Genomic DNA, 125247 nt, shown 5'->3' with positions numbered 1-125247 from the left:
TTTGATCCAATGCCAGTACAAGCACACCTTCCAGAACATTCTATCTTGGTGTCTTTCTGTACTGCCTCTGGCACGCTTGGCTTCTGGTGGACCACCACGACTGGAGACTTGACCTATTCCAGTCACTTGTGGTCCCAAAACCATCCAATACAGGACCTTAAAGTCTGTGGTCTGCCCCGGAAAAGGACCTTAAAGTCTGTAGTCTGCCCCGGAAAAGTCACTTTCTATCTCTTCCGCTAGATGTCCTCTTTCATTAGAGCTTTGAATCGTTCAAATCCCGCGAGAATTGACCCTATGGGAGTGAAATTAGTGCGTGCCACGAGAGAATAGGCTGTGCGTATGGGCGCGAATTGGTCCCAGCCATTCCTTTGTTCCAGCACTCAAGAGAAGGGCAGACGATGGCCGATTGAATTGAAGTTTGTTTTGCGTGTCTAAAACATCATAAAGCTTGCTTCTGCACTTAGTTTGACCTGTTTAGTCGACATATAATGTGTAATTTTGAAGTTTTGATGCGCAACTTTTCCGGACCAGAGGACGTTTTGGGTGCATTTCAGCTGATGTTATTAGCAGTAGCTAATACAAAGACGCAAGACTTGAAACCAAACGATGTATTGGGTAAGTATGAAGCCTTCCAGACCATTCTGAACGAAGACCATCGAAGGTAAGGGAATATTTATGCTTAAATCTGTGTTTCTGTTGACTCCAACATTACGTGGAAATGTAGCTTGGAACTGAGCGCTGTCTCAGCATATGGAATAGTGTGCGATTTCTGTAACGTTAAAAATAAATCTAACACAGCGGTTGCATAAAGAAGCAGTGTATCTTTCTAACTATATGTAGAACATGTATATTTAGTCAAAGTTTATGATGTCTATTTACGTTATCTTGCCGCGCTACATAGATTTCCTGCGGGCATTTTTGAGTAATTTCTGAAGGTGAACTCACTGTAAATGGACATTTATGGATATAAATGGCATATTATTGAAAAAAAAAAAATGTACTGTGTAATATGTCATATTACTGTCATCTGATGAAGATTTTCAAAAGGTTAGTGAGCGATTTATTTTTTAATCCTGCGTTTGTTGATTGCATGTTTTGGCTATTGAAATGAGCTGTGTCTGGTGGTGGTTTTACATATATATGTGCTATGTTTTCGCCGTAAAACATTTTAGAAATCTGACTTGCTGGCTAGATGAACAAGGTGTTTATCTTTCATTTGAGCTATTGGACTTGTTAATGTGTGGAGGTTAAATATTTTTAAGAATATTTTTGCGTTCCATGCGCCACCGTTTCAGCTGAACGTGGGAGGGTTGATCCCCAATTGGGAACCAGTATCGTAGACAGGTTAAAGTCTGTGGTCTGCCACGGAAAAGGACAGGACCTTAAAGTCTGTGGTCTGCCACGGAAAAGGACAGGACCTTAAAGTCTGTGGTCTGCCACGGAAAAGGACAGGACCTTAAAGTCTGTGGTCTGCCACGGAAAAGGACCTTAAAGTCTGTGGTCTGCCACGGAAAAGGACCTTAAAGTCTGTGGTCTGCCACGGAAAAGGACCTTAAAGTCTGTGGTCTGCCACGGAAAAGGACCTTAAAGTCTGTGGTCTGCCCCGGAAAAGGACCTTAAAGTCTGTGGTCTGCCACGGAAAAGGACCTTAAAGTCTGTGGCCTGCCCCGAAAAAGGACCTTAAAGTCTGTGGTCTGCCACGGAAAAGGACCTTAAAGTCTGTGGTCTGCCCCGGAAAAGGACCTTAAAGTGTGTGGCCTGCCCCGGAAAAGGACCTTAAAGTCTGTGGTCTGCCACGGAAAAGGACCTTAAAGTCTGTGGTCTGCCCCGGAAAAGGACCTTAAAGTCTGTGGTCTGCCCCGGAAAAGGACAGGACCTTAAAGTCTGTGGTCTGCCCCGGAAAAGGACGTTAAAGTCTGTGGTCTGCCCCGGAAAAGGACCTTAAAGTCTGTGGTCTGCCCCGGAAAAGGACCTTCAAGTCTGTGGTCTGCCCCGGAAAAGGACCTTAAAGTCTGTGGTCTGCCCCGGAAAAGGACAGGACCTTAAAGTCTGTGGTCTGCCACGGAAAAGGACCTTAAAGTCTGTGGTTTGCCCCGGAAAAGGACCTTAAAGTCTGTAGTCTGCCCCGGAAAAGGACCTTAAAGTCTGTGGTCTGCCCCGGAAAAGGACCTTAAAGTCTGTGGTCTGCCCCGGAAAAGGACCTTAAAGTCTGTGGTCTGCCACGGAAAAGGACCTTAAAGTCTGTGGTCTGCCACGGAAAAGGACAGGACCTTAAAGTCTGTGGTCTGCCACGGAAAAGGACAGGACATTAAAGTCTGTGGTCTGCCACGGAAAAGGACAGGACCTTAAAGTCTGTGGTCTGCCACGGAAAAGGACCTTAAAGTCTGTGGTCTGCCACGGAAAAGGACCTTAAAGTCTGTGGTCTGACCCGGAAAAGGACCTTAAAGTCTGTGGTCTGCCACGGAAAAGGACAGGACCTTAAAGTCTGTGGTCTGCCACGGAAAAGGACCTTAAAGTCCGTGGTCTGCCACGGAAAAGGACCTTAAAGTCTGTGGTCTGCCACGGAAAAGGACCTTAAAGTCTGTGGTCTGCCACGGAAAAGGACCTTAAAGTCTGTGGTCTGCCCCGGAAAAGGACCTTAAAGTCTGTGGTCTGCCACGGAAAAGGACCTTAAAGTCTGTGGCCTGCCCCGGAAAAGGACCTTAAAGTCTGTGGTCTGCCACGGAAAAGGACCTTAAAGTCTATGGTCTGCCCCGGAAAAGGACCTTAAAGTGTGTGGCCTGCTCCGGAAAAGGACCTTAAAGTCTGTGGTCTGCCACGGAAAAGGACCTTAAAGTCTGTGGTCTGCCCCGGAAAAGGACCTTAAAGTCTGTGGTCTGCCACGGAAAAGGACAGGACCTTAAAGTCTGTGGTCTGCCCCGGAAAAGGACAAGACCTTAAAATCTGGGGTCTGCCACGGAAAAGGACCTTAAAGTCTGTGGTCTGCCCCGGAGAAGGACCTTAAAGTCTGTGGTCTGCCCCGGAAAAGGACCTTAAAGTCTGTGGTCCGCCCCGGAAAAGGACAGGACCTTAAAGTCTGTGGTCTGCCCCGGAAAAGGACAGGACCTTAAAGTCTGTGGCCTGCCACAGAAAAGGACAGGACCTTAAAGTCTGTGGTCTGCCCCGGTAAAGGACCTTAAAGTCTGTGGTCTGCCCCGGTAAAGGACCTTAAAGTATGTGGTCTGCCACGGAAAAGGACAGGACCTTAAAGTCTGTGGTCTGCCCCGGAAAAGGACCTTAAAGTCTGTGGTCTGCCCCGGTAAAGGACAGGACCTTAAAGTCTGTGGTCTGCCACGGAAAAGGACAGGACCTTAAAGTCTGTGGTCTGCCCCGGAAAAGGACCTTAAAGTCTGTGGTCTGCCACAGAAAAGGACCTTAAAGTCTGTGGTCTGCCCTGGAAAAGGACCTTAAAGTCTGTTGTCTGCCACGGAAAAGGACAGGACCTTAAAGTCTGTGGTCTGCCCCGGAAAAGGACAGGACCTTAAAGTCTGTGGTCTGCCCCGGAAAAGGACCTTAAAGCCTGTGGTCTGCCCCGGAAAAGGACCTTAAAGTCTGTGGTCTGCCCCGGAAAAGGACCTTAAAGTCTGTGGTCTGCCCCGGAAAAGGACCTTAAAGTCTGTGGTCTGCCCCGGAAAAGGACCTTAAAGTCTGTGGTCTGCCCCGGAAAAGGACCTTAAAGTCTGTGGTCTGCCACGGAAAAGGACAGGACCTTAAAGTCTGTGGTCTGCCCCGGAAAAGGACAGGACCTTAAAGTCTGTGGTCTGCCCCGGTAAAGGACCTTAAAGTCTGTGGTCTGCCCCGGTAAAGGACCTTAAAGTATGTGGTCTGCCACGGAAAAGGACAGGACCTTAAAGTCTGTGGTCTGCCCCGGAAAAGGACCTTAAAGTCTGTGGTCTGCCCCGGTAAAGGACAGGACCTTAAAGTCTGTGGTCTGCCACGGAAAAGGACAGGACCTTAAAGTCTGTGGTCTGCCCCGGAAAAGGACCTTAAAGTCTGTGGTCTGCCACAGAAAAGGACCTTAAAGTCTGTGGTCTGCCCTGGAAAAGGACCTTAAAGTCTGTTGTCTGCCACGGAAAAGGACAGGACCTTAAAGTCTGTGGTCTGCCCCGGAAAAGGACAGGACCTTAAAGTCTGTGGTCTGCCCCGGAAAAGGACCTTAAAGCCTGTGGTCTGCCCCGGAAAAGGACCTTAAAGTCTGTGGTCTGCCCCGGAAAAGGACCTTAAAGTCTGTGGTCTGCCCCGGAAAAGGACCTTAAAGTCTGTGTTCTGCCCCGGAAAAGGACCTTAAAGTCTGTGGTCTGCCCCGGAAAAGGACCTTAAAGTCTGTGGTCTGCCCCGGAAAAGGACATTAAAGTCTGTGGTCTGTCACGGAAAAGGACCTTAAAGTCTGTGGTCTGCCACGGAAAAGGACCTTAAAGTCTGTGGTCTGCCCCGGAAAAGGACCTTAAAGTCTGTGGTCTGCCACGGAAAAGGACAGGACCTTAAAGTCTGTGGTCTGCCCCGGAAAAGGACCTTAAAGTCTGTGGTCTGCCCCGGTAAAGGACAGGACCTTAAAGTCTGTGGTCTGCTACGGAAAAGGACAGGACCTTAAAGTCTGTGGTCTGCCCCGGTGAAGGACCTTAAAGTCTGTGGTCTGCCACGGAAAAGGACAGGACCTTAAAGTCTGTGGTCTGCCACGGAAAAGGACCTTAAAGTCTGTGGCCTGCCCCGGAAAAGGACCTTAAAGTCTGTGGTCTGCCCCGGTTAAGGACCTTAAAGTCTGTGGCCTGCCCCGGAAAAGACCTTAAAGTCTGTGGTCTGCCACGGAAAAGGACCTTAAAGTCTGTGGTCTCCCCCGGAAAAGGACCTTAAAGTCTGTGGTCTGCCCCGGAAAAGGACAGGACCTTAAAGTCTGTGGTCTGCCCCGGAAAAGGACAGGACCTTAAAGTCTGTGGTCTGCCCCGGAAAAGGACCTTAAAGTCTGTGGTCTGCCCCGGAAAAGGACAGGACCTTAAAGTCTGTGGTCTGCCCCGGAAAAGGACAGGACCTTAAAGTCTGTGGTCTGCCCCGGAAAAGGACAGGACCTTAAAGTCTGTGGTCTGCCAAGGAAAAGGACCTTAAAGTCTGTGGTCTGCCCCGGAAAAGGACCTTAAAGTCTTTGGTCTGCCCCGGAAAAGGACAGGACCTTAAAGTCTGTGGTCTGCCCCGGAAAAGGACCTTAAAGTCTGTGGTCTGCCCCGGAAAAGGACCTTAAAGTCTGTGGTCTGCCCCGGAAAAGGACCTTAAAGTCTGTGGTCTGCCCCGGAAAAGGACCTTAAAGTCTGTGGTCTGCCCCGGAAAAGGATCTTAAAGTCTGTGGTCTGCCACGGAAAAGGACAGGACCTTAAAGTCTGTGGTCTGCCCCGGAAAAGGACAGGACCTTAAAGTCTGTGGTCTGCCCCGGAAAAGGACCGGACCTTAAAGTCTGTGGTCTGCCACGGAAAAGGACCTTAAAGTCTGTGGTCTGCCCCGGAAAAGGACCTTAAAGTCTTTGGTCTGCCCCGGAAAAGGACAGGACCTTAAAGTCTGTGGTCTGCCCCGGAAAAGCACCTTAAAGTCTGTGGTCTGCCCCGGAAAAGGACCTTAAAGTCTGTGGTCTGCCCCGGAAAAGGACCTTAAAGTTTGTGGTCTGCCCCGGAAAAGGACCTTAAAGTCTGTGGTCTGCCCCGGAAAAGGCTCTTAAAGTCTGTGGTCTGCCACGGAAAAGGACAGGACCTTAAAGTCTGTGGTCTGCCCCGGAAAAGGACAGGACCTTAAAGTCTGTGGTCTGCCCCGGAAAAGGACCTTAAAGTCTGTGGTCTGCCCCGGAAAAGGACAGGACCTTAAAGTCTGTGATCTGCCCCGGAAAAGGACCTTAAAGTCTGTGGTCTGCCCCGGAAAAGGACCTTAAAGCCTGTGGTCTGCCCCGGTAAAGGACAGGACCTTAAAGTCTGTGGTCTGCCCCGAAAAAGGAACTTAAAGTCTGTGGTCTGCCACGGAAAAGGACCTTAAAGTCTGTGGTCTGCCCCGGAAAAGGACCTTAAAGTCTGTGGTCTGCCCCGGAAAAGGACCTTAAAGTCTGTGGTCTGCCCCGGAAAAGGACCTTAAAGTCTGTGGTCTGCCCCGGAAAAGGACCTTAAAGTCTGTGGTCTGCCCCGGAAAAGGACCTTAAAGTCTGTGGTCTGCCACGGAAAAGGACAGGACCTTAAAGTCTGTGGTCTGCCACGGAAAAGGACCTTAAAGTCTGTGGCCTGCCCCGGAAAAGGACCTTAAAGTCTGTGGTCTGCCCCGGTTAAGGACCTTAAAGTCTGTGGCCTGCCCCGGAAAAGACCTTAAAGTCTGTGGTCTGCCACGGAAAAGGACCTTAAAGTCTGTGGTCTCCCCCGGAAAAGGACCTTAAAGTCTGTGGTCTGCCCCGGAAAAGGACAGGACCTTAAAGTCTGTGGTCTGCCCCGGAAAAGGACCTTAAAGTCTGTGGTCTGCCCCGGAAAAGGACCTTAAAGTCTGTGGTCTGCCACGGAAAAGGACAGGACCTTAAAGTCTGTGGTCTGCCCCGGAAAAGGACAGGACCTTAAAGTCTGTGGTCTGCCCCGGAAAAGGACAGGACCTTAAAGTCTGTGGTCTGCCCCGGAAAAGGACAGGACCTTAAAGTCTGTGGTCTGCCAAGGAAAAGGACCTTAAAGTCTGTGGTCTGCCCCGGAAAAGGACCTTAAAGTCTTTGGTCTGCCCCGGAAAAGCACAGGACCTTAAAGTCTGTGGTCTGCCCCGGAAAAGGACCTTAAAGTCTGTGGTCTGCCCCGGAAAAGGACCTTAAAGTCTGTGGTCTGCCCCGGAAAAGGACCTTAAAGTCTGTGGTCTGCCACGGAAAAGGACAGGACCTTAAAGTCTGTGGTCTGCCACGGAAAAGGACCTTAAAGTCTGTGGCCTGCCCCGGAAAAGGACCTTAAAGTCTGTGGTCTGCCCCGGTTAAGGACCTTAAAGTCTGTGGCCTGCCCCGGAAAAGACCTTAAAGTCTGTGGTCTGCCACGGAAAAGGACCTTAAAGTCTGTGGTCTCCCCCGGAAAAGGACCTTAAAGTCTGTGGTCTGCCCCGGAAAAGGACAGGACCTTAAAGTCTGTGGTCTGCCCCGGAAAAGGACAGGACCTTAAAGTCTGTGGTCTGCCCCGGAAAAGGACCTTAAAGTCTGTGGTCTGCCCCGGAAAAGGACCTTAAAGTCTGTGGTCTGCCACGGAAAAGGACAGGACCTTAAAGTCTGTGGTCTGCCCCGGAAAAGGACAGGACCTTAAAGTCTGTGGTCTGCCCCGGAAAAGGACAGGACCTTAAAGTCTGTGGTCTGCCCCGGAAAAGGACAGGACCTTAAAGTCTGTGGTCTGCCAAGGAAAAGGACCTTAAAGTCTGTGGTCTGCCCCGGAAAAGGACCTTAAAGTCTTTGGTCTGCCCCGGAAAAGGACAGGACCTTAAAGTCTGTGGTCTGCCCCGGAAAAGGACCTTAAAGTCTGTGGTCTGCCCCGGAAAAGGACCTTAAAGTCTGTGGTCTGCCCCGGAAAAGGACCTTAAAGTCTGTGGTCTGCCCCGGAAAAGGACCTTAAAGTCTGTGGTCTGCCCCGGAAAAGGACCTTAAAGTCTGTGGTCTGCCACGGAAAAGGACAGGACCTTAAAGTCTGTGGTCTGCCCCGGAAAAGGACAGGACCTTAAGGTCTGTGGTCTGCCCCGGAAAAGGACAGGACCTTAAAGTCTATGGTCTGCCCCGGAAAAGGACAGGACCTTAAAGTCTGTGGTCTGCCACGGAAAAGGACCTTAAAGTCTGTGGTCTGCCCCGGAAAAGGACCTTAAAGTCTTTGGTCTGCCCCGGAAAAGGACAGGACCTTAAAGTCTGTGGTCTGCCCCGGAAAAGCACCTTAAAGTCTGTGGTCTGCCCCGGAAAAGGACCTTAAAGTCTGTGGTCTGCCCCGGAAAAGGACCTTAAAGTTTGTGGTCTGCCCCGGAAAAGGACCTTAAAGTCTGTGGTCTGCCCCGGAAAAGGCTCTTAAAGTCTGTGGTCTGCCACGGAAAAGGACAGGACCTTAAAGTCTGTGGTCTGCCCCGGAAAAGGACAGGACCTTAAAGTCTGTGGTCTGCCCCGGAAAAGGACCTTAAAGTCTGTGGTCTGCCCCGGAAAAGGACCTTAAAGCCTGTGGTCTGCCCCGGTAAAGGACAGGACCTTAAAGTCTGTGGTCTGCCCCGAAAAAGGAACTTAAAGTCTGTGGTCTGCCACGGAAAAGGACCTTAAAGTCTGTGGTCTGCCCCGGAAAAGGACCTTAAAGTCTGTGGTCTGCCCCGGAAAAGGACCTTAAAGTCTGTGGTCTGCCCCGGAAAAGGACCTTAAAGTCTGTGGTCTGCCCCGGAAAAGGACCTTAAAGTCTGTGGTCTGCCCCGGAAAAGGACCTTAAAGTCTGTGGTCTGCCACGGAAAAGGACAGGACCTTAAAGTCTGTGGTCTGCCCCGGAAAAGGACAGGACCTTAAAGTCTGTGGTCTGCCCCGGAAAAGGACAGGACCTTAAAGTCTGTGGTCTGCCACGGAAAAGGACCTTAAAGTCTGTGGTCTGCCCCGGAAAAGGACCTTAAAGTCTTTGGTCTGCCCCGGAAAAGGACAGGACCTTAAAGTCTGTGGTCTGCCCCGGAAAAGGACCTTAAAGTCTGTGGTCTGCTCCGGAAAAGGACCTTAAAGTCTGTGGTCTGCCCCGGAAAAGGACCTTAAAGTCTGTGGTCTGCCCCGGAAAAGGACCTTAAAGTCTGTGGTCTGCCCCGGAAAAGGACCTTAAAGTCTGTGGTCTGCCACGGAAAAGGACAGGACCTTAAAGTCTGTGGTCTGCCCCGGAAAAGGACAGGACCTTAAAGTCTGTGGTCTGCCCCGGAAAAGGACAGGACCTTAAAGTCTGTGGTCTGCCCCGGAAAAGGACAGGACCTTAAAGTCTGTGGTCTGCCACGGAAAAGGACCTTAAAGTCTGTGGTCTGCCCCGGAAAAGGACCTTAAAGTCTTTGGTCTGCCCCGGAAAAGGACCTTAAAGTCTGTGGTCTGCCCCGGAAAAGGACCTTAAAGTCTGTGGTCTGCCCCGGAAAAGGACCTTAAAGTCTGTGGTCTGCCCCGGAAAAGGACCTTAAAGTCTGTGGTCTGCCCCGGAAAAGGACCTTAAAGTCTGTGGTCTGCCCCGGAAAAGGACCTTAAAGTCTGTGGTCTGCCACGGAAAAGGACAGGACCTTAAAGTCTGTGGTCTGCCCCGGAAAAGGACAGGACCTTAAAGTCTGTGGTCTGCCCCGGAAAAGGACAGGACCTTAAAGTCTGTGGTCTGCCACGGAAAAGGACCTTAAAGTCTGTGGTCTGCCCCGGAAAAGGACCTTAAAGTCTTTGGTCTGCCCCGGAAAAGGACAGGACCTTAAAGTCTGTGGTCTGCCCCGGAAAAGCACCTTAAAGTCTGTGGTCTGCCCCGGAAAAGGACCTTAAAGTCTGTGGTCTGCCCCGGAAAAGGACCTTAAAGTTTGTGGTCTGCCCCGGAAAAGGACCTTAAAGTCTGTGGTCTGCCCCGGAAAAGGCTCTTAAAGTCTGTGGTCTGCCACGGTAAAGGACAGGACCTTAAAGTCTGTGGTCTGCCCCGGAAAAGGACAGGACCTTAAAGTCTGTGGTCTGCCCCGGAAAAGGACCTTAAAGTCTGTGGTCTGCCCCGGAAAAGGACAGGACCTTAAAGTCTGTGATCTGCCCCGGAAAAGGACCTTAAAGTCTGTGGTCTGCCCCGGAAAAGGACCTTAAAGCCTGTGGTCTGCCCCGGTAAAGGACAGGACCTTAAAGTCTGTGGTCTGCCCCGAAAAAGGAACTTAAAGTCTGTGGTCTGCCACGGAAAAGGACCTTAAAGTCTGTGGTCTGCCCCGGAAAAGGACCTTAAAGTCTGTGGTCTGCCCCGGAAAAGGACCTTAAAGTCTGTGGTCTGCCCCGGAAAAGGACCTTAAAGTCTGTGGTCTGCCCCGGAAAAGGACCTTAAAGTCTGTGGTCTGCCCCGGAAAAGGACCTTAAAGTCTGTGGTCTGCCACGGAAAAGGACAGGACCTTAAAGTCTGTGGTCTGCCCCGGAAAAGGACAGGACCTTAAAGTCTGTGGTCTGCCCCGGAAAAGGACAGGACCTTAAAGTCTGTGGTCTGCCACGGAAAAGGACCTTAAAGTCTGTGGTCTGCCCCGGAAAAGGACCTTAAAGTCTTTGGTCTGCCCCGGAAAAGGACAGGACCTTAAAGTCTGTGGTCTGCCCCGGAAAAGGACCTTAAAGTCTGTGGTCTGCTCCGGAAAAGGACCTTAAAGTCTGTGGTCTGCCCCGGAAAAGGACCTTAAAGTCTGTGGTCTGCCCCGGAAAAGGACCTTAAAGTCTGTGGTCTGCCCCGGAAAAGCACCTTAAAGTCTGTGGTCTGCCACGGAAAAGGACAGGACCTTAAAGTCTGTGGTCTGCCCCGGAAAAGGACAGGACCTTAAAGTCTGTGGTCTGCCCCGGAAAAGGACAGGACCTTAAAGTCTGTGGTCTGCCCCGGAAAAGGACAGGACCTTAAAGTCTGTGGTCTGCCACGGAAAAGGACCTTAAAGTCTGTGGTCTGCCCCGGAAAAGGACCTTAAAGTCTTTGGTCTGCCCCGGAAAAGGACAGGACCTTAAAGTCTGTGGTCTGCCCCGGAAAAGCACCTTAAAGTCTGTGGTCTGCCCCGGAAAAGGACAGGACCTTAAAGTCTGTGGTCTGCCACGGAAAAGGACCTTAAAGTCTGTGGTCTGCCCCGGAAAAGGACCTTAAAGTCTTTGGTCTGCCCCGGAAAAGGACAGGACCTTAAAGTCTGTGGTCTGCCCCGGAAAAGCACCTTAAAGTCTGTGGTCTGCCCCGGAAAAGGACCTTAAAGTCTGTGGTCTGCCCCGGAAAAGGACCTTAAAGTTTGTGGTCTGCCCCGGAAAAAGACCTTAAAGTCTGTGGTCTGCCCCGGAAAAGGCTCTTAAAGTCTGTGGTCTGCCACGGAAAAGGACAGGACCTTAAAGTCTGTGGTCTGCCCCGGAAAAGGACAGGACCTTAAAGTCTGTGGTCTGCCCCGGAAAAGGACCTTAAAGTCTGTGGTCTGCCCCGGAAAAGGACAGGACCTTAAAGTCTGTGATCTGCCCCGGAAAAGGACCTTAAAGTCTGTGGTCTGCCCCGGAAAAGGACCTTAAAGTCTGTGGTCTGCCCCGGTAAAGGACAGGACCTTAAAGTCTGTGGTCTGCCCCGGAAAAGGAACTTAAAGTCTGTGGTCTGCCACGGAAAAGGACCTTAAAGTCTGTGGTCTGCCCCGGAAAAGGACCTTAAAGTCTGTGGTCTGCCCCGGAAAAGGACCTTAAAGTCTGTGGTCTGCCCCGGAAAAGGACCTTAAAGTCTGTGGTCTGCCACGGAAAAGGACAGGACCTTAAAGTCTGTGGTCTGCCCCGGAAAAGGACAGGACCTTAAAGTCTGTGGTCTGCCCCGGAAAAGGACAGGACCTTAAAGTCTGTGGTCTGCCCCGGAAAAGGACAGGACCTTAAAGTCTGTGGTCTGCCACGGAAAAGGACCTTAAAGTCTGTGGTCTGCCCCGGAAAAGGACCTTAAAGTCTTTGGTCTGCCCCGGAAAAGGACAGGACCTTAAAGTCTGTGGTCTGCCCCGGAAAAGGACCTTAAAGTCTGTGGTCTGCCCCGGAAAAGGACCTTAAAGTCTGTGGTCTGCCCCGGAAAAGGACCTTAAAGTCTGTGGTCTGCCCCGGAAAAGGCTCTTAAAGTCTGTGGTCTGCCACGGAAAAGGATAGGACCTTAAAGTCTGTGGTCTGCCCCGGAAAAGGACAGGACCTTAAAGTCTGTGGTCTGCCCCAGAAAAGGACCTTAAAGTCTGTGGTCTGCCCCGGAAAAGGACCTTAAAGTCTGTGGTCTGCCCCGGTAAAGGACAGGACCTTAAAGTCTGTGGTCTGCCCCGGAAAAGGAACTTAAAGTCTGTGGTCTGCCACGGAAAAAGACCTTAAAGTCTGTGGTCTGCCCCGGAAAAGGACCCTAAAGTCTGTGGTCTGCCCCGGAAAAGGACAGGACCTTAAAGTCTGTGGTCTGCCACGGAAAGGACAGGACCTTTAAGTCTGTGGCCTGTCCCGGTAAAGGACAGGACCTTTAAGTCTGTGGCCTGCCCCGGTAAAGGACAGGACCTTTAAGTCTGGGGTCTGCCCCTGTAAAGGACAGGACCTTTAAGCCTGTGGTCTGCCCCGGAAAAGGACAGGACAATTTAAGTCTGTGGCCATCCCTGGAAAAGGGCACAAAGCTTCTGGTTTTGGTGGGTGGAGGTGTAGATGGGGGTGAAGGTGGAGGACTCTACTTCTGCAGGGTTCTCACTAGGCGGACTCTGGGGCTCCTCAAGACTCCTGGGCTCCTTTCTCCGACTTTGTGGCGTCTTTTTGGGACCTATCGTCAATCCACAGTGCACTTGTATTGTTGTCCTCCTGTGTGTCTTCCCACTGTGGCACAGTGCTGAGGAGAAGTGGGCATGTGACCTCATGTTGGCATAGCCCAGTCATGCATGTCTTATCAGTAATAGCAGACACTCAAAGCTTTGGTTGTGGCAGATCAGCGGTTATATTCAGTGATGTGAAATATTAAGATAGACATGTAATGAATAGAGCTAACACGATTCCTAATTCCACATGGCAGACAATCATACTGTATCTGTTCTACACAGTACTTTGCAGATTGTTTTGTAACGTTACAACTTACTGAACAGACCCAGACACAGGACAAGGGTCTACGGACACAGTTATGTCTCCTCCTCCAATGTGGCCAATGAGACAGTCTGGTTAAGTTTGAACACTTTGTCTAGAGGGAACCTGAGTAACAGGACCTTGGACAACTCTTTACTCAATTCAAATCCCTTACTCATAGAATGACAGGACACCAAGGGAGAATACAATGTTGTGGTACCTTTAGTAGTGGTCTGCTCTCTCTCTCTCTCTCTCTCCCCCCCCCCCCTCTCTCTCTCTCTCTCTCTCTCTCTCTCTCTCTCTCTCTCTCTCTCATAGAATTACAGGACACCAAGGGAGAATACATTGTTGTGGTACCTTTAGTAGTGGTCTGCTCTCTCTCTCTCTCTCTCTCTCTCTCTCTCTCTCTTTCTCTCTCTCTCTCTCCCCTTCTCTCTCTCTCTCTCTCTCTCTCTCTCCTTCTCTCTCTCTCTCTCTCTCTCTCTCCCCTCTCTCTCTCCCCCCCTCTCTCTCTCTCTCTCTCTCTCTCTCTCTCTCTCTCTCTCTCCCCCCCTCTCTCCCCCCCCCCTCTCTCTCTCTCTCTCTCTCTCCCCCCCCCCCCCCCTCTCTCTCCCCCCTCTCTCTCTCTCTGTCTCTCATAGAATTACAGGACACCAAGGGAGAATACATTGTTGTGGTACCTTTAGTAGTGGTCTGCTCTCTCTCTCTCTCTCTCTCTCTATCTCTCTCTCTCTCTCCCCCCCCCCCTCTCTCTCTCTCTCTCTCTCCCCCCCCCTCTCTCTCTCTCTCTCTCCCCCCCCCCCCTCTCTCTCTCTCTCTGTCTCTCATAGAATTACAGGACACCAAGGGAGAATACATTGTTGTGGTACCTTTAGTAGTGGTCTGCTCTCTCTCTATCACACACACACACTCACACACACACACACACACACACACACACACACACACACACACACACACACACACACACACACACACACACACACACACAATGCTACAGAGTTATACAAAAGAGTATATTTGAACAGCAATGAAACCTGTCCACTTTGTGCCTATCCCCAGTGAAAACACTCATTTGAGAGCGAGTGGGTTTGACCTAGCTCTTCTCTTGTAGAACAACACAAAGCCGAGTGTATTCCAACAGCTGGGGCCCAGGCACCCCGCGGAGAACAGAAGGAGAGCTTTGAAGAACTTGACCTTCTGGAACAATAAAACGCCATCATCAAACGTTCCCCTGAGACGGGCTCTGACCTGCAGATCAGAGTGTCCGCTGGAGATGATTCCTATTAAACTGTAGGGAAGCCAAGTGTGTTTCTCTCTCTCTCTCTGTGTTTGTATGTTAGACTCCTCTGAATGGAAAGGGGAGTGTGGAATCTACTCTGTAGATTAATCTGGATCCAATCAAACCAAGAACACAGATCCACAACACCAACCTACAGAGGCTGAATGTTTTACAATGCTGAACATGTTTGGCCAACACAGACTTTCAATGTGAAGAATTTGACATTGTGGAGTACCAGTTCAGGATGCTGCCACTGGCTGGCATTATTTCAACATTCCTCAACCCTGAATCGAACACACTACTCATCTCTGATTCAACCCATAAATGTTTTCATTCTTCATCACACAAATTCAGAGCTGACAGCAACATTCCAGAACACAGGGTCACACAGACATATCCATACAGTTATCCTGGGTCGCTAGACCAATGGCCTCAAGATGGAACACACACACACACAGGCAAAAACACACAGCCACACACACACACACACACAGGGTCACACAGACATATCCATACAGTTATCCTGGGTCGCTAGACCAATGGCATCAAGATGGAACACACACACACACACACAGGCAAAAACACACAGCCACACACACACACACAGGCAAAAACACACAGCCACACACACACACACAGGCAAAAACACACAGTCACACACACACACACACAGGCAAAAACACACAGCCACACACACACACACAGGCAAAAACACACAGCCACACACAAAATACTGGAGTAAATCTCCTGATTTACAGTATATTACAATAATATATTCTAATATAGTAATCATACAATCATACAAAAAAGAACAATTATTAAAGGGAGAAAGGATTAAGCCTCAGAACTGGGTTTTTTTTTGTGGGGGGGGGGGGGGTATTTGGAGGTTGGGTGTCTGTGGTGGTAACTGTGGTGTTAACTGTGTTGATCTAATGGATCACAGGGGGTGATGTAGATAAGGGAAGTTTTGAGATTTACTTCACCTTTGGTTATAATGGTTCAGTGGGATAGACCATGGTGCTATTGTCAACACCAGGTTTATGGGTTCGATTCCCACATAATAAATACAAGTGTTACTGTCAATGCCGACTGCTGAAGTCCTTATAAAAGTTAGTGGGGTTGGGGCCTCAAGGGCAATTCAGGTGGATGTTAGAGGGCCTTTTTACTGAACATGTGTTTGTTTCATACCATTGTGTTTTGCTTTTCATGTATTGTGTAATTCATGTATATATATCAATCAATCAAAATCAATCAAATTTATTTTATATAGCCCTTCGTACATCAGCTGATATCTCAAAGTGCTGTACAGAAACCCAGCCTAAAACCCCAAACAGCAAGCAATGCAGGTGAAGAAGCACGGTGGCTAGGAAAAACTCCCTAGAAAGGTCAAAACCTAGGAAGAAACCTAGAGAGGAACCAGGCTATGTGGGGTGGCCAGTCCTCTTCTGGCTGTGCCGGGTGGAGATTATAACAAAACATGGTCAAGATGTTCAAATGTTCATAAATGACCAGCATGGTCGAATAATAATAAGGCAGAATAGTTAACTGGAGCAGCAGCACAGTCAGGTGGACTGGGGACAGCAAGGAGTCAACATGTAAGGTATTCCTGGGGCATGGTCCTAGGGCTCAGGTCCTCCGAGAGAGAGAAAGAAAGAGAGAATTAGAGAGAGCATATGTGGGATGGCCAGTCCTCTTCTGGCTGTGCCGGGTGGAGATTATAACAGAACATGGCCAAGATGTTCAAATGTTCATAAATGATCAGCATGGTCGAATAATAATACGGCAGAACAGTTGAAACTGGAGCAGCAGCACAGCCAGGTGGACTGGGGACAGCAAGGAGTCATCATGTCAGGTAGTCCTGGGGCATGGTCCTAGGGCTCAGGTCCTCCGAGAGAGAGAAAGAGAGAAGGAGAGAATTAGAGAACGCACACTTAGATTCACACAGGACACCGAATAGGACAGGAGAAGTACTCCAGATATAACAAACTGACCCTAGCCCCCCGACACATAAACTACTGCAGCATAAATACTGGAGGCTGAGACAGGAGGGGTCAGGAGACACTGTGGCCCACTCCGAGGACACCCCCGGACAGGGCCAAACAGGAAGGATATAACCCCACCCACTTTGCCAAAGCACAGCCCCCACACCACTAGAGGGATATCTTCAACCACCAACTTACCATCCTGAGACAAGGCTGAGTATAGCCCACAAAGACCTCCGCCACGGCACAACTTAAGGGGGGGGGGGGGGGGGGCGCCAACCCAGACAGGATGACCACATCAGTGACTCAACCCACTCAGGTGACGCACCTCCTCCAGGGACGGCATGAGAGAGCCCCAGTAAAGCCAGTGACTCAGCCCCTGTAATAGGGTTAGAGGCAGAGAATCCCAGTGGAAAGAGGGGAACCGGCCAGGCAGAGACAGCAAGGGTGGTTCGTTGCTCCAGAGCCTTTCCGTTCACCCTCCCACTCCTGGGCCAGACTACACTCAATCATATGACCCACTGAAGAGATGAGTCTTCAGTAGAGACTTAAAGGTTGAGACCGAGTTTGCGTCTCTGACATGGGTAGGCAGACCGTTCCATAAAAATGGAGCTCTATAGGAGAAAGCCCTGCCTCCAGCTGTTTGCTTAAAAATTCTAGGGACAATTAGGAGGCCTGCGTCTTGTGACCGTAGCGTACGTGTAGGTATGTACGGCAGGACCAAATCAGAGAGATAGATAGGAGCAAGCCCATGTAATGCTTTGTAGGTTAGCAGTAAAACCTTGAAATCAGCCCTTGCTTTGACAGGAAGCCAGTGTAGAGAGGCTAGCACTGGAGTAATATGATCAAATTTTTTGGTTCTAGTCAGGATTCTAGCAGCCGTATTTAGCACTAACTGAAGTTTATTTAGTGCTTTATCCGGGTAGCCGGAAAGTAGAGCATTGCAGTAGTCTAACCTGGAAGTGACAAAAGCATGGATTAATTTTTCTGCATCATTTTTGGACAGAAAGTTCCTGATTTTTGCAATGTTACGTAGATGGAAAAAAGCTGTCCTTGAAATGGTCTTGATATGTTCTTCAAAAGAGAGATCAGGGTCCAGAGTAACGCCGAGGTCCTTCACAGTTTTATTTGAGACGACTGTACAACCATTAAGATTAATTGTCAGATTCAACAGAAGATCTCTTTGTTTCTTGGGACCTAGAACAAGCATCTCTGTTTTGTCCAAGTTTAAAAGTAGAAAGTTTGCAGCCATCCACTTCCTTATGTCTGAAACACATTCTTCTAGCAAGGGCAATTTTGGGGCTTCACCATGTTTAATTGAAATGTACAGCTGTGTGTCATCTGCATAGCAGTGAAAGTTAACATTATGTTTTCGAATAACATCCCCAAGAGGTAAAATATATAGTGAAAACAATAGTGGTCCTAAAACGGAACCTTGAGGAACACAGACCATTCACAGAGACAAACTGATATCTTTCCGACAGATAAGATATAGATAAGATATATATATGTATAGTGTTATTGATGTGTATATGCAGGGCTCTATATTACCTTACGCATCATCTCCATCTCCCATCAGACAGACCAGAGGGGGACGAAGGGGGCTTGACGGTGCCAGATGGACTGTTTTCCTAAATGGAGGCACATACACACCCATCTGCAATATTGATCTCTCTCTCTCTCTCTCTCTCTCTCTCTCTCTCTCTCTCTCTCTCTCTGTGGCTCCAAGGTCAAGGCCAGACTTCAACCCCTCTCCCTTTGATTGCAGCTTTTCCCCACCTCCAGAAATGCATCAGGTGGAGGTTTTTAGTAAGGAGTAAAACATCACCCAGTGTCCTTCTGTAATGTCCACTTCACTCAGTTAAGTCAACGTCTACTGACCAAATTCTACATGCATTACAAATATACTGTGCAGTCATGACAAAATATCAAAACTGTTATTTTGACAAAGGCTACTTATGTGAGGTACACAGACAGTAGTGGAGGTGATAAGAGATGTTTTCAAAAGCAGCCATGCCAGCAGGGTTTCCTCGCTCATCCTAAGGGGGTCCGGCAGCCCCCTGTCTCCGTCTGTCCACATGTTCATCTTTACAGGGCACTCCAGGAAGTGGCGTTGACAAGGTCGGGGAGGGGGGTGGAGGAAAGGTCAAGCCCTTCCTGCTGACATCAAAAGCACATCCAAGCACACCTTGCTCTTTGTATCTGTCGTCCACCCCTCGTCCGCCCCTCATTCACCCCTCGTCTGCCCCCCCCTCTCTGACCATCTGTACCTGCACAATCTGGGCCTCATCGACTGCGGCCCCAACAGAAGCCAGGTGTTAATTACCTCTGAAGGTATAATGACTTCAGGGCCACAGCCAGACAATCTTCATCTGGGTTTCAAAGCCAGGAGGGCCAGGAACAGGTTACGCTTCAGACATGTTACAGTTGTCGCCTTTCTCTCTCTGTCTCTCTTTGTCTCTCTATCTCTCTGTCTCTGTATCTCTGTCTCTCTGTCTCTGTCTCTGTCTCTGTCTCTGTCTCTGTCTCGCTCTCTCTCTCTCTCTCTGTGTGTCTCTGTCTCTCTGTCTCTGTCTCTGTCACTGTCTCTCTGTCTCTCTGTCTCACTGTCTCTCTCTGTCTCTCTGTCTCTCTCTGTCTCTGTCTCTCTCTCTCTGTCTCTCTGTCTCTGTCTCTCTGTCTCTCTCTTTTCCACCATAATTTGCAAATAAATTCATAAAAAATCCTACAATGTGATTTTCTGGATTTTTTTCTCTCATTTTGTCTGTCATAGTTGAAGTGTACCTATGATGAAAATTACAGGCCTCTCTCATCTTTTTAAGTGGGAGAACTTGCACAATTGGTGGCTGAGTAAATACTTTTTTGCCCCACTGTGATCATGGTGTTAATTTCTATATTTTACAGTAAATATCATCCTCACTTTAACCTTACTGTAAGAGGGACCTGTTTGTCTGGATAAGTTCCAAAGAGAACCCCTATTTCCTTTTCCAGGTGCTCTCACTGATCTCCGATCAGATTAAAGCCAGATATTGAAGATATGATTCCTTCCGCAATCTGTCTATTAGTCACCTCAAAGCAAATGGATGTGGTCTGACGTTGGCTACTCTTATGAGTAAAGCCTGAGTAACACTCTTCTTCCCGCAAATAACCCTCCTCTTCCTGCCACAGGAGAAAAGGGAAGTGGGTGCTGTTGTATATACAAAAATATATATAATCTTGTTTTGAATAAATGTTTCCTTTAGGTAACCACAGGTGGCCATAAGAGCAAAGGTAAGATATTTTCAGGAAGGCACAAAACCCACAAGAATTTAGGAGACTTTACTCATGCAGAAAGCAGTGCAGACTGCAGTCGTTCTGCCTTTTTGTGACAGTGTAAGATGTCTTGTGCCTCCTGTAGCATGACAGAGTTATTCTATTCTGTTCTATTGTATTGTAAACTAGAGTCTGTGTGTTCCAGAGGTGGTTCAGTAACCATTTTCCTGACCAGTATCCTTACCCCTCCTAATCTCATGCTATTTTACACATTTTGCCACGAGGCTGAGAGAAAATGTTGCTGTTTTAATACACATGTCCTACAATTCTACACCTATCATCATGGGGCAGAGAGAACAATTAGTAGTTGTATAGCTAATCTCATGCTCTTCTACACATTTTGTAATGAGTCTGAGAGAATTTTGTATTTTTTTTTACATAATTTCCAGCAATTCTACACATTTTGCCATGGGGCAGAGAAAAACATTGGCAATTTTATAGCTAATCTCATGCTCTTCTACTCATTTTGCCATGAGGCTGAGATAAACATTGGCAGTTTTATAGCTAATCTCATGCTCTTCTACTCATTTTGCCATGAGGCTGAGATAAACATTGGCAGTTTTATAGCTAATCTCATGCTCTTCTACTCATTTTGCCATGAGGCTGAGATAAACATTGGCAGTTTTATAGCTAATCTCATGCTCTTCTACTCATTTTGCCATGAGGCTGAGATAAACATTGGCAGTTTTATAGGTAATCTCATGCTCTTCTACTCATTTTGCAATGAGGCTGAGATAAAATGTTGCAGATTTAGACCAAATTTCCTGTAATTCTTAACATTTTTGCCATGGCTTATGTACGCCAGTATGGTCCACACTACAATACTACTACTTCACATAGGTGAAGACAGACAGGCCAGTCAGGCCTGTGAGGAGGCTGGACACTGGGGGAACATGGCATGCCTGGCCTGACCTGACCTGTCCTGGCCTGGCCTGGCCTGGCCTGGCTTGGCCTGACCTGACCTGACCTGGCCTGACTTGACCTGAGCTGACCTGGCCTGGCCTGACCTGACCTGACCTGGCCTGACTTGACCTGACCTGGCCTGGCCTGACTTGACCTGACCTGGCCTGACTTGATCTGACCTGACCTGGCCTGACTTGACCTGACCTGGCCTGGCCTGGCCTGACCTGACTTGACCTGACCTGGCCTGACTTGATCTGACCTTACCTGACCTGACCTGGCCTGACCAAGAACACCAACTGAGGATATAAATATCCACCTCATGCAGCAATTTCCTCTGAAAGAAAACATTTCAGGTTCTTACCTTGTAATTTATCACAGCCGACTCCGTGGCGCACAAGAGGAAATTTAGCAGAAATTTGACTGATTTAAATCTGATTGAAGTTTTAATGTTCCCTTTGTGCCCGCTCCCATACCCAATAATTCTGTATTTTCTTTGTGACTGTAACTTGTATACAGGTAGACCTGAGAAGCCACATCCCTGAATAGAAGCACCTGCTGCTCATGGTTTGCTGACCTGTGTTCCAAACAAATGCTGTTTTGAAATCCAACGATTTGTAGCTACATACTTAAGGCTGCAAAGCCAAAACGCTATCTCTGATGCAGTGGAAAGAAGAAAAGCCATTGAAAGATGAAGTAAGCTTTATGCAACATCTTTTTGAGTGTCAGACCCATCACACCATTTTATTTATCTGAGAGCTCGATGGTCCCTTTTTGATTTCTAGACACACTGAAAGGGAAAAGGGAGCGATAGCCAGGGATGATCGTTCCAGATTCCTGGGAGAAAACTCCCAGACCTGGATGCATCTGTGGAAAGTAATCAAGTAGCCCAGTGATGTCATCCAGATAAAAGGCTTGCTGTCAGACAGTTGGCTGGGATGGGTTTGCCCTGGCACAGGACGCTGCGGAGTCCTCCGCTGCACCACAGTAACATGCCAGGGTATGGAGAAGAGGCTGTCAGTGCTTATCGTCTCCTTTCATTATTGGATCCTTCTTCATCCTCGGACTGGAGGATGAAAAAATACTTGGTCGGTGTGAAGAGGTTGGAATGGGGGGCTGATTGTGCCAACCAACTGTTCAATGTACTGTAACAGAGTTCTGTTCTGACCCGAGCGGGGCTCGAACTTATAACCTTCTGCACAACACCTGCCACTCAAGAAACACTGTCCATTCCAAAGCATTTCCTGGGTTCGGCGACAGCACTTTGGGTTGACGTCACTCATGTACTATAGCCAACATGCTACAGGCAAGATTCACATCCACTACACTATGCTCGTATTGACTCCATTTTGTACCTGTTGAATGCATACAGATGTGGGATCTTATTTTGACCTATATTTGACCTATATTGTCAAAGCAAAAGAATCATGCTGTTGCTTGATTGGTGGTTAGGATATTAGCTGGCCAAAAGTAGCCTACATGAAAGTGCAATACTGTTAATATAACCATGTGTTAGCGTGGGTTTTCAGTGAATTTATGTCAATCCTGAAGCTTATCTGCATTTCCTATGGTGCAGGAAAATTCTCAGCAACAAAATAGTGATCAAATTAAGATCCTACATCTGTAGGACTAAACTGTAGTCTGATATGAAATCATCTTAACCTTCTGCAATGCTACAACTTTAAATGATTTTGTCTTTCATGGGGGGGGGGGGGGGGGGGGGGGTGAACTGTACGAGTTGAAACACAGGGATATTATTAATAATCTCTTATGTGGCTACTGTCATCCTGACCTGTAATTATAATGTGTAATAGAGGTCTTTTCATGGGGGGGGGGGGGGGGGGGGGGGTGAACTGTACGAGTTGAAACACAGGGATATTATTAATAATCTCTTATGTGGCTACTGTCATCCTGACCTGTAATTATAATGTGTAATAGAGGTCTTTTCATGGGGGGGGGGGGGGGGGGGGGTGAACTGTACGAGTTGAAACACAGGGATATTATTAATAATCTCTTATGTGGCTACTGTCATCCTGACCTGTAATTATAATGTGTAATAGAGGTCTTTTCATGGGGGGGGGGGGGGGGGGGGGGTGAACTGTACGAGTTGAAACACAGGGATATTATTAATAATCTCTTATGTGGCTACTGTCATCCTGACCTGTAATTATAATGTGTAATAGAGGTCTTTTCCATGTCCGCTGAAGCTCTAACATCACGGTACAAACCTGCCTTTCAAAGACAAAGAGACCTGATTATCCCTCCATCTCTATGGAGATGGCTGCATCCCAAGTGGCACCCTGTTCCCTCTATAGTGCCCTAGTCAAAAGTAGTGCACTATGCAGGTAATAGGGTTCCATTTGGGACATGGAGGGGAAGGTAGAGGGGAAGGAGGGCAGCCTCCTGTCAGATAATAACAGCATGTCGTGGATGATAATTGGTTTCCACTCCCTCCCCTATCCCCACCTACTGTAAGAGAGGGCATCCCAGGGGCTTCCGGTGATTCAGGCACCAGGCATGTAGTGTAGTGGAAACTCCTGAAGGAGGAGGAGAAGGGGGGGGTGGGGGAGGGGGGGCTCCACGACTCACGCATTGGTGTCTCTGAGCTATCTTTAACACACACGCACACACACATGGCATGCATACTTGCAGCTTGCAAAGACACACATACATGAAATCTGAAAACAAAATGATTACAGGAAAAAAACTGGAAAAGAAGGTAACCAAATCCACAGAGACACTGATCCATTCAGAATAACCAGAGAATCTAGGAGTGAGACTTCATAAAAAGTACACCTGCTAAAACATGGCCATTACATCATATTGATGCTGAGAAAGGGACAAGAAGAAACATAGGCACAAAGAACCCTCCAACCCCACTTGCAAAACCTGTCAATGTGACTATTGGGTCACCCCTTGGTAACCAAGGAGACCCAGCAGACCTCTGATGGATGCTGTCCTATCTTGAAATACTTTGTTTTTATCTAACAGGCCTGAGATCATCTGAAACCAATATAAGGTCTCCTCTTACGAAATAGGAGCCTGTTGGACAGATGTCTCCAGCCTCTCCTCTTACTCTCCATTGAAGTCCACATCTTAGATGGCACCTCTTGACTCAAGTCAGGATCAAGGTTGTTGACTAATTCTCGGGGTAATATAGAGAACATGTGGTGAAGGGGTACATGAAAGGCCCAGTGTTAACACCCAAAACTCTCTACATGTTTTCTTTCTTTCTTTCTTTTTTATATTTAATTTTTTAACAGTGGTTAAAATGTAAAATTGACTTTAAAGGAACCGGATTCCAGAAATTGAGAGAATGTGTTGGAAGGAGCTACAATGTTTTAAAGGAACCTAAAATGTAGTGGGTACGTAGGTGCATCACACTTAGGGGTGCAAAATTCCGGGAACTTTCAATAAATTCCCTGGTATTCCTGAAATCCCGGTTGGAAGATTCCCGGAATCAGGAGGGAATAAGCAGGAATCCGGAATTCCGCAACCAGGATTTCTGGAAAACCATGGAATTTGCAACCCTAATTGCACATGCTTCTTTCTCACTAACACTACAGCGTGTCAATTTCATTCAGTGTCACAGACATAGAAATTATAAAACATATGGTAATTTCAAAGATAAAGATTTTGCAAACATTAATTCTAAATGTTTCCCTTACACGACCACAATAGCAATAGATTCTAAAGATTTTTTTTTTTAAATGCATTTTGAGCAAACCATCCTAACAAGATCATGAGTTACAGTTTATGACAGTATGACAACAAGAAGGTGTTCCTCTTTCTGAAGTGCAATGGCTTTCAAAAGAAGAGCTCTGAAATGTGAGCCAGCCGGGAAATGAAGTGTCAATTATCATATTACCCATAAAGTCTATGAATGTTTCAACAACTTTACAACTAATTCGTAACACCTGAATTGTATTAATCAGATTTCCGTTTTTCTTTTAGTTCCAAGAGTTTTATCAGATTTCCACACTTTAACACTCTGTGGTGTAATAACACTGAATCACAGGTTAGAAGTGTGACTGTGACCTCCAGAGGGTTTTAGTAGGGAGGCCAAACTCGAAACGTCCAAACCTGATATCAGAGAAACGGCCTTAAGCTTGTACCTACTGTAACAGCTCGTGAACTATGTGGAGAGAAAAAAGCGAGGGGTGCCACATTAAAGGAATTTCAAGCAACTATTGTGTGAAATACAAAGGTTTTATAGATGGTGATCTCTCCTTTGTTCTTGGAAGGAGGAACTCCACCTGTTTCTGATGATGTGAGCCCCAGCCTGTCCCTTTCAAGAGCCTGATCCCTCCTGATCTCTTTGATGTAACCTGACCTAACAGCTCCAACTAGCAGGATTTGATGATCACGGATATGACGCTGGACAACAGCATGTGAAAATCAAGACTAACAGTCGTGGATGGGGAGGAGGGGGAGGGGGGGGGGGGAGGGAGGGGGGAGAGGAGAGGAGGAGGGGAGGAGGGGAGGAGGAGGGGAGGAGGGGGGAGGGGGGGAGAGGAGAGGAGGAGGGGAGGAGGAGAGGAGGAGGGGAGGAGGAGGGGAGGAGGGGGGAGGGGGGGAGAGGAGAGGAGGAGGGGAGGGGGTTGATGTGTAAAGAGGAGGAGGAGGAGGAGGAGGAGGATCAGGTGGAGGAAGAGGAGCAGGAGGAGGAGGAGGGGAGGGGGTTGATGTGTGAGGAGGAGGAGGAGGAGGAGGAGGAGGAGGAGGAGGAGTGTTAGCGCAGACTAAGTGCGCTCATATTGTTGAGATGTGTCTTAACTCTGAACCAAACGGACAGACAGACAGACAGACAGACAGATAGATAGATAGACAGACAGGTACACAGGCAAACAGGCAGGCGTTTAGATCACATGATGGGCCCTGCCAGCCTAGAATTAAACAGTAAAACCTGCGGATCTGTGGAGGGCACGTGCAACTGATCGCAGATAAAAGACAGGGCTTTGACTTTCATAGGAGGGCTGGAGCCGGAAGGGGGGTTGAGGCTGGGGCTAATGGGGCTACGGGGGCACTTCTGAGGGACTGGCTGCCATCGGAACAGCTGGGTTAGTTGAATGTCCTAATTCTGGGATTACAGTTTTTTTTTTTTTACAATCACTAGGACCCATTTCTCAATACGTAGCTCACTTTTTCAAAACTCTTCACACAGTGAGCACAACAGCAGTCTATGTGGACTTACAGTTTTTCTCAATTGCTTAAACACTAAAACCCCATTGGCTGAACAAAGTTCTCAGTTGCCTGGACTCATTTAGCTAATTATGCAGTCTGTTGTCAATACCTTAAACCATTTCACATGGTAAAACAACAATTGCAGATCTCACTTAGACTTTTCAGCAAAACTCTAAACACATTCTCATTCTCAAAACACATTCTGCACTCTAATGCACATGTCACCCATACTGGTAAACACAAGTGGCAACAATCAAATACAAATAGAGAAGACATGTCATTGATTGAACACAACCACTCAAAATTGATTTAACCTGTTTCAAATGATGCGACACAACCAATATAAGCCAGTTCAGAGAGCAAACAGGTTGTTGAAGGTGGGAAGGAGAAAGTCTGAGAATGGATAGAAGAAAGCATGTGAGAGGACGAGTGAGTGTGCGAGGTGGGCGACGAGGAGGAAGAGGATGATGAAGAGGAAGAGTAAGACAAAGAGTGGAAATATCTGATGAAATTCGAGCAACAGTTATAGACCATGTTCTTGTCCATGAACTGACAATGAGGGAAGCAGGACTTAGAGTGCAACCCAATTTGCGCCGATGTTCTGTGTCCACCATAGTAAGGACATTCAGAGAAGAGAACAGGTACAGGATACTACTGTATTTTTGTCATTGCAAATTTACTGTACTACACTATATGCAGCTGTTTCAATAGACATTTGTAAAGTTAATCACTGTATGTATTGTACTGCATGAATATGTTTTGTAACTGCACAACTACTTTTTGTAGAATTGCAAGGCTGCCACATGCAGGTGGAAGGACAGCTATATTCACTAGGGAGCAAGAGGCCGTTATAGTTGGCCTGGTCCTTCAAGATAATGCAATACGACTCAGAGAAATCCAGGAACGAGCGATACAAGACAACACACACTTCCAGGGAATCGACAGTGTGAGCATTTCCACAATTGACCGTGTCCTCCATCGTAACAGGATGCGAATGAAACAAGTATACAGAGTACCTTTTGAGCGCAACTCACCAAGGGTGAAAGAACTGCGAGCTCAGTATGTGCAAGTAAGTGTACATTCAGAAACATTTACTGTAATCCAGATTGTCTACAGTACTAACACATACTATGTGAATGACATTACTCTTCAGTACATACAATGTATGTGAATCAGAAGCCTAATTGTATTCTACGGTATAGCACTGTCTCTGTACGACTTACAAAATCCTACATACAGTATATTGTATTTCTACAGACAATATTTGAATGGGAATCCTTGGACAGACCCCACGAGTTCATCTTTGTCGATGAAGCAGGCTTCAATCTAACAAAGAGGAGAAGGAGAGGCTGAAACATGATTGGACAGCGGGCCATTGTTGAAGTCCCTGGTCAACGAGGTGGCAATGTCACAATCTGTGCTGCTATCATCAACCATGGTGTTCTACATCACCATGTTACACTTGGGCCATATAACCCAGCACTTTCTAAGATTTATTGCCAATCTAAGAGATATTTTATTTGAGCAGCAGGTTCAAGAGCAGCAGGGTCAAGAGCTAAATGAGAATCCCATTCCCACCTACAGTATGTGATAGTGTGGGACAATATCAGTTTCCACCGAGGTGCTCAGGTAAGGGAATGGTTTAACATCAATGGGCAGTTTATGAACTTGTACCTCCCTCCATACTCGCCTTTCCTGAATCCGATTGAGGAGTATTTCTTCTCTTGGAGATGGAAAGTGTATGATAGACAACCCTACCCCAGAGTAAATCTGCTGCAAGCCATGGATTTAGCCTGTGGTGATATAGGTAAGGAATCATGTCAGGGCTGGATACGGCACACAAGAGGCTTCTTCCCCCGTTGCCTCAGGAGGGACAATATTGCTTGTGATGTCGACGAAGTGCTCTGGCCTGACCCAGCCCAAAGACAAGAAGAAGCACATTGATTACATGTTTACTCCTTTGATTTTTGTCCCTTTTAGTGTGGTATACTGTGGTAGCCATGTAGTATACAGCCTACAGTGCCCTGAACATTGTGCTTTCCATTTATTAACAGTACTGACTGCTCAATAGATTTTGACTGGTTGCAGGTTCATATCAACAAAGACCAAGAATTACAGTATCACAGAGACAAAGGACAAGTTTGTGAGATGCAGGGTACAGTACTGTAAAAATAGGGGTACAAGGAGGAGGAAGAACAAAAAAACAAAATTGCAAAGAGCAAAGCAGAGTAGTAATTTCTGATCAATTTTGAGCTACTATGATAGAACATGTTTTCATTCATCAAAAGACAATGTCGGAAAAATATGAATATTATTTTAGATTAAAAATTTACTTCTCCCTGAGAATTGTATGTTTTGAACAATGTGTTTTCTATTTTTCGGTCTATTGTTTACTGACTGCTTGAGAGTGTATATCATTTTGATCACTTTGTTTATGATTTGAGAGCAGTGTTTGATTTTGAACACAGGTAAAACTGTTTTGAGGCGAATGTTTCATTTTGCGAGAGGAGTCAGAGGTCATGTAAATAGTGCTTGAAGATGAGGTTTTGTGTTTAATGTTTTCAGGAAATGGAGCATGGTTTCAGAAATTGTGTTTTAGCAATTGAGAAAAACTGTAACTGTGGATCATTTTTCATTTGCTTTCGCACAAAATGCATTCAAATTTCATTAATTTCCAGCAAAACAACAGGTAAGATGTGCATTCTGCAAGGGCATCTGACTGAACTGCACATTACAGAACTAAATTGAGCAAAGCCTCCAAACCCACTTGTGTGTAATTGTTTTTGTATTTCTGCTCAGGATGAGAGACAGAGGGAAAGGGAGAGAGAGTGCATGTGGAAGACTCAGTTGTCAGTTCTTGGTCCATTAGGGTTTCAGACTGTGTACAGACCTATACTACACAATGTGCAGGTAGGTGATTCTACACATGTGTGATTCCTGAGTTAATGAAGCAATTAACATCCCATCATGCTTAGGGTCATGTATAAAATTGACACGTTTCCCATTATTTTGGCTACAATGGCTGGAAGAAGAGATCTCAGTGACTGTAGTACAAAAGCAATAGCAGAACAGAAGTAGGCTACCGCAAAGAGCACCGTGAGAATGGTAGTTTCCCTAACGCCTTTTCTTGGCACCTCCAAGGCATCAACAGGCACATATGATGCTCGTGGAGCTCAAAGGATGCTATGGATTGACACGGAGGTCCGTGAAGGATCTCCTGTGAATCTGTAGCCTATCTCTGTCTGAAAAAGCTGACGATCCATGAGCATGTTCCACTAGTAGCCCTGTTTGCGTTCCAATATAAGGAGAATCTCTAAAAAATTGTTTTAGAATAATAAGTAAGGGGCATCTCTTGGTGTGTCAATCATTGAATCACTGTCACAAGCGAGCGAGCGAGTTCCCTAGTTACCGCGTTGCTATATAAACGCGGATGGGGCGGTAGTTAAGCACAACAGGGAGGGTTCTGCAGAGTCAAGTGTCCCAGCCCATCGGCTCTCTCTAGTCTCGCCGCGCCTAAAGATGATAAAGCTCTCCAGCCGAGGATCCCACAGAGTCCATAAAACACTAATACCTTTATGTGTTTATTGCGCGTGACGGTTAATTAAGACATCATAGCTACCCCCCCCCCCCCCCCCCCCCCCCCCCCCCCCCCCCCCCCCCCCCCCCCCCCTCCCCTCCCCTCCAAGCATAGCGGGAATAAACCAATTACCATATCAATTATCCTGAGAAAGTGTCGGGTTCCCTAAATAGGACTGTCTTTTTACACAACTTTGAATGCAAATTAGGTGTTTATTGATCGTTTTATTTAGGCTAATGTCGAGCCCTACTGATGTATATAGCTTAATTACGCGAAGTTACATTTCTGATATTATATTACATTGTTTATTCTATCATTTGTTGGGACATCCGTTGACAGAATCAAAGGGACAGATAACCTACAGCAGGCAGACAGGGATACACATCTATTTTACACTTACATTAAAGTAGGCTATTTTAGTGCATAGTCTACAAGCCTACTGCCAAGATTTTGTATAATTACTTTTATACAGTCTAATAGCAATTTTAAAAGGAGTTTGAAAAGTAACAAATGTGACGCATTTCAATTTGGCGATTGGGTTAAAAAGGACAGGGCGTTTTGCCAAATTCTTCCTGTTATGTTATAATGTGATTGCCGTGCCTAACCTTATAGACGAAGTTAAAGACGAGTACATACGTCAAGGCAAATAAATAAGCATCCCCTATTGCCTCGTGTTGACGACATGGCATGGCACGCATTGTATTTATCCAAGGCAAACCGTCTGCGGACTGGATCAGATTAAGGGTTTGTTCCACAGACACAGAGAGGGACCAACCTTTTAAAAAATGATTTCAACCGCAAACGTGCATTCCAGCGTTAAGGTGAGGGCTTCCCTTCAGGATGCTCAACTTGACTTCAAATATACAGTCGAGCAAGGGTTCTGACAGGGCTGCGAAGGGAGGGAAAGAAGGAGGGATAGAGGGGAGAGAAAGAGAGTGATGGCTGCTTTGATCTTTAGGGGGCTTTTGTAGATTAAAAAAAAGGGTCCGCGTCCACTCTCGCAGATAAACACAACATGCTTAGAGTTGCCCTAAAGCCAACATATTGAAAGTGTCGTTCATTAGGAATAAAGGCTCCCGCACACCTAGGTAATGTTGAATTATTTTGAAATCTAATCGAAATGAGCATTTATAAACAACACATGTAAAAGCTGAAGATTTTAAACGATAGATAGCTTGAGCAAGGATATTTAGTCGTTAAAATGAAATCATGCCACATATTCTTAGAATAATATAATAATAGCCTTTTCTAAAATGATATCATGACATGACAGTTATTATAGCTAAATAGGAGCAATTGAAGTAATGAAAACGTCTTCTGCGTTCAATTGATAGCGAAGAAGGCTATGGCATAAGAAGTCGTTTAGGAGTAAACTGCGACTAGCGTGAGATTTTGTGTCACTTCATCATTCACATCAATGGCAACTCATATAGCTTCTGCGCTAGTCTACTTTACGCACTGCCTGCGCTCTAGGGGTGTCCGCGCGCGCCACAATACATCACAGGAAGGCTTTCAACTCGCAACATGAAACACCTGTGGGCACCATTTCAGTATATTAAAAATGAATTAAGAGGAAGTCGGTATATAGAAATCTGTAAAAGATATCCACCACAGTAATAACCTTTGAGGAAATTAAAGAATGCGTGAAGTTAGTATTGCTTTCAGAGAAAAAGTATGTGAGATCAAAGACCGTATCCGTGCATTAATTCATAATAAATGTACAGAGCTATTCAACAATTCAATAAGAGACATGGTAAAAACGATTATTAATAATAATTAATAATAATACTACTAATAATAGACGAATCATTTCGATTTCATTTTAATCAAAGTGTAAAACATGTTACATCTATGTCTAACATGTACAGTTTGCTACTGGGTTGTTCATCTCCGGCCAGAGTTAGATTTTGTGTTGTGTATTTTTCCCCTCTTGAGTTTTAGGCTAGTGTGTAACAAGGGGCTTATTCTTACTCTATAAATGTGTGTGGAATGGGAAACAGGCATTTCAAAGTAAATAAAAAAACACCACATCAAATGAAACATCGCGGATCAAAAGAGCCAAAGCACGGACATGTTTTCCCCCTCAATAAATGAAAAGGGGGGAAGTCTGCTACGCTTGATCATGCCCAGCCCAGAGTCCTGCCCTCCTCTCTGATTGGATGACGGGTGAGAGAAGGGGGGAAAGTTTGAATAAAATTCCAGAGCATGTGATGAGTATTGTCATTTAACTCAAACCCTAAACTTGGTTCAATAGCAGTGACAGTGCGGTAGTGGTTTGAGAACAGAACAGTTTTACGGCTTCGATTAAGATCATCTAGGAAACTATTGCTTCTATTTTAGACATTGTTCACATCGACCCATAGAAGCAACTTAATTGTTTTTAATAAATGCATTTAAAAAGTATTTTCCTTGATCATCTGATACAAAACAGTTAGCCTAGGTCGGAGAATAGCAGTGCAACAGTTCGAACCGTGCGTAATTCTCTGCTTCTTTTTCCAATCCAATCTCCAAACAGCAATAATTCTTCCGAAGGAAAACCTTAAACTCGGAAACCATCAAAGGAAGACCTAAACTGCAGGTGGCTCGCGGAAAAGATGACGGCAATGAGATTGATTTCCTGGCTTTTGCTGCTGGTGTTTATGCAGTCCGGAGTTTTTGCCGCAAGAAGATTCCGAGGTGGTCGCAACCCGCAACCACGACGGACACCGCCTTCTCCCACATACCGGGACCGGGGTGACACCACGGAGAGTTTCCCTTTGGATTTCACCGCCGTCGAAGAGAACATGGACAACTTCATGACGCAGGTGAAGAACCTGGCGCAGTCCCTCTACCCGTGTTCGGCGCAGAAGCTCGACTATGATATGAAGCTGCACTTTTTGGAAAATACTTCAGTCACGTGCAACGATGGAACTCCAGCAGGGTATTGTATTCTCTTCTCATCTGATGCGTGACTTTTTTTCTTTCGTACTGTCGAGGTTTCCAGAAATCTAGCATTTTGAACGCACAGTCCGAACATGATTGCCCATTGGATTTTGCTTATCTTTAAGTTTAAATATAGTTTTTTTTTGTGATTGAGATATCTACTTTAGATTATAGGATCAGAAAAAGGAACATGGAAACGTGTGTTATACAGATGTCCAATACAGCTGCTGTGCGTAATGGCAGCTTTTCAGCGAATATTTGCGGCCTGGCCTGGCACGTGCATAATGCGCATAGTGCTTGATTCCTGCGGGCATCTTAATCTCAAGATGCAGAAGTGATCAAGATTGATATATTTTCCACATTTGGGATCCCTCTACAAGCAATGCAAATCGAATTGGTCCATTATTTGTACGTGTGCGCGACGCACCAAAATGTGTATAGAGATTTTTTTTATGTACATTGTATTTTTTAAATGAAGATAATATTGGAAAACATACATATTCATATAAATTCAATCCCAATTTGAAAGGAAAATATTATATTGATCTTTATATTGTTTTTATGTTCATCCAAACCAATGTCAAAATTACATATACATTTTTCCATGAAGGAATATAGGCTAATATTTATAAACTGTTATTCACCAATAATATGGTTGTGAGATTGACACCTATTTTCTGCATAGATAAACACAGCCATTGTGTTGCTCTCTGTCTCTCTCTCTCTCTCTCTCTCTCTCATGTTTGTTTTCCATCAATGAGGGGTAAGCAGGGGAACTAAAAGCATTTGGATATTTAACTGTGTCTGTTATTACAACAAAGACAACCAGAGGGCATAGACATGGTTAAACCAAATGCTGAACTCAATGGCACAGTGCATGCAGAGACACTGCTCAACAGGTTGCATTGGGTTAGAGCCTCCAAATCGTAGCAAAGGTAACTGCTTTTATGTTGGATTGTGTGGCTTGTGTAGTTTAATATACTATACACGTGTACGAAGGAAAATATATATTTTTGCCAGACAGATCCAGTGTAATTGGTTAATATGGTATAGTATACATCTAGTCATAGATTAATATGGTATAGTATACATCTAGTCATTGGTTAATATGGTATAGTGTAGTATACATCAAGTCATTGAAAGGTAAATACATACAGTATCTATTGAATACTATATTTTTGTTTGTTTTTACTGTCAATGTGCCATACCCTAATTTCTAATCCCCGTATTCTTGATGTTCCATACCCTACATTCTAATCCCTGTACTCTCGATGTTCCATACCCTAAATTCTAATCCCTGTACTCTCGATGTTCCATACCCTACATTCTAATCCCCGTGCTCTCAATGTTCCATACCCTACATTCTAATCCCCGTATGTTTGATGTTCCATACCCTACATTCTATTCCCCATACTCTCGATGTTCCATACCCTACATTCTAATCCCCGTATGTTTGATGTTCCATACCCTACATTCTATTCCCCATACTCTCAATGTTCCATACCCTACATTCTAATCCCTGTACTCTCGATGTTCCATACCCTACATTCTAATCCCTGTACTCTCAATGTTCCATACCCTACATTCTAATCCCCGTACTCTCGATGTTCCATACCCTACATTCTAATCCCTGTACTCTCAATGTTCCATACCCTACATTCTAATCCCCGTACTCTCAATGTGTCATACCCTACATTCTAATCCCTGTACTCTCGATGTTCCATACCCTACATTTTAATCCCTGTACTCTCGATGTTCCATACCCTACATTCTAATCCCCCTACTCTCAATGTTCCATACCCTACATTCTAATCTCTGTACTCTCGATGTTTCATACCCTACATTCTAATCCCCGACTCTCAATGTTCCATACCCTACATTCTAATCCCTGTACTCTCGATGTTCCATACCCTACATTCTAATCCCTGAACTCTCAATGTTCCATACCCTACATTCTAATCCCTGTACTCTCGATGTTCCATACCCTACGTTCTAATCCCTGTACTCTCGATGTTCCATACCCTACATTCTAATCCCCGTACTCTCAATGTTCCATACCCTACATTCTAATCCCTGTACTCTCGATGTTCCATACCCTACATTCTAATCCCCGTACTCTCAATGTTCCATACCCTACATTCTAATCCCTGTACTCTCGATGTTCCATACCCTACATTCTAATCCCTGTGCTCTCGATGTTCCATACCCTACATTCTAATCCCCGTACTCTCGATGTTCCATACCCTACATTCTAATCCCTGTACTCTCAATGTTCCATACCCTTCATTCTAATCCCTGTACTCTCGATGTTCCATACCCTACATTCTAATCCCTGTACTCTCGATGTTTCATACCCTACATTCTAATCCCCGTACTCTCAATGTGCCATACCCTACATTCTAATCCCTGTGCTCTCGATGTGCCATACCCTACATTCTAATCCCTGTACTCTCGATGTTCCATACCCTACATTCTAATCTCTGTACTCTCGATGTTCCATACCCTACATTCTAATCTCTGTACTCTCGATGTTCCATACCCTACATTCTAATCCCCGTACTCTCGATGTTTCATACCCTACATTCTAATCCCCGTGCTCTCGATGTTCCATACCCTACTTTGTAATCCCCGTACTCGCGATGTTCCATACCCTACATTGTAATCCCCGTACTCTCAATGTTCCATACCCTACATTCTAATCCCCGTATGTTTGATGTTCCATACCCTACATTCTATTCCCCATACACTCGATGTTCCATACCCTACTTTCTAATCCCTATCACCTATATTTGTTTTATAGCGAGCATGCCTGTAGATGCTCTATTGGGAGGTGAATGCTATTCTAACCCACTGCAATGATGAGGGATCCATGTAATAAGGTCAGAGTGTAATACACTGCTATGGAGCACTAGCATGATGCAAGTCTGCATGTCTAGTACAGTATGTCTCGTAATATCAGATTGTTGTGCTTATACCCAACAGACAAAACACATGAAATGTGTTATGACTTGGACATATCGCTGGGCAGTAGGCTACAGTACAGTGTTTTACATGGGTCTTTAATGTCAGTGTGTGACTGGATGGAGGATGTAGATGTCTCTCACTGGATTTAGCATCCTGTATAAATCCATCAAAATAATTCAACCTGAGTGTCTCATATCCTCCATCCCAAATGGCATCCTATTCCATATATGTCCCCTATTCCCAATGGCCCCTCGTCAACAGTAGTGCACCACATAGGGAATAGGGTTCCATTTGGGACAGGCACATAGAGAGGGGCCCATCCAGCCCGTAAAGCTCTTAGCTCTTTAGGATCGCAGTGTGAGTGAGGACACAGAGGCTTTTAGATCTGGCCAGCAGGCCAGAGGTTGGCAGATGTCGTCTCTGTAATAGTCACCTTTGTGTCTATAAATAACCGGATTCTAACACTAATTCCTCCCAGCCAGTTCCTGTCCATCCTTGGTTCACCCTGTCCCTCCCTGGTTCCCTCTGTCCCTCCCTGGTTCACCCTGTCCCTCCCTGGTTCCCTCTGTCCCTCCCTGGTTCACCCTGACCCTCCCTGGTTCACTCTGTCCCTCCCTGGTTCACTCTGTCCCTCTCTGGTTCACCCTGTCCCTCCCTGGTTCACCCTGTCCCTCCCTGGTTCACCCTGTCCCTCCCTGGTTCCCTCTGTCCCTCCCTGGTTCACCCTGTCCCTCCCTGGTTCACCCTGTCCCTCCCTGGTTCACTCTGTCCCTCCCTGGTTCACCCTGTCCCTCCCTGGTTCACCCTGTCCCTCCCTGGTTCACTCTGTCCCTCCCTGGTTCACCCTGTCCCTCCCTGGTTCCCTCTGTCCCTCCCTTGTTCACTCTGTCCCTCCCTGGTTCATCCTGTCCCTCCCTGGTTCCCTCTGTCCCTTCCTGGTTCACCCTGTCTCCCCTGGTTCACCCTGCTCCTCCCTGGTTCCCCCTGCTCCTCCCTGGTTCAACTTTCCCATCCCTGGCTCACCCTGTCCCACCCTGGTTCACCTTTCCTATCCATGGCTCACCCTGCCCCTTCCTGGTTCAACCTGTCCCTCCCTGGTTCACCCTGCCCTTCCCTGGTTCACTCTGCCCCTCGTTTGGTCACTCTTCCCCTCACTGGTTCTGCCCTGGTAGATGTTAGTTAGTTAGTGGTGTGACTGTCCTGGTAGATGTTAGTTAGTGGTGTGTCTGCCCTGGTAGATGTTAGTTAGTTAGTGGTGTGACTGTCCTGGTAGATGTTAGTTAGTGGTGTGTCTGTCCTGGTAGATGTTAGTTAGTGTTGTGTCTGTCCTGGTAGATGTTAGTTAGTGGTGTGTCTGTCCTGGTAGATGTTGGTTAGTGGTGTTTCTGTCCTGGTAGATGTTAGTTAGTGGTGTGTCTGCCCTGGTAGATGTTAGTTAGTTGTGTTTCTGTCCTGGTAGATGTTAGTTAGTGGTGTGTCTGCCCTGGTAGATGTTAGTTAGTGGTGTGTCTGTCCTGGTAGATGTTAGTTAGTGGTGTGTCTGTCCTGGTAGATGTTAGTTAGTGGTGTGTCTGCCCTGGTAGATGTTAGTTAGTGGTGTGTCTGTCCTGGTAGATGTTAGTTAGTGGTGTGTCTGTCCTGGTAGATGTTAGTTAGTGGTGTGTCTGTCCTGGTAGATGGTAGTTAGTGGTGTGTCTGTCCTGGTAGATGTTAGTTAGTGGTGTGTCTGCCCTGGTAGATGTTAGTTAGTGGTGTGTCTGTCCTGGTAGATGTTAGTTAGTGGTGTGTCTGTCCTGGTAGATGTTAGTTAGTGGTGTGTCTGTCCTGGTAGATGGTAGTTAGTGGTGTGTCTGTCCTGGTAGATGTTAGTTGGTGGTGTGTCTGTCCTGGTAGATGTTAGTTAGTGGTGTGTCTGTCCTGGTAGATGGTAGTTAGTGGTGTGTCTGTCCTGGTAGATGTTAGTTAGTGGTGTGTCTGTCCTGGTAGATGTTAGTTAGTGGTGTGTCTGTCCTGGTAGATGTTAGTTAGTGGTGTGTCTGTCCTGGTAGATGTTAGTTAGTGGTGTGTCTGTCCTGGTAGATGTTAGTTAGTGGTGTGTCTGTCCTGGTAGATGGTAGTTAGTGGTGTGTCTGTCCTGGTAGATGTTAGTTGGTGGTGTGTCTGCCCTGGTAGATGTTACAGTGCAACGTGCTACTGGTAACCTCCATAGATGTTGCAGTGATAGTGTGGTCTGCCCCGTACTACTGGTAACCTCCATAGATGTTGCAGTGATAGTGTGGTCTGCCCCGTACTACTGGTAACCTCCATAGATGTTGCAGTGATAGTGTGTTCTGCCCCGTACTACTGGTCACCTCCATAGATGTTGCAGTGATAGTGTGTTCTGCCCCGTACTACTGGTACCATCCATAGATGTTGCAGTGATAGTGTGGTCTGCCCCGTACTACTGGTCACCTCCATAGATGTTGCAGTGATAGTGTGGTCTGCCCCGTACTACTGGTAACCTCCATAGATGTTGCAGTGATAGTGTGGTCTGCCCCGTACTACTGGTAACCTCCATAGATGTTGCAGTGATAGTGTGTTCTGCCCCGTACTACTGGTCACCTCCATAGATGTTGCAGTGATAGTGTGGTCTGCTCCATGCTACTGGTCACCTCCATAGATGTTGCAGTGATAGTGTGGTCTGCCCCGTACTACTGGTAACCTCCATAGATGTTGCAGTGATAGTGTGGTCTGCCCCGTACTACTGGTAACCTCCATAGATGTTGCAGTGCTAGTGTGGTCTGCTCCATGCTACTGGTCACCTCCATAGATGTTGCAGTGATAGTGTGGTCTGCCCCGTACTACTGGTAACCTCCATAGATGTTGCAGTGATAGTGTGTTCTGCCCCGTGCTACTGGTCACCTCCATAGATGTTGCAGTGATAGTGTGGTCTGCCCCGTACTACTGGTAACCTCCATAGATGTTGCAGTGATAGTGTGGTCTGCCCCGTACTACTGGTCACCTCCATAGATGTTGCAGTGATAGTGTGGTCTGCCTCGTGCTACTGGTAACCTCCATAGATGTTGCAGTGATAGTGTGGTCTGCTCCATGCTACTGGTAACCTCCATAGATGTTGCAGTGCTAGTGTGGTCTGCCTCGTGCTACTGGTCACCTCCATAGATGTTGCAGTGATAGTGTGGTCTGCCCCGTGCTACTGGTCACCTCCATAGATGTTGCAGTGATAGTGTGGTCTGCCCCGTACTACTGGTAACCTCCATAGATGTTGCAGTGATAGTGTGTTCTGCCCCGTGCTACTGGTAACCTCCATAGATGTTGCAGTGATAGTGTGGTCTGCTCCATGCTACTGGTCACCTCCATAGATGTTGCAGTGATAGTGTGGTCTGCCCCGTGCTACTGGTCACCTCCATAGATGTTGCAGTGATAGTGTGGTCTGCTCCATGCTACTGGTCACCTCCATAGATGTTGCAGTGATAGTGTGTTCTGCCCCATACTACTGGTCACCTCCATAGATGTTGCAGTGATAGTGTGGTCTGCCTCGTGCTACTGGTAACCTCCATAGATGTTGCAGTGATAGTGTGGTCTGCCTCGTGCTACTGGTCACCTCCATAGATGTTGCAGTGATAGTGTGGTCTGCCCCGTACTACTGGTCACCTCCATAGATGTTGCAGTGCTAGTGTGGTCTGCTCCATGCTACTGGTACCATCCATAGATGTTGCAGTGATAGTGTGGTCTGCTCCATGCTACTGGTACCATCCATAGATGTTGCAGTGATAGTGTGGTCTGCCCCGTACTACTGGTAACCTCCATAGATGTTGCAGTGATAGTGTGGTCTGCCCCGTACTACTGGTAACCTCCATAGATGTTGCAGTGATAGTGTGGTCTGCTCCATGCTACTGGTACCATCCATAGATGTTGCAGTGATAGTGTGGTCTGCCTCGTGCTACTGGTCACCTCCATAGATGTTGCAGTGATAGTGTGGTCTGCCCCGTACTACTGGTCACCTCCATAGATGTTGCAGTGCTAGTGTGGTCTGCTCCATGCTACTGGTACCATCCATAGATGTTGCAGTGATAGTGTGGTCTGCTCCATGCTACTGGTACCATCCATAGATGTTGCAGTGATAGTGTGGTCTGCTCCATGCTACTGGTACCATCCATAGATGTTGCAGTGATAGTGTGGTCTGCCCCGTACTACTGGTCACCTCCATAGATGTTGCAGTGCTAGTGTGGTCTGCCCCGTACTACTGGTCACCTCCATAGATGTTGCAGTGATAGTGTGGTCTGCTCCATGCTACTGGTACCATCCATAGATGTTGCAGTGATAGTGTGGTCTGCCCCGTACTACTGGTCACCTCCATAGATGTTGCAGTGATAGTGTGTTCTGCCCCGTACTACTGGTCACCTCCATAGATGTTGCAGTGATAGTGTGGTCTGCCCCGTGCTACTGGTCACCTCCATAGATGTTGCAGTGATAGTGTGGTCTGCCTCGTGCTACTGGTAACCTCCATAGATGTTGCAGTGATAGTGTGGTCTGCCCCGTACTACTGGTAACCTCCATAGATGTTGCAGTGATAGTGTGGTCTGCTCCATGCTACTGGTCACCTCCATAGATGTTGCAGTGATAGTGTGGTCTGCTCCATGCTACTGGTACCATCCATAGATGTTGCAGTGATAGTGTGGTCTGCCCCGTACTACTGGTAACCTCCATAGATGTTGCAGTGATAGTGTGTTCTGCCCCATACTACTGGTCACCTCCATAGATGTTGCAGTGATAGTGTGGTCTGCCCCGTACTACTGGTCACCTCCATAGATGTTGCAGTGATAGTGTGGTCTGCCCCGTACTACTGGTCACCTCCATAGATGTTGCAGTGATAGTGTGGTCTGCCCCGTACTACTGGTCACCTCCATAGATGTTGCAGTGCTAGTGTGGTCTGCTCCATGCTACTGGTACCCTCCAAATGTAGCGTAAAATTGGGTATTCTAAGCTTAATCTTAGTTTATTATGTCATGAGTTGAACATGTCATGAAAGATTATTCCTGAGGACGAGAGTGTGAGTCAGTGTCTTGGCAAACACCACACCACTTAGCCTGCTCAACACCACACCACTCAGCCTGCTCAACACCACACCACTCAGCCTGCTCAACACCACACCACTCAGACTGCTCAACACCACACCACTCAGCCTGCTCAACACCACACCACTCAGCCTGATCAACACCACACCACTCAGCCTGCTCTGGCAGTCCTCCCTGTGATTTTAGTTGTTATTTTTATGTGATTTAACGAGGCAAGTCAGTTAAGAAGAAATTATTATTTACAATGACGGCCTACCCCAGCCAAACCTTAACCCGGACGATGCTGGGCCAATTGTGTGCCGCCCTATGGGACTCCCAATCACGGCCGGTTGTCATACAGCCTGGAATCAAACCAGGGTCTGTAGTGACGCCTCCAGCCCTGAGATGCAGTGCCTTAGACCGCCGTGCCACTCGGGAGCCCCAATGATGAGATATGCTTTGCAGCCGCCAGAGTTTCCGGTCCGAGAAGCCGTCTGTCTCAGCTGCAGCCGCATCGTCGTCGGTAAAGAGGAGCGTTCAGATACCTCTGTTCCCTCTAGCTGCCTGACAAAGCTCCCTTAGAAGCTAGACTTTAGCTCAGCAGGCTAACATGTCTGTTGCTGAAATAACAATCTCTGAACATCGCAGGAGCAAATAGGGAATAGAATAGCATCATGCCTGCTTGTATGGCCGACTGGGTTTGAATCCATGCCTCCTGGGTGCTACACGTCTGTGTTAGCCCTCTGAGCTAAAGCCTCGCCATCACAGAAACATTGTGAGAATCATGCCTCCTTCTAATGGTCTTTTGTAGTGTCTGCTAGTCTGATCTTGTGAAATGGTAGAAATGTTGTTGGGTGACAGAAAGTTAAAGGGATACTTTGGGATTTTGGCAATGAGGCCCTTTATCTACTTCCCCAGAGTCAGATGAATAATTGTTTATGTCTGTTTCCAGTATGAAGGAAGTTAAAGAGGTAGATTTGCACACCAAGGCTAACTAACGTTAGCACTATGACTGGAAGTCCATGGGTATCTGTTAGCATGCTGTTGCATTGTATTAAAATGCCTTGACAGAACTGTAGACTGTAGACAATTGCAGTGAATTGATGATTCTGCACTTCACGGTTGTGAGACTATGGGGATTAATTATAGCATTGCCCTCTTGTGGGCAGAGGATGAACAGATCTCCTGAAGTGAATGACTCATGCATCCAGATTGAAAAACTCTTCAGAGTGAATATTTCCTACACTACTGAGCTAAGTTCAGCCAAACCAAGCAGTAACTAACTGCCCACCGTAGTTGCTGGACCTGTGCTGAAAAGGACAACCTGAAACGAAAACATCGGACCCAGTTTTGATCAGGTTCAGATCCATAGAATTGAATAGGAAAACATTTACATTTTAGTAACATTTATATTTCAGCCGCATTTACATTTCAGCTACATTTACATTTCAGCTACATTTACATTTCAGCCACATTTACATTTCAGCTACATTTACATTTCAGCTACATTTACATTTCAGCTACATTTACATTTCAGCTACATTTACATTTCAGCTACATTCACATTTCAGCCACATTTACATTTCAGCTACATTTACATTTCAGCTACATTTACATTTAAGCTGTCATTTACACTTCAGCTACATTTACACTTCAGCTACATTTACACTTCAGCTGTCATTTACATTTCAGCTACATTTACATTTCAGCTACATTTACATTTCAGCTACATTTACATTTCAGCTACATTTACACTTCAGCTACATTTACATTTCAGCTACATTTACATTTCAGCTACATTTACATTTCAGCTACATTTACACTTCAGCTACATTTACATTTCAGCTACATTTACATTTCAGCCACATTTACATTTCAGCCACATTCACATTTCAGTCATTTAGCAGACGCTCTTATGCAGAGCGACTTACAGTAAGTTCATTCATCTTAAGATGGTGAGACAACCTCCAATCACAGTAATAATAAGGACAACCTCTCCTCAATAAAGCAGCTATCAGCAGAATCAGTGCTGGTGAGAAGAGACAGTGTGAGTGTCAGTACCAAGAAAGACAAGGGTGTTAGTTGTTTTAATTGTTTTGGTTCAGACATCGATCTCTGTGTTTGATCTCTGTTCAGATGGTGGTTCAGGTCGTGCTGTATAATCCACTGTAGAATAGTGTTGTAGGCTCGGACTTCCTGTGACGCATCAAAGGAAGCATTCCTCTGGGTGGATGTAGTGAATGTGGGTCCTGGGCAACAGAGATGTGTCTGTCTGTCTGTGTGTGTGTGTGTTTGCACAGACCTCACCATGGTTTTCATCCCTGGCTGCTGCAGGCTGCAGGCAGCACGTCATCTCCTCTCTGTTTTTCATTTCTGCATGGCCGGCACTGAGGGTAGTGGAGATTTTATCCAGCCTGAGATGGAGGGCCTATGTATGAGACCACTGTTAAAGAACGGTGACTTCAGCAGAGTAGTAACAGGGAATATGATGGTACTGCACTTCCTTATCACTGTTGCCAGCCACGGGCCGCTAGGGCACTGGTAACACCTAGAGTGCTTCCAAAATGTCATCTAATTTCCTATATAGTGGACCACAGGGCTCTGACAGGCCTAAAGTAGTGCATTAATAAGGGAATAGGGTTCCATTTGGGAAGCACACTAGTCTTCTCTTTCTCAATACTGAGGGTGGAGGAACCTGGATGAGCTCCTATCACATGGTAGGATTGTGTGTGTGTGTGTGTGTGTGTGTGTGTGTGTGTGTGTGTGTGTGTGTGTGTGTCCACATCATGGCTCTGTGTAACCAGCACTCAAACATTGTTTAGGTGAGTTCAACTCTGGGGGAAGTAGTTTTAGCTTATTTTTGTTAACAGAGATAAAGGTCTTCAAAATAACAAAATGTTTTGTATTCTTTGTTTACATAATATGTACATGAGGTCAGGTTTTATTCCGTTTGGCACAGTCACTGATGCCAGGAGACGGTGAGGGCAACTTGAGTGTTTCGTGTGAGGATACATGACTCTTGTCCATGGTTTGTTTGTTTGTGTTTATAAAATATTATGTTTTTCTTTCCGTTCTAGGTACTACATGAAAGAGTCCAGAGGGAGCAGACGGTGGTTGATATTCTTGGAGGGCGGCTGGTACTGCTTCAACAAAGAGAACTGTGACAGCCGATATGACACCATGAGGAGACTGATGAGCTCGTCCAAGTGGCCTCAAACCAAAACAGGTCAGAATCTCTGCCTACATTACCCGCCTGTGTCTGTCTGGCTGTTACCGTTCACCAACCCCCCACCACTACTACTCTAAGGCACAAATTAAGCCTTGTCCTGAACTGTCCTGAACTGAACTTTATGTTATTACGTATTGTTAATGTCGTCTATGTTATTACGTATCGTTAGTGTCATCTTTATGTTATTACGTATCGTTAATGTTATCTTTATGTTATTACGTATCGTTAATGTTATCTTTATGTTATTACGTATCGTTAATGTCGTCTTTATGTTATTACGTATCGTTAATGTTATCTTTATGTTATTACGTATCGTTAATGTCGTCTTTATGTTATTACGTATCGTTAATGTTGTCTTTATGTTATTACGTATCGTTAATGTCGTCTTTATGTTATTACGTATCGTTAATGTTATCTTTATGTTATTACGTATCGTTAATGTCGTCTTTATGTTATTACGTATCGTTAATGTTGTCTTTATGTTATTACGTATTGTTAATGTCATCTTTATGTTATTACGTATCGTTAATGTTATCTTTATGTTATTACGTATCGTTAATGTTATCTTTATGTTATTACGTATCGTTAATGTCGTCTTTGTGTTATTACGTATCGTTAATGTCGTCTTTGTGTTATTACGTATCGTTAATGTCGTCTTTATGTTATTACGTATCGTTAATGTTGTCTTTATGTTATTACGTATCGTTAATGTCGTCTTTATGTTATTACGTATCGTTAATGTCGTCTTTATGTTATTACATATCGTTAATGTCATGTTTATGTTATTACGTATCGTTAATGTCGTCTTTATGTTATTACGTATCGTTAATGTCGTCTTTATGTTATTACGTATCGTTAATGTCGTCTTTATGTTATTACGTATCGTTAATGTCATCTTTATGTTATTACGTATCGTTAATGTCGTCTTTATGTTATTACGTATCATTAATGTCATATTTATGTTATTACGTATCGTTAATGTCGTCTTTGTGTTATTACGTATCGTTAATGTCGTCTTTGTGTTATTACGTATCGTTAATGTTGTCTTTATGTTATTACGTATCGTTAATGTCGTCTTTATGTTATTACGTATCGTTAATGTCGTCTTTGTGTTATTACGTATCGTTAATGTCATGTTTATGTTATTGCGTATCGTTAATGTCGTCTTTATGTTATTACGTATCGTTAATGTCGTCTTTATGTTATTACGTATCGTTAATGTCGTCTTTATGTTATTACGTATCGTTAATGTCGTCTTTATGTTATTGCGTATCGTTAATGTCGTCTTTATGTTATTGCGTATCGTTAATGTCGTATTTATGTTATTGCGTATCGTTAATGTCGTCTTTATGTTATTACGTATCGTTAATGTCGTCTTTATGTTATTACGTATCGTTAATGTCATCTTTGTGTTATTACGTATCGTTAATGTCGTCTTTATGTTATTACGATTTAATCAGTCCTCAACTGTTGGCTCAGTCATTTGGCAGGGCGGCAGGGTAGCCTAGTGGTTAGAGCGTTGGACTAGTAACCGAAAGGTTGCAAGATTGAATCCCCGAGCTGACAAGGTAAAAATCTGCCATTCTGTCCCTGAACAAGATAGTTAACCTACTGTTTCTAGGCCGTTGTTGAAAATAACAATTTGTTCTTAACTGATATGTCAGTGGAGTTAAGTTAGCTTTATAAACATTTCAGTCAGTGGAGTTAAGTTAGCTGTGAGTTAGCCTGCCATGGCGCAGGTTATTTCTGAAGGATTGGGTGCCATAAAAATGTACCTGGCTAAAAGGTGAGCCACATTTGTACGACCAGTTAAACCAAGTTTAACTCAGAGTTGACCAAAGGTACCTTCTCTAACTCCTCAAACTTGCTTCGTAGTATATACCCATCTGGACTAAGAGGCATTATCTATAGAGATTCTCCTTTGAAAATGATTTTTAGTCTGTTACAGAAAATATCAGACACTTATCTAAAGCAACCTACTGTATGGTAAGTGCACACACTCTTTTGTTGCTAGTGCCATGCTCCGACCAACTGAGCCCCACCACATGTTATAGACCGAAAATGGCTATGGGCTGTAGTGCTGTCTGTTCTGGCTCTGCACCCACACAATGAACAACGTACAGACCAGGGCCGTAACCACACAATGAACAACGTACAGACCAGGGCCGTAACCACACAATGAACAACGTACAGACCAGGGCCGTAACCACACAATGAACAACGTACAGACCAGGGCCGTAACCACACAATGAACAACGTACAGACCAGGGCCGTAACCACACAATGAACAACGTACAGACCAGGGCCGTAACCACACAATGAACAACGTACAGACCAGGGCCGTAACCACACAATGAACAACGTACAGACCAGGGCCGTAACCACACAATGAACAACGTACAGACCAGGGCCGTAACCACACAATGAACAACGTACAGACCAGGGCCGTAACCACACAATGAACAACGTACAGACCAGGGCCGTAACCACACAATGAACAACGTACAGACCAGGGCCGTAACCACACAATGAACAACGTACAGACCAGGGCCGTAACCACACAATGAACAACGTACAGACCAGGGCCGTAACCACACAATGAACAACGTACAGACCAGGGCCTTATCCACACAATGAACAACGTACAGACCAGGGCCTTATCCACACGATGAACAAACGGACAAACTGTTGGATGTCAGTTATAAAATTCACAGGAATATATTTATCTGTGGTAATAACCAGTGTTATTGAGACAGACATCTATATAGTAATGACCAGTGTTATTCAGACAGACATCTATGTAGTAATGACCAGTGTTATTGAGACAGTCCTCTATGGTAGTAATGACCAGTGTTATTGAGACAGACATCTATGGTAGTAATGACCAGTGTTATTGAGACAGTCCTCTATGGTAGTAATGACCAGTGTTATTGAGACAGACATCTATGGTAGTAATGACCAGTGTTATTGAGACAGACATCTATGTAGTAATGATCAGTGTTATTGAGACAGTCCTCTATGGTAGTAATGACCAGTGTTATTGAGACAGACATCTATGTAGTAATGATCAGTGTTATTGAGACAGTCATCTATGGTAGTAATGACCAGTGTTATTGAGACAGACTTCTATGGTAGTAATGACCAGTGTTATTGAGACAGACATCTATGTAGTAATGACCAGTGTTATTGAGACAGTCATCTATATAGTAATGATCAGTGTTATTGAGACAGTCCTCTATGTAGTAATGACCAGTGTTATTGAGACAGTCCTCTATGGTAGTAATGATCAGTGTTATTGAGACAGTCATCTATGTAGTAATGACCAGTGTTATTGAGACAGTCCTCTATGGTAGTAATGATCAGTGTTATTGAGACAGTCATCTATGTAGTAATGACCAGTGTTATTGAGACAGTCATCTATGTAGTAATGACCAGTGTTATTGAGACAGTCATCTATGGTAGTAATGATCAGTGTTATTGAGGCAGTCATCTATGTAGTAATGACCAGTGTTATTGAGACAGTCCTCTATGTAGTAATGACCAGTGTTGTTGAGACAGACATCTATGGTAGTAATGACCAGTGTTATTGAGACAGACATCTATGGTAGTAATGACCAGTGTTATTGAGACAGTCCTCTATGTAGTAATAACCAGTGTTATTGAGACAGACATCTATGTAGTAATGATCAGTGTTATTGAGACAGACATCTATGTAGTAATGATCAGTGTTATTGAGACAGTCCTCTATGTAGTAATGATCAGTGTTATTGAGACAGTCATCTATGTAGTAATAACCAGTGTTATTGAGACAGACATCTATGTAGTAATGATCAGTGTTATTGAGACAGACATCTATGTAGTAATGATCAGTGTTATTGAGACAGTCCTCTATGTAGTAATGATCAGTGTTATTGAGACAGTCCTCTATGTAGTAATGATCAGTGTTATTGAGACAGTCATCTATGTAGTAATGATCAGTGTTATTGAGACAGTCCTCTATGTAGTAATGATCAGTGTTATTGAGACAGTCCTCTATGTAGTAATGATCAGTGTTATTGAGACAGTCATCTATGTAGTAATGATCAGTGTTATTGAGACAGACATCTATGTAGTAATGATCAGTGTTATTGAGACAGACATCTATATTGTAATGACCAGTGTTATTGAGGCAGTCATCTATGTAGTATTGACCAGTGTTATTGAGACAGTCCTCTATGTAGTAATGACCAGTGTTATTGAGACAGTCCTCTATGTAGTAATGACCAGTGTTATTGAGGCAGTCCTCTATGTAGTAATGACCAGTGTTATTGAGACAGTCCTCTATGTAGTAATGACCAGTGTTATTGAGACAGTCCTCTATGTAGTAATGACCAGTGTTATTGAGGCAGTCCTCTATGTAGTAATGACCAGTGTTATTGAGACAGACATCTATGTAGTAATGACCAGTGTTATTGAGACAGTCCTCTATGTATTAATGACCAGTGTTATTGAGACAGTCCTCTATGTAGTAATGACCAGTGTTATTGAGACAGACATCTATGTAGTAATGACCAGTGTTTTTGAGACAGTCCTCTATGTAGTAATGATCAGTGTTATTGAGACAGTCATCTATATAGTATTGACCAGTGTTATTGAGACAGTCATCTATATAGTAATGACCAGTGTTATTGAGACAGTCCTCTATATTGTAATGACCAGTGTTATTGAGACAGTCCTCTATGTAGTAATGACCAGTGTTATTGAGACAGACATCTATGTAGTAATGACCAGTGTTATTGAGACAGTCATCTATGTAGTAATGATCAGTGTTATTGAGACAGTCCTCTATGTTGTAATGACCAGTGTTATTGAGACAGTCATCTATGGTAGTAATGACCAGTGTTGTTGAGACAGACATCTATGGTAGTAATGACCAGTGTTATTGAGACAGTCCTCTATGTTGTAATGACCAGTGTTATTGAGACAGTCATCTATGTAGTAATGATCAGTGTTATTGAGACAGTCCTCTATATTGTAATGATCAGTGTTATTGAGACAGTTATCTATGTAGTAATGACCAGTGTTATTGAGACAGTCATCTATGTAGTAATGACCAGTGTTATTCAGACAGACATCTATGGTAGTAATGATCAGTGTTATTGAGACGGTCCTCTATGGTAGTAATGACCAGTGTTACTGAGTCAGTCATCTATGTAGTAATGACCAGTGTTATTGAGACAGACATCTATGTTGTAATGACCAGTGTTATTGAGACAGACATCTATGTAGTAATGACCAGTGTTATTGAGTCAGTCATCTATGTAGTAATGACCAGTGTTATTGAGACAGTCCTCTATATTGTAATGACCAGTGTTATTGAGTCAGTCATCTATGTAGTAATGACCAGTGTTATTGAGACAGTCCTCTATATTGTAATGACCAGTGTTATTGAGACAGTCCTCTATGTAGTAATGACCAGTGTTATTGAGACAGACATCTATGGTAGTAATGACCAGTGTTATTGAGACAGTCATCTATGGTAGTAATGATCAGTGTTATTGAGACAGTCCTCTATGGTAGTAATGATCAGTGTTATTGAGACAGTCCTCTATGGTAGTAATGACCAGTGTTATTGAGACAGTCCTCTATGGTAGTAATGATCAGTGTTATTGAGACAGTCCTCTATGGTAGTAATGACCAGTGTTATTGAGACAGTCATCTATGGTAGTAATGACCAGTGTTATTGAGACAGTCCTCTATGGTAGTAATGATCAGTGTTATTGAGACAGTCCTCTATGGTAGTAATGATCAGTGTTATTGAGACAGTCCTCTATGGTAGTAATGACCAGTGTTATTGAGACAGTCCTCTATGGTAGTAATGACCAGTGTTATTGAGACAGTCCTCTATGGTAGTAATGATCAGTGTTATTGAGACAGTCATCTATGGTAGTAATGATCAGTGTTATTGAGACAGTCCTCTATGGTAGTAATGACCAGTGTTATTGAGACAGTCCTCTATGGTAGTAATGATCAGTGTTATTGAGACAGTCCTCTATGGTAGTAATGACCAGTGTTATTGAGACAGTCATCTATGTAGTAATGACCAGTGTTATTGAGACAGTCCTCTATATTGTAATGACCAGTGTTATTGAGTCAGTCATCTATGTAGTAATGACCAGTGTTATTGAGACAGTCATCTATGTAGTAATGACCAGTGTTATTGAGACAGTCATCTATGTAGTAATGACCAGTGTTATTGAGGCAGACATCTATGTAGTAATGATCAGTGTTTTTGAGACGGTCTGCCTGATACAGTGAGAGGGGAAGTGCCTCTCTCTCTCAATGTGCTGTCAGGACCATCATTCATGCAGTGATTATGAGGAAGATGGTGATGTTTCTGATGGTTAATGTAATCTGTTCTCTATTGCCGTGTCGTTCCTCTCTGTAGGCACAGGGATCCTGTCTCCACTCCCAGAGGAAAACCCTCACTGGTGGAATGCCAACATGGTGTAAGTTCCAGGATTTGGTGTGTCTGTGTCCAGTTGATCTTTATAAAGGTGTAAGAAGACCTGACACTGATGTTGTGTTTCCTCTCCAGGTTCATCCCCTACTGCTCTAGTGATGTGTGGAGTGGTGCCTCAGCCAAGACGGACCACAGTAAGACATCACTATTGGCCATACTAATGTGTGTTTGCATTTTCTAATGGAGGTCAATCAACCAAACACCCAATCAATAAATCAACCAATCAGCCAATACATCAATCAAACAATCAACCAACAAATCAATCAACCAAAGCAACCAATAAAACAAGCAACCGATCAGCCAACCAACCAAGAAATGAATAAATCATTCAATCAATCAATTAACTTAAAACATATTTTCCTAGAGGGAAATTGGTTATTTCATTGAGTCATCCATGATAGACATATGACAGGTAGGTATGTTGTGTGCATTGTGTTGGTCACTCTGCACTCAATGTATTGTGTTGGTGACTGACTGTCTGTCTGCGTGCCGTCTGTGTGCAGGTGGCTACGCCTTCATGGGGTCTCTGATCATTCAGGAGGTGGTGAAGGATCTGCTGAACAAGGGGCTTGACAACGCCAAGGTTCTACTACTGGCTGGCAGCAGGTGGGTGGGGCCACATGTTGGTGTGGGTGTGTCTGTGTGTTAACGTAATGTAAATATGTTTAATGAACTGGAACTATGTGTCACTAGAGATTAGAGTAAGTGAGTGTGTCTGTTTGTACCTGTGTGTGTTTGTATCAATTCCTGTGTGTGTGTGTGTGTCTGTGTGTCCATGCCTGTGTGTGTGTGTATCTATGCCTGTGTGGGTGTGTGTATCCATGCCTGTGTGTGTGTTATCTGTGTGTCTCTTCTCTACCCCACAGTGCGGGGGGGACGGGGGTCCTGCTGAACGTGGACCCTGTAGCTGAGCTGCTGGAGGGGCTGGGGCACCCTGGGATCCAGGTGAGAGGTCTGGCTGACTCGGGCTGGTTCCTGGACAACAAGCAGTACCGATCTACTGACTGTCACGACACCATCAGCTGTGCCCCCACGGAGGCCATCAAGAGAGGCATCAAGTAAGAGAGCACTCCACCACTATAGCTGCAGTCTCTGGGACCATATTCACAATCTCAAATCTCAGATTAGGGGTGCTGATATATGATCAGTTTTCCGACTTTTAGATCATATTCAATAAGATCATATGGATAGGGAGGACTGATCCTAGATCAGCTATTCTGAACTGCTTTCTGAGTGGTTAGGACCAGAGTGTTTCTCATGGCCCAGTGGCCTGACCAGGATAAGCTATAGGCCCTAGTTCTACTGTACTGTGTCGCTTCATTGTTAAATGGATTGAACATATTGAACCCCCTCGCCTAAGGCTGCATTTACAGACAGCTCAATAATTGGTAAAAGATCTGATCTGATTGGGATGTTTGTGTAAACACAGCCTTAGAGATCTGATCTGATTGGGATGCTTGTGTAAACGCAGCCTTAGAGATCTGATTGGGATGCTTGTGTAAACGCAGCCTTAGAGATCTGATCTGATCAGGATGTTTGTGTAAACACAGCCTTAGAGATCTGATCTGATTGGGATGCTTGTGTAAACGCAGCCTTAGAGATCTGATCTGATTGGGATGCTTGTGTAAACACAGCCTTAGAGATCTGATCTGATCGGGCTTCTTGTGTAGAAGCAGGCTTAGTAGCCTATTCTTCAGGTCCTATATGAACTGACACTGTACGATGTTGACCTCTGACCTCTTCTCCCCAGGTACTGGGGCAGCGTTGTGCCAGAGAGGTGTAGACAGGTTCACCTGGGGGAGGAGTGGAACTGTTTCTTTGGCTACAGAGTGTTCCCCTCCATAAAGAGTGAGTGCTAGCAAAGGTTAATGAATTCATTTGTGAATTTGCACAGATATCTGTGTATATCTCTGTGTGTCAGTGTGTTCATTATGGACAGCCTGTGCATGCATTTGTGTGTGTGTTCACTTGTGCATACATTACAACCTCCCTCCACACAGGCCCAGTGTTTGTGGTCCAGTGGTTGTTCGACGAGGCCCAGCTGACCGTGGACAACATCCATCTGACCGGTCAGCCCGTCCAGGAGGGGCAGTGGCGGTACATCCAGAACCTAGGCATCGAGCTGAGGAACACGCTCAAAGATGTCCCGTAAGCACCTGCAAACTTACAGTAACTCTTACAGCAAACTTACAGTTACTCGCAAACTTACAGTAACTCTTACAGCAAACTTACTGTAACTCTTACAGCAAACTTACAGTAACTCATACAGCAAACTTACAGTAACTCTTACAACAAACCTACAGTAACTCATACAGCAAACTTACAGTAACTCATACAGCAAACTTACAGTAACTCATACAGCAAACTTACAGTAACTCTTACAACAAACTTACAGTAACTCATACAGCAAACTTACAGTAACTCATACAGCAAACTTACAGCAACTCTTACAACAAACTTACAGTTACTCTTACAACAAACGTACAGTAACTCTTACAGCAAAAGATTGACAGACAGACAGTGTGTCAAGGTTATGCTGCCAACTGTGTTCAACAAGTCTCATGTATTTGCATACATTTTCAGGGCCATGTTTGCTCCAGCTTGCCTCTCACATGAAGTCATCACAAGGAAGTAAGTATCAATCTCTCTGTCTTTCATCTTCCACCTGGGTCATGTTCAGTTGGGCACATCGTATATAAAGGTTTTACAACAGAAAACTGAAAATTGTTATTGGACACATTCATCACTTGGTTTTTAAACTTTCTTCAAACCTGGGTTGCGTTCAGTAGGGCACACCATATACAAAAAACATTTTGGAACAAAAAATGGAAATCTGTGTTGTTATTGGACAAATCTAAATAGTACCTCCACCTTTCACTGCTTTTTCCCTACTGAACACCATTCTAACTGGAGAGAGATAATTCTGTGTCAGCTAGCTGTTTATTGTGACTCGCCGTGATCTAACAGTGCCCTCTTGTGGCTGGTATGTTACAGTTACTGGATCGACGTTCAGGTCAAAGGCACCTCCCTTCCCCGAGCCCTGCACTGCTGGGACCGCAGTCTCCAAGACAACAGCCGGAACAACAAGGCCCCGCCCAAGGGCTGCCCCGTCCATTTGATTGACAGCTGCCCCTGGCCACACTGCAACCCCACCTGCCCCACCATCCGGGACCAGTTCACGGGCCAGGAGATGAACGTGATCCAGTTCCTCATGCACATGGGCTTTGACGTGCAGAAGATGGCCCAGCAGCAGGGCATGGACCCCAGCAAGCTACTGGGGATGCTGAGCAGTGGGAGCTAAAGAGACAGGAGTAAAGTCTTAGTACAGTAGACTAAACCAGGGGGCTATGGGGCCAAATCCTAACTTCGAGATCCCAGATTTTTTTACATTTTTTTTAAATACTTGTTTTAATCTCCCGTTGACATCAATGTTTGATTTAAAGGGATAGTTCACTTTTTTTTGGGGGGGGGGGGGGGGGGGGGGTTTAGCTTATTTTTAACTTGAAGTATCCTTTTAAGCAAAATACTTGAGTTTTGTGTGGATCTCAAGGTAGGATTCGACACCAAGTCTGGTCCCCACATCTGATACCTCCAGCTCTGCTCCTCATGTTCCTTGTCCCCATCCCATTCACCTCAGCCCTAACCTCAGTCACACCTAAGGGCTACAGTCTGACCCCAACCCACCCGACAGAGCCTCTCACAACCCAGTACTGTTAGGAGTACTTGGGCAAACACTCCACATAGACAAGGCACACCTCTCTGCTACTCTCCTTAAATGATCTTTTGGTTGGAAAAGAAAAAGAATAATCACGAATGTAATCCAGTTTTAAGGATGCTCATTGTTTAGTTGCTATTTGCTCTGTTTTTTTTTTGTTTTATTTTACCTTAACTTTTATCCTGTGTCGGTTGTTTTTAATTGTGTCATTGTTAAAAAAAGGCAGCAATGACTTAAGGAAGTTTTTTAAAGGAGTCTATGTAAAGTATATGAAGTAAACACAATGTTTAAGTCTGTCTAACTGTGGGTCTCTTCTAGCATAGTATTTTCTCCTCAAGTCAAGAACAGGCGCATACACACATTAAAGGTGTGGAAAGCACTGGACAAGTAGTCCTTCTCTAAGGAGGCAGTGACTGCTTCCCAAATGCCACCCTATTCCCTATATAGTGCACTACTTTTAACCAGGCACTAGGGTGCCACCAGGCACTAGGGTGCCATTTGGGATGCAACAATAACATGGAAACAACTGTGGATTATTCAGTGAGGTGAAACGTTCAGAATGTTACAGATAGAAATGGAACGAATAGATCAGACACGATTCCCAATAGGAACTTGCCAGATATCACATCTACACAACACATATCTATCTGAACGTTCTGTAACCCTTGCACCCTCCTGAACAGGGTCAGTATTTACCCCCGTCTCATCTCCAAAGCAGTGGAGGGATGGGAAAAGAGTGGAAAGAGAGAGGGAGGATAAGAAAGGAAGAATGCAGCAACCCAGCTCTCACCCCTGATCATCACCACAGCACACTGTAACAACAACAGCATCAGACTGTTCTTAATGTGATGCTAGGCAACACATTAAACAAATCACCAGCTGGCTGACAGTTTGTTACTCTATGGCTTGATGCGGTATCATAAAGGCATAACATTACGGCTGCAACCCGGAATTGACCAGTCAGATTGCGAGACCGGAATGAACCTTTATATAATGAGCAATACACGTTCAGGTTCATTTAAAAACCGCAGGAATTGTATGAGGACCACTGAGAACTTTGACACAACCACCAAAGGTAATCACCTATTGGCAATTGTAGGAACATCATGAAAGTTCAAACAAAGGTTTCTCATGGGGCTTCCAACTAAAGAAATGATGATTCAGATGGTTGTGGTAGAGAAGAGTCCATTATACCGGTAACTACAGTCCTTACCTTGACACAGGTAGATATGGTTCAGATCCTAAAGCTATTGAACACAGAAACAGAATTCTAGAGGAATTCTAGAGGAATTCTGATTCTATGATTGACCATAAAGTAGGATCTAATTTCCACACCGTGCCAGTCTAGAGTTCTACGGTGCTCTCCCTGATTTGTGGTGCTCAGATGGGTCTCAGTGCTGGTGGGCCTTGATTTAGCATGTATGGCACAATGGAAACAATAGAATAGTCCCAAAAGTGCAAGCCACTCACCCTCCCCAGCTAGCACTCCTCCACGCAGGCTCAATCAAACACTCAAAGTATCTGAAAATGAAACAAAAACTGCATGAATCCAGGTTCTGTAGGTCACTCACACAGGCCCACTAATAGTTAATCTATACCACAGTGCCAATTTATGTAGTCCTCTTTACATCTCAACAGAATCATCAGCTATACTCCTTTTTAGTCAGCCATGACAGTTTCCATGCATACAGTATATCATCGCATCAGAAGGTGAACTACACATTAGATGGGCTTTGTTGAACAACAAACTGTAGAATCAATGCAATTTCCATTCAAATGGAGAAGAACATCACATACTGGATTATTTTTGTCTGAGTGTATAGGTTTATTTTTAAATGTTCACTATTGTAACTCCTTTTCTTTATATTTTGTAATAGAAAATCACTTTTTAATATAATGATAATGTTGTATGTACTGTAATGCTCAATGTTAAGTCGTATAAACTATGTTTTAAAAGACCTCTTTCAGCAGACACCAGAGAAGGAAAGGTATTACTCATTGTCATTTTGTTCTGTAACATATTTTTTAACAGAGAAAACTCAAGCTACATTGGTCATTTACATATTTATTTTGTTATGTAAATCATATTTATAAGTGCTATATTCACAGAGAAGTGATTCTTTGTAAATTGTAAATATATTGCTGTTTTTTCTTTCTCTTTGTGTTGATTGCAAGTCTTTGTATCAGACTTTAAAGAAAGGACACATTACAATTATTTCAAAAGAAACGTTTTCTTGTTGTCTCTTTGATGTCTTCACCATTCTGCCTCAATCGACAGTACCAATAGTGGACTCCTTGACTCACACAGTACACGCACATATGTATTAGGTTAGAAACTGATAGTGTAGATGGCGTCTATTTTGAAGGTTTTACCTTCCCTACCTACCTTATTTTAAATGCACTTTACATAGCTCTGGCTAAGTGTCTGCTAAATGGTTCACATGTAGAAACTCAACATCTTATCAGGCTTTTATTTGATTTACAAATGAATTTCAATGAGTTACTATACCTTGACTGTCACATGAAACTCAATCTCAAAACTCAGCTCAAAGCTGGTAGCTACTAGTATCTCATGTATAATCATCCCTAGGACCTGTATATAACTGCTGGCCCAAATGGCCGTCTTGGGCTCTTTCCCCTGTCATTACGTTGGGGATAAATGCCAGGCAGTCTCCCAGTGAGAGACTGAGCATGATAGAGAGAGACAGAAAAAGAGAGCGAGAGAGAGAGAGAGAATGAGAACGAGAGAGTCTGACTCTAAGTAAGTTCCCTCTGTCCCAGAAACACGACTCCCCACGCTGGTGCCTGATGGGGGCGGACCTGGACATGTGGGCTCCCACCCCATTCCTCTGTGGAATATAGTCCCCTATTTATAGACCCGGCCTGGCCCATAACCCTGAGCTGGGCAGAGCAGTCATTTAAATAACTTTCCCTGGCAGCCTATGGGGCACATACTGTCATGTAGGAGAGAGAGGGTGTGTGTGTGTATTTGAGAGAGAGAGAGAACACATCAGGAGAGAGGGTGAGAGGCAGTGGGAGAGAGAGAAAGAGGGAGGGAGGGAGAGAGAGAAATAGCGTGTGAGAGAGAGACAGAGAAGAAGAGAGGGAGAAAGAGGGACACGAGACAGAGATCAGACAGTGAGGCGGACTTTTCCAGGGAGCTTAGGTCCTGGCAGTGGAAGGATTACAAGGACAGAGCTGATCAGTATTGGACATTGACAAGCCTAGTACAGCTGCCCGCATGGGACACAGGACTACAACCAGAACAACAACCTAACCCACCAGTTCTATAATGGGTTATTATCGGAGCACTCCCCCATGTTCATGTAACTGTACTGCGTTTGAATGAGCCTGTTGATGGATTGTTGGGCTCTGGATCTCTGGAGTGACGTGTTGGGAGCGAGGATCTTGTTGCGCTTCCATAACCTGAAGGAGAAGTGAATGACAAGACCCTTTGTGACTGAGTTGGACTTTTCAGTTAAAACACAAGGGTAATGTTATATCTGGCCACCGTCAATCTCGATATGTGATTATTGATACAAGCATCTGTAAGAAACTAGACAGATCACTTGGGTCAACATTAAATTATTACCGTTAGAGAAGCAAAGAAGTTACAAGATTTGATGTTATTTGAGAATCCAAAATGGCTAAACTGTTGACAGGGAAGATGAAATCAGCACTGCTCAGGGCTCTGACTGCGTTGTAAGTTGAACACCATTGTGGCCGACTGTAACCTGATCTCCAACACACTGCAGTAATTACAAGGTGCATGCAGGGAAACATAGAGAGAGATTTGTAATTAGACCGGTCCATAAAAAGAGCCAGGCAAAGGGCGAGGTCCCCACACAGAGAGAGAGAAAGGGGGAGAGTCAGGCCAAGGACACCCAACTTGAAGGGCGGGAGGGGGGCTGCCTGGAGGCATAGGAAGGAGACCAACTGGAGGCATAGGAAGGAGACCAACTGGAGGCATAGGAAGGAGACCAACTGGAGGCATAGGAAGGAGGCCAACTGGAGGCATAGGAAGGAGGCCAACTGGAGGCATAGGAAGGAGACCAACTGGAGGCATAGGAAGGAGATCAACTGGAGGCATAGGAAGGAGACCAACTGGAGGCATAGGAAGGAGACCAACTGGAGGCATAGGAAGGAGACTGCCTGGGGGCAAAGGAAAGAGGCTGCCTGGGGGCATTGTTGAGTGTAAGTGACACCCAGACGCCCAAGGGGGGCAACGACACCTAACCTGAAGGGAAGGAGGCTGCCTGGAGTCACCATTGGGAAGAAGATACACCCAGACAGCTTTTGGCAATTAGGGGACAGGAGGTGTGACCATGGACCCCCAAGGCGGACACTACCTGAACAAGGCGGCGGTGCTGTCTCCTCTAGGAGGGGCCCGTATGCTCCAGCTCCTCCTGGGCTGCACCATCATAGCCCTGGTGGCCCACAGCGCCGGATACAACCACGCCTATGGTATCTACTGCATGTTTGTGTGGTGCTTCTGCTTTGCCATGACCCTGCTGGTGTTCACCATGGATGTGACACGCCTCCCCTGCTGCATGCCCATTTCCTGGGACAACCTCACTGTGGCGTTCGCCATGCTCGCCACACTCATGTATGTCGCCGCCTCCGTCGTCTACCCCGTCTACTTTCTGCGCTCTCAGTGCTCCAAGTCCGACGGGGGCTGCGAGGTGCGCAACTACCGCATCGCTGTCACCGTGTGCTCCAGTTTCTGCTGCTTCGCCTACGCGGCTGAGGTGTTCCTGACCCGGGCCAAACCCGGCCATGTGGTGGGCTACATGGCCACCATGTCAGGCCTGCTCAAGGTGGTCCAGGCCTTCGTGGCCTGCATTATATTCGGGGCCCTGGCCAACGGCAGCGAGTACAACCGCCACATCCCCACTCATTACTGCGTGGTGGTCTACAGCCTGTGCTTCTCCATCACCGTGGTCGTGATCGCTGTGACCGTGTCAGGAAAAGCCTCGGCTCTGCCCCTGCGTTTCCCCTTCGACCGCTTCGTGATCATCTACACGTTCCTGGCGACGCTGCTGTACCTGAGCGCCGCCCTGGTGTGGCCCATCTTTAGCTTCGACAGGAAGTATGGCACGCCGGGTCGCCCCGACGGCTGTCCCTGGGAGAACTGTCCCTGGGACAGCAAGCTGGTGGTGGCGGTGTTCACGCATGTCAACATGGTGCTGTACTTCAGCGACCTAATCTACTCCCAGAGGATCCGCTTTGTCTCCCACTCTGCTGCTTGAGGACCCCTCCACCCTCCTCCCTCCACGATGATGCCTGAGGACCCCTCCTCACTCCTCCCTCCACGCTGATGACTGAGGACCCCTCCTCACTCCTCCCTCCACGCTGATGCCTGAGGACCCCTCCTCACTCCTCCCTCCACGCTGATGCCTGAGGACCCTTCCCACCTTCCTCGCTCCACTCCGCTGCTTGAGGACCCCTCCACCCTCCTCTCTCCACTCTGCTGCCTGAGGACCCCTCCACCCTCCTCCCTCCACGCTGATGCCTGAGGACCCCTCCTCACTCCTGGGGACCCCTCTATCCTCCTCAGTCCTGGGGACCCCTCTACCCTCCTCAGTCCTGGGGACCCCTCTACCCTCCTCACTCCTGGGGTGAATCTAAAAAAAAATTCCCCTCGGTTCCTCATTGGACGAGGTAAGGGAGGATAGCATTGGAGAAGACAAGAGGAGATACGATATTTGAATGGACTTCTGCCTCGCTCTGACGTTGTGAGGAGGCGTGGAGAGGGGATACGAGGAATAGAGGGTATAGACTTTTGAGTTGCACCCCTGGCCCTCAGAGACATACAGAGACCACACTGGAAATGACACACAGCATCTCCACTCAAGTGCCTCTGAATGCCCCATGCCTACTATAGATTACATATCGCCTCAATGATGTTATGGCTTTGTGCCTTGATGTGCCTTTCTTAACATTAGTGTTATGTCTTTCTTAACATCAGTGTTGTCATTCTTAACATCAGTGTTATGTCTTTCTTAACATCAGTGTTGTCTTTCTTAACATCAGTGTTATGTCTTTCTTAACATCAGTGTTGTCTTTCTTAACATCAGTGTTATGTCTTTCTTAACATCAGTGTTATGTCATTCTTAACATCAGTGTTATGTCTTTCTGAACATCAGTGTTATGTCTTTCTTAACATCAGTGTTATGTCTTTCTTAACATCAGTGTTGTGTCTTTCTTAACATCAGTGTTATGTCTTTCTTAACATCAGTGTTATGTCTTTCTTAACATCAGTGTTATGTCTTTCTTAACATCAGTGCTGTCTTTCTAAACATCAGTGATATGTATTTCTTAACATCAGTGTTGTGTCTTTCTTAACATCAGTGTTGTGTCTTTCTTAACATCAGTGTTATGTCTTTCTTAACATCAGTGTTATGTCTTTCTTAACATCAGTGTTATGTCTTTCTTAACATCAGTGTTATGTCTTTTTTAACATCAGTGTTATGTCTTTCTTAACATCAGTGCTGTCTTTCTAAACATCAGTGCTATGTATTTCTTAACATCAGTGTTGTGTCTTTCTTAACATCAGTGTTATGTCTTTCTTAACATCAGTGTTATGTCTTTCTTAACATCAGTGTTATGTCTTTCTTAACATCAGTGTTATGTCTTTTTTAACATCAGTGTTATGTCTTTCTTAACATCAGTGTTGTGTCATTCTTAACATCAGTGTTATGTCTTTCTTAACATCAGTGTTATGTCTTTCTTAACATCAGTGTTGTGTCTTTCTTAACATCAGTGTTATGTCTTAACATCAGTGTTGTCTTTCTTAACATCAGTGTTATGTATTTCTTAACATCAGTGTTGTGTCATTCTTAACATCAGTGTTGTGTCTTTCTTAACAGTGTTATGTCTTTCTTAACATCAGTGTTGTGTGTTTCTTAACATCAGTGTTGTGTCATTCTTAACATCAGTGCTGTCTTTCTTAACATCAGTGTTGTCTCAAATCAAATCAAATCAAATCAAATATTTCTTAAGTCTTTCTTAACATCAGTGTTATGTCTTTCTTAACATCAGTGTTGTCATTCTTAACATCAGTGTTGTGTGTTTCTTAACATCAGTGTTGTCTTTCTTAACATCAGTGCTGTCTTTCTTAACATCAGTGTTGTATTTCTTAACATCAGTGTTATGTCTTTCTTAACATCAGTGTTGTGTGTTTCTTAACATCAGTGTTGTGTCATTCTTAACATCAGTGCTGTCTTTCTTAACATCAGTGTTGTCTTTCTTAACATCAGTGTTATGTCTTTCTTAACATCAGTGTTGTCATTCTTAACATCAGTGTTGTGTGTTTCTTAACATCAGTGTTATGTCTTTCTTAACATCAGTGCTGTCTTTCTTAACATCAGTGTTGTCTTTCTTAACATCAGTGCTGTCTTTCTTAACATCAGTGTTGTATTTCTTAACATCAGTGTTGTCTTTCTTAACATCAGTGTTGTCTTTCTTAACATCAGTGTTGTCTTAACATCAGTGTTATGTCTTTCTTAACATCAGTGTTATGTCTTTCTTAACATCAGTGTTGTCTTTCTTAACATCAGTGTTATGTCTTTCTTAACATCAGTGTTGTGTCTCTTAACATCAGTGTTGTTGCATTCTTAACATCAGTGTTGTCTTTCTTAACATCAGTGTTATGTCTTTCTTAACATCAGTGTTGTCTTTCTTAACATCAGTGCTGTGCCTTTCTTAACATCAGTGTTACATCTTTCTTAACATCAGTGTGTCACGCCCTGACCTTAGAGAGACGTTTTATTTGGTTAGGTCAGGGTGTGATGTGGGGTGGGCATTCTATTTTTAGTTTTCTATGTTTCTTTATTTCTATGTTTTGGCCGGGTATGGTTCTCAATCAGGGACAGCTGTCTATCGTTGTCTCTGATTGGGAATCATACTTAGGTAGCCCTTCTTCCCTCCTTTCAGTGTGGGTAGTTAACTTTGTTTGTGGCACTTAGCCCTGTAAGCCTCACGGTTGTGTCTTTAGTTTGTTGTTTTGTTTAGCGACATTTTAAAATAAAAGGAAAATATACCCTCACCACGCGGCACTTTGGTCCACTTCGTTTGACAGCCGTGATACAATGTTAAGTCTTACTGAACATCAGTATTATGTCTTTCATAACATCAGTGTTATGTCTTTCTTAACATCAGTGTTATGTCTTTCTTAACATCAGTGTTATGTCTTTCTTAACATCAGTGTTATGTCTTTCTTAACATCAGTGTTATGTCTTTCTTAACATCAGTATTGTGTCTTAACATCAGTGTTATGTCTTTCTTAACATCAGTATTGTGTCTTAACATCAGTGTGGTCTTTCTGAACATCAGTATTGTGTCTTAACATCAGTGTTGCCTTTCTGAACATCAGTGCTGTGTCTTTCTGAACATCAGTGTTGTCTTAACATCAGTGCTGTGTCTTTCTGAACATCAGTGTTGCCTTTCTGAACATCAGTGTTGTCTTTCTGAACATCAGTGCTGTGTCTTAACATCAGTGTTGCCTTTCTGAACATCAGTGTTGTCTTTCTGAACATCAGTATTGTGTCTTAACATCAGTGTTGCCTTTCTGAACATCAGTGCTGTGTCTTTCTTAACATCAGTGTTATCTTTCTTAACATCAGTGTTACATCTTAACATTAGTGTTGTGTCTTAACATCAGAGTATTTCTTAACAATATTATCAGTAGTATCAGTATTATAATCTCTAAGAGAAACCTGAGACAAGGGCCAGCACTGTTGTAGGCACTCTGTCTAATGGTGCAGTACATTGGTTTAATTCAGAGCTTTGAACGTGTTGGGCGACATTTTCGTAGTGCAAAAGCGATGTGCTAAATGCGAAAGAACTCTGTAAACCTCATAATCTGGCAGTGTGATTTAAACTCAAACTGTTCCTCTACAATCTGTGTTATAAAGAAGCTATTATTTATAAGGTTTAGTAAACCGAGCAATCAATAAAATGTAGTCGCCTTCTAATAATGCACATTGTTGAAAAACATTTTCAAGATTATAACGAGGTTCATGGTCATTTCTGTACTTTGCTTTTGTTCTATGAACATGTCGGCCATTATGTGTTGGAGGACGTCGTAAATCATCACTGGGTTGTTTTCATGTCTTGAAATAGTTTGTTTCATTTGTTTTATTGTTTCATTTATTGTGTTTCAAGAAACTTTTATCTTAACTAAGATATTTTTTTAAATAATGACAATAATATATTAAAAAAATGTAATGTGTAGCGTGTTGAATTGGTTTTCCATCATTGAGTACTTTTGGTGTTTATACTAACACCCAACTGCATGTTTCAACTTCAGCTCCTCTTGTTTTAGTCCAAGTTCAGTCAGTGTGTAGATTCATTATGAGCTGAATGTTCAGTGTATCAACTGTCAATACGAAATTGGTAATATATAGTATGAGTGAGTGTGTGTGTGTGTGAGTGTGTAAGGGGAGGTTATGGAATTGACTGCATAGGTACAGCTACCACTATTTGATATGTGATGTCTGCACTGCAAAACATCCCTGAACACTGTATTGTAATGACAACCATGCGATGTTCTCAATGATTTAAACCGATAGAAAAGTTCTGAAACGTGTGAACATTCAAAATGTCATTAAAATGAACAGATTGTTTAGTCTGTGCACCTGTTCATCTCTCTCCCCTTGTCTCCACCTTCGTGAACAGTAGGCTGCAGACTAGCTAGTAATAGGCATAAACATTACTGATGCATCTAGTCAATCAGATGTATTAGGTTTTGTTTCTGACACAAAATGCTGCTCTGTCAGAGGATCTGTGATCTTACATTTGTATAGCATTATAGCCTGTGATGTATGGACTGGTTTACTGGACTAAAATGCCCTTTATTAAATGAAGAATGGATTAGGATTAATGGGGGCCAAGAAACCATGATGGCTCTGTTCAAACTGTTCTGTCCTCACCTGTCCTCAACTGACACCCAAAACAATGCTGGTACTAGTCTACCGTTTAAATGGTGAAAACACCATCTCAACATTATATTTCCCTAATGTATGAGTGAATTATAATAGGCCTCTCTGCCTTTTAGGATTAGTGTCCTGAAATAGAGAAGCAAATACCTTGATAGTATATCTTATCACTAACACGTCGATGTGTTACGGCAGTAAATAAAAGGACGGCGCTTTTATACTTAGGTAATGAATGCTCTTCCGGATTCAGCCACTAGAAGGGCATGATCTGGAACGTAACGTAGAGGTTTCTTCTCCACGCCCACTGTACTTGCAAGGCTGATGCAACTGGCTGTACACAGCTTACAGAACCCACCCATAACTGTACAATAAATGAATGCTGCCACCGTCATTGGTTAGACGTTTAGCGACTCTCTCAGTCTATTGGTCACTTTGCATGTTATTATCATAGTCGGTTCTTGGTGTGGAAATCATGTTAACGCTGTTACAACTGTAACTCTGTTGAACTATATGTTTGGCGGCAACATTGGAAACGGAAACAATTTATACATTCGTCGCAACACCCGTAAGTTTGATTCGTCTGTCAAATATTTAGGCTACTTCGATGCAGGAAGCTGTCGCCATTGCTTCAATTGTGTCATAACGGCATGTATTGTGATTCCATTTGTTATCAGGAAGTAACTACTGTTTACTGTAAATGCTACATATTCTTTGTTGTTTACACAGGGCGGGTGTAATTGCGTATACCTTTATGTCTCTTGATATTACCAGTGTCCTTTTTTCTTCACAGCAACAACAGAAACTTCAGAATGAGCGTGGGGTTCATCGGAGCGGGTCAGTTGGCCCATGCCTTGGTGAAGGGATTCAGCGCTGCAGGTAACCATCTAAGCATTGCTTTTAATAGCTGGCAGATCCGACCCGCTTGGATACAGCTGCACTAGGGTCGGACAGCATTCATGTGTATATTATTAAGACACTGCAGAGCTGGAGCGAGATATGGCTCGGAAAACATACCTCAATCCAGAAACACGTTTTTACTCTGAGTGTTCCAATTATCCCAACTTTTACGCAGAGAAGATTGAATGACTGCTCGTTGTTAGCAGTCATTCAATCTTCTCTTTAGAACAGGACAATTTGGAGTACAGCACATTTCTCATCCCTGGATTGAGGTACTATCTCAAGCTGGTTCCACCGTGTCTTAATATACACAGGAATGCTGTCCGACCCTATTGCGGCTGTAAGCAAGCAGGTCACCATTTCATATTGTCAAATATGAAGTTTGAACCTCCAAATGTTTAGCTGGTCTGATGCTGGTTAAGCTAGTCTAGCTGGTTATGCTGGTTTACCAGCATGGTCTGAAGATGGTTTTGCTGGTGACCAGCCTTCGCTCTGTTTTGGACACTGGTGACCAGCCTTCGCTGTATTTCAGACACATACCAGCTTATGCTGGTGACCAAGCTGGTCCAGCATGGTCTTGGTCAAGCTGGTCTGACCACGCCGATCCAAGCTTATTATTGTTTTTTTTTAATATAAATGTTTATTTCTATTAGGTACATTTTAATTTGAAGTTTAGTTTGTTTGTTTTCAGGCCTGATTTGCTAGTTTTTATTTTTGTTTTATTTGTATACAAATATTTAGTTTTTAGATTATACCAGTGTCTGAAACGCAGCCAAGGCTGGCCACCAGTGTCCGAAACGCAGCCAAGGCTGGCCACCAGTGTCCGAAACGCAGCCAAGGCTGGCCACCAGTGTCCGAAACGCAGCCAAGGCTGGCCACCAGTGTCCGAAACGCAGCCAAGGCTGGCCACCAGTGTCCGAAACGCAGCCAAGGCTGGCCACCAGTGTCCGAAACGCAGCCAAGGCTGGCCACCAGTGTCCGAAACGCAGCCACCAGGGTTTTCCAGTTGATATTTTTTTCCCCCCCTCTCCCATCCCTGCAGGTGTCATTGCCACACAGAGGATCACTGCCAGCTCCCCAGACACAGATCTTCCCACAGTGTCTGGACTGCGGGTGAGTAGAATGGATCAGTCATTGGGCTGCGGGTGAGTAGAATGGATCAGTCATTGGGCTGCGGGTGAGTAGAATGGATCAGTCATTGGGCTGCGGGTGAGTAGAATGGATCAGTCATTGGGCTGCGGGTGAGTAGAATGGATCAGTCATTGGGCTGCGGGTGAGTAGAATGGATCAGTCATTGGGCTGCGGGTGAGTAGAATGGATCAGTCATTGGGCTGCGGGTGAGTAGAATGGATCAGTCATTGGGCTGCGCTGGATGTTTGTGGGAATAAGTTTCCTCAGTTACAGCATATCTATTACCATCTCGCATCGGCTACACCTAAATGAAATCCCACACACACAAGCCAGATACAGAGAGAAAGAAAGACAGAGCGAGAAAAAGGCACATAATACATTTGTTCATTTCAATTATATTTTAGAAATGCTATCATACTGAGGGGTAACGATCAACACTGTCTGTGCTCTTCTACACAGAAAATGGGTGTCAATCTCACAACCAGCAACAAGGAGGTGGTGAACAAGAGTGACGTTCTGTTTCTGGCTGTCAAACCACACATCATCCCCTTCGTGTTGGATGAGATCGGACCGGACATTGAGGACCGCCACCTCATTGTGTCCTGTGCGGCTGGTGTCACCATCAGCTCCATTGAGAAGGTCAGTTTGGAGTCCAGTGGAAGTCTACTTTAGCTAGAGCTTTCTCTCTCTACTGATTTACAGATCTTTAGAAATGTTTTGCAACAGAAAACGGAAGAGTAACAAAAATACAAAATCAAGATAGATTCAAACTGTGAAATCCAATTAAAGTTGACTTTAGCTAGTGCTTTGTCTCTCGCTTTCTCTCTCAGTACTGAACTACGGATCTGGGTCGTGTTCATTAGCGCACAGAACAGAACGTTTTGCAACGGAACTGAAATGTATATTTGTTATTGAACAAGTATCTCACTGGTTTTCTTACGATTGGTGCCTATTGAACAAGCCCCTGATATGATTGGATAGGTGAAAGCATTCTGATGGAATCCTGCTTTGAAATAACTTGTTCCATCCTGTCAGATCAATGAAGCTACAGCCCTCTGTTATAGCCTAACTTGAGGCTTCCAGTAAATTGCATTTCCTTGATTCCTCGTGTTCTCTCTCATCGTCCTCAAAACCCATTGGATGAGGTCAGAAGTCCCTCTCCTCTCCCTGGGAGAATCTTAATTGAAGGAGGAGAGAGGAAGAAATCAATGAAATGCCATTGAGATTCTCTCCCTGCCCCCTCCGTTACTACAGTGCTCTGGTCTCACATAGCCCTAGGACATAGCAACTTCCGGCTGCTACAACATGAATCGCCCTTCCATTCTGTTCCCACTGAAAATACCTCAGCCCTCTGTCCTGATACTGGGAAAGCTGCCACACACTGCAATCTGATGAACAGTCATGCGCTCTCACAAGACACTGACAAATAGAGAATCAGGATAGATTCATACTGTGATATTTGAGGGAACCAGACCACAAAACAGCAAAATCAAGCTTTTTGTAATGCCGGAAAGGTCTTGGTTCAAAACGTTGCACAATAAAACTGGGGAAGCGTTCATCTGTTTGTGGGTATCTTATCTTTCTATATTGTCTTTTACTTTTGTACGCTGCACCTGCAAGTTACTGGATGTGCCTAATACACTACTTCTAAACTAAAATCTACCTTCGATACTGTAGTTCCGTAGCTCAGTGGTATTTGTCGTTAACTTAACCCTGTCTCAGTGACATTTTACATTACATTTTAGTCCGTTAGCAGACACTCTTATCCAGAGCAGTTTCCAGTCAGTGTGCGAGTGGTACGTTAAAAACAACCGCAAGCTGTAATTCTGCAGTAGTAAGTTGACATTGAAAAGGTAAAAGAGGAGACTAGACTTCTAGGATCTGGTGGAAGTAAATGTTTTAATACAGAGCTTTGGGTTACAAGTGGTCATGTGAAAAAGGCCAATAGCAAGGTGTCTGAAAAGGCATGGCTCAAAGGCAAATGATTCTTCTGAGTGTCAGCATTATATAGTCATTCTGAATGCTGTATACATGTGCATGCATCATTACAGACTTTGGTTGATATGAACCTGATACAACTTTCATTTGAACATGGTAACAGTGAGACATCTGCTACTTTCGGTACGTAGAGAGAGATTCAGCAGTTTGAGACTGTTCAAGGTTGGATTGTCACGAGATGAGGCCTCTGAGAATTCTGTGTCCTGTGTAATCTGGGGCACAGAGAATGATGGAAAACACTTGCCTACTTTTAGAGCATGTTGAAGTTGTGAGTCATTAGGCAGGTTATTTCTGATATGATTGTAAGCAAAGATGAGTAAGGATATACACTACATGTCCAAATGTATGTGGGCACCTGCTCGTCGAACATCTCATTCCAAAATCACCAGTATTAATATGGAGTTGATTGTCCCCCACAGATTTGTCCATCGGACTGCCAGATGGTGAAGCGTGATGTATCACTCCAGAGAACGCGTCTCCACTGCTCCAGAGTCCAATGGCGGCGAGCTTTAAACCACACCAGTCGACCCTTGGCATTGCGCATGGTGATCTTCGGCTTGTGTGCGTGCGGCTGCTCGGCCATGGAAACCCATTTCATGACGCTCCCGTCGAACAGTTCTTGTGCTGACGTTTCTTCCAGAGGCAGTTTGGAACTCGTTAGTGAGTGTTGCAAACGAGGACAGAGGATTTATACACGCTACTCGCTTCAGCATTCGGTGGTCCCGTTCTATGAGCTTGCGTGGCCTACCACTTTGTGGCTGAGCCGTTGTTGCTCCTAGACATTTCCACTTCACAATAACAGCACTTGCACTTGACCGGGGCAACACTAGCAGGGCAGAAATGTGACGAACTGACTTGTTGGAAAGGACTGAGCTATTCGGTACGCGCCATTCTACTGCCAATGTTTCTCTGTGATGCTTGTATGGCTGTGTGCTCGACTTTATACACCTGTCAGCAACGGGTGTGGCTGAAATGGCTGAATCCACTCATTTGAAGGGGTGTCCACATACTTGTATCTGGGTTGGCCCCCACACAACTACATATCCAAGTCATTGCAAGTAAAAAAAAAAAAAAACGTATTGAAAAAGGAAGTTTCTGGACTCCCGTGTGGCGCAGTGGTCTAAGGCACTGCATCGTAGTGCTAGCTGTGCCACCAGAGACTCTGTTCGAGCCCAGGCTCTGTCACAGCCAGCCGCGACCGGGTGGTCCATGGGGCAACGCACAATTGGCCTAGCATTGTCCGGGTTAGGGAGGGTTTGGCTGCACTAGAGACTCCTGTGGCTGACCAGGTTGCTAGGTGTACGGTGTTTCCTCCGACACATTGGTGCAGCTGGCTTCCGGGTTGGATGCGCGCTGTGTTAAGAAGCAGTGCGGCTTGGTTGGGTTGTGTTTTGGAGGACGCATGGCTCTCGACCTTCGCCTCTCCCGAGCCCGTACGGGAGTTGTAGCGATGAGACGACAGTAACTACTAACAAGTGGATACCACAAAATTGGGGAGAAAAAGGGGGTAAAAAAAAGGATGTTTCACTGCAGAGACCGTTTTCATGAAGCGTTCCCTCATGTTTCTATCAACTAATCTTAACTTCAGTGTTATTCTCCCCCTGCCCTTTGCAGAAGCTGCTCCAGTACCGCCCGTTCCCCAAGGTGATGCGATGCATGACCAACACCCCGGTGGTGGTTCGGGAGGGAGCCACGGTCTACGCCACGGGTACCCACGCCGAGCTAGAGGACGGGAGGCTGCTGGAGCAGCTGATGGCCAGTGTGGGCTACTGCACGGAGGTGGAGGAGGACCTGATCGATGCCGTCACCGGACTCAGTGGCAGTGGACCTGCCTATGTGAGTGGTTATGTTATTGTAGTTTCTATTTTACATTTACTATCAAAAAAGCTCTGAAGGCCAAGAGGCCGACATGCTTTAATAAACTGTGATTAAAAGGGATACAGTACGAGCAGGAGTAGTGTGCAGGTTTCTCCTTTCTTTTAAGATACCACATTATACCCACGCACCTGCAACAAGATAACTCTGATGGGCTTTTTTTGAATTGTGCTTTGCATGTCTGCCACTGTAACAGGTGGTTCAGTAAACCCCGCTTGTGGGATGACTGACCTCTCCTGACACCAGAAGACTAGCTCCCCCAAGCTAATGCCTAGGTTAGCCCAGTGGGCTACAACCATACCTTTGGGTTGTAAAGCTATTTTAGCTCATTATTTTCATGATCGACCATGCAAGTAATTGGTTATAAGAACTGGACCTTGCCTAGCTCCTAGGAGAATGCCTGCTTAAACTACTGGCTGGCTAGTCATTTCTGTTAACTCTTTTCTCTATTGTATAATCTCTAGAGCCCATTTTGAACTGTGTTTTTATACATGTGATGAGTGTGCATATGATAAGTGTGTGTTCGTCTTTGTCTCCCTATAGGCATTTACAGCCGTGGAAGCGCTTGCTGATGGGGGGGTGAAAATGGGTCTGCCCAGGAGACTGGCTATACGGCTTGGAGCACAGGCCCTGCTGGTGAGAACATAATCTACATGCATTCTCTATGAACGTCTAGCCCTGAATTAGTCTTGGTACCAGTCTCTGTAACATTACACTCCTTGTACACAGTGTCATTTGCCAAAGCGACTGGTCTTTCTTCAAATATGAACATTCTGTCATTAATGAGCTTGAGGAGATCAGAGGATTTGATCCTGATTTGATAACTCCCACAGCTATCTTTGGCAAATGACACAGTACAATGAGGGGAATGTAAATGCTGAACAGAGACTAACAATCAGGCAAGCCCTGAATATAATCTGTCAGAAATCTCTTTTGAGGACTGCTTGTGAATGTTTTCTTTTTTTATTATACATCCGATTTTGATCTGGAAACATCTTGAAAGAAATCTATTGCATCTGAGCAAAAATGTGGAGAGTTCTTCTCTTGAGTTTGGCATCTTATAACCATGAGCCTTGCAAATGTTTGCTTGACTGTAGAGTGTACCATATTGAAGCAACCTTGGTATACCTAGCAACCTCGTCAATGGGTTTGGATCTCTTGGTGTAACAGTTAAGATGTGTTACTGTCGCTCACAGGGACCCGGGTTCCAGTTCCCCGGTCGAGGCTACGCCCAAATTCACCACAGTATGTTCATGTCTCTATTTTGTCTTTCCCATAGGGAGCAGCCAAAATGCTGTTGGACTCGGAGCAGCACCCTGGCCAGCTGAAGGACAACGTTTGCTCCCCAGGGGGCGCCACCATTCACGCCCTGCACGTCATGGAGAGTGGGGGCTTCCGCGCCCTGCTCATCAACGCTGTGGAGGCCTCCTGCATTAGGACCAGGTAGGCTGGGCACCACTTTACAGAGGGACAGTGTCCTGGACTAAAAAGCACTTCCAATGGAAAATCTCCATAGAAAATGCTTTTTAGTCAAGGACTAGGCTAAGTCTGTGTCCTGGAAATCAAACCGGAATGTGCCGATAGAAATCTGCGTGGTAGAGTAGACATGATCCCCTGTCGTGAAGAATAAAGAACTATGTCAAGTCTGTGTTCCATTTCTATCTGCAACATTCAATATGTTGGATCTTTGTGGATAAGCCCTGGCTGGTGGTATGGTGAGGCCAGTAGGTCTCTGGACATAGCATTTAACTAAATGTGGCTTTTTGATATAACCACATAAGACTGATGTAGCACTATGTCAGCTAGGCGATGGGTCGGGTTTCCCCAACCCAGATTCAACCAACCTACAAGCACTTTTATTGGAGATTTTCCATTGAGTGTGCTTTTAGTCCAGGACTGGTCTAAATCTGGGTTCAGGGAACCAGACATGTTTTGTGTAAAAATAATAATCATTTGAATGTTTGTGTTTAATGTCTGTATCATAGTGCTCTGTTGTATGGCTGGATGCTATTGTTTAGACAGCAGAGGGTGCTAGATGCATATGTCTGAACTTTTTGTAACTAACAGATAGTAGACACACTCCATGAGCAAAGTCCCATCTCTTTTAAATTATGTGACTCAAACGGGAGTGTCAGTGTGTGAAAATTTGACTTGAGGTTCACTCGGGATAACAGCCTCTGTTAAGAGTAAAAGGTAGTGTACATGTTATATTCTTTCTTTGTTTCTTTCCATCAGGGAGCTCCAGTTCTTGGCTGACCAGGAGAAGATCTCTCCTGCGGCCATCAAGAAGACTACGCTGGACAAGGTTCTGCAGCAGCCAGGGGTGGGAACAGGGGTGGGCGTCCGGACGGGATCTGGGATCAGCCTGTTCAACAGCAGCAACCCCAGGCATAAGAAGTAATTGAACTGAGTGGCTCTGATCACAGAACAGTGGTGAATTCATTAGTGCATTGCAGACCATATCAAAACATTTTGCAACAAAAACAAGTTTCTTAGCGGACAAGTTCAGGTAGTTCCTCCCTGTTTGGGTCTTTTTGCTTCCTAGTGATACGCCCCAGGAAGAGACCCTCAAAAGAATGAAATGCCGCTGAACATATTATTTAAACCCTAAAAAAGGTGTTATGGTTATAGCATGCCAGCTGAGAGGAGGGGCATAAATGGCAGCTTCATAAATGTGATGATAAACTTAAAGCAGCAATAGAGGATGTAGGGTGAAGGGACACTTCTCCTGCTCTCCTTCCATGTTCACTGACTAGAAACATCTGGACAGGTAAAAGCAAGTTCCTAATAGGCATTATGGCTTTCACCTGTCCAGTGTTGTCATATCAGTGCAGATGAAGGAGAAAAGCAGTAGGAGGTGACCGGGGGAAGAAGACGAACATAGACAGTTAAGATGGACCAACATGGTGATGAACAACAGGTCACAATTCCTTTACGTTTTAGCCATTTAGCAGATGCTCTAATCCAGAGCGATTTACAGGAGCAATAATGGTCAAGTGCCTTGCTCAAGGGCAAGTGAACAGATTTTTCACCTAGTCGGCTCGGGACTCGAACCAGGTATCTATCGGTTACTGTTGGAACGTTCTTAACCTCTAGGTTACCTGCCGCCCACTCCCTTTCAGTAGAAACACAGAGACAGATGTAGAGTTGGATGTCTTATGTGCTCAGCTATCTATAGCTTCTGTTTCATAGAATGTGTGCCTATATGTTCCGTTAGATAGATTGTTAGGTCATACATTATGTACAGTCTTACTGGAACTATTTTGGTCTGTTGCTAAACGGCAAAGGTCCCTGTTTTCTATTGTTGTTTATCTCTTCATTTTCTTTGCTTGATTGAGAGATACTGAACAAAAATATAAACGGAACATGCAACAATTTCAAAGATATTAGAGTTACAGTTTATATGAGGAAATCATTGGATTATGGATTTTAAACGACTGGGAATACAGATATGCATCTGTTTGACAAAGATGCCTTAATAAAAATGGGCCTCACAATGGGCCTCAGGATCTCCATGGTATTTTTGTTTGTTCACATTGCCATCGATAAAATGCAATTGTGTTTGTTGTTTGTAGTTTATGCCTACCCATACCATAACCAGGGTCGCCACCATGGGGCACTGTTCACAATGATGACATCAGCAAGCCACTCGCCCACATGACGCCATACACATGGTCTGCAGTTGTGAGGCAGGTTGGATGTACTGCCAAATTCTCTAAAACGACAGTAGAGAAATTAACATTAAATTCTCTGGCAACAGCTCTGGTGCAGATTCCTGCAGTCAGCATACCAATTTGCAGCTCTCTCAAACTTAAAACCTCTGTGGCATTGTGTTATGTGACAACTACATGGCCTTTTGTCCCCAGCACAAGGTACACCTGTATAACGATCATGCTGTTTAATCAGCTTCTCTACATGTCACACCTGTCAGGTGGAGGGATTACCTTGGCAAAGGAGAAATGCTCACTAACAGTGATGTAAACAAATATTTGCACAACATTTGAGAGAAATAAGCATTTTTGTGCATATGGAGCATTTCTGTGATTTTATTTTTCAGTTCATGGAACACTTTACATGCTGCTTTTATATTTCTGTTCAGTGTAGATGAATCTCCTTTGCAAGATAGACTTGCTACACACAAACACATCTCTTTTGTGTGAGAGACTTGTTCAAGATGGTAGCAATCATTGTTACACATACACAGTAGGTAGACTACAGTATTTTACATAAGACATTTTACGTTCAGTCCTTTTACATATTTGACTGGCATATTACTGTTTACAAGGTGGAAGTGGTACTATTAGGCCTATACAAAGTGAAATGCATGAATATGCTGAACCTGTAAGAGTTTATATATTTTGTGAACAAAATATGTAAAGTCTAGCTAGATCTGTTTTATTAAACGTTATTTCCAAAACTTTCATGATTAATTAAATTATTTAAACTATTTTTCTGTAGCCTGTATGCATATATGGGTGATTTTGCAAATACTGGCCTTTTTGTGTCTCAGGGTTAGATTAAGATAAAATGTTAATTTAGATTTGTTTTCTTCACATCGAGGCTATAACCTAAACTTTTTCTTTCAGCTTTCAATATTCTTTATTTTATAAAGCATTTCATGTCTGGAATTCACTGTCTCACACCCAGGCTTTTGACATTCTACTATGCGTTACACTACAAAAGTCTTGATAATTTGAAAATATCTAATGCACCTGTTTAAAAAAAAGAGTTAAATAAATGGAAACTATATACAGTGTCTTCGGAAAGTATTCTGACCCCCTTTTCCACATTTTGTTACGTTACAGCCTTCTATAATGGATTAAAAATACCCCACAATGACAAAGCGAAAAACAGTTTTTAGACATTTTTGCAAATAAATAAAATACAGAAATACCTTATTTATGTAGGTATTCAGACCCTTCGCTATGAGACTTGAAATTGAGCTCAGGTGCATCCTGTTTCCATTGATTATCCTTGAGACGGTCCTACAACTTGATTGGAGTCCACCTGTGGTCAATTCAATTGATTGGACATGATTTGGAAAGGTACACACGTGTGTGTATATATTCCACAGTTGACAGTGCAAGTCAGAGCAAAAACCAAGCCGTGAGGTTGAAGGAATTGTCTGTCGAGTGCTGAGACAGAGTTGTGTTGAGGCACAGATCTGGGGAAGGGTACCAAAACAATTCTGCATCATTGACAGTCCACAAGAACACAGTAGCCTCCATCATCCTTAAAAGGAAAAGGTTTGGAACCACCAAGACTCTTTCTAGAGCTGGCCACCCGGCCAAACTGAGCAATCTGGGAAAAGGGCCTTGGTCAGGGAGGTGACCAAGAACCCGATTGGTCACTCTGACAGAGCTCTAGAGTTCCTCTGTGGAGATGGTAGAACCTTCCAGAAGGACAACCATCTCTGCAGCCACTCCTCAGTAAAAGGCACATGACAACCCGCTTGGAGTTTGCCAAAAGGCACCTAAAGACTCTCAGACCATGAGAAACAAGATTATCTGGTCTGATGAAACCAAGATTTAACTCTTTGGCCTGAGGGCCAAGTGTCACATCTGGAGGAAACCTGGCACCATCCCTACGGCGAAGCATGGTGGTGACAGCATCATGCTGCGGGGATTTGGGAATTTCAGCAACACCCGTTGCTAAAAGGTGTATAAAATCGAACAAAGCCATGCAATCTCCATAGACAAACATTGGCAGTAGAATGGCCCGTACTGAGGAGCTCAGTGACCTTCAACTTAGCACTGTCATAGGGTACCACATTTTCCAACAAGTCAGTTTGTCAAATTTCTACCCTGCTAGAGCTGCCCCAGTCAACTGTACGTGCTGTTATTATTAAGTGGAAATGTCTAGGAGCAACAATGGCTCAGCCGCGAAGAGGTAGGCCACACACGCTCACAGAATGGGATCTCCGAGTGCTGAAGCATGTAGCAAGCATAAGATCACCATTTGAAATGCCAAGTGTTGGCTGGAGTGGTGTAAAGCTCACTGCCATTGGACTCTGGAGCAGTGAAAATGCGTTATCTGGAGAGATAAATCATGCTTCACTATTTGACAGTCCGATGAAAGAAATCTGCCCCAATGTAGAGCGCCAACTGTGAAGTTTGGTGGAGGAGGAATAATGGTCTGGGGCTGTTTTTCATGATTTGGGCAAGGCCCCTTAGTTTCAGTGAAGAGAAATCTTAACGCTACAGCGTACAATGACATTCTAGACAATTCTGTGCTTCCAACTTTGTGGCAACATTTTTGGTGAAGGCCCTTTCCTGTAGCAGCATGACAATGCCCCCGTTCACAAAGCGAGGTCCACACAGAAATGGTTTGTTGAGATTGGTGTGTAAGAACTTGACTGGTCTGCACAATACCATGACCTCAACCCCATCGAACACCTTTGGGATGATTTGGAACGAATAGTCTGTACTATATCTTCAATAAAATTAAACATGTACAACTGTGACATTCAAATGTTTAATGGTATTTTAAATCAGTTTTATTTGAAATGTAATTTCCACCAAAATCAAAAAATCAAATTTTATTTTTTATATAGCCCTTCGTACATCAGCTGATATCTCAAAGTGCTGTACAGAAACCCAGCCTAAAACCCCAAACAGCAAGCAATGCAGGTGAAGAAGCACGGTGGCTAGGAAAAACTCCCTAGAAAGGCCAAAACCTAGGAAGAAACCTAGAGAGGAACCAGGCTATGTGGGGTGGCCAGTCCTCTTCTGGCTGTGCCGGGTGGAGATTATAACAAAACATGGTCAAGATGTTCAAATGTTCATAAATGACCAGCATGGTCGAATAATAATAAGGCAGAATAGTTGAAACTGGAGCAGCAGCACACCACACTGTCATTTAAAAATATATATATTTAGCCTTTATTTATTACCACAACGCTAAGTCATTACCATCACGGTACATATTTTTGAGGCAAAGGTGTATTAAATTACAATTGATATTGTTGACTTTCCCATATGTGAACCTTATATGATAATTCCTAAAATAATCTTAAGAACAATGTGAAGATTTTGATGTGGTAGGTACATGTTTCTGAATATCATCAAGACATACATGGACATTGACATAAATGATGCATACATATAATTAAGAACTTCCAAATAGTAAAAAAATAATAATAATAATTAATGTGAAAGGTTATATATACAGTTGAAGTCTGAAGTTTACATACACTAAGGTTAATTAAAACTTGTTTTTCAACCACTCCACAAATTTCTTAAAAAACGATAGTTTTGGCAAGTCGGTTAGGACATCTACTTTGTGCATGACACAAGTAATTTTTCCAACAATTGTTTACAGACAGATTATTTCACTTATAATTCACTGTTTCACAATTCCAGTGGGTCAGAGGTTTACGTACACTAAGTTGACTGTGCCTTTAAACAGCTTGGAAAATTCCAGAAAATGATGTCATAGCTTTAGAAGCTTCTGACAGGCTAATTGACATAATTTGAGTCAATTAGAGGTGTACCTGTGGATGTATTTCAAGGCCTACCTTCAAACTCAGTGCCTCTTTACTTGACATCATGGGAAAAAAATTTAAAAAGCCAAGACCTCAGAAAAAAATTGAGACCTCCACAAGTCTGGTTCATCCTTGGGAGCAATTTCCAAACACTTGAAGGTACCACATTAATTTGTACAAACAATAGTGCGCAAGTATAAACACCATGGGACCACGCAGCCGTCATACCGCTCAGGAAGGAGACACGTTCTGTCTCCTAGAGATTAATGTTCTTTGGTGCGAAAAGTGCAAATAAATCCCAGAACAACAGCAAAAGACCTTGTGAAGATGCTGGAGGAAACAGGTAAAAAAGTATCTATATCCATAGTAAAATGAGTCCTATATCAACATAACCTGAAAGGCCGCTCAGCAAGGAAGAAGCCACTGCTCCAAAACCGCCATAAAAAAGCCAGACTACGGTTTGCAACTGCACATGGGGACAAAGATCGTACTTTTTGGAGAAATGTCCTCTGGTCTGATGAAACAAAAATAGAACTGTTTGGCCATAATGGCCATCGTTATGTTTGGAGGATAAAGGGGGAGGCTTGCAAGCCGAAGAACCCCATCCCAACTGAGAAGCACGGGGGTGGCAGCATCATGTTGTGGGGGTGCTTTGCTGCAGAAGGGACTGATGCACTTCACAAAATAGATGGCATCATGATGGAGGAAAATGATGTGGATATATTGAAGCAAGACATCAGACAGGAAGTTAAAGCTTGGTCGCAAATGTACAGTTACCCCAAGCATACTTCCAAAGTTGTGGCAAAATGGCTTAAGGACAACAAAGTCAAGGTATTGGAGTGGCCATCACAAAGCCCTGAACTCAATCCTATAGAATATTTGTGGGCAGAACTGAAAAAGTGTGTGCGAGCAAGGAGGCCTTACAAACCTGACTCAGTTACACCAGCTCTGTCAGGAGGAATGGGCCAAAATTCACCCAACTTATTATGGGAAGCTTGTGGAAGGCTACCCAAAATATTTGACCCAAGTTAAACAATTTAAAGGCAATGCCAACAAATACTAATTGAGTGAATGTAAACTTCTGACCCACTAAGAATGTGATGAAAGAAATAAAAGCGGAGATAAATCATTCTCTCTACTATTATTCTGACATGTCACATTCTTAAAATAAAGTGGTGATCCTAACTGACCTAAAACAGGGAATTTTTACTATGATTAAATGTCAGGAATTGTGAAAAACTGGGTTTAAATGTATTTGGCTAAGGTGTATGTAAACTTCCGACTTCAACTGTATTATGGCACAATTTTGGTAATTTCCTTTACATCTAAAATAGCACATTTGATGACGTTGTAACTCAGGTATTTGGGGAAACCGATACAAATCTTTATATTCTTAAATAGTATGGTCTCAGCCACTATTAGATCTTGTTTGCGGACATAGTAAAGAAAACAATTCAGATAGATTAAAAGCAGTTTCAATAAGTTTTATTTTCAATAACATTTAACATCCAAAAGTGTCCATATTTGCAAAATCAACCATATTGCGTTAGAACAAGCTCTTTTTAATTTTTTTTTTTTTTTTTTTTACAGATGCGTTGCAACATCATGCAAGAGATTGCACACATGAAAATATGATTTTTAGTGTCCTTCTGTTGATACTTCATGAATGAACCCACGTGACCAAACATGACGTCTGGCTCCGCGATACAAGGGAATGTAGAGAAAGGAATCAACAAGGAGAAACGAGCGGGATTTAAAACGCATGCTTGTCTGCCAGTCACAATTGTAGTAGCTACGTTCAAGTTGACCTTTTTATTACACAATAGACGACGTTAAGAACTATACAAAAACATCAAGTTTGGTGAGTTGAAAAGCGAAACGTGTTGTTATGCTGAGTGTGCGTGCATGCCATTACCTCCGATATGCTGAGTTTTGCTTGCTCAATGCGTGTCTTCTATGCTGTAGCTAGCCAGCCAGCCTGTAAAGTAATTTCTCAGGTTTCCAGCAGCAGGCTGAGCTTAGCGCACTATCAAGTAATTTATTATAGTATACGTCTCAACTCTTGTTAGGCTCTGTGTATGAATGAAGACATGGTTTGTAATTAGATGAACATGTTACATTATAATATTTGTTTTTAATAAAAAAAGCGTATCTTGTAATTCCTAACTAGCTGAGTATGGGGATTCCCTTGCTTGTTCAGCAGGCGGGAGTCTGTAGGCTACTACACAGATACTGGTATTTAGTCACGCGCAAGCAGTGGTGTAGTGTAGTAGTGACAGCTTGAGGGTTGTAGAGAGAAAAAAAGTGTAACCAGATATAGGTGGCTTCTGCTAAATGGATATCCTGCAATCCAACTGCTTATTTAGCTTCGTGTAGTTTGCCTAGTCATGCACATACTGTAACTAGGTCTGGAGCTGTTCAAACCTGCTGCTTCATATCTGTGCGAGCGTGCCTTGCAGAGCTGAGGGAAGCGCGAGCCGAAGCGACGGTTGTCGGAGCGCGATCAGGTTGGTGGCTTCATTTGTGACATAAATCAGCACGATAAAACAAGGGCTCGACAGTATTTTGTGATACAATGTATATATGTGCACAGCTTGGTGATTTGATAGATGCAAGTTTGCATTGCTCAACAGTCGATTGCTTGGCATTTCCAATCGTGTTCGATGGCGGTAGAGGTTAGCAAACTGGTTCACCTGCCGAAGTCATTTAGCCAGTGGTTACGTTGTCACCACCCGCGATGTCTTATCAAGCCTCCGCTGTCAATGTTCAGTGTTTACACACCAGGATAGCTAACCTTACACATTGTACGTTTCGTTTGATGTTCGTAGATAAATGCCATCTAGGAATTTTTATCACGTTGCTGAATCATCACAATTATGTATTATTTGGACGTCTGAGAAGGAAACCACCCGAAACATGGCCCCACCAGCGGACAAAGGTCTGGGCGGATAAGGATGGATGATATTTATCAGCGAGCCGTCTGTCGTTATCCTAGAGATTATGTGTAGTGAAATGGTCAAGTGTTGATTTGCAGTACTCTTGTTGCTCGTGGAATGATGGGGATGAGCATAAATCATTCAATTTGCCTTGTTCTCTGGCTGCAATGCATTCTGATGAGGAGAAATGGATCAGCTCTCTGTATTGCAAGGTTCTCTTTAGGATCCATCAGCAAGCAGTCAAGTGTGCTATCATACAATTCTAAAATCGAGTATTTTAAGAATACTATTTTAAAAAGTAATTTAATAGGATTTCTTTGTGTGCTATATCCTGTATCTATTATATTGACCAAAATGTATTTCATACATAAAGAAACCACACTGTTTTCAACCCGTTTTGCTATTCGCCATGTCAAGTAATGTTAAACTGGGTCACATTTCGTTTAAACCCGCCGTTCTGTAGTGAATGGCTTTTGTTTCAGAAAATATAATCCAACACTGTCAATCACTGCTGTATTGGTTTTTATGTTGCTTGAATACTGTTCGCCAATATGCTTTGGACATGGGATGATTTGGTGGCATATAGGCTAATCTAATACTGATGTCTTTATTTTAGGTAATGATGGTTCATTTGTGTTACATGTAGCTGTTTTTTGATTGGTTGCCAGCAACTCTTAATGGTGCACTTTGAATAGCTTTTACTATAAGTGCCATGGTACTATTTTAGTGGTGGGCAGTGACAATATGCGTTTGCCTTTTTTTGTTGCTCAGAGGCTGAGTTACCTACTTACTTCTCAGTAGGGCTGGGCGGTTTGGCCTAAAAATCATCTCTTTTCTTTTTTTTTTCTTTCAAACTTGTGGACAAATCACATCGATATCGATGAAATTCTCTAAGCTTTGTTTTACAATTTAAAGGCCAAATACACAGCATTTTAAAACAGTCAGAAATAATCAAATAAATGTAGGGCTTGTGAAATTATACCTAGGCAAAATATAAGCCTTCCACCACCATAAGACCCACTACTAATTGTATTATTTTATCAAAATAGTTTAACTTGCTTTTTTGCAATAATCACTTGTCTGGATTTCAAGTCCGTCTATGAAAATGCCATTTTTGTTACATATTTTTTTTTACCAGAACTATGCATAATGCATATTCACTAATAATGACTAACTAGTAGCAGGCATTATAGAACATTAACACAGGTCTCATAAACAAGCCCAAGTGCTAGTGGAGTAGCCAGCTAATCTTTATATTTCAAGTTTAGCCAACTTGGATCTATTTTCTAGCTAACAAGGCAGAACAGTTATGAACACACCCTTCTGTCCGTCTCCAACTGTTTGAACAGCATGCTAGCCTGGCCACTTTGTTTAGTTGTTGAAATGATGTGACCTACCTTATTTCTCAGAATGAGAACGAGTTGCCAATTCCTTATATAATTGTGTTTTTAAGATTATTGCACATTTTATAAAACAAGACAAGACAGCTAGTATAACGGTCTGGCTAAGATGCTGCTAGCGGTACGTGGTATTATAAAACAGACTAGACAGCTAGTATAACGGTCTGGCAAAAATTCTGCTAGGGGTACGTTGTATTATAAAACAGACTAGACAGCTAGTATAACGGTCTGGCTAAGATGCTGCTAGGGGTACGTTGTATTATAAAACAGACTAGACCGTTATACTAGCTGTCTGGCTAAGATGCTGCTAGGGGTACGTTGTATTATAAAACAGACTAGACCGTTATACTAGCTGTCTGGCTAAGATGCTGCTAGGGGTACGTTGTATTATAAAACAGACTAGACAGCTAGTATAACGGTCTGGCTAAGATGCTGCTAGGGGTACGTGGTATTATAAAACAGACTAGACAGCTAGTATAACGGTCTGGCTAAGATGCTGCTAGGGGTACGTGGTATTATAAACAGACTAGACAGCTAGTATAACGGTCTGGCTAAGATGCTGCTAGGGGTACGTTGTATTATAAAACAGACTAGACAGCTAGTATAACGGTCTGGCTAAGATGCTTCTAGGGGTACGTGGTATTATAAACAGACTAGACAGCTAGTATAACGGTCTGGCTAAGATGCTGCTAGGGGTACGTGGTATTATAAAACAGACTAGACCGTTATACTAGCTGTCTGGCTAAGATGCTGCTAGCGGTACGTGGTATTATAAAACAGACTAGACAGCTAGTATAACGGTCTGGCTAAGATACTGCTAGGGGTACGTTGTATTATAAAACAGACTAGACCGTTATACTAGCTGTCTGGCTAAGATGCTGTTAGCGGTACGTGGTATTATAAAACAGACTAGACAGCTAGTATAACGGTTTGGCTAAGATGCTGCTAGGGGTACGTGGTATTATAAACAGACTAGACAGCTAGTATAACGGTCTGGCTAAGATGATGCTAGTGGTATTATAAAACAGACTAGACAGCTAGTATAACGGTCTGGCTAAGATGCTGCTAGCGGTACGTGGTATTATAAAACAGACTAGACAGCTAGTATAACGGTCTGGCTAAGATGCTGCTAGCGGTACATGGTATTATAAAACAGACTAGACAGCTAGTATAACGGTCTGGCTAAGATGCTGCTAGGGGTACGTTGTATTATAAAACAGACTAGACAGCGAGGATAACGGTCTGGCTAAGATGCTGCTAGCGGTACGTGGTATTATAAACAGACTAGACAGCGAGGATAACGGTCTGGCTAAGATGCTGCTAGCGGTACGTGGTATTATAAAACAGACTAGACAGCGAGGATAACGGTCTGGCTAAGATGCTGCTAGCGGTTCCACGTGACAAACTGACCATTAGTTTTCCAGAATCAATGTTCATTCATTCCTGTTTTACTGGTGTGTCTGCCTTGTGTGCAATTTCAGCAGTTGAGATGTAAAAAGGGCATCATTAGAAAGGTCAAGTTCTCCTCTATTACAGTAAAATAATGTCTCAATTTGTTTCGGTATCCCTATGACACATTTTGTTGGAACAAATGGCAAGTTGAAACCTCTTGTCAGAGAGGAATAAGTGATCTCTCATCTTTGTTGTTGTGAGTGTAGGGGGAGCGGGTGTGTGTGTGTGTGTATAAACAGAGAGGAAGAGGTGATGCAAGAAGTTTCACTCTCCAAAATCTGTCAAATAAGGCCAATACGTTTGGGCTTATTTTGGACCTGAGCTTGTCACCTGCTTTCGTGTCTTTGGGACAACGACTCCCATTGTTATGGACGGAGACATGAGCATCTCATCATTATATACAGATCTCTGGTGTAAATGGTTAGGTGCACAGCACAGAAGGCGTGAAGGAGACGAGACCAAAAAGACAACATGCTGACATAAACGCTCATACATTTTATTTTTATTTTTTATGATTAGTGCGATGCAGGCATTTGTAATATCTCACAAAAACATTCATTCCATATATCGTCCAGCTCTACTTCCCAGTCACCTTGGAAACTGTTGAGTAGCCTAAATGGGAGAGGAGGGGTACACAGATAGGATCTGCGTAGAGTCTCTGAAGTTTCTCTCTTGCTCCGATTTCCAAGTTATTTCATCATCCTCGTTGGTGCAGGCAAGCAAAGCGTGTTTGGGTCGACATACTGCGCAGATAGCTACAGCCCCATGTCAGAGACCCAGATTTGCAATAAAGCTCAATTCCTGTCTCCCGTCCCGCCACAGCAGGTAACGAGAACAGATGAGGGGGCCTTGAATAGCGCCACAGCAGGTGGCAGGCTGGATGAGATTGGGGTGGTGTGGTGAGATCAGCTCAGAGATTTATGGCCCTTCTAGAGGTGGCCAAGATAAAACAAGGCTGGCCACTGTTAGAGGTGAACGTGGCTGGATGGTGCACACAGCTACTGGACTGTAAAGCCCATTTCACTCTACTGAGCCGAGTGGAGCTGGCCTGGTTATGGCTACATCCATCGTAGTTGCTGGTACTGTGCTGGAAAGGACCACCTTTGATACTCCATCCGAGTCGGTACGGTTTGGGTAGGCACCATCGTCTGAGGGATATTACTGACACCGATTGGCAATGTTTGGGACAGGCTGACCAGCCCAGCCCACGTGATGAACCACTGGGCAAGAATCCACTGCTGCACATCGTCACAGACAATGAACCAACACCTCTGCAAATGCCTATGTATTGTATGGCTGACGCAACACAGTAGTTAGTTAGTTATACCTAATCAGGATAAATTAATTTCCCTTCGGAAATACACAGCATGTGTTTTGGGGTTTCTTGTATGCATAAGTGCTGCTGTATCTACATGGGGAAACAGAAGTGCTGCTGTAGCTACATGGGGAAACGGAAGTGCTGCTGTAGCTACATGGGGAAACGGAAGTGCTGCTGTATCTACATGGGGAAACAGAAGTGCTGCTGTAGCTACATGGGGAAACAGAAGTGCTGCTGTATCTACATGGGGAAACAGAAGTGCTGCTGTAGCTTAATGGGGAAACAGAAGTGCTGCTGTAGCTACATGGGGAAACAGAAGTGCTGCTGTAGCTACATGGGGAAACAGAAGTGCTGCTGTAGCTACATGGGGAAACAGAAGTGCTGCTGTATCTACATGGGGAAACAGAAGTGCTGCTGTAGCTACATGGGGAAACAGAAGTGCTGCTGTAGCTACATGGGGAAACAGAAGTGCTGCTGTAGCTACATGGGGAAACAGAAGTGCTGCTGTAGCTACATGGGGAAACAGAAGTGCTGCTGTAGCTACATGGGGAAACAGAAGTGCTGCTGTAGCTACATGGGGAAACAGAAGTGCTGCTGTATCTACATGGGGAAACAGAAGTGCTGCTGTAGCTACATGGGGAAACAGAAGTGCTGCTGTAGCTACATGGGGAAACGGAAGTGCTGCTGTAGCTACATGGGGAAACAGAAGTGCTGCTGTATCTACATGGGGAAACAGAAGTGCTGCTGTAGCTACATGGGGAAACAGAAAACAGAAGTGCTGCTGTATCTACATGGGGAAACAGAAGTGCTGCTGTATCTACATGGGGAAACGGAAGTGCTGCTGTAGCTACATGGGGAAACAGAAGTGCTGCTGTATCTACATGGGGAAACAGAAGTGCTGCTGTAGCTACATGGGGAAACAGAAGTGCTGCTGTATCTACATGGGGAAACGGAAGTGCTGCTGTAGCTACATGGGGAAACAGAAGTGCTGCTGTATCTACATGGGGAAACAGAAGTGCTGCTGTAGCTACATGGGAAACAGAAAACAGAAGTGCTGCTGTATCTACATGGGGAAACAGAAGTGCTGCTGTAGCTACATGGGGAAACAGAAGTGCTGCTGTAGCTACATGGGGAAACAGAAGTGCTGCTGTATCTACATGGGGAAACAGAAGTGCTGCTGTATCTACATGGGGAAACAGAAGTGCTGCTGTAGCTACATGGGGAAACAGAAGTGCTGCTGTATCTACATGGGGAAACAGAAGTGCTGCTGTATCTACATGGGGAAACAGAAGTGCTGCTGTAGCTACATGGGGAAACAGAAGTGCTGCTGTATCTACATGGGGAAACAGAAGTGCTGCTGTAGCTACATGGGGAAACAGAAGTGCTGCTGTAGCTACATGGGGAAACAGAAGTGCTGCTGTAGCTACATGGGGAAACAGAAGTGCTGCTGTAGCTACATGGGGAAACAGAAGTGCTGCTGTAGCTACATGGGGAAACAGAAGTGCTGCTGTAGCTACATGGGGAAACAGAAGTGCTGCTGTCTCTACATGGTTGAAACAGAAGTGCTGCTGTATCTACATGGGGAAACAGAAGTGCTGCTGTAGCTACATGGGGAAACAGAAGTGCTGCTGTATCTACATGGGGAAACAGAAGTGCTGCTGTTGCTACATGGGGAAACAGAAGTGCTGCTGTAGCTACATGGGGAAACAGAAGTGCTGCTGTAGCTACATGGGGAAACAGAAGTGCTGCTGTAGCTACATGGGGAAACAGAAGTGCTGCTGTAGCTACATGGGGAAACAGAAGTGCTGCTGTATCTACATGGGGAAACAGAAGTGCTGCTGTAGCTACATGGGGAAACAGAAGTGCTGCTGTAGCTACATGGGGAAACAGAAGTGCTGCTGTATCTACATGGGGAAACAGAAGTGCTGCTGTAGCTACATGGGGAAACAGAAGTGCTGCTGTAGCTACATGGGGAAACAGAAGTGCTGCTGTAGCTACATGGGGAAACAGAAGTGCTGCTGTCTCTACATGGTTGAAACAGAAGTGCTGCTGTATCTACATGGGGAAACAGAAGTGCTGCTGTAGCTACATGGGGAAACAGAAGTGCTGCTGTATCTACATGGGGAAACAGAAGTGCTGCTGTTGCTACATGGGGAAACAGAAGTGCTGCTGTAGCTACATGGGGAAACAGAAGTGCTGCTGTAGCTACATGGGGAGAGAATATAGGGTTTTCTGTTTAATGGAAGGAGGGGCTGTTGGTGATGAAACTCTTTGCAAGGCGTCGTCGGAAGGGGATTATGATTGCTGAGTGTTGCGATATAGGCTACCTCTCTGGACTTGTGAAAAAGTAGCACTTTGTTCTTTCATCCTCCAGGCACAGCAGGCAAAGCGTTGTCATTTTTACTTTCATGTGCTTTACTTGGTTGACCTGTTTTAAGTAGGCAACATCTGTGACATCAAATGAGGCTTTGTCAATGTTACTTTCCCAATATTTTACTTGTCAATGTTACTTTTCCAATATTTTACTTGTCAATGTTACTTGTACCATATGAAAAATGTGTGCTTCATTTACATGAACATCAACCATGAACCAGAGTTTGTACACTTATTATGAATGCTGACGTTTGGCCTTGTGTGTGTGTGTACAATGGTGTAAAAATACTTTAAAGTACTACTTTAGTAGTTTTTTGGGGTGTCTGTACTTTTATATTTTTGATATACTTTTACATCACTACATTCCTAAAGAAAATAATGTACTTTTTACTCCGTACATTTTCCCTGGCACCAGAAAGTACTCATTACATTTAGAATGCTCAGACAGGACAGAATTATTGTTCAATTCATGCACCAATCAAAATAATGCATTGTCATTCCCACTGCCTATGATCTGTCGCACTCAATAAACACAAAAACGGTGTTTCTAAATGATGCTGGAGTGTGCCCCAGTCTGTCTGCAGATAAAATATATATGTAAGAATGATGCTGGAGTGTGCCCCAGTCTGTCTGCAGATAAAATATATATGTAAGAATGATGCTGGAGTGTGCCCCAGTCTGTCTGCAGATAACATATATATGTAAGAATGATGCTGGAGTGTGCCCCAGTCTGTCTGCAGATGAAATATATATGTAAGAATGATGCTGGAGTGTGCCCCAGTCTGTCTGCAGATGAAATATATATGTAAGAATGATGCTGGAGTGTGCCCCAGTCTGTCTGCAGATAAAATATATATGTAAGAATGATGCTGGAGTGTGCCCCAGTCTGTCTGCAGATATAAAATATATATGTAAGAATGATGCTGGAGTGTGCCCCAGTCTGTCTGCAGATAAAATATATATGTAAGAATGATGCTGGAGTGTGCCCCAGTCTGTCTGCAGATGAAATATATATGTAAGAATGATGCTGGAGTGTGCCCCAGTCTGTCTGCAGATAAAATATATATGTAAGAATGATGCTGGAGTGTGCCCCAGTCTGTCTGCAGATAAAATATATATGTAAGAATGATGCTGGAGTGTGCCCCAGTCTGTCTGCAGATAAAATATATATGTAAGAATGATGCTGGAGTGTGCCCCAGTCTGTCTGCAGATAAAATATATATGTAAGAATGATGCTGGAGTGTGCCCCAGTCTGTCTGCAGATGAAATATATATGTAAGAATGATGCTGGAGTGTGCCCCAGTCTGTCTGCAGATAAAATATATATGTAAGAATGATGCTGGAGTGTGCCCCAGTCTGTCTGCAGATAAAATATATGTGTAAGAATGATGCTGGAGTGTGCCCCAGTCTGTCTGCAGATACAATATATATGTAAGAATGATGCTGGAGTGTGCCCCAGTCTGTCTGCAGATGAAATATAAATGTAAGAATGATGCTGGAGTGTGCCCCAGTCTGTCTGCAGATAAAATATATATGTAAGAATGATGCTGGAGTGTGCCCCAGTCTGTCTGCAGATAAAATATATATGTAAGAATGATGCTGGAGTGTGCCCCAGTCTGTCTGCAGATAAAATATATATGTAAGAATGATGCTGGAGTGTGCCCCAGTCTGTCTGCAGATGAAATATATATGTAAGAATGATGCTGGAGTGTGCCCCAGTCTGTCTGCAGATGAAATATATATGTAAGAATGATGCTGGAGTGTGCCCCAGTCTGTCTGCAGATAAAATATATATGTAAGAATGATGCTGGAGTGTGCCCCAGTCTGTCTGCAGATAAAATATATATGTAAGAATGATGCTGGAGTGTGCCCCAGTCTGTCTGCAGATGAAATATATATGTAAGAATGATGCTGTCTTGTTTGCAAAATAAAAGGACTTTGATGTAATGCATTTAAAAAAACTACTTTTACTCAAGTATGACAATTGTGTACTTTTCCCACCACTGTACTTAAGTACATTTAAAACCAGATACTTTTTTACTGAAGTAGTATTTTTCTGGGTTACTTTTACTTGAGTCATTTTCTTTGAGTCATTTTCTATGAAGGTATCTTTACTTTTACTCAAGTATGACAATTGTGTACTTTTCCCACCACTGTACTTAAGTACATTTAAAACCAGATACTTTTTTACTGAAGTAGTATTTTTATGGGTTACTTTTACTTGAGTAATTTTCTTTGAGTCATTTTCAATGAAGGTATCTTTACTTTTACTCAAGTATGACAATTGTGTACTTTTCCCACCACTGTACTTAAGTACATTTAAAACCAGATACTTTTTTACTGAAGTAGTATTTTTCTGGGTTACTTTTACTTGAGTCATTTTCTTTGAGTCATTTTCTATGAAGGTATCTTTACTTTTACTCAAGTATGACAATTGTGTACTTTTCCCACCACTGTACTTAAGTACATTTAAAACCAGATACTTTTTTACTGAAGTAGTATTTTTCTGGGTTACTTTTACTTGAGTCATTTTCTTTGAGTCATTTTCTATGAAGGTATCTTTTACTTTTACTCAAGTATAACAATTGAGTACTTTTTCCACCTGTGTATGCGCGTAGTACATAGGTTACTATCTACATGATGAGACAATTGTTTTAAATTCAGTCAGTTGTCTGATGGTCCACTAAATCACTGAAAACCCTACAAATAGCAGAGTTGATTTTTGTAGCATAACATTACAGTGGTAGCCGAACGACATTGTCTTGTTGTTTAACGAGTCTACCAAAGCAGCGGTGAATTGGACAGACAGAGTAGGCCTAGCTTTCTGTTTGCTTACTGTGACGACACTGATGAGCTGTTAACCATACAGAGACAATTAACTACAAATGACTGACCTGTTCCTGTTCCAGAGAAGCCTACTCTCATGTAGAGAAACTGGACACATTTCCGTTGTTCAATATGGACAATACAGTTGTATTCTATTGTAGTCCTAAGGTCAGTAATACATATAGGATCCAGTAATGGTAGTTCATGGATTGGAACATTTCACCAGTGTGTGTGTGTGTGTGGGCTGCCTGCAATTCTCACTGCCTCCCTCTGCCAGCGTTAGGCTATGGCTGCTGATGTATCAAGAGCGATTCCCTTTTAATCAAGTCCTCCGGGCAGATAGAGCGTTGAAGGCCAATGAAGTCCTCGCTCTCCTCCGAGTCCCACTGCAGCTCTCGACACAATATCGATTCAATAGACCACAACGGCACTGTATTCAACTTGGAAACAAGCCTAGCCAAGTTTGGCTTATTTTAGAAAACACCGAATCACAGGTACTAAGAGTGTGCTGAAATTGCTTTCCAGTTTTCTTTCAACATATATGCTGAACAACTGACAGAACTTCCTCACACAAAAATGTTGTCTAGGCCTAATCTGTGGTGTAGCTTGGGTGTAGGCCTAAAGTACAACACTGAATGATGGACAGCAGATTGCAACCAAGAGCCAAGAATATCGGCTGACGTTTTGTTACTTTTCCAACTCTTCTACATGTTGATTCTGCTAAAACAGCAGATCCTATGTTTTAAAAAAGCTTTACAACTTAAGAACATGTTGAGTATTTCTTCATCTATGGCAACAACCAGCACACAGGAAGTATTTTTACTCTAGATAAGGTTTGTTCTGTATGTCAAGACTCAGTCGTTCCTCTTTCAGGTGGAGAAACGTTTCTTATTCCTCAATTTGAAGTGTGATGACGTGTTCTCAGTTTCTAGTAATCATGGGGTTCATCCCTAATGGAACCCTATTCCCTGCATAGGGTTCTGGTCAAAAATAGTGCACTATATAGGGAATAGAGTGCCATTTGGGACACATTAGTCTACACCACAGGCCCCAACTCTGACAGACTTTTGAGAGTTATCCAAATAAATCTTATATTAAATAAACAGTCTTCTTGGGAATCAGATTAGATCTCGGCTATGATTCTGAAATGTCTATCCTCGCCCACTCACGTGAGCCTCATGCCTGATGGACTCCAGAGACTGTATTCATAAAGTCGCTCAGACTGATAGTCTGACTGCGCGTCAAAGAGCGTCTGTGTTCCCAAGGGCTAAAATATAAGTAATTCCTATTTCTGATGCGGATCGCGCCGCAAATCCTGCCTCTCCCATCTCCTCATTGGTTTATAGAAGCAGGTGCCCACGCGCCATCTCCTCATTGATTGAAAGACGAACCGTTGCCGGTTGTTCTGGTAATACTATGAAAGTTTAGATGCCAATCACCATATAAGTTAAACAATGAAAAAGCCTGGAAGGAGGAGAGATGACAAGAAATGATTCGGTTGACCGTTTTTATGTGTGGATTAATTGTCGGAGTAGAGGACCTTGCGCGTTTCAGGTAAAACCTAATGTTTATATCTCAGGACAAATTAGCTAGCAACAGCAAGCTAGCTAAAAAGGGAAAATTAACTAGCAACCGCAAGCTAGCTAAACAGGACAAATTAGCTAGCAACAGCAAGCTAGCTAAATAGGACAAATTAGCTAGCAAGTGCAAGCTAAATTGCCATAAATGTTTAATGCTTTTCGACCTGTCCCCAAATTAATGTAATTGGTTCAGAGTTTGTTTTGGTATTTTAACCTGCGTGTCGTTATCGAGTTTGGTGTAGGGGGACAAAATCAATTTATGCACGATGGCACACGCACACAGCCGTTTTGGGTTCCGTGTAAGAGTGCTGTTCTCGGATCAGTTTTGCCTTGTACATCATGATGAATAAGATTAGCCTACATTGGTCAAGGACTGGGATGGACCTGATCCTAGATCAGCAGAACTTACTCTGAGACGCTTTATAAACCACTACAAGCTCAGGTTCTAGAACTCATTTAGATCTTCAGAGGCAGTAGGAAGAATGTCCCCTTAAATTCTTTGCAATCAACCACTCATTTATTCCATGGGAAAGCAGGGCAGCATAGGTGACATATCATCATTATACAAGGGCCCTCTACTACAGGGACAGTCCTTGTAAAAGGTGCCATCCTCATTTCGGCAAACAATTTCTGGTTATGTTAGGAAATGTCTCTTCATCACTCCAACCTCTTAATGGGAAAAGGTGTTGGCTTAATGTTTTCCCACCATTGATAGCGCCTCACACATTTTCCCTTTGAAAGCCGCTGAACGATTTACCCTCTCTCTTTTGTCACTCTTATTTCACGCTCTGAATAACAGCTCTCTCTCTCTCTCTCTCCCTCCCCCTCTTTCTCTTTCTTTCCTATATGCATAAATTGAGCCAGACTCCTGGTAACTCTTCCTGAGCTACCAGCAGAGTCAGATTTTTCATTTGCAGTTAAATGGCTCTCGACACATGCAGCTTGGTTGATAATTGACTTCACTCAGCTGAAGGGAGGGATGATTAGGTCAGAATATCTTCTAATTTTCTTCAAAGGAGGGAGGGGAACTGGTAGCACTCATATCAGGCATGTAGTGTTGACTATACTTAAAGGAGGGAGGGGAACTGGTGGCACTCCTATCAGGCATGTAGTGTTGACTATACTTAAAGGAAAAGTCAGTGACTCTCTAAACAGTAGTACCGGACAGACTCCTGCAGCAACTAAGAGCGTGAAGCGCGAGGCTAAACTCCTCTGCTGCTGTTGTCTGGCAGCTATCACCTTGTTGTAGCATAGTGTCAACTACCCGTTACATTGTGTGAGTGCATCTTCTTGCATCGCGCTGCAATAGTCTCTGTTCTTCCTGCTGCTTGTGGTAACCTGCAGATGCACTGTGTGAGTGCTTTAGAGGACGTACGGGAGGAACAAAACCAGTAATGTGGTGGAGCAGACCACATGGTCTAGGCCTAGTGTACACATGCTGGAGAAGCAGGGGTTTTAAACGGGTGAGATCATTTCATCTTGTCTTAATGCATGATTTTGTCCAGGTGAGATTTATTTTAAGTTTGATGCGGAGAAGCATGATTTTTAAGCTGCCAGGTGCAATATCATTTTATCTTCAGTGTGGAGCATGAATTTAAGCAGGTGAGATAATTATATCTTAAAGGTAGACTCACCGAAATGACGTTGCCACAAGCAGCACCATAGATATTGTGAGATGCAAGACTTTGCTCTCACACAGTGTGGAAGCATCTGGACCAAAAGAGGTCAAATTTAGCGTTGCGCTTCAACGTTCTTACTTGTTTTTGACATTGACCCACTGTTTACTTTGTGCATCTACGTCATATGAGTCTACCTTTTTAAAGTATCTACAAGCATGAACTTAAGCAGGTGATCTTATTACCTAGGTGTGGAGAATCATTATTGAACCTATCATTTAAGATAGCTGTTCATTTCTCAGACCTTTACTGCCTCTGTAGTTGTGTCGTTCGCTGGCTGTTGGTCTGTTGTGGCGCTGGTTGTTGGTCTTTCATCAGCATGCACCTCCACTGCCTAGTTTATCCACTTCATTAGGGAGCTGCCGATGCCTAGCGCCGCCACGCTTCCTTTCAGGAATCAGCAGTGACAGGCTAAATCATTGGGTGGGTGGGTGTGCATGTAATGTTTGTGTGCAGGCATTGTGTGTTTTTAGTGAGTCATCTGTTTGTTTTAATACAATTTGTCTGTGTGCATGTTTCTGTAGTGAATATTTTTGTGTGTGTGTTGGTGAGTCCATCGGCTGAGTCTCTATAGGCCTATTACGAATAACGTCTTCTCTAGGCATCTGAACAAAGCACGCGCCCCCATTATGATAGTCCCCCTCAGTGTCGCTTAGTATTCAGAGAGGGAGGTGCTGCTGTAATCTGGATTCCAAAGCGGGTTGCCGCAGGTTTTTGTTTGCTCTTACAGCCCTGATAATCTTGTTACACTGCTGTCAAGTGGAAGACGTGGCTTTCCCCCAACCCTCAACCGTATCCCCACCTCCCTCCCTAACCCTCAACCCCACCTCCCTAACCCCCCATCCCAAGCACCACCATTTTGAGCCAGCAGTCCAGATGATGGAGGTATCCTTGAAGAATGACCCTCCTGCATGTCTCTTGGTGTGTCTCTGCTCAATGGACACACAACTAGGGCTGATCACATTTAGTCTAATGTTTGGTCTATATGCTGTTGGTCAAGCAGAAGTCTTTAGTCGAGCAGAAGCAAAAAATAATCATTTCATCATGTACAAGACACCTGTCTGATTCACGCCTGTCAGAGTGGACTACTCCATTGTGGAGGAAGTGGAGATGGCACAGTCCATCACTAAGACATTTGCTACTGAAATTGTAAATGGTTAGATAAGAACAATGGTGCAAGACAAAAATGTAAAAAACATAACGACTGCGCTTTCTCCCTCGTTGGATAGTGGTCACTGTCAGCGGTTCTGAAACATCAGTGCGCTGTTGAATTGGCGCCTTTTCCTAGACCATGTTGCTATGTGTATGATGGCAAAGTTAACCAGCATATCGGTATTGAGGAAAACAGTTAAGGCATGTGCTGTTAAGAAGTGAGTAGCAGGGAAACACAAACAGCGTTATTTTAAAATTGATGACTTTGATTAAAAATGACAAAGAAAAAAACTGTTTTTTAGAAATTTTTGCAAATGTATTAAACATTTTAAACTGAAATATCACATTTTTACATAAGTATTCAGACCCTTTACTCAGTACTTTGTTGAAGCACCTTTGGCAGCGAATACAGCCTTGATTATTCTTGGGTACAAGCTTGGCACACCAGTATTTGGTGAGTTAGTCTCATTCTTCTCTGCAGATCCTCAAGTTCTGTCAGGTTGAATGGGAAGCGTCGCTGCACAGATGTTTTCAGGTCTTTCCAGAGATGTTCGATCGGGTTCAAGTCCAGGCTCTGGCTGGGCCACTCAAGAACATTCAGTGCCTTGTCCCAAAGCCACTCCTGCATTGGAAGGTGGACCTTTGCCCCAGTCTGAGGTCCTGAGCACTCTGGAGCAGGTTTTCATCAAGGATTTCTCTGTACTTTGCTCTGTTCATCTTTCCCTTGATCCTGACTAGTTTCAAGTCTCTGCCACTGAAAAACATTTCCACAGTATGATGCTGCCACCACCATGCTTCACCGTAGGGATGGTATTGGCCAGGTGATGAGCGGTGCCATGTTTCCTCCAGACGTGACGCTTTGTATTCAGGCCAAAGAGTTCAATCTTGGTTTCATGAAACTAGAGAATCTTGTTTCTCATGGTCTGAGAGTCCTTTAGATGCCTTTTGGCAAACTCCAAGCGGGCTTTCATGTGTCTTTTACTGAGGAGTGGCTTCCGTCTGGCTACTCTACCATAATGGCCTGATTGGTGGAGTGCTGCAGAAATGATTGTCCTTCTGGAAGGTTCTCCCATCTCCACAGAGGAGCTCTGTCAGAGTGACCATCAGGTTCTTGGTCACCTCGTTGACCAAAGCCCTTCTACCCCGATTTGCTCAGTTTGGCCGGGTGGCCAGCTCTATGAAGAGTCTTGGTGATTCCAAACTTCCTCCATTTTAAGAATGATGGAGGCCACTGTGTTTTTGGGGACCTTCAATGCTGCAGAAATGTTTTGGTACCCTTCCCCAGATCTGTGCCTCAACACAATCCTTTCTCGGAGCTCTATGGACAATTACTTTGTGGCTTGGTTTTTGCTCTGACATGCACTGTCAACTGTGGTACCTTATCTACACAGATGTGCCTTTTCCGAATCATTTCCAATCACAGGTGTTCTCCAATCAAGTTGTAGAAACATCTCAAGGATGATCAATGGAAACAGGGTGCACCTGACCTCAATTTCGAGTCTCATAGCAAAGGGTCTGAATACTTCTGTAAATAAGGTATTTCTGTTTTTATTTTTTATAAATGTGCAGACATTTCTAAACCTGTTTTTGCTTTGTGATTATGGGATTATTGTGTATAGATTGTATATCTACAGAAATAAGACAGATCCTGCTTCTGTTGGCTGGTTGAGTGTTTAATAGCCTACTGATTCTGTGAGCACCAAGCCTCACACAACCACATGTCGGATAAACTATTTCACAAATTTGGCTGTTTTTAATCTTTGCTATTGTCTAATAAAGACAAACTTTTTGTGTGTGATTTGAACAGCCTCTGGTATTGCTTATTTAAACACTAACACATTTTCAGAAAAACATTTTCCCATAATAACCCTCCTTTTTCTTCATCTCCTTGTTGTTATGATTATCATTATGATTTAAGATGACGCCAACAGAGGGCTGCCTCGCTTCTAGTCCTTAGGAAATTCTAATCAAATTGTTTTGGTCACATACACATAGTTAGCCGATGTTAATGCGAGTGTAGCGAAATGCTTGTGCTTCTGGTTCAGGCAGCGCAGTAATATCTAACAAATTCACAACAACTACCTTATACACACAAATGTAAAGGGATGAATAAGAATATGTACATATACAGTGCCTTGCGAAAGTATTCGGCCCCCTTGAACTTTGCGACCTTTTGCCACATTTCAGGTTTCAAACATAAAGATATAAAACTGTATTTTTTGGGGGGGAAGAATCAACAACAAGTGGGACACAATCATGAAGTGGAACGACATTAATTGGATATTTCAAACTTTTTTAACAAAGCAAAAACTGAAAAATTGGGCGTGCAAAATTATTCAGCCGCCTTAAGTTAATACTTTGTAGCGCCACCTTTTGCTGCGATTACAGCTGTAAGGCGCTTGGGGTATGTCTCTATCAGTTTTGCACATCGAGAGACTGACATTTTTTCCCATTCCTCCTTGCAAAACAGCTCGAGCTCAGTGAGGTTGGATGGAGAGCATTTGTGAACAGCAGTTTTCAGTTCTTTCCACAGATTCTCGATTGGATTCAGGTCTGGACTTTGACTTGGCCATTCTAACACCTGGATATGTTTATTTTTGAACCATTCCATTGTAGATTTTGCTTTATGTTTTGGATCATTGTCTTGTTGGAAGACAAATCTCCGTCCCAGTCTCAGGTCTTTTGCAGACTCCATCAGGTTTTCTTCCAGAATGGTCATGTATTTGGCTCCATCCATCTTCCCATCAATTTTAACCATCTTCCCTGTCCCTGCTGAAGAAAAGCAGGCCCAAACCATGATGCTGCCACTACCATGTTTGACAGTGTGTTCAGGGTGATGAGCTGTGCTGCTTTTACGCCAAACATAACGTTTTGCATTGTTGCCAAAAAGTTCCATTTTGGTTTCATCTGACCAGAGCACCTTCTTCCACATGTTTGGTGTGTCTCCCAGGTGGCTTGTGGCAAACTTTAACCGACACTTTTTATGGATATCTTTAAGAAATGGCTTTCTTCTTGCCACTCTTCCATAAAGGCCAGATTTGTGCAATATACGACTGATTGTTGTCCTATGGACAGAGTCTCTCACCTCAGCTGTAGATCTCTGCAGTTCATCCAGAGTGATCATGGGCCTCTTGGCTGCATCTCTGATCAGTCTTCTCCTTGTATGAGCTGAAAGTTTAGAGGGACGGCCAGGTCTTGGTAGATTTGCACTGGTCTGATACTCCTTCCATTTCAATATTATCGCTTGCACAGTGCTCCTTGGGATGTTTAAAGCTTGGGAAATCTTTTTGTATCCAAATCGGGCTTTAAACTTCTTCACAACAGTATCTCGGACCTGCCTGGTGTGTTCCTTGTTCTTCATGATGCTCTCTGCGCTTTTAACAGACCTCTGAGACTATCACAGTGCAGGTGCATTTATACGGAGACTTGATTACACACAGGTGGATTGTATTTATCATCATTGGTCATTTAGGTCAACATTGGATCATTCAGAGATCCTCACTGAACTTCTGGAGAGAGTTTGCTGCACTGAAAGTAAAGGGGCTGAATAATTTTGCACGCCCAATTTTTCAGTTTTTGATTTGTTAAAAAAGTTTGAAATATCCAATAAATGTCGTTCCACTTCATGATTGTGTCCCACTTGTTGTTGATTCTTCACAAAAAAAATACAATTTTATATCTTTATGTTTGAAGCCTGAAATGTGGCAAAAGGTCGCGAAGTTCAAGGGGGCCGAATACTTTCGCAAGGCACTGTAAATATATGGATGAGCGATGGCCGTGCGACATAGGCCAGATGCTTTAGATGGTGTAGAATACAGTATATACAGATGCGATGAGTAATGTAGGAGATGTAGACATTAAAGTGGTGTTTATTTAAAGTAACTAGTGATAGCTTTATTAAATCCATTTATTAAAGTTGCAAGAGATTTGAGTCTATGTTGGCAGCAGCCACTCTGTTAGTGATGGCTGTTTAACAGTCTGATGGCCTTGAGATAGAAGCTGTTTTTCAGTCTCTCGATCCCCGCTTTGATGCACCTGTACTGACCTCGCCTTCTAGATGATAGCGGGGTGAACAGGCAGTGGCTCGGGTGGTTGTTGTCCATGATGATCTTTTTGGCCTTCCTGTGACATCGAGTGCTGTAGGTGTCCTGGAGAGCAGGTAGTTTGCCCCCGGTGATACGTTGTGCAGACCTCACTACCCTCTGGAGAGCCTTGCGGTTGAGGGTGGTGCAGTTGCCGTACCAGGCAGTGGTACAGCCCGACAGGGTGCTCTCGATTGCATCTGTAAAAGTTTGTGTTTTTAAGTGACAAGCCAAATTTCTTCAGCCTCCTGAGGTTGAAGAGGCGCTGTTACGCCTTCTTCACCACACTATCTGTATAGATGGACCATTTCAGTTTGTCAGTGATGTGTACGCCGAGGAACTGAACCTTTTGTGACTAAGGGGCAGTATTTTCATTTTTTGAAAAATAACGTTCCCGTAGTAAACAGGATATTTTGTCAGGACAAGATGCTAGAATATGCATATAATTGACAGCTTAGGATAGAAAACAGTCTAAAGTTTCCAAAACTGTAAAAATATTGTCTGTGAGTATGACAGAACTGATGTTGCAGGCGAAAGCCTGAGAAAAAGCAAAACAGGAAGGGACTCTTATTTAGAAGGCTCTGCGTTCCTATGCGTCCCTATTGAGCAGTGAATGGGCTATCAACCAGATTATTTTTTCTATGGTTTCCCTAATGTGTCTAGTGTCACAATACATAGTTTCAGGATTTTATTTTGAAAAATGAGCCTGAACGTCAACATTGCGTCAGTGGTCAGCTGAAGTCTCTCAGTGTTTGGTGCGTAAAGGACAAATGTGGCCATTGTTTCTCTCTATCCTACTAAGAAGCCACCAGTCCCGGTTGATATATTATCGAATAGATATTTGAAAAACACCTTGAGGATTGATTATAAACATCGTTTGCCATGTTTCTGTCGATATTATGGAGCTAATTTGGAATATTTTTTTGACGTTTTCGTGACTGCAATTTCCAGGCGATTTCTCAGCCAAACGTGGGAGCTATTTCACCTACAAAAATAATATTTTTTTGAAAAAAGGAACATTTGCTATCTAACTGGGAGTCTCGTGAGTGAAAACATCCGAAGCTCATCAAAGGTAAACGATTTAATTTGATTGCTTTTCTAATTTCCGTGACCAAGTTACCTGCTGCTAGCTGGACAAAATGCTATGCTAGGCTATCGATAAACTTACACAAATGCTTGTCTAGCTTTGGCTGTAAAGCATATTTTGAAAATCTGAGCTGACAGGGTGATTAACAAAAGGCTAAGCTGTGTCTCAATATATTTAATTTGTGATTTTCATGAATAGGAATATTTTCTAGGAATATTTATGTCCGTTGCGTTATGCTAATTAGTGTCAGATGATGACAACGGTCCCGTTCACGGGATGGGGTGTCACTAGAGGTTAAAACTTCCCACCTTCTCCACTGCTATCCCGTCGATGTGGATAGGGGGTTGCTCCCTCTGCTGTTTCCTGAAGTCCACGATCATCACCTTTCTTTTGTTGACGTTGAGTGAGAGGTTATTTTCCTGACACCACACTCCGAGGGCCCTCACCTCCTCCCTGTAGGCCGTCTCGTCGTTGTTGGTAATCAAGCCTACTGCTATTGTGTCGTCTACAAACTTGATGATTGAGTTGGAGGCGTGCATGGCCACGCAGTCACGAGTGAACCGGGAGTACAGGAGAGGGCTGGGAACGCACCCTTGTGGGTTGAGGAGCGGGGTGGAGATGTTGTTTCCTACCTTCACCACCTGGGGGTGGCCCATCAGGAAGTCCAGGACCCAGTTGCAGAAGGTGGGGTTGAGACCCAGGGCCTCGAGCTTAATGATGAGCTTGGAGGGTACTATGGTGTTGAATGCTGAGCTATAGTCAATGAACAGCATTCTTACATAGGTATTCCTCTTGTCCAGATGGGATAGGGCAGTGTGATGGCGATTGTGTCATCTGTGGACCTCTTGGAGTGGGTCTAGGGTATCAGGTAGGGTGGAGGTGATATGGCCCTTAACTAGTCTCTCAAAGCACTTCATGATGACGGAAGTGAGTTCTACAGGGCGATAGTCATTTAACTCAGTTACTTTTGCTTTCTTGTGAACAGGAACAATGGTGGCCATCTTGAAGCATGTGGGCACAGCAGACTGGGATAGGGATTGATTATGTCCGTAAACACACCAGCCAGCTGGTCTGCGCTTGCTCTGAGGACGCGGCTAGGGATGCTGTCTGGGCCGGAAGCCTTGCGAGGGTTAACACGTTTAAATGTTTTACTCACGTTGGCCACGGAGAAGGAGAGCTCACAGACTTTGGTAGCGGGCCATGTCAGTGGCACTGTATTGTCCTCTAAGCGAGCAAAGAAGTTGTTTTAATTTGAGAACGCACCCTTGTGGGGTCCCAGGGCCCCAGAGGCTGAAGAAATTTGGCTTGTAAAAAAAACTTTTACAGATGCACAGTTGAGAGCATCCTGTCGGGCTGTCGCAATAACATCTGCTAACCATGTGTATGTGACCAATAAAATTTGATTTGATAAGTCATGCTATCATTAGTAGGCTTAATATAGCAGCCTTGTATAACCACCATCGAGCTGTAGGCCAAAATACCATAACTTCTAGGCCTTCTATAGGCTACTGTATCAGTCATTTATCTGTTCATGTCATCACACAGCATATGAGTCATTCATGATTTGAAATGCAATTCAAGCATTTTCGTAACAAAAAAAAGTTAAAGCGACCCTTGAATAATTTGCTTAAACAATAAATCAACCGTTCCATTTTGTAAATTGCATTCACGAATGAATGCGACTGTTTTTTAGTCTTTGCCGTCATAAAGGCTTTACAAAAAAAACTCAACGTTACAACAGACTCTCTGGTACGCTTTATTTATTTAGTGTTTACATTGTTCCAAATGGTTAGATAAATGATATTGTAATCTAACTGCACCTGTTTGGCGCTGGCTCCTCACCTTATTGTTCTTGATCTTTGGTGTTTTCCACAACTCGCCACATTTATCCCACAAATCTGACTTCCCCTTTTATCTCCTAAGCAACCAGTAAACATTCCCGTTTCCTGTTTTTGTCACGTCCTCTGCATCCATTTTGCTGTCACGTGTTCGGAGTTTGTTTATAAACACTTTATTGATGTGATTATGATATGCTATAGGTCAGGCCCTATTGGTCACGTGCATGCGATGCATAAAAAGAGCAAGGGTTGAGGGAATAGAGAATGTTTTTCCTTAAACAAATGAGGGATTTTGGTAACAGAACTTTTCAGTCAGATGGCTGTAATTATGTTTCAGCATCAGCAACATGAACATCGTGATAAACACTGAAGCTCTGTAGTGGTGCTGCAGTGTGGAGGAGAGAGACGATGGGTGCTAGTCACACGCTGTCCTTTTTTCTTTGTTTTAAAACACAGCGCAGCAAGTCTGAGCACAATCAAATCAATTGCAGTCGGACTCCCTCTAGTCATTTGTGTCTTAATGATTTTAATCAAACAGTGCGCTTAAAGCGTCAGACAAGCTCTGTGCATATTCTGTTGTTGATCTGATTAAAACACAGAATGTGCCTATATTTGGAACAAAACACGTTTAACAATTTCTACCAATCGATTTGGTTAATAGAACAGACAACTCTCGGTCGACCAATATATATATATATATATTTCCATGGACAGTTATACACACAACATACTGTATGTACATACAGCTGACTCACTATAACACACGTGCGCACACAAACACAGGGAATGACAGTGATACATTTTCATCAAGGGCGCCATGGTGTAGGCTAGATACTGTGTAGGGTAACCAATAGCTCCTTGAACAAAGCCCCTCTCCCAGCTGATGGCGCTCCGCCTCGGCACACCCCTGGAGAGTCCCTGTAACCAGGCCCCACCTACAAAGGGATGACATCGTTAAAGGCATGGGGCTAAATGCCAGATGGACAGGGGACCAATCATGTCTCATCAACATTTATTTATGGCTGTGTCCCGATTCTCCACCCTTCTCCCAAAGTGTACACTTGTTTTAGCCTAACAATGGAAACTCACTCCTGCCAATGCTTACACCAATCATATGCTTTTAAATACATGACGGGGCGTGTGCAAGTGCACACATCTAGAAAAAGGACAGAGAATTGGGACTCTTTCTCATCAGGTTTATCAATATGGCCGACCCCCTCACACCACTCTCTGTCCTCCCTAGGTTTATCAACATGGCCGACCCCCTCACACCACTCTCTGTCCTCCCTAGGTTTATCAACATGGCCGACCCCCTCACACCACTCTCTGTCCTCCCTAGGTTTATCAACATGGCCGACCCCCTCACACCACTCTCTGCCCTCCCTAGGTTTATCAACATGGCCGACCGCCTCACACCACTCTCTGTCCTCCCTAGGTTTATCAACATGGCCGACCCCCTCACACCACTCTCTGTCCTCCCTAGGTTTATCAACATGGCCGACCCCCTCACACCACTCTCTGTCCTCTGTAGGTTTATCAACATGGCCGACCCCTTCACGCCACTCACTGTCCTCTGTAGGTTTATCAACATGGCCGACCCCCTCACGCCACTCTCTGTCCTCTGTAGGTTTATCAACATGGCCGACCCCTTCACGCCACTCACTGTCCTCTGTAGGTTTATCAACATGGCCGACCCCTTCACGCCACTCACTGTCCTCTGTAGGTTTATCAACATGGCCGACCCCCTTACACCACTCGCTGTCCTCTGTATGTTTATCAACATGGCCGACCCCTTCACGCCACTCACTGTCCTCTGTATGTTTATCAACATGGCCGACCCCCTTACACCACTCGCTGTCCTCTGTAGGTTTATCAACATGGCCATAACATATTATCAACATGGCCCTAATACATTATCAATATGGCCCTAATATAATACATTTTAGAAAATATTTGTATTACTTTTTATATAAAATATATATAATATACCCATTAGCAGTAGTGTAAATTAGACGTCGACCGATTATGATTTTTCAACACCGATACCGATTATTGGAGGACCAAAAAAGCTGATACCGATTAATCGGACGATTTTTATTTGATTTATTTGTAATAATGACAATTACAACAATACTGAATGAACACGTATTTTAACTTAATATAATACATCAATAAAATCTATTTAGCCTCAAATAAATAATGAAACATGTTTAATTTGGTTTAAATAATGCAAAAACAAAGTGTTGGAGAAGAAAGTAAAAGTGTAATCTGTGCTATGTAAGAAAGCTAACGTTTCAGTTCCTTGCTCAGAACATGAGAACATATGAAAGCTGGTGGTTCGTTTTAACCTGAGTCTTCAATATTCCCAGGTAAGAAGTTTCAGCTTGTAGTTATTATTATTATAAGAATTACAGTGCCTTGCGAAAGTAGAATACTTTCGCAAGGCACTGTATAGAACTATTTCCCTCTATACCATTGTATTTCATTCACCTTTGACTATTGGATGTTCTTATAGGCACTTTAGTATTGCCAGTGTACCAGTATAGCTTCCGTCCCTCTCCTCGCTCCTCCCTGGGCTCGAACCTTCAAGGCTCAATGTTTGAAACGCTATTAGCGCGTGCTAACTAGCTAGCCATTTCACTTCGGTTACACCAGCCTAATCTCGGGAGTTGATAGACTTGAAGTCATAAACAGCGCAATGCTTGACGCACAATGAAGAGCTGCTGGCAAAACGCCCGAAAGTGCTGTTTGAATTAATGTTTACGCACCTGCTTCTGCCTACCATCGCTCAGTCAGATACTTAGATACTTGTATGCTTGTATGCTCAGTCAGATTATATGCAACGCAGGACACGCTAGATAATATCTAGTAATATCATCAACCGTGTGTAGTTAACTAGTGATTATGATTGATTGTTTTTTATAAGATAAGTTTAACTAGCTAGCAAGTTACCTTGGCTTACTGCATTCGCGTAACAGGCAGTCTCCTTGTGGAGTGCAACGAGAGAGAGGCATGTCGTTATTGCGTTGGACTAGTTAACTGTAAGGTTTGCAAGTTTGAATCCCCCGAGCTGACAATCTGAAAATCTGTCATTCTGCCCCTGAACGAGGCAGTTAACCCACAGTTCCTAGGTCGTCATTGTAAATAAGAATGTGTTCTTAACTGACTTGCTTAGTTAAATAAAGGTTAAATAAAGGTGTAAAAAAAAAAATCTGCAAAATCAGTGTCCAAAAATACCGATTTCCGATTGTTATGAATACTTGAAATCGGCCCTAATTAATCGGCCATTCCGATTAATCGGTCGATCTCTAGTGTAAATGGACTATTATGAACAAATGTTTTTCTACCTTAATCTGTGACTCCATCTCCTTCCTCCTTCAACATGCTCCCTTTGCTGCTGTAAAGTTAGCAGGATCTGTAGCTTAGGAAACACAGTGCTCTGGCTATACAGTTTTTTAAATCTGCTTTACAGTGATGCTAAAACTATACGAAAAGCCTGCTGTTATGAACTACCAAATGTCATTCTTGGTGAGTGTGGACATCTAAAGTGAATCCGAGACCCAGTGATGAGTCGTGACTTTGAGATCCATGCTAGGTTAGCGAATGTCAAGTATGTGAGGATGCACTGCAACTGCAAGACCACTGCTTGATAGTTGTTTACTGCGGTAGCGAGGCAAAGGAACACAACATGCTTTAATTTTTGACAAAATGTCACTTTATGCCATTAGATTCACAGATTTATGTAACAAAATATGTAGCTTACGTGATGACGAACATGCAAGGAATTAATATGTTTGACTTATGGCAATCATCTCATATTAATAATTTGATCAAAAAAGTCAAGCATGGTTTTACATTAGATTCGATTAGACAATATATTGGCAAAAAATTTAAGAAGCTAATTCTAGAGCTTGTTGTGTTTTTACTCCGGGGGCAAATTGCGACACAGCAAACTAGCGACTAATATGCTTGATACCACTGTGAAGTCCCAGACATCAGAGCGCAAAATAGAGAAGTTGCAATCTGAACTTCAAGCTAAAAACAAATAGGTAATTTCTACATGACTAGCATATGGATAGCATGACGGACACACAGTCAGTCCTACCCAAGGGTGTGCAGTGTGTGCCCATGCTGCTCTCTGGTGTGAGAGCGGCCCAAGCTACCAAAATAGCTCCCATTGCAGCTAAAGGGACAGGTACAGGTGCTATTCCCAAACAACCCACAAAGCGCGGTTGTGATTCCTGTAGGCGCTGTTGGAACGTGTGCAGGCAGAGGAAATCCTGTCACAGAAGTGATCATACGATGCAGAGATGATGAGATTTAGGGAGGAGCAGACAGTCTTGATGGGTGTTTTGAAGGTTGGACTGGTGGTGTTCCAAATAGCACCCTATTCCCTACATAGTGCACTCCTTTTGAACTGAGCCCTATGGGACCTAGTCAGAAGTAGTGCACTACATGGGGAATAGGGTGCCATTTGGGATATATGCGATGGCTCTGGTCGTGCTAGTTCAACTTCTTTAACTGTCCTAATTGGCTCCTTGGTCGGTCCTTGCTGAGATCAGGGTTTTTATCTTCTTTTCAGTTCCTCCAAATGTGTTGAGAGTGCATTTTTCACAAGGCTGTTTATTCCTCAGTCTCTCTCTCTCGCTCCTCTGCTCAGTGTCTCTGTCTCTCCTCCCCCAATCTCTTTTTCTCCTCCTTTCACTGGGGTTGAGCGGCCACACTCAGCGCTTTCCATTTCCTGTGGGTGTGATGTCTCTCCTCTACGAGCAACAAGCAATCAGCTCTGGTTTTGTCAGCATTCTTCCAGGGCGATTCATAAAAATGCAGCGTGCGCCTACATAAGACGCTCCGTGTCCCCCATCCGTCCCTCCCCCTCCCCCGCCACCCCCATCCCTACATCCTGAGCCGTGGCTCTGCCTCCGTTCTCTTGGCCTACACACGAGGTGAAATCGTTTATGGGAGGTAATACATTTGTGTGTGAGGAGGACGTCGGTGCCCGCTGCTCCGTCCTCTGCTGTGAATGTTAGAGGGTGAACCTGTCAGATGCAAGGTTGCTGCCTAGTCCCAGTCCAATCACTTGCTGTCTTTTGTGTGCACCTGCTAGTGGAATTGTGTGTGTGTGTGTGTGCATGCACATGCGCGCACACTTTTTTTTGTGCTACCATGTTAGGTCATTTGGACCAATGGAATTAGAATACTAGATTGGACATGAACCTTCTTATGACGGGGTTTAAAGGTCAGCCATTTTGGTCAAGGAGTTGGTCAACCATGGTTTGCCAGTGCTGTGATAAGATATTGTGTCAAATTAATTTGAATAATTTTTCTGCACTGTATGCTAGCCGGCCAGTTTTAGTGGAATTATTCCATACATTTTTCAAATTCACTGCCAACTTGCAGCTGTGTGACTGAATGAGGTGCTGGTCTGTCACCCTGCAGCTGTGTGGCTGAACGAGGTGCTGGCCTGTCACCCTGCAGCTGTGTGGCTGAATGAGGTGCTGGCCTGTCACCCTGCACAGCTGTGCCACGAAATTCTCCTCAACTTGGAAACCAGGCCAACAGAGTTGTCCACTTGTGTTTCCTTCAAGGCAATTCTGCTCTGTTCTCTGCTTTTGAACAATGTTACCTGTGCAAAAGGACACAGATTGTAGATGTGGCAGCCTTTCACTTTTAGTCTCATCACTAACCCTACTAGTACAGCCAAGCTACACCAGCTGTAAAGAGAAGGTACCCTGGGCCAGTGAGACTAGGACTGTAGGCTACTTGACTGTCTCTCATCATCCATTAGTCTATCTGTGCATCATATTTAGGGTTGCACATTTTGGGGAATATTCAGAGGTGGAAACTTTCTGTAGAATTGCCTTATGTGTATCCCACAAAAAAGGTTCACTGTTATAAGCTAACTTTTTTTGTGGTTGATGAATTTAAGCAAAATTCCAGGGCTTATCTTCCCATGGAAAATTTCGGGAAAGTTTCCGACCCTTTGCAACCCTAATCATATTTCTATATCCCATTATCTCTGTAGTATTTTGAAAGGCTTCCTGGTAGGGACTCAGTAGAGGAACTACTGGTGTGTGTCTTTGTTACTGTCTATTATTTATAGATGGAAATACGCCTTATCTATTTCTATGTTAGGGGTTAGCCTACTAGCTAGCGGAGAGAGAACACTGTTAGGAGTTAGCCTACTAGCTAGTGGAGAGAGAACACTATTATGGGTTAGCCTACTAGCTAGCGGAGAGAGAGAACACTGTTAGGGGTTAGCCTACTAGCTAGCGGAGAGAGAACACTGTTAGGGGTTAGCCTACTAGCTAGTGGAGAGAGAGAACACTGTTAGGGGTTAGCCTACTAGCTAGCGGAGAGAGAACACTGTTAGGGGTTAGTCTACTAGCTAGCCGAGAGAGAACACTGTTAGGGGTTAGCCTACTAGCTAGCGGAGAGGGAGAACACTGTTAGGGGTTAGTCTACTAGCTAGCGGAGAGAGAACGCTGTTAGGGGTTAGCCTACTAGCTAGTGGAGAGAGAGAACACTGTTAGGGGTTAGCCTACTAGCTAGCGGAGAGAGAACGCTGTTAGGGGTTAGCCTACTAGCTAGTGGAGAGAGAGAACACTGTTAGGGGTTAGCCTACTAGCTAGCGGAGAGAGAACACTGTTAGGGGTTAGTCTACTAGCTAGCCGAGAGAGAACACTGTTAGGGGTTAGTCTACTAGCTAGCCGAGAGAGAATACTGTTAGGAGTTAGCCTACTAGCTAGCGGAGAGAGAACACTGTTAGGGGTTAGTCTACTAGCTAGCCGAGAGAGAACACTGTTAGGGGTTAGTCTACTAGCTAGCCGAGAGAGAATACTGTTAGGAGTTAGCCTACTAGCTAGCGGAGAGGGAGAACACTGTTAGGGGTTAGTCTACTAGCTAGCCGAGAGAGAACACTGTTAGGGGTTAGCCTACTAGCTAGCGGAGAGAGAGAGAGAGAACACTGTTAGGGGTTAGCCTACTAGCTAGCGGAGAGAGAACACTATTAGGGGTTAGCCTACTAGCTAGCGGAGAGAGAACACTGTTAGGCTATTCCATGCGGGTATTTGAAAGGGAAGCATCAAGAATGCGAGCCACAATGTGACCCTGTGTTCCATTCCTCCACTGCCTGTGTGGTGGTGTCGTATCCAGGTCATTTTTAACAAGTGGCCCGTCTCATCCCGTTTGGCTCAGGTGAGCTGTCGTTTCCACCTGTAGCCCCCCACCCACCCTCCACCCCGTTGTTGCCATGGCAACGTCTTGGCCGCACTTCAGAACGACTACTCATCTCTCTTTCTGGCCTTTTCTGTTTCTCCATCGTCTCTGCTGTGTGTAGTCTACACATCCTCTCACGCTTCGTCTCACATATTTACAGCTATTTGCAAAACTGAGGTGTTAGCCATCACGATTACACGTACACACACACAGCCAAGCGCTACTCTCACTCACCCTGTGTAAATGAGCTTATTGTGTGTGTGTGTGTGTGTGTGTGTGTGTGTGTGTGTGTGTGTGTTCGGCATGCCGTGGTGCTGACACAGCTTTTTCTCTGTGTTGAGTAAAGCAGTTCGTCAAGGGCCACTGCTCTACTCAGTCACAAGCGTGTGTTCTGCTACCCTCTGACACTGTGACAAGGCTCACACTAACTGTGGACCAGCTCAGCTGGAAGGAGTTCCGGAATACTACAGATTAGGGCTGCACATTTTGGGGAATATTCATAGGTGGAAATTTTCCATGGGAATTATCGGGAATATATGGGAATTAACAGAAATATATGCAAATGAATATTAATAGCATTTAAATTATGTTTTTTTTGCATTGGATATATTTACCATATCATATAGAAACATAAACATTTTACCTTATCATAAGTAGACATGATTCAAATCCTTTCAACAGAAAAAAAAAACCAATTCAGTTACGAATTGAACTTTAATTAAATGAGTTGACTCTTCACATGGGATGATTTCACTGAAAAACAAATGAAAGGGAATATTGAATGATCCCCAATGATCCATTGCATCTCCCAGAAACGTTTTCAACATACAGTGGGGCAAAAAAAGTATTTAGTCAGCCACCAATTGTGCAAGTTCTCCCACTTAAAAATATGAGAGAGGCCTGTAATTTTCATCATAGGTACACTTAAACTATGACACACAAAATGAGAAAAACAATTCCAGAAAATCACATTGTAGGATTTTTAATTTATTTATTTGCAAATTATGGTGGAAAATAAGTATTTGGTCACCTACAAACAAGCAAGATTTCTGGCTCTCACAGACCTGTAACCTCATCTTTAAGAGGCTCCTCTGTCCTCCACTCGTTACCTGTATTAATGGCACCTGTTTGAACTTGTTGTCAGTATAAAGACACCTGTCCACAACCTCAAACAGTCACACTCCAAACTCCACTATGGCCAAGAGCAAAGAGCTGTCAAAGGACACCAGAAAGAAAATTGTAGACCTGCACCAGGCTGGGAAGACTGAATCTGCAATAGGTAAGCAGCTTGGTTTGAATAAATCAACTGTGGGAGCAATTATTAGGAAATGGAAGACATACAATACCACTGATAATCTCCCTCAATCTGGGGCTCCACGCAAGATCTCACCCCGTGGGGTCAAAATGATCACAAGAACGGTGAGCAAAAATCCCAGAACCTCACAGGGGGACCTAGTGAATGACCTGCAGAGAGCTGGGACCAAAGTAACAAAGCCTACCATCAGTAACACACTACGCCGCCAGGGACTCAAATCCTGCAGTTCCAGACATCTCCCCCTGCTTAAGCCAGTACATGTCCAGGCCCGTCTGAAGTTTGCTAGAGAGCATTTGGATGATCCAGAAGATTGGGAGAATGTCATATGGTCAGATGAAACCAAAATATAACTTTTTGGTAAAAACTCAACTCGTCATTTTTGGAGGACAAAGAATGCTGAGTTGCATCCAAAGAACACCATACCTACTGTGAAGCATGGGGGTGGAAACATCATGCTTTGGGGTTGTTTTTCTGCAAAGGGACCAGGACGACTGATCCGTGTAAAGGAAAGAATGAATGGGGCCATGTATCGTGAGATTTTGAGTGAAAACCTCCTTCCATCAGCAAGGGCATTGAAGATGAAACGTGGCTGGGTCTTTCTGCATGACAATGATCCCAAACACACCGCCCGGGCAACGAAGGAGTGGCTTCGTAAGAAGTATTTCAAGGTCCTGGAGTGGCCTAGCCAGTCTCCAGATCTCAACCCCATAGAAAATCTTTGGAGGGAGTTGAAAGTCTGTGTTGCCCAGCAACAGCCCCAAAACATCACTGCTCTAGAGGAGATCTGCATGGAGGAATGGGCCAAAATACCAGCAACAGTGTGTGAAAACCGTGTGAAACCTTGTGAACACTTACAGAAAACGTTTGATCTCTGTCATTGCCAACAAAGGGTATATAACAAAGTATTGAGAAACTTTTGTCGTTGACCAAATACTTATTTTCCACCATAATTTGCAAATAAATTTATTAAAAATCCTACAATGTGATTTTCTGGATTTTTTTCTTCTCATTTTGTCTGTCATAGTTGAAGTGTACCTGTGATGAAAATTACAGGCCTCTCTCATCTTTTTATGTGAGAGAACATGCACAATGTGTGGCTGACTAAATACTTTTTTGCCCCACTGTAAATACTATATTACCTACAACCTAAAATCTCTTATCTTGGAATATTGAAGTCTCATTTTAAAAGGAGCCACCAGCTTTCATATGTTCTCATGTTCTGAGCAAGGAACTTAAATGTTAGCTTTTTTACATGGCACATATTGCACTTTTACTTTTTTCTCCAACACTTAGTTTTCTCATTATTTAAACCAAATTGAACATGTTTCATTATTTATTTGAGGCTAAATCGATTTTTATTGATGTATTAAGTTAAAATAAGTGTTCATTCAGTATTGTTGTAATTGTCATTATTACAAATAAAAAATATAAAATAATCGTCCGATTAATCGGTATCGGCAGTTTTTGGGTCCTCCAATAATCGGTATCGGCGTTGAAAAATCATAATCGGTCGACCTCTAGATGACACCATAGGCCTTCTGATCTCTGCACCAGACAGGATGCTCGTGCCAGCATACTTGGGGTCCAACATGTACGCTGCGGCGTGTATGGGCTTCAGGCAGAAGTCTTCACTCTTTTTGATGCATTTCAGATCTGCAGTTTCCTCTGCTTGGAGCGACAGTGAAGTGGGCTGGGCAGTACGGATTTATTCTCTTTCATCTGCAAGCAGAGTCCGAACATCAGACAGGATGGCATTGTCTTCCTCAATCCATGCAATGGCTACTGCTATAGGTTTCGGGCTGCTTACCACTCTCTCCCCAAATGCATCATCCAGGAGGTTCCTCTTGATGGGGCTGTCCATATTGGCAGACTGATATGGCCATTTCTTGGAGAGACTCCTTTCCCTCCAGGATACTGTAAAACACAATGACAACACCACCCCAACAGGTGTTGCTGGGCAGCTTCAATGTGGTGCTCTTATTCTTCTCACTTTGCTTGGTGAGGTAGATTGCTGATATAACTTGATGACCCTTCACATACCTAACCATTTCCTTGGCTCTATTGTAGAGTGTATCCATTGTTTTCAGTGCCATGATGTCCTTGAGGAGTAGATTCAATGCATGAGCAGCACAGCTAATGGGTGTGATGTGAGGGTAGGACTCCTCCACTTTAGACAATGCAGCGAACATGAAGGCTGCTTGGTCTGTCACCAGTGCAAATACCTTCTGTGGTCCAAGGTCATTGATGACGGCCTTCAGCTCATCTGCAATGTAGAGACCGGTGTGTCTGTTGTCCCTTGTGTCTGTGCTCTTGTCGAATACTGGTTGAGGGGTGGAGATGATGTAGTTAATTATTCCTTGCCCACAAACATTCGACCACCCATCAGAGATGATTGCAATACAGTCTGCTTTCTCTACAATTTGCTTGACCTTCACTTGAACTCAGTTGAACTCTGCATCCAGCAAATGAGTAGATCAAGCATGTCTGGTTGGAGGGATGTATGCTGGGCGAAGAACATTCATTCATCTCTTCCAATACACATTGCCTGTGGGCATCAGAGTTGAACCAGTTGCATACACAGCTCAAGCAAGACATCCATCAGCATTTCTCTGACTACATTCCTCCATTGAGTCAAAAAAACATATTTTTCCAGGAGGACCATAAGCTATTGCTATCGATAAGGTGCCTGATTCATAATTTCCACCTTGAATAGAAGTAGAGGGACTTTTGTCAGAGGTTGCTTGTTGTGATTGCTGAGGGAACTTAATGCACTTGGCCAGATCATTCTGCATCTGTCACGACTCCCACCGAAGGTGGCATCTCTTCCTGTTCGGGTGGCGCTCGGCGGTCATCGTCACCGGTCTACTAGCTGCCACCGATCCCTTTTCCCTTTTCTGTTGGTTTTGTCTTATTGGTTACACCTGTTTCTTGTTTAGGTTTTTAGTTGGGCTATTTATGCCGGTAAGGCCCGCCTGCTCTTTGTGCGGGCTTATTCGTCCTCTGTGTATGTTTGTGGTGGTGCGTTTCCCTTTGTTTTTCCTCCGGACGGGTTGGGTCCTGGTTTTGGGCCGGTCTCGTATGTGCGCCCGGTATTGGCGTGACCATTTTTCTCTGTGCCGGAATAAAACATTGTTCTCTACCTTGTGCTTCCTGCGCCTGACTCCGCACCCACTACGCCTAAAGTGCGTTACAGCATATTTGTTGCATTCTTCACATATGATTTGGCACAGTATTTGCAAATGTACTCAGCTTTTCCTTCTACATTAGCTGCAGGGAAATGTCTCCACACATCAGATAGTGCCTGTGGCAGTTTCCTGTAAAGATTAGAAAAAAATGAGGAAAAAAAACAACAACTACAACTCCATGTAGATAAATAGTTAAGCAGTTAGATAAAACATTTATCTTACAAAAGGAGTTGTTTAAAAATAAAATGTGTATGGAAACAGGTGAATTAACACTCTTCAGCAGGCTCAAGCAAGCTAAATCCCACATGGTAGCAAAAACTAGCTAGCAGAAATTGTTCACAAGTTAGAAATTATTTGAACACACATTGCTGTAGGCTACTATTTACTAGTTAACAAATAAATTATATATGTCATAAAATATATTCACCCCATACAGTATTGTAATCAAAACTTACCAGAAAGCATTTAGTCCTTGGCTCAGTCAGTGTATTAGTGTGGACACAATAGCATCTTATTAGTGTGCAAGATATTGAGAATCAGCTGTACATGTGATGGAAGAATGCACTGTGCATGCAGAGGGTTGCAATTCCATTGAATCGGGGATAGTTTAACCAAAATATGCCACAAGATCTGGAATTGCCTTATGTGTATCCCACAAAGGTTCACTGTTATAAGCTGACTTAAAAAGAAAAATGAATTTTTGCAAAATTCCAGGGCTTAACTTCCCATGGAAAATTTCCCGGAAAGTTTCCCACCCTTTGCAACCCTACTACAGGTAATATTATGTTCCTATGGATTCCTGCTTTTCCTCTTTGTCTTCTATCTCTTCACCACCAGTAGGCTAGCACTCTCACCTTTGGCAGCGATTACTGCCTTGAGTCTTCTTGGATATGATTTGGAGAGTTTCTCCCATTTCTTCTCTTTCCCTCGATCCTGACTAGTCTCCCAGTCCCTGCCGCTGAAAAACATCCGCACGGCACGATGCTACCACCGCCATGCTTCAACGTAGGGATTGTGCCAGGTTTCTTCCAGACATGAAGCTTGGCATTCAGGCCAAAGAGTGTAATCTTAGTTTCCTCAGACCAGAGAATCTTGTTTCTCATGGTCTGAGAGTCCTTTAGGTGCCTTTTGGCAAACCAAGCTGGCCCGCCATATGCCTTTTACTGAGTGGTGGCTTCCGTCTGGCCACTCTACCATAAAGGCCTGATTGGTGGAGTGCAGCAGAGATGGTTGTCCTTTTGGAAGGCTCTCCCATCTCCACAGAGGAACTCTGGAGCTCTGTCAGTGACCATTGGGTTCTTGGTCATGTCCCTGACAAAGGCCCATTTAAGAATGGAGGCCACGTTGTTCTTAGGGACCTTCAATGCTGCAGAAATGTTTCGGTACCCTTCTCCAGATCTGTGCCTCAACACAATCCTGTCTCGGAGCTCTACGGACAATTTCTTCGACCTCATTGCTTGGTTTTGGATCTGACATGCACTGTTAACATGGGACCTTATATAGACAGGTGTGTGCCTTTCCAAATCCTGTCCGATCATTTATTCATTTAAATTGACCACAGATGGACTCCAATCAAGTTGTAGAAACATCAATGATGATAAATGGATACAGGATGCACCTGGCCTCAATTTCGAGTATCATAGCAAAGGGTCTGAATACTTACGTAAATAAGGTATTTCTGTTTTTTAATTAAAAAAAAAGTTGCAAACAATTCTAAAAACCTGTTTTCGCTTTGGCATTATGGGGTATTTTGTGTAGATTGAGGATTTTTTAAATATTTTTTATCCAGTTTAGAATAAGGCTTTTAATGTAACAAAATGTTGAAAAAGTCAAGGAGTCTGAATACTTTCTGAATGCACTGTATGTGTGTGTGATGGGATGTATAGACACTGTGGATAGAATATATATTTTATTTAGAAGAATACGTAGGTTAGAATAGTATATGTACAGCAATAGTTGAATAGGATGGACTTGACTAAAATACAGTTTCCCTCCCCAGTCATCTTTTATTCATCAGTCACCAAACGGGGATGGACTACCTGAACTTGTCGAATAATAAACACTTGTCTTTTACATGTGTTTTAAACATTTTCCCCAGACTGAGTTCTTTCTAAAGTGTGTGTGTGTTAGAGCTGTTAGTCTGAGGTGTCAGGACTGGTACATACAGTAGGTTCTGTGTGTGTGTGTGTGTGTTAGAGCTGTTTGTCTGAGGTATTAGTCTGAGGTACATACAGTAAGATGGGGACTTTTTCAGTTGAGGTGTTTCCTGCCTGGTGGCTGCTCGTTGAGGAAGTTCCCCGCTGATGGTTTTGTTTTCTAATAAATCAAAGTGACAGTCGCTACTGCTGTAGTTGTGCCAAACCGTCAAATGCCAACTGTCCTTTAGTTCACAGTTGCACAAATGATTGGCCTGCCTGTTACTGATTGGCCTGCCTGTTACTTTTAGAGGAAGAGCTGAAGTCTCTGCTCCATCTCTGAAAACGAATGGCTCCGTCACAATTTGCCTTTCCTCTATTCTGCACAATCTCCTTGATTCCTTCTCAACCGTATTAGAGAATTTCCAAGGTCCCTCCTCAATGACCTTTTCCTCCATTGGATTCTGAGTTTGAGGAACAGATCTTTTTGAACACCTTTCCTGTTCTTCTCATGTTCTTCTCTATTTGACGTGAAACCTCACTGTTCTTCTCATGTTCTTCTCTATTTGACGTGAAACCTCACTGTTCTTCTCATGTTCTTCTCTATTTGACGTGAAACCTCACTGTTCTTCTCCTCTGGCTATATGGATTCTTATTTAAGTTCTTCTCTTCCACAGACCAACAAGTGGTGTTGTTGGAAGCGGCTCTCGTGGCATGACTACTACAAACAAGGGAAACAAAGCCTTGAAGGTAAACTAACCAAAGAAGTACATAGACCCCTACCTTAACCTTTGTCTCTCTTACACTGTCAGTGTGGGGAGAAAAGGTATGTTCTTCTTACCATCTGTACTCTAGTCATACTTGTTTGTTTGTCATCACCCCTCTTCCTCCTTCTCCCTCTTTGTCCCCCCTTCCTCCTCCTCCTGACCACATCCCCTCCCTTTCCCCTGCTCTTTGTCCCCCCTTCCTCCTCCTCCTGACCACATCCCCTCCCTTTCCCCTGCTCTTTGTCCCCCCTTCCTCCTCCTCCTGACCACATCCCCTCCCTTTCCCCTGCTCTTTGTCCCCCCCTTCCTCCTCCTCCTCCTGACCACATCTCCTCCCTTTCCCCTGCTCTTTGTCCCCCCTTCCTCCTCCTCCTGACCACACCCCCCCCCTTTCCCCTGCTCTTTGTCCCCCCCTTCCTCCTCCTCCTCCTGACCACATCTCCTCCCTTTCCCCTGCTCTTTGGACCACATTGAAAATAACTGCTGTATAATGCTTTCATGAGTTATCCTCTGGGCTTTGTACTTTTTCTGAAAAATGTTTTACCTCCAAAATGAATCAAATCACCCCCCTTCACTTCCCTCTCAGGTGAAGAAGGAGCCAGGGGAGAATGGGACCAGCCTCACGGACGACGAACTGGTGACCATGTCTGTCCGGGAGCTCAACGCTCACCTCCGCGGCCTCACCAAGGACGAAATCCTGCAGCTCAAGCAGCGGCGCCGCACCCTGAAGAACCGTGGCTACGCCGCCAGCTGCCGCGTCAAGCGGGTCACCCAGAAGGAGGAGCTAGAGAAGCAGAAGACAGCGCTGCAGCTGGAGGTGGACAAGCTGGCCACAGAGAACGCCACCATGAAGGTGGAGCTGGACTCGCTACGCTCCAAGTACGAGGCCCTGCAGAGCTTCGCCAGGACTGTGGCGCGCAGCCCGGCCGTAGCCTTAACCCCAGGGGGTCGGGGGGTCATGGGGCCCCTGGTCCCTGGGAAGGTGGCCACGGCCACCAGCGTCATCACCATCATCAAGTCCAAGACGGGAGCCAGGTCGTAGTATCGGGGCTGGGCTGCGTGGAGAGTTATCAGACTAATGAAACAACGTGTACTATAGTCAGTGTATCATCATGGAGCACAGGATTAGTTCCCTTGTCTGTCTTTTGGGCCCCCCCCCAGACCTTTGTACCAGCTAGTAACACTCTTTCAATTGGCCAGCAGCAGAGGCCACACCAACCCTTATCAGACAGCCTTTAGTAGTATAAACCATACTTCCATTCTGCCTTGGCACCAACCCTTATCAGACAGCCTTTAGTAGTATAAACCATACTTCCATTCTGCCTTGGCACCAACCCTTATCAGACAGCCTTTAGTAGTATAAACCATACTTCCATTCTGCCTTGGCACCAACCCTTATCAGACAGCCTTTAGTAGTATAAACCATACTTCCATTCTGCCTTGGCACCAACCCTTATCAGACAGCCTTTAGTAGTATAAACCATACTTCCATTCTGCCTTGGCACTGTACAAGCAGAAATACATACACCAGAGGAGGCTGGTGGGAGGAGCTATAGGAGGACGGGCTCATTGTAATGGCTGGAATGGAATAAATAGAACAGTATCAAACACATGGAAAGCACATGTTTGACTCTGTTCCATGAATTCTATTCCATCCATTACAATGAGCCTCCGCTGGACTATACACATCCTTCCTCTATAGTGTATTTTCACATACTGATTCCAAAAGGTTAAAGGTCACGTGAGTCCAGGAAGGTCGTACGACGTAGCCCAATCCATAATTGATGTCACTCCATCTGGTGTTGGAATTGGAGCTCTCGATGGAGTTGTGTGTTTTTGTACATGGTACTAAGTGTTTGAGTGTTTGTTTGTTTCCTACAGATGGCCCCTCTTTGAGTCTTTTCCGTCCCGACACAGGGTTGTGATGTGGAAATGCACTCTTTCATAACTACTAGCCACCAACAGTCTAGCCACACCCGGTTGGCATTATGCTTCAAGTTCTTAGCCCTCTCTCCGTATCACAAGTGGAGAAAGAGTGATTGCAGTTAGCAACAAGCCTGGGCCTGTTAGAATACACTGACTATGAGAAGAGGGAAATGCACTGTATGGTATTGATGTCTTGTGAGCAACCTTCAGTAAGGACTAGTAACTCACCCATCAGACCAGTTCATGTGATTTTAGTTGGTAAAAAAAAACTAAACAGGAAATTCTGTTAAGTTGAGCATTTATTTAGGTTCAGGTCAGCCTGTCACAGAATTTGACCAACAGGAGATGCAATAATACACACATGCACTGACAAATAGGAAGTTACATAGTGTAATGTAAGGGGAATGAGTCGATCTGATCTGAAAAATAATACGATAGCCTACTTGGTATGGGATGATAATTATAATAATAATAATAGGTGTGATGTTGGAGTTGACAATGCCATTCCAGGATTACAAGATTGTTTCTTTCTCCAGTATCTGAGAAGCTGAATGTTTTTACAAGATCTTGTGATGATTATGTTTTGTGGAGGACATTTTTTTTTTTATCCTCAAAACATTTAAAACTCAATCTGTGCTCCATCGAGTAAATAAGTTGGAACTGTTTTGTAAATAAGTAGTTTTTTTTGTGCGTATGTAATAACATGTGAACTGGCTGGTCACATATTCCAAAATAATATTCACACAACGAGCTTTACTGTTTAGTTGTCAACGTGTGTGTATTCTAGAAGTCGTTGACTTAAGAGTTCTTGATTTGCATTGATGCATAGACGAGCATCTGCCGTTGTTTATAGAAACACTGGAAAAGAAAACTTCAGACAAAAAAACCTGTGATATCCTTTTTTGCAATTGTACCAAAAGTGGCTTACTATTGGAGGCTGGTAGCTTTTTCTAGTGACTAGGCGCGTACTGTGTGGGGTAGCGCGTGACGTGATGTGTATAAGTGACAGTTGGCAGTGTTGTTCACTGTATAGATGTCATGCCGTGGTATTTTCTATAGGAATCTGTAATAGAGATAATATAGCTGGTGTAAACATCATCTATTGTCTTCATCCATATTGGCATCTGTGATATCTCTTCCACTAGCTGTGATTCACAAATGTTTTTGTCATTGCGACGTTATTACTGTCGACGTTATTACTGTCGACCGAGCAGGCATAGGGGTAAGATAAGGCCCTTGGTTCATTTTGAATCCCAGTTAAGTGGCCCTCCTCCCCTCTCATTGGTTTCAATTCCAGGGGAACATCACCTCTGATTTAGATTCAACTGTTATTGTCTTATCCATTTACCAAAGGGGACTACTTGCAATTTGCGAAGGGATAATAGCCTCACAATTGACTTTTTCAAAGACTAAGCAAAATCAAAATCTTTGACACTCTCTTACCGTGTAGCCAAGCATTGTAAAAGCTCTCCTTGAATAAATAACTTCTTCTCATTCTAACTATGAGAAGGGAGGCTCAGCATGCAGCTTTATACAGGTGACTAATAACAGGTCATCTCCTGACTGTCAGGTTGTGTTCATGGTTTTTGTGAGGGTAAACATGCACTAATCTCCAGCTTGTTCTGCTCAGGAGAAAACAAGTTTGCCCTAAAAAAATAAACCATTGCAGCTCTGAGAAGAAGCTGTTAGGGATGGCACTTGTTGTTGATAGTCGCTCATTAACAATTTTTCTAAAAGGACTTTTTGTTCAGACACCAAATGAAGATCTGGAAGATCAACCTGCTGCCAGTAATGCTGCTTACAGGCCAAGTGGTCACCCTGTCTTCTGACCCTGTAAGAGGGATTTATCAGTAATCAGTTTTACCTTTAAAAGGTGATAGTATCTATGTAATGACATGGGATATGTTCCGTATTTTACAACTTCATGTCACATGGTTCCTTGCCCTGAATATATCTATATGAGCCTGGAGAAACTGTATTCCATGGTTTGAATTTCTTTAAACAATAAACCAATATAAACTTCACCTAACTTGATCCTCTGCCAGCTAAAAATCAATGGGAGTGATGGGGGGGCAAATGTTCAAAAAGTGATGCCAGAACACCTTTAAGTAACGTAAAAACCAATCATCACAGTTTCTCCTGGCTCATAGACGTCTATCAGGGTAAGGATACCACCAGCATTAAGTTGTGAATTACTGAACATATCCTTTTAAAACAGAGCAGCTGAGAGGAAAAGTTAGGAAGCAGAGATCTGAATATGTCCAAATGATCCAGGACCCAGACTGTTAGCCTATAGCTAGAATAGTCCAGGAAGGCAGAAGGAACCCACAGCACTTGAAGTTGTATGGTAGGTAGACCTGAACAGGAGAGAATAGGTCTACACTCCAGTGTCTAATATGCTATTCCCCACACCTCTGAGCTCACATCAGATCAGGGGGCATCTGAAATGGACACTTCCCTGCATTACCAAAAGCAGTGCACTATATATGGAAAAGGGTGCCATCAGACACAGCCCTAGTATATAGTGTATGTACGCTAAAACATCCTCACTATGTCTTCTGAACACACTTAGATATTTCCATTGACTAGAAGATAATCCATGGATATATATGACTCTTGACATTCCCCAGTTTGGGTGTTGTCGTTCTTGTTGCTGTGGCAGTCTTGTGGAGTAAACCTTATTGTGTCTTCACAATGTTAAAAAGGCATCCTGACCCATGACCTTTCTCGCATATGTACAGTGAGCACCATAATTCATTGGACAGTGACATTTTTTGTTTGTTATTTTGGTTCTGTACTCTAGCACTTTGAGTTTGAAAGGATACAATGACAATGAGGGTGAAGTGCAGACTGCCAGCTTTAATTTGTGGGTATTTTCATATATATTAGATGAACTGTTTAGAAATTATAGAAGTTTTTGTACATAGTCAACCCCATTTTCGGGCACCAAAAAACATTGGGCAGTTTAACATGATGTAGAATAAAGTAATCATTGTTAATATTTCATCACATATCCTTTGCTTGCAATGACTGCTTGAAGTCTGCGATGCATCGACATCCCCAGACGCTGGGTATCTTCCCTGGTGATGCTCTGCCAGGCCTGTACTGCAGCCATCTTCAGTTCCTGCTTGTTTCGGGGACTTATTGCCGTCAGTCTCCTCTTCTGCATGTTCAATGTGATTGACTCGGCCAGTCAAGGATTTTCCACTTTTTGGCCATCAATACCCCTTCTTTGTTCTAGCAATATGTTTAGGGTAATTGTCTTGTTGCATGATGAAGTGCCGTCCAATGAGTTTGGAGGCATTGGGTTTTATCTGAGCAGATAAAATATTTCTGTAGACTTCAGAACTCATTGTTCTAATTCTGTCTGCAGTCACATTGTCGATGAAGCCTGTTCCACTGGCAGCCATACAGGCCCAAGCCATAACGCCCCCTCCACCATGTTTCACGGATGAGGTGGTATGCTTTGGATCATGGGCATGTCTTTTTCCTTCACTTTCCTCTTTCCATCACTCTGGTACATGTTCATCTTTGTCTCATCTGTCCACAATACTTTTTTTCCAGAACTCTTGGGGCTCTTTTAGGTGCTTTTTAGCAAACTGTAATCTGGCCTTTCTGTTCTTCAGGCTCATCAGTGGTTTGCATCTTGTAGTCTCTCTGTAGTCATGCTGGTGTAGTCTTCTACGTATGGTAGACTGACACATCTACACCTGCATCCAGGAGAGTGTTTCTGATCTGTTGGGCTTTTGTCAGGGGGATTTTCTTCACAATAGAGAGTATTCTCCGGTCATCCACTACAGTGGTCATCCTCAGACAACCGGGTCTTTTGACATAATTTAGTTCACCGGTTAATTTTTTTCTTGTTAATGATGAACCAAACGGTTGACTTGGGCATGCCCAGGGTTTTTGCAATGTTCCTGATTGATTGATTTTCATTTCTGAGCCTTATGACGGCCAGCCTCATTTGCATGGACACTGCCCTCTTCCTCATGATGTCACACCCCAACAACAACCTCCAAAGCCAATAGCAAAGTCTACAATCAATACTATTCATCAACAGCTCTCCTGCATTCACTAACGACACCAATGAATACACCTGCCTAACGACACATCTGTGAAGCCAATTCAACAAACACTTGTACTACCTTAAAATGGGGGGACCATGTACAAAAGGTGCTGTCATTTCTAAACGGTTTATCCGATATGTATGAAAATACCCTCAAATTAAAGCTGACAGTCTGCACTTCACCCTCATTGTCATTGTATCCTTTCAAACTCAAAGTGCTAGAGTACAGAACCAAAATAACAAACAAATGGTCACTGTCCAATGTGGTGCTCACTGTACATGTATCTCTTCTGGAGAGGGAGTCTCACACACACACACACACACACACACACACACACACAGGTGTATAGTAGGTAGCTACTGTAGGTAGTGTTGACCGTCGTGAAAAAGTGACCCTTATACATATGCAAACTCAGTGGACAGGTGTGAGAGTAAAGCTAGAAGAGTAGTCTATATTGTTGTAATAGTGACTGTGGTCTAATGATTTTTATACCAACAGCTCTTGTGTTTTGGATTGGAATTCTTGTGGCGTTGTTCTTTTACCCCACACACACACCAAACTGCAGTTGGCCCTTAGTTTATGTTGGTTAAGGAGAATGAAAACCATGGGAACTGCTAGAGGGTACAACTGTTCAGATATAAATACATTGTGTACAACAGATATGATTACCTGTCATGATAGAATTGGGAATTGTGTCAGATCCATTCGTTTATATTTGTATCTGCAACGTTGTTGAGCGTTCCACCCTCACTGGACACACCCCAGATGTTCACTCACTGTGATGCCCGTCTAAAGGGATTCTAGTCTAGGGGAAGTAGCCCAATGCCTGACTAACCCTTCTCTAACAGTAGACTTCCCCTGACAGAAACCCCTAAACCCGAACACTATGGAGTGATATTAGAACCAGCAACTGAATGTGTTCACACATTGAATTTCTGTTGTCACAAATATCACTCCATAGATTAGAAGACTGGTATTACCTGTCCTAAAGACTAAACCTACAGATATTATACAGTCTATAGATGTGTGATTATACAATCTGTAAAACAGGGCGGAAGTTATGTCCTGAAGTAGAAGAAGTGACCAGGAACACAATCCTGAGTAACATAAGGGCCACTTGCAATTTCTGTTGTCATTTGTGGTTTGATTAGTTTGGTTCCTACCATGCTGCTAATTCAATCATTACTGCTCATTGTCTCCTGAAACTCTATTTGTTTGTCTTTGTTCGTTGAATGTGTATCTGATATTGATCTTTAAAAACACTGGAATTAATTTGTTCTGCAGCAGATCTCGTTTTTACTTAGTTATGGCTTTTTGTTTAAAAGCCAGTTGTATTGGAGAGGATGAATAACTTATCAGCACTTGTGTGACGATTTGCTAGCTCTAGTAGAGATATGTAGGCTTTTTTGAATCAAATTATGCTTGGTGAACATTTGACTGTGCAGGTATTTCTCACTCGAGTATAGGTCTATGTTTCAAAGGTATTAAGTCTGAAAATAAAGCTGTTGGAAGTGTCTGAATGGTATATCAAGTTATTATTCAACTGTTTTTGTTATTTTTCTGTATGGGTTGTAATAAGATATTGCAGTACTTTGTATGGAAAACAGAGAATAGTTAATTGTAACTATTTGTAAATTATTGTACTTTTTTGCAATCTGTAGATAAGTAATATGATGTATTCATATATAATGACTGTGGTTTTAACCGTGGTTCTCTGAAATGTCTAAGTTATTGATGTGTGTGTGTATATATAGTATGTTTGTTGATACAGCTTACTTTATTTTCTATATGACCAATAAAAAGGTTTTGAAAAGGACTCTTAGATGTGACCCTCTCTTCCTGTGGTGGCCCATTCAGACACTGTTGAAATGTTGAAATGAGGTTTCGTCATATTTTTCTGTGGCGTCATTGACCCACTTTGATGCTAGTAAAAATAAACTGACGGGGAAGGCTTTTTGCTGTCCAGGGTGGCTTTTCAGGAGGCGGAGATCATTTAGATGGCACAATTTACTTCTTTTTTTTTGTGATCCAAAAAAAGCCGTCGGGCGGGCGACCCAGTTTGACTAACCTCGGCGGACATATTTTTGGCCCAACACGACTAAAACATGAGAGTCATGAAGGATGTGCGGTGTGCCTAGCTGTCCTAGATTAGGAAGAGTAGTGGGTTAGTCATCCCCTGTCCCTCGGGGCCTCCTGGGTCCCTCAGTGTTAACACATGGTTCATCACATCAGACATCACACATCACATGAATGTCTATACCTTGACTCACATTCAGAACATATTTTATGTGGGGAACCTGGTTAGCAAAGAACTAATGGTTCTGTCTAGAGTCTAGACTAATACCTTTTTCCCACTAGGCTACTGAGCTGAACCAAACTGAGCAGAGCTGTTGGTATTGCGCTGGCCTGGTTACACATCCATCCACTGTAGTTGTGGGAACTGTGATGCAAAGCACAGTGAAAGGTACATATCCACACCAGCACAGTGTGGTTGGGCTCAGGAAGATGGTGCCAACAGGGTGTAACTGTCATGTGTAACCCAGCATTGCTTCTTTGTACAACCATTCCCTCCTATCAGCTCATACAGGTCTCTCTGTCCTCATCAGATACTTCACTCTCCCACCCTTCCCCCCTCCCCTGATGGCTGCCCCAGACGGTCTCTCTGTCCTCATCAGATACTTCACTCCCCCACCCTTCCCCCCTCCCCTGATGGCTGCCCAGACGGTCTCTCTGTCCTCATCAGATGCTTCACTCCCCCACCCTCCCCCTTCCCCTGATGGCTGCCCAGACGGTCTCTCTGTCCTCATCAGATGCTTCTCTCCCCCCCTCCCCTGATGGCTGCCCAGACGGTCTCTCTGTCCTCATCAGATGCTTCACTCCCCCCACCCTTCCCCCCTCCCCTGATGGCTGCCCCAGACGGTCTCTCTGTCCTCATCAGATGCTTCACTCCCCCATCCTTCCCCCCTCCCCTGATGGCTGCCCAGACGGTCTCTCTGTCTTCATCAGATGCTTCACTCCCCCACCCTTCCCTCCTCCCCCCTGATGGCTGCCCCAAACGGGCTCTATGGCCTCTGAAGACTTGATTAATTTGACGGGTTGGGTTAAAGTGATCTGGTGGGCAATCTAGGACACTTGTGTAGCAGGTGCACTGTCCTAGATCCTAAACCCGCCTGATGCCCGCTGCCACCGACCGCACAATTAATGTTACCATCATCCCCATGAGCCGTGGTGTTAATTTACCACCATGCCCGACTCTGCCAAAGCTTAGCATGCCGCTTCCTCCAAATGTCATCGTTTTAGAGGACAAATCTATTAAAAATAGTTATTATTAGGGTTGTCCATAAACAGGAAACTACACTGAACCAAAATATAAAGGCAACATGTAAAGTGTTGGTCCCATGTTTCATGAGCTGAAATAAAAGATCCCAGAAATGTTCCATGCACACAAAAAAAAGCTTATTTCTCTGAAAAGTTGTGCACACATTTGTTTATATCCCTGTTAGTAAGCATTTCTCCTTTGCCAAGATAATTCATCCACTTGATAGGTGTGGCATATCAAGAAACTGATTAAAAAGCATGATCATTACACAGGTGCACCTTGTGCTGGGAACAATAAAAAGCCACAGATGTCTCCAGTCTTGAGGGAGCGTGCAATTGGCACGCTGACAGCAGGAAGGTCCACCAGAGCTGTTGTCAGAGAATTTGAAGTTTATTTCTCTACCATAAGCTGCCTCCAAAGTCGTTTTAGAGAATTTGGCAGTATGTCCAACCGGCCTCACAACCTCAGACCACGTGTAACCACGCTAGCCCAGGACCTCCACATCCAGCTGCTTCACCTGTGGCATTGTCCGAGGGGGGTGGGGGGTAAAAAAGCCCTTTTGTGGGGAAAAAAAGCCCTTTTGTGGGGAAAAACTCATTCGGATTGGCTGGGCCTGGCTCCCCAATGGGTGAGCCTATGCCCTGCAAGGCCCACCCATGGCTGCACCTCTGCCCAGTCATATGAAATCCATAGATTAGGGCCTAACGCATTTATTTAAATTGACTGATTTCCTTCTGTGAACTGTTACTCAGTAAAATGTTTTAAATTGTTGCATGTTGCGTTTATATTTTAGGTCAGTATACATTGAATAATACAAGCTCTTTGAATGTTTTCTCATTGGTATCCACTCACTTATTTTGGTAATGTGCTGCATGACT

At 44.0% G+C, this 125247-nt stretch overlaps 4 protein-coding genes across 6 annotated transcripts; all 4 read left to right on the top strand.

Annotated features, from left to right (window-relative positions):
* The first annotated feature begins 31238 nt into the window (after nucleotides 1-31238).
* On the top strand, nucleotides 31239-53150 carry LOC110487055 (palmitoleoyl-protein carboxylesterase notum1a). The gene is made up of 10 exons (XM_036939166.1): nucleotides 31239-31929; nucleotides 43027-43175; nucleotides 49606-49666; nucleotides 49756-49814; nucleotides 50184-50286; nucleotides 50547-50738; nucleotides 51431-51528; nucleotides 51681-51828; nucleotides 52264-52311; nucleotides 52675-53150. Exons 1-10 carry the CDS (start codon nucleotides 31604-31606, stop codon nucleotides 52979-52981), a joined length of 1491 nt encoding a protein of 496 aa, XP_036795061.1. The 5' UTR covers nucleotides 31239-31603; the 3' UTR covers nucleotides 52982-53150.
* Nucleotides 53151-56400: 3250 nt separating this feature from the next.
* Nucleotides 56401-60815, top strand: LOC110487057 (myeloid-associated differentiation marker-like protein 2). Its single transcript, XM_036939165.1, has one exon. The coding sequence runs from the start codon at nucleotides 57721-57723 to the stop codon at nucleotides 58642-58644; it is 924 nt and encodes a 307-aa protein (XP_036795060.1). The 5' UTR covers nucleotides 56401-57720; the 3' UTR covers nucleotides 58645-60815.
* Nucleotides 60816-63729: 2914 nt separating this feature from the next.
* LOC110487054 (pyrroline-5-carboxylate reductase 1, mitochondrial) lies at nucleotides 63730-73651 on the top strand. 2 transcript variants are annotated; one of them, XM_036939163.1, is made up of 8 exons: nucleotides 63730-63898; nucleotides 64124-64209; nucleotides 65273-65343; nucleotides 65821-66000; nucleotides 68974-69195; nucleotides 69778-69870; nucleotides 70514-70677; nucleotides 71470-73651. In XM_036939163.1, the coding sequence occupies exons 2-8, from the start codon at nucleotides 64143-64145 to the stop codon at nucleotides 71633-71635; spliced, it is 963 nt and encodes a 320-aa protein (XP_036795058.1). In that variant the 5' UTR covers nucleotides 63730-63898; nucleotides 64124-64142; the 3' UTR covers nucleotides 71636-73651. The 2 variants fall into 2 exon arrangements, with proteins under 2 accessions (XP_036795058.1, XP_036795059.1); XM_036939164.1 differs by lacking the exon at nucleotides 63730-63898 and adding an exon at nucleotides 63992-64010.
* Nucleotides 73652-78310: 4659 nt separating this feature from the next.
* LOC110487052 (transcription factor MafG-like) lies at nucleotides 78311-122867 on the top strand. 2 transcript variants are annotated; one of them, XM_036939162.1, is made up of 3 exons: nucleotides 78311-78578; nucleotides 114968-115040; nucleotides 115644-122867. In XM_036939162.1, exons 2-3 carry the CDS (start codon nucleotides 115005-115007, stop codon nucleotides 116097-116099), a joined length of 492 nt encoding a protein of 163 aa, XP_036795057.1. In that variant the 5' UTR covers nucleotides 78311-78578; nucleotides 114968-115004; the 3' UTR covers nucleotides 116100-122867. The 2 variants fall into 2 exon arrangements, with proteins under 2 accessions (XP_036795057.1, XP_036795056.1); XM_036939161.1 differs by lacking the exon at nucleotides 78311-78578 and adding an exon at nucleotides 79018-79224.
* Nucleotides 122868-125247: the final 2380 nt, after the last annotated feature.

Source organism: Oncorhynchus mykiss, chromosome 12 (genome assembly GCF_013265735.2).
Source record: "Oncorhynchus mykiss isolate Arlee chromosome 12, USDA_OmykA_1.1, whole genome shotgun sequence".
Classification (NCBI taxonomy): Eukaryota; Metazoa; Chordata; class Actinopteri; order Salmoniformes; family Salmonidae; genus Oncorhynchus; species Oncorhynchus mykiss.
This window is presented reverse-complemented; position numbering and strand designations above follow the sequence as displayed.

Bases quoted from the DNA above. Each gene is read 5' to 3' on its own strand.
- LOC110487055 (XM_036939166.1), top strand. From the start codon at position 31,604: ATGACGGCAATGAGATTGATTTCCTGGCTTTTGCTGCTGGTGTTTATG. The intron at 49,815-50,183 runs GTAAGACATCAC...GTCTGTGTGCAG, and splicing joins CTCAGCCAAGACGGACCACA to GTGGCTACGCCTTCATGGGG. The intron at 52,312-52,674 runs GTAAGTATCAAT...GGTATGTTACAG, and splicing joins CATGAAGTCATCACAAGGAA to TTACTGGATCGACGTTCAGG.
- LOC110487054 (XM_036939163.1), top strand. From the start codon at position 64,143: ATGAGCGTGGGGTTCATCGGAGCGGGTCAGTTGGCCCATGCCTTGGTG. The intron at 65,344-65,820 runs GTGAGTAGAATG...TCTTCTACACAG, and splicing joins CCACAGTGTCTGGACTGCGG to AAAATGGGTGTCAATCTCAC. The intron at 69,196-69,777 runs GTGAGTGGTTAT...GTCTCCCTATAG, and splicing joins GTGGCAGTGGACCTGCCTAT to GCATTTACAGCCGTGGAAGC.
- LOC110487052 (XM_036939162.1), top strand. From the start codon at position 115,005: ATGACTACTACAAACAAGGGAAACAAAGCCTTGAAG. The intron at 115,041-115,643 runs GTAAACTAACCA...CTTCCCTCTCAG, and splicing joins AGGGAAACAAAGCCTTGAAG to GTGAAGAAGGAGCCAGGGGA.
- LOC110487057 (XM_036939165.1), top strand. From the start codon at position 57,721: ATGGACCCCCAAGGCGGACACTACCTGAACAAGGCGGCGGTGCTGTCT.